Raw genomic sequence first — 121896 nt, forward strand, 5'->3', positions numbered from 1 at the left:
TTTCCCTCAGGGGTCTCAGGGGCCGGGAGAGACCCAGGAGTTTCACACTTGGGGAGAGACAGCCGGGATCCTCCGAGAGAGGGGATCAAAGAGCCCGGGTGGCCTAACCCGTTCCTCATTAAGGCCTCTCTTTGCAAATGTCTCTCAGCTCCCAGCTAGTCGGAAATCTCCCCCTATCCCCCCATTCAAATGGACCCACGGAGAGCTCTAAGCGGGTTTCTAGGGAGTCACATCAGAGGACCGAGTCTTGCTTTGCCCCTTTGAAGTTGGTTTTTTTTTTTCCTTGAGGGGAACATTTGGAAAGAACTCCTCTCTCTCAACGCCCTCTCACCTCAGACTCATACTTAACCCCACTCCGGCCCCTCCATCCCACTCCCTACCTCCACCCCGCTTTGGTCTACCCAGTCGATCCAAGTCCTGGGTGCAGACAAGAGCTGGGAGTCAGGAGATCTGGGTTCTAATCCCGGCTCTACTGCTTGCCTGCTGCGCGACCCTGGGTGAGTCGCTTCGCTTCCCTGGTCCTCAGTATCCTCTTCATTAAGATGGGGATGAAATCCCTGTTCTCCCGCCTGCTTAGACTGTGAGTCCCATGTGGGACGGGGACTCTGTCCGTTTTATACCTACTCCTGTGCTTGGTACATACTGAGCACATTATTAGTAGTAGTAGTATTGACCCCTTTACTGGGGCCTGCTGGGGTCCCCCGACCCCCGACACCTCCTGCACACCTCTCCCGTTCTAGATGCGAAACTCACTGTGGGCAGGGAATGTCTCTGTTATACTGTTGTATTGTCCCCTCCCAAGCGTTCAGTACAGTGCTCTGCACATGGTAAGAGCTCAACAGATACGACTGACGGACTGAATCTGGTGCGCTGTCCTTTCCTTAGCGTGCAGTACAGTGCTCCCACCCCGTACGCGCTCAACAAATACGATCGACTGATTCTGGTGCGCTGCAATAATGATAACGATGATGGTATCTGTTAATAATAATAATGGTGGTATTTGTTAAGCGCTCACTATTTACCTGGCACTGTTCTAAGCGCTGGGGGGATACGAGCTGATGGGGTTGTCCCGCGTAGGGCTCGCAGTTTTAATCCCCATCTTACAGATGAGGGAACCGAGGCACAGAGAGGTTCAGTGACTTGCCCAAAGTCACACAGCTGACAAGTGGCAGAGGCGGGATTCGAACCCATGACCGCCGACTCCCAAGCCCGGGGTCTTTCCACTAAGCCACGTTGTTAAGCGCGCGCTCTGTGCCAAGAACCTAAGCGTCTAGACTGCGAGCCTGTTGTTGGGTCGGGATGGCCTCTATCTGTTGCCCAACTGTACCTTCCAAGCGCTTAGTCCAGTGCTCTGCCCGCAGTAAGCGCTCAATAGATACGACTGAATCGAATAAATACGATTAGATGAAGAAGCGCTGGGGTAGATACGAGGTCATGAGGTTGTCCCACGAGGGGCTCACGGTCTTAATCCCCATTTTCCAGATGAGGTCACTGAGGCCCAGAGAAGTGAAGTGACTGGCCCCCGGTCACACAGCAGGCAAGTGGCGGAGTCGGGATGAGAACCCACATCCTCTGACTCCGGAGCCCGGGCTCTTTCCGCTTAACCAGGCTGCTTCTCTGCACTGTAGTTTCCCAAGCGCTTAGTCCAGTGCTCCGCACATGATCAGCGTGGCTCAGTGGAAAGACCCCGGGCTTTGGAGTCAGAGGTCATGGGTTCGAATCCCGCCTCTGCCACCTGTCCGCTGGGTGACCGTGGGCGAGTCGCTTCACTTCTCTGTGCCTCAGTTACCTCATCTGTCAAATGGGGATGAAGACTGGGAGCCCCACGTGGGACAACCTGTTTCCCCCGTGTCTACCCCAGCGCTTAGAACAGTGCTCTGCACATAGTAAGCGCTTAACAAATACCAACATCATCATCATTATTATTAAGTCACTTCACTTCTCTGGGCCTCGGTTCCCTCATCTGTAAAATGGGGGTGAAGACTGGGAGCCCCACGTGGGACGACCTGATTCCCCCGTGTCTACCCCAGCGCTTAGAACAGGGCTCCGCCCATAGTGAGCGCTTAACAGATACCAACATCATCATTACGAGAAGCGCTCAACGGGTACGCTTGACGACGGAGAGGCTTGAGGGTCTGGTGGGAAAGATGTCTGGGTGTCCACCCCACCCCACCCAGGTAATCAGCTTCGCTTTCCCCCAGGGTGGTCTCTCCCCTATTCGGCTCCAGGTTTATTAGCAAGGCCCAGAGGCTACTTAGCGCCCCGGGACGCCAAGTCCAGGCCGCCCTCCTCAAAGCGATTAGGAAGGTGGATGAGGATGGGATGAAACGTTAGATGGGTCTTCACTGATGGGCAGCTCCTCCTTCCAACCCCACCCCTTGCTGAGATGCCAGGGGGAAAAGGGGCAATTCAATCCCACTAATGGATGCCCTTCTCCTGGGGGGTCAGGGACAGTGCGCTCCCCTGGGATTCTCCTATCCTTCCAGGGAGTAAAACCCCCTCACCAGGGTGAGGAGAATTTGTTTTTCCAATCCATCAATCAGTGGTATTTCCTGGGCGCTCAAAAAAAAAAAAGGGATGGCACTTGTTAAGCCCTTACTTGGTGCCAAGCACGGTTCTAAGCGCCGGGAAAGATACAAGGTGACCAGGTTGGCGCACGTGGGGCTCCCCAGTCTTCATCCCCATTTTACAGATGAGGTCCCTGAGGCCCAGAGAATAATAATAGCGTTGGTATTTGTTAAGCGCTTACTTTGTGCAGAGCACTGTTCTAAGCGCTGGGGGAGATACAGGGTCATCAAGTTGTTCCACGCGAGGCTCACAGTCTTCACCCCCCCCCCCGCCATTTTACAGATGAGGTCACTGGGGCACAGAGAAGTGAAGTGACCCACCCAGAGTCACACAGCTGACGAGTGGCAGAGCCGGGATTCGAACCCGTGGCCTCTGACTCCCAAACCCGGGCTCTTTCCATTGAGCCACGCTGCTTCTCTAAGCAGCCACGCTCACTGGACCGTGTACAGTATAACAGAGTTGGTAGACACGTTCCCTGCCCACAACAAGCTTACAGTCTAGAGGGAGTTTCCAGTCTAGTTTGGGGCCACGGGCAGTGGTCTGTGTGTCCGTCATGGGGCCCACGCTCTTTGGAGAGAGGACAGGCATTTAGCCCCCATTTTACAGATGAGGAAACCGAGGCCCAGAAAAGTACTTGCTCGAAGTCACCCAGCCGGCGAGCAATGGAGTTGGGAGATGAGCAGCAGCACCGCGCAGGGGATAGAGCTCGGGCCGGGGAGTCAGAGGGCCGTGGGTCGCAATCCCGGCTCCGCCGCCTGTCCGCTGCGTGACCTCGGGCAAGTCGCTTCTCTTCTCTGTGCCTCGGTTCCCTCATCTGTAAAATGGGGATTGAGACTGAGAGCCCCAAGTGAGACTGGGACTGGGTCCAACCCGTTTGCTTGTATCTACCCCGGCGCTTACTACGGTGCCTGCCACATAGAGCTTAAGAAATGCCAAGGCTCTCCCAAGTGCTTAGTATTCAAAGTCGCACATTTATTGAGCGCTTACTATGTGCAGTGTACAATTCGGCCACAGATAGCGACAGTCCCCGCCCAACGACGGGCTCACGGTCTAAACGACTTAGTACAAGGGCTCTGCAAAAATAAGCACTCAGTAAATACTATCCGTTAATTGATGCTCGTGTCCAGAGACCCTCTAGACCTGGTTTCCCAGGACTGTCAGTCAGTCGTATTTATCGAGGGCTTATTTGTACTCTCCCGAGAAGCAGCGTGGCTCAGTGGAAAGAGCCCGGGCTGGGGAGTCAGAGGTCATGGGTTCGAATGCCGGCTCTGCCACCTGTCAGCTGTGTGACCGTGGGCAAGTCACTTCACTTCCTCTGCGCCTCAGTTACCTCATCTGTAAAATGGGGATTAAGACTGTGAGCCTCACGTGGGCACCCTGATTACCCTATATCTACCCCGGCGTTTAGAACGGTGCTCTGCCCATAGTAAGCGCTTAACAAATACCAACATTATTATTATCAGTACTTAGAAAAGCAGCATGGCCTAGTGAAAAAGGCACAGGCCTGGGAGTTGGAAGACCTGGATTCTAATCCTAGCTCCTCTCCGTCCCTGCTGTGTGACCTTAGACAAGTCTCCTCGCTTCTCTGTGCCTCGGTTCCCTCACCTGCAAAATGGGGATTCAATCCCTGTTCTCCCTCCGACTTAAGACTGTGAGCTCCCATATGGGATCTGATTGTCCGGCGCTTAGAACGGTGCTTAGCACATAATAAGCGCTTAACAGATGCCATGATTACTATTGTCATTATCTCATACCTAACCCCGGCCTTTAGAACAGTCAGAAGGACGTGGGTTCTAATCCCAGCTCTGCCACTTGTCCGCCGTGTGACCTTGGGGAAGTCACTTAACTTCTGAGTACCTCAGTTTCCTCATCTGTAAAATGGTGCTTAAGCCCGTGAGGCTCACGTGGGACAGGGACTCTGTCCAACCTGATTAGCTTGTACCTACTAGAGTTCCTGGCACCTAGAAAGCGCTTAACGGATACCATTAAAAAAAAGAAAATAATAGTGCTTGGTACCTAGAAAGCGCTTAACAGATACCATTAAAAAAAAAGAAAATAATAGTGCTTGGTACCTAGAAAGCGCTTAACAAATACCATTAAAAGAAAGAAAATAATCGTGCTTGGTACATAGAAAGCACTTGACAAATACCACAATTTTCATTATTACTGCTGTGGTCTGCACACAGTAAGTGCTCAAAGGAGTCATTCATTCAGTTGTATTTATTGAACAACTTAATGTGTGCGAAACACTGTACCGAGCGCTCGGGAGAGTACAGTGTAACAATAAACAGAGGCGTTCCCTGCCCACATGCGACTGATCGATTGACCGGAGCAGGGAGTCGCTGGAGGAGGATATCTTTGGGCTCATCACATGGTCCCTCTGGGATGGGGGGGGACGGGACAATTTCCCAGAGGCCAGTCGGCCTGAGGAGAGAGGATCTGGGGAGACTTCCAGGGTGGGGCTCAGACCCCCACAGGGGGAAAGGCTGGAGAAAGTCCAGGTTTGATCGGGGGGGGGGGGGAGATAGAACCGACCACTTGGCCTCACCAAAGGACAAGCTGGGATGCAGGGGGGCCGAATCCCAGGCTTCACACCTCTCTGCCAGCCAGATAAGGCCCCCGGGGTTTCTGGGCACATTCCACGGGGTCCCGGGCCCCCTCACAGACACTGGCCTGGACCGCCCTCCCTCCTCATATCCGACACACGATCACTCTCTCCTCCTTCAAAGCCTTACTGAGGGTCCATCTCCTCCAAGAGGCCTTCCCCGACTAAGCCCTCTTTTCCCCTTCTCCCTCTCCCTTCTGCGTCGCCCCGTCTTGCTCCCTTCATTCATCCCCCCGCCCCCCCAGACTCACAGCATTGGTGTCCATCTCTGTTATTTATTTATATGAATGTCTCTCTCCCCTTCTAGACTGTCAGCTCACCGTGGGCAGGGGATGCGTCTGTTTATTGTTGTATTGTCCTCTCCGAAGGGCTTAGTACAGTGCCCCGCACACAGGATGAGCTCAATAAATGCGACTACATCAATTATTGAGTTAATGGATGAGTGAATGATCTGAGCGGATCTGAGGAGGTGGGGTGTGTCTGCAGGTCTCTGTGACCGCCCCCCTTCAAAACCCCTTCGGTTGCCAGACTTTCAAACCATTTGCCTACTCTCATTCATTCATTTATTCGTATTTAGTGAGCTCTCACTGTGTGGAAAGCACTGTACGAAGCACTTGGGAGAGTACAACAGAACAATAATCAGGATTTACAGGCAACACTCTCTGGGGCTTCTGTCTTTCCCCAAGGGCCTAATCTTTAATGGTCTTGGGCGGTTCCGTTTTAGCTACCCTGTTCTCATAGATGCATCTAATATAGCAGTAGAAATTGGGAAGGAGTGTGGCCTAGTGGGTAGAGCACGGGCCCGGGAGTCAGAAAGACCTGGGTTCTCATCCCAGCGCTGCCACTCCGTCTGCTGTGCGACCCTGGGCAAGTCGCTTCACTTCTATGTGTCCAACCCGATTTGCTTGTGTTCACCCCAGGGCCAAGTACAGTGCCTGGCACATAGTAAGCGCTGAACAAATACCGCTAAAAAAAAAAAAAAGGAAGTGGAGGGGCGGGGGGACCGGTGGCGGGGAGAAGCCGGGGAGGCGTCTTTGGGATTTGGCCACGCATCACTATTTTTTTTATGGCATTTGTTAAGCGCTTACTATGTGCCAGCCACTCTACTGATAATGTTGGTATTTGTTAAGCGCTTACTATGTGCAGAGCACTGTTCTAAGCACTGGGGTAGACACAGGGGAAACAGGTTGTCCCACGTGGGGCTCACAGCCTTCATCCCCATTTTACAGATGAGGGAACTGAGGCACCGAGAAGCGAAGTGACTCGCCCACGGTCACCCAGCCGACGAGTGGCAGAGCTGGGATTCGAACTCACGATCTCTGACTCCAAAGCCCGGGCTCTTTCCACTGAGCCACTCTGCTTCTCTACTAAGCGCTGGGGTAGTCGCAAGCTTATCGGTTGGACACAGTCCATGTCCCCAAATGGGCTCCCCACTTTACAGATGAGGGAACTGAGGCCCAGAGGAGTGAAGTGACTCGCCCACGGTCGGGCAGAAGACAAGTGACAGGGCCGGGAGTAGAACCCAGGTCCTTCTGACTCCCAGGCCCGGGCTCTACCCACTAGGCCACACTATTTCTCTTAAACCCCTTGATACCCCCCCTAGTTCCACAGCCCTTCTGTACCTATCCTCATAGGCTACTATTTCCTTTACCTCTAATTTATTTTAACATCTGTCTTCCCCTGTACGTTGCAATCTTCCTGTGGGCTTGGGGTTTGCGTCTCCCAACTGCGTTGTATCGCGCTCTCCCAAGCGCTTAGTGCAGTGCTCTGCAAGGAGTAAGAGCTTAATACTTAGAAGCAGCGTGGCTCAGTGGAAACTGGGCTTGGGAGTCAGAGGTCATGGGTTCGAATCCCGGATCTGCCACTCGTCAGCTTGTGGGACTGTGGGCACGTCACTTCACTTCTCTGTACCTCAGTTCCCTCATCTGTAAAATGGAGATGAAGACTGTGAGCCTCACGTGGGACAAGCTGATGACCCTGTATCTCCCCCAGCACTTAGAACAGTGCTCTGCACATAGTAAACGCTTAAGAAATACCGACATTATTATTATTATTATAAATGCTATGGATTGACTGATTGATGGAACTTGGACAGAGGTGGTCAAAGCTTCTCTTTTTCCAGCTGCATCCTTGGACTCATCCAAGCTCCTCTGGCACCTCCTTCTGGTCGCCGAGGTCGCCCCTTTCCTGCTTGGCGGGATTTCCTTTTGGGAAGACCACGTCCAAGGAAAATCCAGCCCATTCAGTGGTATTTACCGAGCGCCTAGAGTTTGCAGGATGCCGGACTGAGTACTTGGGGTTTTTTTAAAAATGGTATTTGCTAAGCGCTTACTACGTACCAGTCACTGTACTAAGTGCTGGGGTAGATACAAGTTAATCAGGTTGGACACAGTCCACGTCCCACATGGGGATCACCGCTTAATCTCCGTTTTACAGATAGAGCAACTGAGGCACAGGGAAGTTAAGGGACTGGCCCAAGGTCCCGTAGCAGACGAGTAGTGGAGCGGGGATTAGAAGGGAGGTCCTTCTGACCCCCACGTCCATTTCTCTTCTCCGCGCGAGCGGGGCTCGGGGCTGAGAAAGTCAACAGGTGTGTGGTCGAACGCACAAGCCGACGTTTCCCAGCTCCCCCCTCCCACCCGTCCCACGCCCCTTGACAGGTAGGAGAGTGAGCCACTGTTCAATTCAGCCTCGGCCTCCTTCCCGTTGAGTGACCTTGGGCGAGCAGCGGGGCCTAGTGGGAAGAACCCTGCCCTGGGAGTCAGAGGGCCTGGGTTCCAATCCTGGCTCCGCCGCCTGTCTGTTGGGTGACCCTAGCCAAGTCGCTCTGTGCCTCAGTTCCCTCATCTGCCAAATCAAGTTCAATACTTGTCTCCCTCCTATGTAAACTGTGAGCCCCATTGGGTCCTGATTATCTTGAATCTACCCCAGCACTTAGTACAGTGCTTGGCACGTAGCAAGCGCTTAACAAATACCGTTATTATTATTATTATTAAATCACTTAACCTCTCGGTGCCTCATTTTCTCCCTCTGTAAAAATCAGGAGGAGATCTTTTCTCCCTCTCCCCTAAACTGTGAGCCCCATTTGGGACAAGGACTGCATCTAATCCGTTTATTTTGTTTCCAGTGCTTAGCATGTAATAAGCGCTTATGAAATACCACAGTTATCATTTTGTTACCATTAGGCACGATTTCCTAAATTCAGAGCCAATCTTCAACAGAAACTTGGGAAGCTTGATCGTAGCGTACTCAGTTGTGAGCTTCCTGAGGGACAGGGACTGTGTCTAATTCCCCCTGTAGATTCTCTTCGATCAATCCAACAGGGATATTTATTGAGCGCTGACGATGTGCAGAGCACCGTACTAAGCGCTTGGGAGAGTCCAGAACGACAGAATTAGCAGACACGTCCCCTGCCCATCATGAGCTTAGGGTCTAGAGGTGCTGTTGTGTTTAGTACAGTGTTCTGCACACAGTAAACGTTGGATAAATAGTATTATTATCTGTTGGAAGTCTGATTAAACCCAGAGGAAATTCCCTACTCATATTAGCTCAGTGTCAGTTACTAATCATGGCCTTGGGTGTTTTCTCCAGCCTTGCCTTTATCAGGATCTCGGGCCTGGTTCCTAATGTTTGCTTTTCTCCTCCTTCCCCTTTCCCTGGAAAATGGACTTTCTTTCTCAATTCAAGGAAAGAGGAAGGAGGGCTGAACAGCTTCTCTTGATTGATTCAGAAGGAAAAAGGTCCGATCGAAGCACCTGAGACTCAGACGTCATTTAGTGGGTGGCGCCCCGGAGGTCCCTCCCTATATATGGGCGCGGAGGGCTGATGGTTAAAGCGATAAAATTAGTAAATTTCTAGTGTGGAGGACTCTCGCGACTAAGAAGATCGCAGTCATGAGGATCACAGGAGTCTTCCTGTTGCTCTTAGCGACTTTTCTCTGCTTCTCCGGTGAGTTCTCTAACTCCCTCTCTTATTTTTTAAGGGTGTTTGTATGGGCACTGTGCTATTGTGGGCAGGGTAGTGACTCTATTATATTGTCTCTCCCAAGTGCTCCATACAGCTCACAGAAAATGCTCAGTAAGAGAAGCAGTGTGGCCTAATGGATAAAGCCTGGGCCTGGGAGTCGGAAGGAGCTGGTTTCTAATCTCAGTTCCACCGCTTATCTGCCGTGTGACCTTGGACAAGTCACTTGACTGCTTCATTCATTCATTCAGTTGTATTTATTGAGCGCTTACCTGTGTGCGGAGCACTGTACTAAGCACTTGGAAAGTACGGTTCGGCAACAGATAGAGGCAGTCCCTATCCAACAACGGGCCCATCTGTAAAATGGGGTTAAGAATGTGAGTCCCGTGTGGGGTAGGGACTGCGTCCAACCCGATTACTCTGTACCTCTCCCAGTGCTTAGTACAGTGCCTGGCACATACAAAGTGCTTAACAAGCACCCTAAAAAGACCTGAAGCATCAGGGTAGATCCAAGCTAATCAGGTTGGACACCATCTTTATCCCTATTTTACAGATGAGGGAACTGAGGCCCAGTGAAGTGATTTACCCAAGGTCATGCAGCAGATGGGTGGTGGAGCTGGGATTAGATAAAATCTGTTCCATGTCCAACCCCATTTGCCTGTATCCACTCCAGCACTTAGTGACTGGCACATAATAAGTGCTTAACAAATACCATCATCATCATAAGTGCTGTGTAGGTTTGAGGTTGGGGGGACCCTGTGGGAAGAGAACAAACTTGGGGTGGAGGGAAGCTATCGGCCCAGGCGATGCCAGATTCCCATGGGGTTCCTGGGATTTTAGCTCCTCCGGTCAGGCCCGACGGGGATGTTTCTTTCTATTTTTCCACCTCTCTTTCAGACCTTGCCGGAGCCCTGGGAGAGGGGAGAGAGGTAAGCGGCATGGGGGGAGGGGTGATGACAGGTCCTGGGGGCGTCTCCCCATCTTCCGACCCTCCGCTCTTTGCTTCCGGGCCTGCCGAATTCCAGGAAAGCAGGCAGGGATACCCCGAGGTAGTCCCGGAACAACCTGTGGAGGCGGGAGAAATTAATGTCGACGATGCGTGGGGGGAAGGGGGGATCGTTTTCCAGAAGAACGTGACGTCCGACTCTTCTCATATGGGTCTCTCCCAAGCGCTTAATACAGTATTCTACACACAGTAAATGTTCAAATACCACTGAGAAAGCTGGGGGCAATTGAACGGGCAAGTGCTTGAGTAAGATCTCTAGATTATAAACTTGCTCTGGGCGGGGAACGTGACTGCTGATTCTAGTGTACTCTCCCCAGGGCTTAGTACGGTATTCTGTACATAGTAAGTGCCCAGTAAATACCAGTGATGTTCCCACTCAGGTGAGCCTGATTCCCTGTACCCCCAGACCCAGGACGGAGAACTAAAACACTTCCAGGAGCGCAGCAAGCTGCAACTCTCACCAACAGTGCTCTGAACACAGAAAGCACTTAATAAATACTCCCGCTCCTACTATGCTGAGAAGCAGTGTGGCCTAGTGGAAAGAACCCGGACCTGGGTTCTCGTGCCGGCTCTGCCAGTTGCCTGCCGGGAGGCCTTAGGCCTCAGTTCCTTCACCTGCAAAATGGGTGTTCGATACCTGTTCTCCCTCCTAGACCGTGAGCTCCATGTGGGGCCTGATTATATTGTGTCTATCCCAGTGCTTAGTACTGTGCTTGGCATTTAACAAATACCGCGTCGCTATGGTTATTATCGCCCTCTATACAGTGACATCCCTGAGTGAGCTAGAGGGATTAAGCGCTTACTATGTACCCAGCACTGTAGTGGGTGCCAGGGGAGATGCAGGATAATCAGGTCAGACACAATCCCTGTCTCTCACAGTCTAACAGGGAGGGAAAATTGCTCTCGACTCCCCATCTTACAAATGAGGAGACTAAGGCCCAGAGAAGCAAAATGACTGGCCCAAGGTCACGCAGCAGGCAGAGCCAGGATTAGAACCCAGGTGTTTTGACTCCTAGGCCTATGCTCTTTCCAGTAGGCTTCACTGCTTCTCTGGGTGGTTGCTCCTGCCGGAGCTAAAGTGTTGGCTGGAACTGGACCAGGCTTCCCAGCTGGGGAGGGGCCTTGTTCCCATGGTGGCTGGCCTTGAAGGCTGCCGGGACTTGGCATCCAGGGACCACGAGGACCCCTCTCTCTGCCCCCCTCCACGCCCCTGTCTGGAGGAAATCCAATTTGGGGTGCCCCACCCCACCATCCCAGTGGTTCTCCAGAGTCCTACTGTGGAAGAGACGGCCCAGGAAGAGGGTCGCCACTAGAATCTTCACCCTGGAGGGAGGGAACGTTCCCTGAGCCGTCGTAGGCCGGAAAGAGCTAGGGATTCTGAGAGGAAACTCAAGGTGAACTGATACGTGTCTTCTCCCAAACCCTTCTGTGCTGTTATCTTGCAGCCTGACTGTAAAACTCCACTGGCAAAGTGCACCAAGATCTATGAGCCCGTGTGCGGGTCGGATGGAGAGACTTATGCCAACGAATGCCTGCTCTGTGAGGCCAACAAGTGAGTATTCATTCATTCAATCGCATTTGAGTGCTTACTGTTTGCAAAGCGCTTGGGGGAGTACAATATAACAGTAGACAGGCTCATTTCCCGGCCACAGTGATCTTACAATCTACCAGGGTAGGACCTCCTCACTGCCCCCAGCCACTTCCAAACGGATCTCTGAAAAGCCATTCCTTTGGGGTGTTTTTTTTTTCAAATGGTATTTAAGCGCTTATTATGTGTCAGGCACTTTTACTAAGCTCTGGGGAAGATATAAGTTAGCCAGGTTGGTCGTAGTCCGCATCCCACATGGGACTCGGTCTTCATCCCCGTTTTACAGATAAGGGCACAGACGTGAAGTGACTTGCTCAAGGTCACACAGCAGACAAGGGGCGGAGCTGGGATTAGAACCCGGGTCCTTCTGACTACCAGGTCCGTGCTCTGTCCACTCTGCCGCATGCCAATCGATCATTCAGTCCGTACATCAACGGCCACCTAGCCTCTCCACTGTAGCCTTACACTTGGGGTCCCCTGGGAGTGTGGATGGTACTGGGCGGCACCAGTAAGTGCAGGCCGAGGGAAAGCCCGGGTTGAAGCGGGCTTCAGCACTGTGTCGAGCCTGGGATGATCAGATCGAACCCAATCCCTGTCCCCCACGAAGCTCACAATCCGCGATAGGGAGAACAGGTCTCTTGTCCCCACTTCACAGATGAGGAAAAGGAAGTCCAGAGCGGGGATTAAAGCCCAGGTCTCCTAACTCCCGACACTGAAAGTGGAGGGCGACTCACACATCTCAGAACCACTGTTTTCCCCTGCTCCTCTGTCACCTTGGGCAAGTCGCTTTAGTTTCCCTGGGCCCCCATATCCTCCTCCTGTAAAATGGGGATTCAATAACTCTTAGTTACACTGAGCCCCACCCAGGGCGGGGACTCTGACGTGAATATCTCGTGCCTATCCCGGCTCTTAGTACAGTGCAGGGTACAAAGCAAGCGCCTTATTTCCTTCCCAATTCCCTGCCCAGCCTGGATCACCACCATGAGTAGCAGCCTCCCTTGTCCAGTTTGAGTGGAGAGGCAGGTCACGGGAGCTAAGGAGAATGGGCCAGTTCTGGACTTGCCGTTGACACCCACCCCTGTGGTCCGGGGGGAGGAGGGACGCTGACCTCACTGTGTGCTCTCCGTGTAGTAAGCGCTCAGTAAATACCATTGATTGATTCCAAACCGGACGGCCCACCTGGCGACCGTCTCACGACCTTGGCTCCCAAAATGTCCGCTTATTGACGGCTCAAGGGAGAGAGACCAACTGTTCCTGAGCCTTGGGACCCAGCTGGCGGGGTGATGGGGGGGTGAGGGTAGGGCAGCACGAGGCCGGAGCTGGGGGCCCGGGAGGATGGGCAGCGTGCGAGTCTGGCGTTGAGGGGTTGGGTGGCTCTGGCAGCCCGGGTGCCCAGGCTGAGGGTCGGCTGGTGGGGACGGGGGTCGTGGCTGGGGAGGGCTTCCTGGAGGAGGAGGCTGGGGGGATTTCCGGTGGGCCTCCTGGAAGAGGAGGCGAGACTACCAGAGGGCTTCGAAGAGGAGAGAGCGGAGGTCTGACCGATTTGAGGCAGGGTTCCCGGCAGGGGTGACAGGCAACGTGAGTCAGGCGCTGAAGGTCAGACAGAGCCCAGCAATCAAATTCGTTTAATAATTGCGGTCTGTGTCAAGTTTGTTTTTTTTTTTTTTATGGTATTTGTTAAGCACGTCCTATCGGCCGGGCACCGGGTAGATATGAACTAATCAGATTGGACGCGATCCTTGTCTCACCTGAGGCTCGCAGTCTTAATCCCCGCTTTCCGGATGAGATAACGTAAACCCAGAGAAATGAAATGACTCACCCAAGGTCACACAGCAAACAAGTGGCAGAGCTGGGACTAGAACTCAGGTCCTTCTGACTCTCGGGCCCGTGCTCTAACCCCTGGGCCACACTGCATACTACGTGCCAAGCATTGCGCTAAGCAATGGGGTAGCTACAGTAAAATCAGCTCAGACACAGTCCCCTACGAGATTCTCGATCTATCGTAGAGGGGTAATTAACCCCGATTTTACAGATGAAGAAACCGAGGCAAACTTAAGTGACTTGCCTTAAGGTCAGGTGGTAGGGCTGGGACTCGCACCCAGGTCCTCCGGCTCCCAGGCCTGCCCTTTATCCACTAAGGCTAGGTGAGGGAGGGGGTCATTTCAGGGGCAAAACGAGGGAGGTGGGACCGTCCTTTATTCATTCAATCGTATTTATTGCACCATTACCGAGTGCAGGGCACTGTACTAAGCATTTGGGAGCGTTCATTAAACAGTAGGCACGTTCTCTGCCCACGATGAGCTTGGCCCAAAGCGAGCACTTAACAAATTCCACCAAACCCTGATGGAATAAGAGCCTGAGAGACTGTAGCCGACCAGCGACGGCGTCCCGAGGGAGACGGACAGATAGCTTATGTCCAGACTCCGGCATCAGCGTGGATAATTCCGTCAGCGGATGTCAGGAAGCATCGGCTCCGCGGCCTCAGGGATGAACGCAGCCTCATCCCCGTATCCCCACGGCTGTTTTCCGGGGACTCAGAGTTTCGGAACGTCTCTTCCAGGCCTAGGAAGGAGCACGTCCTCGTTCGGAAATCCGGGAAGTGCTGAAGACCCAGATGGAGGATCGGGGATGGCGGAGAGAAGCCCGGCGCCTTCTGAGTCGTAACTCAACCCGCCTGGTGGTTTAATAAAGGCAGGGATGCGGCCCAGGCTTGTGTGGGTGTTTCGTGGATCGTGGGGGCCGGGGAGAGGGGCTTCGCCAAGGTAGGCCGCGGTGGATGCCCCCACACCCTCACCCGCCCAGCCCGGCCGAGGAAACTGCACGGGGAAGAGCCAGGAGAGGCGGAAGGTGCAGTCTGGCCTTATGGATAGAAAAATTCATTCATTCAATAGTATTTATTGAGCGCTTACTCTGTGCAGAGCACTGTACTAACCGCTTGGAATGGACAAATCGGCAACAGATAGAGACGGTCCCTGCCCTTCGACGGGCTTACGGTCTAACCGGGGGAGACGGACAGACAAGAACAATAGCAATAAATAGATAAATAAATAATATTTAAATAAAAATCACCCTCAGCACCTCTCCCTGGCACCTGGCTCTGTCGGTCAGTAATAATAATAATAATGTTGGTATTTGTTAAGCGCTTACTATGTGCCGAGCACCGTTCTAAGCGCTGGGGTAGACATAGGGGAATCAGGTCGTCCCACGTGGGGCTCACAGTCTTAATCCCCATTTTACAGATGAGGGAACTGAGGCACAGAGAAGTTAAGTGACTTGCCCACAGTCACACAGCCGACAAGTGGCAGAGCTGGGATTCGAACTATGAGCGGTAAGTGGTGGTAGGCAGTCAATCGGTCGTTGGGATTTACCTCATCCGTAAAATAGGAATTCCATTTATTCATTCAATCGTATTTATTGAACGCTTACTGTGTGCAGAGCACCGTACTAGGCAGAGTGGCTCAGTGGAAAGAGCCCGGGCTGGGGAGTCGGAGGCCGTGGATTCAAATCCCCGCTCCGCCGCTTGTCAGCCATGCCACTCTGGGCAAGTCACTTCACTTCTCTGGGCCTCGGTTCCCTCATCTGTCGAATGGGGATGAAGACTGTGAGCCCCACGTGGGACAACCTGATCCCCTCGTATCCTCCCCAGCGCTTAGAACACTGCTTTGCACATAGTAATCGCTTAACAAATGCCATTATTATTATTCATTCATTCATTCAATAGTATTTATTGAGCGCTTACTCTGCGCAGAGCACTGTACTAAGCGCTTGGAATGGACAAATGGGCAACAGATAGAGACAGTCCCTGCCTATTGACGGGCTTACAGTCTAATGAGGGGAGACAGACAAAAACAATAGCGATACATAGAATCCAGGGGATGATTATTAGCGATTAAACCTATGTGGGAGGGAGACTGCCCAATCCGATTAGCTTCTACCTTCCCCAGCGCTTAGGACAGTGTCTGGCACATAGTCAACGCTTAACAAAAACCACAATTATTATTATTATTATTTGAAAAGGCGCTTTTCCATATGCCCGCCCACCCTGGCATCCTCCTGTCTGGCCACGAGGTGACGCTGTGGGTCCGTCACCATTGGTTAAGGGCCTTGGAAAACTGATGTTTGCTCATTCGCATGTACTGGACTCTCCCCAGCGCTTAGTACAGTGCTCTGCACACAGTAAGCTCTCAGTAAATACTACCAATTGATTCTTTTTTAAATTTTGGAAGCCTCGCCCTGTCAATATGGGGAAGCAGCGTGGCTCAGTGGAAAGATAATAATAATAATAATGATGGTACTTGTTAAGCGCTTACTATGTGCAGAGCACTGTTCTAAGCGCTGGGGTGGATACAGGGGAATCGGGTTGTCCCACGTGGGGCTCACAGACTTCATCCCCATTTTACAGATGAGGTAACTGAGGCACAGAGAAGTGAAGCGACTTGCCCACAGTCACGCAGCTGGCAAGTGGCAGAGCCGGCATTTGAACTCATGACCTCTGACTCCAAAGCCCGGGCTCTTTCCACTGAGCCACGCTGCTTCTCTAAAGAGAAGCATGGGCTTTGGAGTCAGGGCTCATGAGTTCAAATCCCAGCTCTGCCACTTGTCGGCTGTGTGACTGTGGGCAAGTCGCTTAACTTCTCCGTGCCTCAGTTCCCTCATCTGTAAAATGGGGATTAAGACTGTGAGCCCCACGTGGGACAACCTGATTCCCCTATGTCTACCCCAGCGCTTAGAACAGTGCTTGGCACATAGTAAGCGCTTAACAAATACCAACATCATCATCAATACCCACACAACCCTTCTGGACCGGGAGCCCCCTTCCAGACCGGGAGCCCGTTGGCGGGCGGGGATGGTCCCTGTCCGTTACCGAATTGTACTTTCCAAGCGCTTAGTACAGTGCTGTGCACAGCGCTCCATAAATACGATGGAATGAATGAACCCTGGCGATGAGTGCCAGAAGGAGGGAGCCTCCAGGGGTGCCCAGGAATGATAACAATAGTGGTATTTGTTCAAATGTTGACTACGTGCCAGGAATTGTGCTAAGCGCTAGGGCGGATACAAGGTAATCGGGTTGGACACAGTCCCTGTCCCACATAAAGCTCACAATCTTCATCCCCGTTTTACAAATGAGGTAAGTGAAGCGCAGAGAAGTGAAGTGCCTTGCCACAGAGCAGACGAGCGGCAGAGCCAGGATTAGAACCCGGCTCCTTCTGACGCCCAAGTCCGTGCTGGGCCATGCAGTTTGTCTTAATACAGCTTCTGGCAGCCTGATGATAATGATCGACTGGGTGGAAGACAAAGTCGATGACATTGTGGTTGGCAAAGGTCGGTTTCTGAGAAGTGCATGGTCTGGTGGAAAGAGCTGAGGCCTGGGAGTCTGAGGACCTGGGTTCTAATCCACTCTGCCGCTGTACAACCTTGGGTAAATGTATAGAAGCAGTGTGGGCTAGTGGATAGAGCGTGGGTCTGAGAGTCAGGAGGATCTGGGTTCTAAACCCACTCTGCCACTTGCCAGCTGTGTGACTTTGGGCAAGTCACTTCACTTCTCTGTGCCTAAGTTCCCTCATCTGTAAAATGGGGATTAAGACGGTCAGCCTCATGTGGGACATGGACCTGTGTCCAACCTGATTAGTTTGTATCTGCCCCAGCACTTAATAGAGTGCCTGGCACATAGTAAGCGCTTAATAAATATACCCGTTTACAGATGGGGAGAGGCACAGAGAAGTTGAGGGACTTGCCCAAGGTCCCAAAGCAGGCAAGCGTTTCAAAGCCAACAAACTGAACCCTCGTCGGCCCTTGGAGACAGGATTTTCTTAGTGGTCACAGCTTAATCTTCCCCTGAAGTAACACGAGCTTCCGAGCCGATGCGTGCCCTGCGATCCGCATTTTAAGGACAAAGCTGTGATCGGGTGAACTGGCATCTGCAAACTGACATAACGATTTTATTGTTCCCCCATTGCTTTTGCGTGGATGATCTCACTGTAGGGGTAGGGAGAGGCAGGGATTATTTCCTCCGTTTCTCGGAGGAGGAAGAGGAAGCCGGGTGAGGTTGAATGACTCACCCAAGGTCACAGAGCAAGCAGGTGTGAGTGTCATTTACCAAGTCTGCTCTCTCCTGAGAGAGGTGCCAACTTTTCATTTTAAGAGGGGGTGGGGGAGGGAGGTTCCGTGTGTGTGTGTGTGTGTGTGTGTGTGTAAGTGTAAAGGGCTATAAATGCTGGGAGACACCTGGGGGGAAGCCCTGAAGGGAGAACTTTGGTAGAACCTCTAGAGGTAGAACCCCTGGGGGAAGAGTCCTAGATGTAAACTCACCTAGAGGTTCATTCTACTGCCCGGATCCTTCTTCTATAAAATCGCTCGGACCATGTTTCCCCCCTCCTCAAGAACCTCCAGGGGTTGCCCATCCACCTCCTCATCCATCAAAAACTCCTCACCACTGGCTTTCAAGCAGTCCATCGGCTTTCCCCTTCCTACCTCACATTGCTTCTCTTTTACCACAACCAAGCCTGCAAAATTCGCTCCTCTAATGCCAACCTACTCACTGTGCCTTCGTCTCGTCCTTCTCGCCGCCGACCCCTCGCCCACGTCCCGCCTCTGGCCTGGAACACCCTCCCTCCTCAAATCCGACAGACGACGATTCTCCCCCACTTCAAAGCCTTATGGAAGGCCCACCTTCCTACCGAGCGGCCTTCCCCGACTAAGCCCCCCCTTTCCTCTTCTCCCACTCCCTTCTGGGTCACCCTGACTTGCTTCCTTTATTCATCCCCCCGTCCCCTCCAGCCCCACAGAGCTTACGTCCATATCTGTCATTTCTTTATATTAAAGTCAGTCTCCCCCCCCCCCCCAGACTGTAAGCTCGTTGTGACTGGGAATGTGTCTGTTTATTGTTATATTTGCTCTCCCGAGCACTTACTACAGTGTTCTGCAGACAATAAGCGTGCAGTAAATATGATTGAAAGAATGAACACCTGGAGGGAGAGCCCTGGGAGAGAATTCTGGAGGAAAATCCTCCGATGAAGAACCTAGAAATAGAACCCTAGAGGAATAGCCGGCAGCGGTTCCTAAAATCCACTGTCCCCGTCGAGAGGGCAATACGCCTTAATTTGGGTATTTATTAAGCGCTTACTATGTGCCAGGCACTATTCTAATCGCTGGAGTGGATACAAGCAAATCGGTCGGACACAGTCCTTATCCCACACGGGGCTCACACTCTTAATCCCCATTTCGCAGATGAGGCAACTGAGGCACAGGGTACATATCTGTCATTTGTTTGTATCAGTGTCTGTCTCCCCTCTAGGTTGTAATCTCGTTGAGGGCTGAGAATGTGTCTATTTATTGTTAAAATGTACCCTCCTAAGTGCTTAATTCAGTACTCTGCACACAGTAAGTAGGAAGCAGCGTGGCGTAGTGGATAGAACGTGGGCCCGGGAATCAGAAGGTCGTGGGTTCTAATGCTGGCTCTGCCACTTGTCTGCTGTGTGGCCTTGGGCAAATCACTTCACTTCTCTGTGCCTCAGTTACCTCATCTGCAAAATGGGGATGGAGACCGGGAGCCCTAATTGGGACAGGAACTGTGTCCAACCCGATTCGCTTGTATCCACCCCGGCCCGGCACATGGTAAGCGTTAAGAAATACCACAGTTATTAATAGCGAGCACTCAATAAATAAGACCGACCGAACGAATGAATAGAAGTAATTTGCCCACGATCACACAGCAGACAAGTAGCGGAGCCGGGATTAGAACCCAGATCCTTCTGACTCCCGGGCCCGGGCTCTAACCATTAGACGATGGCGCTTCTCTCTGCAGACGGCTAAGGCCGCGGAGGCAGCCTCGTCAAACTCCGGGAGGTTGACAAGTCCCTCATCTCGGGTTCAGCCTGCTCTCCTTCTCTCCACCCCTGGGAACCTTAGCTCGTTTGTCTAAAGGCACAAATAGAAGGGGAGAAATTTGCATGACAAGGGAGCTGATTGAATTGCAAGTTCTGGAGTCTTTTCAGCGGCTTGCTTTCCCTCCCGCCTGGCTCAGGCAGTTCCAAGCAAGGCTCTCTGCAGTCTCCAAACCCCAAAGACATCATTTGGAATAATGACCGTTTTGCCATCGCCAAAGAGGTCTGCGCAGATCGGAGTTGCAGAATGCCTTTTCCCCAGGACGGGCTAGAAATCCTTTCCGCCGTCAGCAACGTTTTGGGACTTCCTTGAGAGGGGCCCCTTTTCCATTTCAGAGTTTCCCGAAGACTGATCACCGACGGATCTTTGAGAAGCTCCAGTTCCTCGAACCGTTTCGAGGATTTGTTTAGCAGAGAGGGGCTTTCTTTCTTTTGACGGAGCTCATCAATCGGTCAAGCAATCAGTGGTATTTATTGAGGGCCTAGTGCAGAGCACCGTACGACAGAAATAGCAGACACGTTCCCGGACCATAAGGAGCATAAAGTCTAGAGACCTTAAGCGAGTCACTGCTCCACTCATTCATTCATTCATTAAATCGTATTTATCGAGCGCTTACTGTGTGCAGAGGAAAGTACCATTCGGCCACAGATAGAGACCATCCCTACCCAACAACGGGCTCACGGTCTAGAAGGGGGGAGACAGACAACAAAACAAAAGGAGTAGACAGGCATCAATAGCGTCGAAATAAATAAATAGAATTATGGATAGATACACACCATTAATACAATAAATAAATACATTTAGACAAAATAACTATGGCACGGAGAGGGGGGTAGAGAAGAGGGAAGGAGTTGGGGCGATGGGGAGGGGAGGAAGAGCAGAGGAAAAAGGGGGGCTCGGTCTGGGAAGGCCTCCTGGAGGAGGTGAGCTGTCGGTAGGGCTTTGAAGGGGGGAAGAGAGTTAGTTTGGCGGATGTGAGGAGGGAGGACGTTCCGGGCCAGGGGCAGGACGTGGGCCGGGGGTCGACGGCGGGACGGGCGAGAAGGAGGCCCGGTGAGGAGGCGAGCGGCGACAGAGGAGCGGAATGTGTGGGTTGGGATGGAGAAGGAGAGAGGGAGGTGAGGTAGGACGGGGCAAGGGGATGGAGAACTTGGAAGCCAATTGTGAGGAGTTTTTGTGTGATACGGAAGTTGATAGGCAACCACTGGGGATTTTTGAGGAGGAACATGCCCAGAGCATTTCTGAAGAAAGAGAATCCAGGCAGCAAAGTATAGACTGAAGCGGGGAGAGACAGGAGGTTGGGAGGTCAGAAAGGCGAAAGGAACTTCCCAGTTCCCTCATCTCTAAAATGGGGATTAAGACTGTGAGCCCCATGTAGGGACGGGGACTGCGTCCAACCCAGTTGGCTTGTATCCACCCCAGCGCTTAGTACAGTGCCTGGCACACAGTTAAATGCCATAATGATAATGACGATTTCAGCCTTGACCTTACCCCTCTTAGGTCAAGCACCTTTTCAGTTTCGGAGTTTCCCAAGGATTAATTACAGATGGGTCTTCGAGAAGCTCCAGTTCTTTGAACCATTTCAAGGATTTATTTCGCAGAGAGGGACTTTGTTTGTTTTGACTTAGCAGATGGCGGAGTCTCGCCCCGGATAAATCCGTGGAACTATTTCTTTCCTTCTTGAAATCTGTTTACATTGAGCGTCATCACTCCCCTTTTGGGAAGCTTAGGGTCTGGCTAGAATAATGATCTGGACCGTAGAATCTCACCGGTAGCCAACCAGTCGTTCCTGGGGGTTGGGGGAGGTTAAGGGTCGGTGCTTACTACGACACTCTGCAATCGATCGATTAACCTATCAACTGTAATTTTATTGTTGCAATGTTAGCTATTAAATACTACCTGTCAAGCACTGTTCTAAGGGCTGGGGTAGAAACAAGTTAATCAGGTCAGACACAATCAGTCAATCAGTGGTATTTATTGAGCGCTGACGGTGTGCAGAACACTGGATTTAGCCCTTGGGAAAGGACAGTTGAACAGAATTAGTAGACACAGTCCCTGCCCATTATGAGCTTACGGTCTAAAGGGGAAGAAAAGACATTAAATAAAATAAATAAATAAATTATAACTGGGAAGCAGCAGGCCTATTGGAAAGAGCACAGGCCTGGAAGTCAGAGGATCTGGATTCTAATCCTGGATCAGCCATCCATCCGCCGTATGATCTTGGGCAAGTCACTTCACCACTCTGTGCCTCAGTTCCCTCATCTGTAAAATGGGGATAAAGACCGTGAGCCCCGTGTGGGGCACGGACTGCATCCAACCTGTCTAGCTTGTACCTACCCCAACGCTTAGTATAGTGAGTGCCTAACGAGTCCCGTAAAAGGGGACAAGGACACAAAGGAAATAGGAATGACAAATTTTCAGTGACAATGTCAGGAAGTGAGAGTCGTGCTGGGAAATGGGAGTGTTGTTCTTCCCGGAACAGATTTTTACTCTTGCTGACCACTGCTCCCTTAATTCACCTCCCCACACCGCCCCCCTCCACCCAGCCCCATAGCACTTCTTTCCCTCTCGACTCTGTAGTATTCTACTCTCCCAAGTGCTCAGTACAATGCTCTGCACATAGCAAGCGCTCAATAAATACATAGCAAGCGCTCAATAAACACCACCGATTCATGGATTGATTGCCACTGAGGACTTCATCCACAGAACCTTTTTTTGGGGTATTTGTTTAGCGCTTATTAAGTGCCAGGCATACTAAGCGCTGCCTGTGATGTTCACTTAGCAACTTCTCGGGGTGAGGTCCCTCTCAGGCAGTGGGGAAAACTGATGGGTTATTACCGCTTCTGCTTCTTTTCCTTAGTGGAGTGCTCTGAACGCAATAAAAACTCAGTCATTCATTCAATAGTATTTATTGAGCGCTTACTACGTGCAGAGCACGATACTAAGCGCTTGGAATGTACAATTCAATACAGTGGATACCATTGATCAATTACTACTGTATTACGTCTGCTGCTGTTCTCAATCAATCACTCGTCTTTATTGAGTGCTTACCATGTTCAGAGCACTGTACTAAGCGCTTGGGAGAGTACAATATCTCAGAGTTGGTAGACAGGCTCCCTGCCCTCAGCGAGCTTACGGTCTAGAGGGGGAGGCAGGGATTAATATGAATAAATAAATGTTGGAAATGGACAGAAGTGCTGCGGGGCTGAGGGGGGGGGGGCGAATAAAGGGTGGAAATCCAAAAGCGAGGGTGACGCCGAAGGGAGTGGGAGAGAAGGAAATGAGGGTTTTAGTCTGGGAAGGCTCCTTGGAGGAGACGGGCCTTCAGTAAGGCCTTGAAAGTGGGGTCAGTCATTGTCGGAGACGAGGAGGGAGGGCGTTCCAGGCCAGAGGCAGGATGTGGACGAGAGGTCGGCGGCGAGATAGACGAGATCGAGGTAGAGCGAGTAAATTGGTGTTAGAGGAGCGAAGCGTGGGGCCTCGGTTGGAGTAGGAGAGCAGCGACACAAGGTAGGTAGGAGGGCGACTGCTATTATCACTCCCACTACTTGTTACTATTTCACTCTCTCAAACGCTTAGAACAGTGCCAGAACTCAATAGCTGTTCGATCAATACCACTGATCGATTGAATCGAAACATATCGGGGACTTAATGGCGTCCCGACGGCCTCTGGCTTGAAGCCACATTCCCACAGCTACTCCCGGAATTTCTTCCCGCGTCCCAGCCTCGGAGGAGCACTGGATTCTTCATGAGCATCGCCGGGGTGGAGGCTAGTAGGGGGAGACCGCCGATGATATTTTTAAGCCTTTGTTTATTTTTCTCCTTTCGCTCGTTTTTAGGATGTGGGCCAGTAGGCTGTGGGGGCTGGGAGAAACAGGCGAGGTCGAAAAACATTGGCCCTCGCCCAGCGTTGGTTCTCAACGAATCCCCAGGGTCGGGTGAAACCAGCCTGAACTTTGAGGATCTGGACAGATCTGGAATCGGAAAGATTTTGGGGGAGGGAGGGCGGGAGTCGAGCTGGGCTGGGATATTCAAAAGGCAGCAGAAACTCCGGGTTGTGTTTTTCTTTTAAGGTATTTGTTAAGCGCTTCCTTCGTGGCAGGCACTGTCCTAAGCGCCCACGTCCTGCTTCTGGCCCGGCACGCCCTCCCTCCTCATATCTGGCAGGCAGTCACTCTCCCCACCTTGAAAGCCTTATCGAAGGCAAATCTCCAAGCTTTCCCTCACTAAGCCTTCCTTTCCTCTTCTCCCACTCCCTTCTGCGTCTTCTTGACCTGCTCCCTTTACTCGTCCCTCCCTCAGCCCCACCGCACTTTCTTCCATACCTACAATTTATTTATTTTTATTAATCTCCCCCTCTCGACTGTAAGCCCCTTATGGGAAGGGAATGTGCCCGTTTATTGTTCTACGGTCCTTCTCCCAGGCACTTTAGCGCAGTGCTCTGCAAACAGTCAGTGCTCCAAAAAATACAACTGAATGAAGATATAAGGTAATCAGGTTGGACGCGGTCCGTGTCCCACATGGGGCTTACGGTCCCAACCCCCATTTTGCAGATGTGGGAACTGAGGCTCAGAGAAGCGAAACGACTTGTCCGACGTCACGCGGCAGACAGGTGGCAGAGTGGATAGTAGGATCCGGGTCCTTCTGACCCCCCAGCCCGTGCTCTACCCACTAGGCCACGCCGCTTCTCTGCTGGTTGTGGTCTCACCGCTTCCAGGCTGCCGAACTCGCTGCTGCACATTTTGTCTTCCTGAAACATCGCTTGGCACGCATTTCTCCTCCCCTCCCCCAGATTCCTTTGGCTTCTGTTTCCCCTCCTCCCCAGGGGCTTCAAAGGCTGCCCCTCTCACAGATCAGCTCTCGTCTCAGCAACATTTCCCCGGCCAACACTCTTCGTTCTTTTTTCTTTAATATTTGTTTCATGGTATTCGTTAAATGCTTACCGCGTGCCGGGCACTAGGCAAAGCCTGGGGTAAATTTAGGATAATCTGGTAGGAAACAGTCCCTGTCCCCATTTTACTGATGAGGTAACTGAGGCTCAGAGAAGTGAAGAGAGTTGCCCAGGGTTACACAGCAGACGCGTGGCGGAGACGGGATTAGGACCCTGGCCCGGGCTCTTTCCGCTAGGCGATGCTGCCGCTTCCCAAACCTATTCGGCGTGGCCTACGGAAAGAGCCCGGGCCTGGGAGTCGGAGGACCTGCGTTCTAATCCCGGTTCCTCCGATTGTCTACTGGGAGACCCTGGGTGAGTCACTTCCCTTCTCTGGGCTTCGTTTTCCCCATCTGTATGATGGAGATTCCAAACCCGTTCTCCCACCCCTTTAGAGACGTGAGCCCCAGGTGGGAGAGGGACGGTACCTGACCTGATGATCTTGGATCTACCCCAGCACAAGGTAGAGTGTTCGGCACACAGTACGCACTTAGCAGATACCATAATTATTATTCCCTGGCTCTCCTACCTCCATCCCCTCATTCACGATATCCCAACACGCCCAAAATAAAATGAGATAAAATGAGATGCGAAATTGCTTCAGTGAGATAGAAGCACTCTTCCGTGTCAGGAATTCTAATTACTAAGGGCCCGGGAGACTGCAAGAGAGGGGGAAAAAGGTAGTCTCTTCTCTTAAGGAGCTTTTGTCCAATAATTACTTCAGCGCTTTTCCATGTTTTCGCAGGTATCTCTGTTCGGGGCAGCAGCAAACTGATTTACATATCATTTATATTCCATTTACATTTTATTCCCAAATGCCTCCCCCGATTAAGCCCTCTTTTCCCTGGCTCCCTCTCCCTTCTGTGTCATCTCTGCACTTGGATCTCTGACCTTCCGGCATTTGATATTCACCCCACCCTCAGCCCCAAAGGACTTACCTTTAAATTATAAATTTTTAATTATTTATGTATATGAACTTCTGTCTCCCACTCTGGACGGTAAGCTCACTGTGGGCAGGGAACAAATCTCCCAGCTTTGTCGTATTATACTCTCCCAAATGCTTGGTACAATGTTCTGCACACAGTAAGCGCTCAATCGTTACCACCGACTGATTACCTAGGGCAGACATACAGGTTTTTGGCGGGGCAGTTTGAGAGTCAGAATGTAATTGTCACTACTCTGAAGGTGATCGAGTTTATGATTATTAATATTCTGATAACTGTTAATATTAAAAGGAAGAGCGGCATTGGTAAAACAATCATAATAATAGTGATAATATAGGAATAAATGGGATCATTTCTCTTTTAAACGGTATCTGTTTAAAGATTTACTATACGCCAGGCACTGTACTAAGCACTGGGGGAGATGCAACTTAATCAGATTGGACACGGTCCTCGTCCCACACAGGGTTCACTGTCTTAATCCCCATTTTCCAGATGAGGTAAAGGAGGCCCGGAGAAGTTAAGTGACTTGCCCAAGGTCACCCAGCAGACAAGTGGCGGAGAACCCCTGCCCTCCAGGCCCGCGCTCTAATCACTATGCCATGCTGCGTCCCACAAGGGCCTGGGTTCGAATTCCCCCTCCGCCACTTATCTGCTGGGTGACCTTAGGCAAGTCCCTTCTCTTCTCCGGGCCCTCATCTGTAAAATGGGGATGGGCCCCAGGTGGGACAGGGACAAGGTCCAACCCGATTAGCTTGTAACTACCCCAGCGCTTAGTACGGTGCCTGTCACATAGTAAGGGTTTAACAAATACCATTTAAAAAGAATAAAAAAGTATTCCTTGGACAAGAATTCCTAGGACCGCATTCCCGGGATCGTCAAGAGGAGCCCATGGGAAAAACTCGGATTTTCTGGCAGTGTGGACACAGCGGTGCACACTGGAGGGGTGGGAGAGCTGGATTCGAATGCCACCGCTGGCCTGCAGCGTGACCTTGGACGGGTCCCTTAACCTCTCCGTAAAACAGGAAGGATAAGGCCTGACCCTCTGGACCTCACAGGGAAGCCGTGAGGATAAGCAACATTAATGGGGGGGAATGAAATATTAGGTCTCATCAGTATCTGTAAACTCATTATGAGCAAGGAATGTGACAATTTACTGTTCTATTGTACCCTCCCAAGCGCTCAGTAGGGTGCTCTGCACGCAGTAGTTGCTCAATAGATATGATTGACAGACAGTGTCTCCGGAGGCCCTATCCAGGACCAACCAGGCTGCCCTGCAGGGATAAATCTCAGGCACGAGACCTGCCCCTACAGCGGAGATTGATTTCCCCAACCGGGCTGAGAGCCGATCTCGTCCAGTGGCGAAAGGTCATAAATTCTCCTTTCCCCACATCTCTCGCCTCACCCAGGCCGGGCTGGGAAGGGGAGGACCGTGGAAGGATCTATTCTCTGCCGCAGTCCTCCTCTTCCCCCCGCCAGCCCCGATGCGAGAGAGGTTTAAAATAGAAAATGGGCTTTCATTTTCACGTGGGAAAAACCGACCAGGAGGGAGGACTGCTGGGAGCAGGAGCTGAGCCTTGACATGACCCCTGACCCCTAGTTGGTACCTCCGCTGGGGGAGGATGGCCAACATCCGGCCCAAAGCGCTGGGAGAGCCAACGGAGTCCGAGGTAACGACAGATCCATCGTAGTCGCCATCGCTGATGGTATTTATTGAGTACCTACTGGGTGCAGAGCACCGTACTAAGAGCTGGGGAAATAGGGCAGAACTGGCAGATCGCCCTGCTCGCATCGAGCTTACCGTCTAGATTCCCGTGGAAACCCTTTTTCTATTTTTTTAATGGTATTTAAGCACTTACTATGGGCTGGGTGCTAAGCGCTGGGGTAGAGCCAGGCTAATCAGATCGGACAAGGCCCCTGTCCCACGTGGAGCTCACAGTCTTAACCTCCTTTTTCCAGATGAGGGAACTGAGACCCAGAGGAGTGAAGTGACTTGCCCAAGGTCACACGGCAGACGAGTGGCAGAGCCGGGATTAGAGTGCATCATGGACTCACAGAATTGTGGGGTACCCCTTCGCTGATGCCTCTGCTCCCCCGGGGTGAGTCGGGTGGTCTGGGGTACAAACCTCACATCCGAGCGCTGAAGAAACAGGTCGGGGGTCTGGGCAAGGTTTCTGACGAGCGCGGTTACCGCGGCTGGGTCAGGAGCAGAGCCCCTGCGTGCTAGGAGAGCCCAAGGTGGGTAAGAGAACGGTGCAGTGAGACCTGACCCGAAGGGTACGGGCCTGGGAGTCCCAGGATCTGGGTTCTAATCTTGGCTCCGCCACTTTTTTTAATGGTATTTGGTAAACACTTACCATATGCCAGGCACTGTACTAAGCAGTGGGGTAGATACAAACTGATGGGGTTGGATAAAGTGCACGTCCCACGTGGGGCTCACGGTCTTCATCTCCGTTTAACAGATGAGGCAACTGAGGCACGGAGAAGTGACCGCCCCAAGGTCTTAAGGTCACAGGGCAGAAGAGGAGCCAGCATTAATAATGATAATAATGTTGGTATTTGTTAAGCGCCTACTATGTGCAGAGCACTCTGCTGAGTGCTGGGGGAGATACGGGGTCATCGGGTTGTCCCACGTGAGGCTCACGGTCTTCATCCCCGTTTTACAGATGAGGTCACTGAGGCACAGAGAAGTCAAGCGACGTGCCCACGGTCACACAGCTGACAAGTGGCAGAGCCGGGATTCGGACCCATGACCTCTGACTCCCAAGCCCGGGCTCTTTCCACTGAGCCACGCTGCTTCTCGTTAGAATCCAAGTCTTTCCGTCTCCCAGTCCCTTGCTATATCCACTGGGTCGGGCCGCTTCCCTCACTCGCCTGCTGCGTGACCTTGGACAAGCCACTTCACTTTACACTGTCCTCATCTGTAAAATGGGCAGACCGCGGGACTGTGTCCAATCAATCCACCGGTGTTCTTTACTGAGCACTCGCTATGCGCAGAGCACTGGACTGAGCGCTTGGGGAGAGGAATTAGCAGACACATTCCCGGCCCATAACAAGAGACGAGTTTACAGTCTAGAGACGAGCTTTCAATCTAGGGAGGCGCTTTCAGTCTAAAGGGGAGTTTTCAGTTTAGAGAGGAGCTTAAATGTTTGCTTTCAGACTCTGGATGACTTTTCCGGGTGGTTGGAAGCCTGCTGGGTGCTTAATGAGCAGGCCAGTTATCCCCTGCTAGGTCCTACCTTGACCCAAACCTGTCAGTGGCCGGGTTTTCTTAGAGAGCAGCCCCCCTCATCCCCTCCAGAAAGGCCACATTTCAATATGAAAAGCCTGTGGCTTCATCTTCAAGAGTGGCTTTGGTGGCCAGGACCGGTTTGGTTTCCGTTTGCCGTCCTGTCCCTCCGCCCCCCACGCTTTGACCGAAGGACCCTTGATCTTAAAGAGATCGAAAACCTAATTGCAAAGACCCGTCGAAAAGCTGTCAGGTCCTGTTGCCCAAAGCACCTTAAAACAGCAGCGAGACGCCTGGGGATTTTTAATTTTGTTTCATTTTTAACGGCAAGAAGTCAAAGGCTAAGCAGTTGCAGCAGTTCCTCCCTGTTCTTTCGGTACTTGTTGAGCACTTACTTTGTGCCAGGCACTGATCTTAGCACTGGGGTAGATACAAATCGATCAGGTCGGGCACAGTCCTTGTCAGACGCGGCGCTCACAACTCATTATCACTTTAAAACGGTGCTCGACATGGTAAGTGCCTAACGTATGCCATAATCATTATCTTCAGTAAAGCAGGAGTTTGGTTACTTGTGTGACCCAGGGACAGAAGTGTCTCGCTGAGAGGAGGAGGGGGGGGGGGGTATTGGGAAACAGCGTGGAAAGAGCAGGGGTCTGGGAGAGGGGGGACCTGGGTTCTAATCCCCGCACCACCACTTGTCCGCTGGGTGACTTTGGGCAAGTCACTTCTCGGAGTCTCCGTTTCCTCGTGTGTAAAATGGGGATTAAATCCTACACTCTCCCAATCAGACCGAGCCCCGTGTGGGACGGAGATTGTGTCCAACCTGATCAGTGCCTAGAATAGCGCTTGGCATAAAGTAAGCGCTTAACGAATACCATCATCATCATCATTCTCTTGTACACCCCTGACCCCGGACCTGGGGATTTCAGCCCCGACCCCTGACCTGTGGCTCCCACCCCTGACCTCTGACCCATGGATTCCAGCCCTGATCTCTGACTTTGGCCTACCAGATGGCAACTCTGACCTCTAACCCTTAACCCTTGAGTTGCAACCTGGCTTCTAACCTCCAGTTTTCACCCCCAAACCCCCAACTTCCTGTCCTGACACCAAACTCCCTGGGTTCTAACGCTGACCTTTAAGACCCGGGCTCCGACCCTGCCCCCCCCGACCTCTGGATTCCCCTCCCGCCCCTGAGTTCCGGGACAACCCCGAGCACGGCTCTCCGTCCGTAGGCCCTCGGCAGAGGAGAGGACAGCCGGTTACAGAATCGGGATTCCGCGCGAGGCGTTGGAGGCCAGAGGCCGCTCTCCCAGGCTCCTGCCGGTCGCAGGACCCACCTCTGGCCACGGCAGATAACATCCGGCTGGAAAGATAAGCTAAAGGTCTGTTTTTCACCAGGCCGAGACACTCGCCAAGAAAATCGGATAACCATCCGGAGATTAGTTCCTCCTGTCGCCCGCTGCCGGGCCCTTCAGCTCAGTGACCGAGGCTCTTCACCGACTGGCCCACTGGGGAGGGTGGTTTTGTTTTTTTCCCCCTCTTCCTCCTCCTCATGTCCTTCTTCTCCCCTGCACATTGTAAGCATTCACACAGTGCTCTCTTCGCCACAGAAGCTCAGTACAGTGCTCTTTACGCAGTAGGTTCTCCGCACAGGGCTTGGCTTACAGTTGGTTTTTTTAATCGGTATTTATATTTTACTTCGTATTTGGACCAGGCACTGGACTAAACGCTGGGGTAGATACGTGCTAATGGGGTCGGACCTAGTCCAGGTTCCTCGTGGGGGTCACGGTCTTAATCCCCATTTTACGGGTGACTGACAGAACGGTGCTCTGCATGGAATACGTAGAGCGCAGTGCTCTGCACACCAAAGACTCTCAGCACATCGCTCTGCACGTAGTTGATTCACATCCAGTGCCCTGCGCAGAATAGGGGTAGTCAAGTGCCCTGAACACAGAAGACTCTCAGCACAGTGCTCTATAACAACTGGCTCACAGTCCAGTGCTCTGCACAGTAAAGGTGCGGTACGGTGCTCTCGCCACAGCAGGCTCTCAGCACAGTGTTCTGCACCCAGTTGCCTCACAGTACAGCCCTCCGCAAAGAATGCCGTCGGGAAGCGGCGTGGCCCAGTGGATAGAGCCCGGGCCTGGGAGTCAGAAGGACCTAAGTTCTAATCCCCGCTCCGTCACTCGTCTGCTGTGTGACCTCGGGCAAGTCACTTCGCTTTTCTGTGCCTCAGTTACCTCATCTGTAAAATGGGGATGAAGACCGTGAGTCCTACGTGGGACGGGGACCGTGTCCAACCCGATCAGCCCAGCGTTTAGAACAGAGCCTGGCGCATAATAAGGGCTTAACAAATGCCATAAAAATAAATAAAAAGGAATAGAGCCACCGGGGCGGGGTGGGTTCTCTACCTCAATTTTCCCGCTTCTGGGGCCCGGGGTTTTGCTCATCCATCGCCCAGGTGGGAGAGCTATCCAGGGGATCGAAGACGTCGCTCGAGTGGGTGCGTGTGTCTCACCGGACATCAGTGGCAGGGGTGATAGGAGACCGCCAAGAAGCCCCCCCAAGAACCCCTGTGCTTCCCGCTAATAATCTCCAACCAGCTCCCCCTTCCCCTACCCCCACCCTCAGAAGCTCAGCTGCTCCTCGTCAACTGGCCTTGCCCCGGATTTCTGCTTCACGCTCATTTACTTGAAGGGTCGGCCAATCGGGAAAATTAATTTGGGAAAATTTCATGTGAGATGGCATAGGTAATGAGGATGTTGCCATGGAGATGGGAGTCCCGCGTAGCGGGGCCGGATCGGAAGGCAGCCGGGCCCCACGGGGACTTCTCCGGCTCATCCCCCGGGAATCTCACTCGGGATGCTCCGAGGGAGCGCAGGGGCCGCCCGCCGTCTCGATTCGGGGCCCCGAGAAAGGGCCCTGTTCTCTCCCCGTGATGCTTCCCTCGGCTCTGGACCCCTAAGTACGCTTCGGGTATCCGGCCCTCGGAAGAAAAGCCCACGGTGGAAATCCAAAATGTGGCAGGACTTCGTGATTCCCAACGAAATCCTTCAATGGCCATGAGCGAGGCCCTCCCTGGATCAGCCCCACGGCCCACCGGACCCAGGGCTCCGTCTCCAAGAGGGGCATCGGGACGCTTGAAGAAACCGTGTGCTCGTTGCCCTCCTGGGCACCCTCCCTCGGGGTTAGAGATGGACCGGCCAACACCCCTGACTCTCCCTCAGTGACCCAGAACAGACCATCCAACCCCCCCGACTCTCCCCTCTCCATCCCTGACTCTCCCCAGACGACCCAATAAAGACCACCCGACACCCCTCTTACGACTGACCGATGGGACACGTAACCTCGGCTTTGCCCGATATTCCGATAATGCACTGCCCCGGGAGGGCCTCTGCGACAGTGAGGGCAGATTTTTGGCCGTAGTCTCTGGAGAGGAGGAGGAAGAAGAGAGATTAAGATGAGCCATAGTCTCTGGAGAGGAGGATTGAATGAAGAGGAAGAAGAGAAGTTAATGTCTTCACCTTTGCTGCTGTGTCACTGCCATCTCTGCTGGAGCTGAGAAGTCCACTCCAGCCCGTGGAAACCCCTCTCCTCTTCAGGCTTTTTTGGGGGGAGGGGGGTGGGGGCAGGGGGCGGCTCGGGACTCCAAATGTTTACTGATTTATGGTATTTGTTAAGCGCTCACTCATGACCATCCTGGGTTTTTTGGAATGTCCGACTCGGTGGCCTTCTGCACCTCCAGTGTCATTTGCAAGCCAGAAAGGGCAACTTTCTCCTTACGTCGGCTTCTTACTTTCGTCACAGCTGAATCCTGTTCAGCTGACAAGATTGCAGACAAGATAAGATGACTGGTGGGACTTTTTTCTGCTTCCTTCCTGATTTCAGTGAGCCTGGCTGAGCGAAAGAGCGCAGGACTCTAAGAGAGAGAACTTGGGCCCGAGAGTCAGAAGGACCTGGGTTCTAATCACAGATCTGCCGCTCTTCTACTGGGTGACCTGGAGCAAGTCACGTCACTTCTCTCTGCCTCAGTTACCTCATCTGTGAAATGGGGATTAAGACCGTGAGCCCCACGTGGGACGGGCACTGTGTTTGACCCCGTTTGCTTGTATCCACTCCGGTGCCTGGCATGTAGCAAGTACTTAATGAACATTATTAGTATATGATTATATTATTTTTATCAGCCCGGCTCCACCACCTGCCTAGTGGGTGATCTCGGGCTCTTCATTAACCTGTCTGCTCTCAGTTTCCTCACCTGTGAAATGGACAGAAGATAGATGGCGAGACCCCATGGACCGTGCCCGTTCTGATATCCTTGGGTCTGGAGCTTAGCACTTAATCGAGATTATTACTCTTACATTCGTTATTCCAGCTGCTTTCGCTCTGGAGGAGGCCGGTGCTCATGAACAGCGCTCAGCACATAGTAAGTGCTTAACAAATACCGTGATTATTATTATGAAGGGGCAGGGAGATTGGAGAAAAATGAATCTTCCTGGACTCGTTTTCCTCAGCCTCCCGTTGCTCGTCAAAGTTGGATCATCGAGAAGCATTAGAAGTATTTTTTGAGGAAGAGGAGGAGACGTGAGCGTAGTATTGGTATTTAATGAGACATATTAGTAGAATTTTTTGAGGAAGGAGACTAATTATAGTAGTACCGATTTACTGAGAAGAAATGGTATTTATCGAGGACGAGAAGTAGCCATTATAGTAATACTGATTCATTGTGAAAAAATAAGTAGTATTTAGAGAAGCAGCGTAGCTCACTGGAAAGAGCCCGGGCTTGGGAGTCAGAGGTCATGAGTTCTAATCCCGCTCCGCCACTCGTCAGCTGTGTGACTTTGGGCCAGTCGCTTCACTTCCCTGTCCCTCACTTCCCTCATCTGTAAAATGGGCATTAAGACTGTGAGCCCCACGTGGGAACTAGCTGATCACCTTGTGACGCCCCCAACCCGGCGCTCAGAACGGTGCTTTGCACATAGTCAGCACTTGACAGATGCCATCCTTATTATCAAGGAAGAGTAGTTATTAGAGTAGCGATGCTATTTAGTATTCATTGAGGAAGAGTAGTGGGAAGGAAAGCTCAGTGTGGGCAGGGAAGGTGTCTGTTTATTGTTATCTCGTACTCCCCCAAACACTCAGTACAGTGCTCTGCACACAGGATGCCCTCCGTAGATATGATCGAATGGATGATAATATTAATGGTATTTATTGAGGAGGAAGAGTAGCATTTATTGAATATTAGTTGCGGCGATTTTTCTTGGGTTCTCGGTGTTCTCCTCATCCCTACGGCATTTATGTCCATATCCATAATTAATGTATTGATATGATTGCCCGCCTCCCTCTCAAGACCGTAAACTCGCTGTGGGCGGGCAACACGTCTACCGACTCTGTTGCACTGTGCTCTCCCACACGGTACAGTGCTCTGCCCAACGAAGCGCTCAATAAGTACTACCGATCTACTGGCGATGGGATTTATTGAAGAGTAGAAATAGTAAAGCAGGGATGGTGTGTACTGAGTGGCCGGTGAAGGCAAGGGACAGCGCTGCTATTAATTACAATAATAACAATTGTGTTAAGCACTTAACTATGTGCCAGGCACCGTCCTAAGCACTGGGGTGGATACAAGCAAATCGGGTTGGAAACAGTCTCTGTCCCAAGTGGGACCCGTAGTCTCAATCCCCATTTTGCAGACGAAATAACCGAGACGCAGAGGATTCATTCAGTCGTATTTATTGAGCGCCTGCTCTGTGCAGAGCACTGTAGAAGTCAAGTGACTCGTCCAAGGTCTCGCAGCAGAAAAGGGACTGTGTGGACGGTCAGCTCGTGGGGGGGGGGGTAAGGATCGTCGCTCTCTAGGGCTGCGTTGTACTTTCCCAAGCGCTCAATACAGTGCTCTGCACCGAGGAAGCGCTTAATAAATACGCCTGACAATGAATGAGATGCAATAGAAACCCAAGTCACTTTCTCTGACCCCTTTCTTCGTCACCGCAGTTACCGCCCAGTACACAAAGAGCAGATAGCAGCTCCTTGGGCCAATCGCTTGATGCCGATTGCTCACGGATGAGCTCGTTAGCCTTCCAGATAGCATGCTTAATGAGATGCTATCTATTAAACGCTTTCTATGGCCCAAGAGGAGGCCCAGCTTCAAAACAATCAGAGCGGATGTCGGGCCTGTCTCTCTCGGGACTCTCAATCTGAGGGAGAGGCAGGTATATCGTTCATTCAATCGTATTTATTGAGCCCTAACTGTGCGCAGACCACCGTACTAAGCGCTTGGCAGGTACGATTCGGCAACGGAGACAGTCCCTCCCCAACAACGGGCTCGTATCATCCCCCTTTTACGGTGGAGGAAACTGAGGCCCAGAGAGGCGAAGCCGCTTACCCAAGGTCACCCACCGGGGCAAATCCCCACCTTCAAGGAGTTTACTAATCTACTGCGTGCGGAGCACTGTACTAAACACTCGGGAGAGTCCAATAGAGTAGAAGCAATCCCTGTCCTCAAGGAGCCTGCATTCTACTTTGTGCGGAGACCGTGCTAAGCGCTCGGGAGAGGACACATTAACTAATATGAATGATAATTGTGGTGTTTGTTAAGCGCATAGTATGTGCCAGACACTGTACTAAGCGCCGGGGTGGATACAAAGGCTTGGAAGAGGACAGTAGAGCTGGTGGACGTGATCCCCTTGGAGAGGCAGCGTGGCTCGGTGGAGAGAGGCCGGGCTTGGGAGTCAGAGGTCATGGGTTCAAATCCCGGCTCCGCCGCTTGTCAGTTGTGTGACTTTGGGCAAGTCGCTTCACTTCTCTGGGCCTCAGTGACCTCATCTGGAAAATGGGGATGAAGACTGGGAGCCCCCCGTGGGACCACCTGATCACCTTGTATCCTCCCCGGCGCTTAGAACAGTGCTTGGCACAGAGTAGGCGCTTAACAAGTGCCATCATTACGTAGTATTTATCCCCGCACTCAAGGAGTGTGTGTGTTGTGAAGAGAACCATAAAGGAAAAGGCAGTTGCGAATTGTGACCTTAGAGGAGGTCGCCGCTGCCGGAGAGATTGTACTTCCTCTGTGGGTTGTGGCTGTAAACTTTGCTTCTTCCTTCCCGTACCCCCGGAAGGATAGGGGTGTCTTTCCAAACTCCTTCCCCGAAGGGGTGACGGTGATGATGATGGTCTTCGTTAAGCGCTTACTACGTTCCAGGCACTGCACTAAACGCCGGGGTGGAGAGACGCACATGGGGTCGGACCCAGTCCCCGTCCCACGTGGGGCTTGACGGTCTCCACCCCCCTTTTACAGATGAGGGGACTGAGGCCCAGAGAAGCGAAGTGACTTGCCCCAGGTCCCACGGCGGACAGGAGGCGGAGCTCGGGATTAGAACCCATGACCCAAGCGAGTCCACTATGACAGAGTGGGGAGACGCGTTTAGGACGCGAGTGGCTACGGTCTCTTGGGAGGGTCCCGGGCCTGGGAGTCAGAAGGACCTGGGTTCTAATCCCGCTCCTCCACTTATCTGCTGTGCAACCTTGTCCCTCCTCCGGGCCTCAGTTCCCTCATTTATAAAAGGGAGTTTAAACCCCACTCGGGCCAGGGACTGTGTCCAACCTGACCAGCTGGTACCCACCCCGGCATTTATTAATAATAATAATAATAATTGTATTTGTTAAGCGCTTACTAGGTGCCCAGCAGTGTTTTAGGCGCTGGGGTAGCTACAACAGTAATACTAATGACGGTATTTGTTAAGCTCTTGCTATGTGCCCAGCACTGTTCTAAGCGCTGGGGGGAGATACGATAAGAAGAAGAACGATGGTATTTGTGAAGCGCTTACTCTGTGCCAAGCACTGTTGTAAGCGCCGGGGGAGGGGGGATACGAGGTGATGATCAGGTTGTCCCCCGTGGGGGGCTCAAGGTCTTCATCCCCATTTGGCAGATGAAGGAAGCCAGAGGCCCAGAGAAGAGGAGTGACTTGCCCAGGGTGACAAGGGACGGATGAGACCCCACGACCCCGGCGCCTGCCGCGTAGTAGGCGCTTCACGACCTCCGCAAGTTGTTGTTCTTGGGAAAGGGGGAGGCGGGATAATAATAACGTGGTTATTTGTTAAGCGCTTACTCTGTGCAGAGCACTGTTCTAAGCGCCGGAGGAGATACGGGGTCATGAGGTCGTCCCCCGTGAGGCTCCCAGTCTTCATCCCCATTTTCCAGATGAGGTCGCTGAGGCCCCGAGAAGGGAAGCGACTGGCCCCCAGCGGGGATTCGAACCCACGACCTCTGACTCCCGAGGCGCGCGGCGGGGTCCCAAGTGGAGGGGGAGGACCGGGGCCGGGCCCCTCCCCCTTCGGCTACCCTGACTCACATGGGATGTCACGGGCAGGTCCTGCCCTGTGTGAGTGTGTGTGTGTGTGTGTGTGTGACGGAGAGAGGAGTGTGAGTGTGAGTGTGTGAGCGGCAGCACTGAGAGGAAAGGAAGCCGGGGGTGGGAGAAGGGAGGGGAGGGCAGGGGAGGGGTCTCTCTCTCTCTCTCTCTCTTTTTATTTCCTTTCTCTCTTTACTCACCAGCACAACGAGCATCTCTCGGCCTGCGCGGAAGGCAGGGCCAGTCCGGCCGTCACACCAGCCCCCGCCCCCCGCCCCAGGTAAAAGCCCCCCCGCAGGCCGGACCCCCCGCCCGAGGTCGGCTGCAGGACCCTCGGACGGACCCCCTCCCCCCCAGCTAGGTCACCTCCCCCCGGGGAGCCCTCCCCCAGGGAGGGAGGGGCGGTTTGGGGGCAGGGGGCGTCCTTCGGTGGGGAAACAAGGGGGACCAACCCGGTGTCTGGAGGGATCGAAGGGGTTTGGTCTGGGGGTGGGGGGGACACGATCGATCGATCGATCATCGATCGATTGTATTTGTCAAGCGCTTACGATGTGCCAGACACTGTTCTGAGCGCCGGGATCAATCACTGACCGTTATGGTATTTGTCAGGCGCTTACGATGTGCCAGACACTGTTCTGAGCGCCGGGATCAATTAGTAACCATCACGGTATTTGTCAAGCGCTTACGATGTGCCAGACACTGTTCTGAGCGCCGGGATCAGTTTAGTAACGATTACGGTATTTGTCAAGCGCTTACGATGTGCTAAACACTATTCTGAGCGCCGGGAATCAATCACTAACCATTACGGTATTTGTCAAGCGCTTACGATGTGCCAGACACTGTTCTGAGCGCCGGGATCAGTTCAGTAACGATTACGGTATTTGTCAAGCGCTTACGATGTGCTAAACACTGTTCTGAGCGCCGGGAATCAATCACTAACCATTACGGTATTTGTCAAGCGCTTACGATGTGCCAGACACTGTTCTGAGCGCCGGGATCAGTTCAGTAACGATTACGGTATTTGTCAAGCGCTTACAATGTGCTAAACACTGTTCTGAGCGCCGGGAATCAATCACTAACCATTACGGTATTTGTCAAGCGCTTACAATGTGCCAAACACTGTTCTGAGCGCCGGGATCAGTTCAGTAACGATTACGGTATTTGTCAAGCGCTTACAGTGTGCTAAACACTGTTCTGAGCGCCGGGAATCAATCACTAACCATTACGGTATTTGTCAAGCGCTTACAATGTGCCAAACGCTGTTCTGAGCGCTGGGCGTGATCCGAGGTGATCGGGTCGTCCCACGTGGGGCTCACAGTCTTCATCCTCCTTTGACGGTGAGGCCCAGAGAAGAGAAGTGGCTTGCCCAAGGTCACAGACAAGTGGCGGGGGCGGGATTAGAACCCACGTCCTCTGACTCCCAAGGCCGGGCTCTGACCACTGAACCAGGCGGCTCCTCCCGGGAGCGTTCTGATAGTAACAGTGATGGGTAAGCGCTTAGTAGGTGCCGGGGAGTGTACTAAGCGCTGGGGTGGATACAAAAAAGAGGCGCCGGAGACGCTCTCCAGCGGTCCAACCCGGCCCGGGACCCTCGGTGGGAGCGGGGACCCATTCATGCCAACCGTATTGGTCGAGCACCTACTATTTGCAGAGCACTGTACTAAACGCCCGCCGGGGTAGCTCCCCCAACACACAACAATAATAATCATGGTGGGATTCGTTAAACTCTATTATTGTCATCATCTTCATTGTCGTTATTGTTTATTATTGCTATTATTTATGGCACTGAGCACTTATTATTGTGGTATTTGTTAAGCGCTTACTATGTGTCAGACACCGTACTAAGCGCTGGCTTAGACGGGGCACAGTCCCTGCCCCACAAGGGGCTCCCGGTCTAATGAGGAGGGAGAGCGGTATCTTCCAACTCTTTTATATTGCACTGTCCCGTGCACCCAGTAAGTGCTCAATAAAGAAAACTGACTGATTAGGTGCTTACTACGTGCCAAGCGTTGTACAGAGAGCTGGGGTAGATTCAAGACAATCGGGTCCTACATGGGACTCACAGTCTAAGTAAGAGGGAGAACAGGTTTTGAATCCCCTTTTTTTTAATGGTATTTGTCCAGTAATAATAATGTTGGTATTTGTTAAGCGCTTACTATGTGCAGAGCACTGTTCTAAGCGCTGGGGGAGAGACAGCGTGATCGGGTTGTCCCACGTGAGGCTCACAGTTTACATCCCCATTTTACAGATGAGGGAACTGAGGCCCAGAGGAGTGAAGTGACTCGCCCACCGTCACCCAGCTGACAGGTGGCAGAGCCGGGATTCGGACCCACGAACTCTGACTCCCAAGCCCAGACTCTTTCCACTGAGTCACGCTGCAGTACTTACTATGTGCCAGGCACTGTACTGAGCGCTGGGGTAGATACAAAGTAATTGGGTTGGACGCAGACCCTCTCCCAAATAATAATATTAATAATGTTGGTATTTGTTAAGCGCTTACTATGTGCAGAGCACTGTTCTGAGCGCTGGGGGAGATACAGGGTAAACAGGTTGGCCCACTCGAGGCTCACAGTTAATCCCCATTTTCTGGATGAGGAAACTGAGGCACAGAGGGCTCGCAGTCTTAATCCCCATTTTACAGATGAGGTAACTGAGGTCCACAGAAGTGAAGTGTATTTATTTGAATCCTTTCGATGCCTGTTTCCTTGTTTCGTTTTGCTCTCTGTCTCCATGTTTTAGACTGTGAGCCCGTTGTTGGGCAGGGATGGTCTCTATCTGTGGCCGAATTGTACATTCCAAGCGCTTAGTACAGTGCTCTGCACACAGTAAGCGCTCAATAAATACGATTGAATGAATGAATGAACTTGCCCAAAGTCACACAGCAGACAGACGCCAGAGCCGGGATTAGAACCCAGGTCCTTCTGACTCCCAGGTCCGGGCTCTAACCCACTAGGCCACGCTGCTTCTCGTATTTTTTTAAAAAAACCAAAACGCACTCACTGACGGTGAAATTTACCTGTGAGCATGTGTGGAGTTGGAAAAACCCAGCGGTTTGGGTTTCTGTTGGATTTTTTTGATACCAGGTATGATAAGAACAGCTTTAGCTTGCAGCGGGACAGAGTGTGGGTGGATTTAAGCATTTCCCAGATAAGCTCACTGTGATCCGGGAATGTGTCTGCTAATTCTGTGGTAGCCTACTCTCCCAAGCGCTTAGTACAGAGCTCCGCACATAAGAAGAGCTCGATAGACAGCGTGGCTCAGTGGAAAGAGCCCGGGCTTGGGAGCCAGAGGTCGTGGGTTCGAATCCCGGCTCTGCCACCTGTCAGCTGGGTGACGGTGGGCGAGTCACTTTACTCCTCTGGGCCTCAGTTCCCTCATCTGTAAAATGGGGATGTAAACTGTGAGCCTCACGTGGGACAACCCGATCACGCTGTCTCTCCCCCAGCGCTTAGAACAGTGCTCTGCACATAGTAAGCGCTTAACAAATATCAACATTATTAACATTATGAAACACCATGGATTGATTGATTGATTCTGGTCAGTGACGCCTAGTTGAAAGAGCATGAGCCGGGGAGCCAGGAGGCCTGGATTCTAAGTCTTTGTTCTGCCTCCAGCCTCGCTTAACTTCTCTGGGTCTCAGTTTCCCCCTCTGCATAATGGGGCTAAGACGCACGCTCTCCCTCCCTCCTGAACTGTGACCCCCGTGAAGCTCCTTGTGGGCAGGGAATGTGTCTTTTTATTGTTATATTGTACTTTCCCAAGCACTTAGTACAGTGTCTGGCCCATAGTGAGCGCTTTACAAATGCCACTATTATCATTACAGGGCTCTGCACGCCGTAAGCGCTCAGTACATACGACGGACCGAATGAACGTGTGGGACGGAGACCGTGTCCGATCGGTTTATCTTGTATCGGCCTCGGCTCTTAGCACGACGCGTGACCTGTTGTCGGCCCGGAATAAGGGCCAAAGACCATTATTATTCAGAAAGTCTTTGGACTCGAAGCCAAGGGAAGTTCCATCAATCAATTGTATTTATTGAGCGCCCACTGTGTGCAGAGCACTGTACTGAGCACTTGAAAGAGTACAACAGAACAACAGACACATTCTCTGTCCACAACGAGTTTACAATCTAGAGGGGGACGTGGTAGAGAGTCTGGCCCTAGAAATGTGCAGAAATAAAGCCGGGCACGTCTTCGAGCTGGGTTAGTCGTTTATCTGCTTGGAGGTAGGGAGCTGGACCAGGTGACCTCTAAAATTTACAAGCTAAACCGTATTGGATGATCCAGCCCTGCCCCTGCTTGGATAATGGGAAGCGGTGTGGCCTAGCGGAAAGAGCCCGGGCCTGGGAGTCGGAGGACCTGGGTTCTCATCCCGGCTCTGCCACTCATCTGCTGTGTGACCTTGGGCAAATCACGTCACTTCTCTGTGCCTCGCTTCTCCTGTTCTCTCTCTTACTTAGACGGGGACTGCGTTCGATCCGATTCGCTTGTATCTGCCCCATTTGGCAAAACAGAAAGGCTTTGGGGCTAGAATGCCGTCCGTCGCTCCCAGCAGAGGGGAGAGGCCCAGAGAGATCCGGAGAGAGCCAGGGAGAGGAAAAGAGAGATGACGGAAGGAGAGAGAGGGAAAGAGAGAAACAGACTGGGGGAGGGAGAGAGAGACGATGAAAGAGAGATAGAGAAACACAGAGAGAGGGAGAGATGACGGGAGAGAGAAACGGGGAGGGGGATAGAGAGAGACAGACAGACAGAAGGTGAGAGAGAAGGGGAAAGAAAGAGAAATTTGGAGAGGGAAAGAGAGAGACAGAAGGTGAAAGACAGAGACACGCAGAGAGACGGAAAGAGAGATGACTACTTGTTTTGTTTTGTTCTGTTTTGTTCTGCCGTCTGTCTCCCCCATTTAGACTGCGAGCCCGTTCTTGGGCAGGGATTGTCTCTATCTGTTGCCAAATTGTACATTCCAAGCGCTTAGGACAGTGTTCTGCACGTAGTAAGTGCTCAATATATACGATTGAATGGATGAATGAATGACAGAAGGAGAGAGAGAGAAAAATGCGGGGGGCGGGGGGGAGAGAGAAACGAGGTGAGAGGGAAGGGGAGAGAGTGAGATTTAGAGAAGGAAAGAGAGAGATAGAAGGTGAGAGACACAAAGAGAGGGAAAGGGAGATGACAGGAGAGGGAAAGAGAAATAGGGAGGGGGAGAGAGACAGAAGATGAGAGAGAAGGGGAGAGAAAGAGAGATAGAGAGAAGGAAAGAGAGACAGAAGGTGAAAGAGAGACAGAGACGGAGAGAGGGAAGGAGAAACAGAGAGGGGGAGAGAGACACAGATGATGAGAGAAAGATATAAAGAAGGAAAGAGAGATACAGAAGGTGAAAGAAAAAGGGAGATAAAGAGAGGGAAAGAGAAAGGGAGAGACAGAGAATTAACATCTCTCTCAGCGTTGACCTCTTGCTCACCTCCTCCCCCTTCCTTGGACCTCTCTCCTTCATCACTTAGAGCTGGCCACCTTTGTTCAAAGCGCTTCCAAAATCACATCTCCTCCAGGAAGCCTCCCTTATCTGCAGTTTATTTTAGCGCCTGTCTGCCTCACTAGCCTGTAAGCTCTTTGAGGCCGGGCACCATGCCTAATAACTCTATTACCTTCTCCCGAGTGCTTAGTGAGGTGTTCTGTACTCCCTGGTCTTTAAGCTTCTTGAGGGCAGGGACCGTGTTCGTTAACTCTATTGCATTTTCCCAAGAGTTTAGTACAGTGCTCAGCAACGCAGTAGGTGATCAATAAATGCCGATGATGAGAGGGGTAGAATCAGAGTGTGTGGGAGAGACAGAGAGAGACGAGAGAGAGAGATAGCGAGGGTGAAGTCTAGACTACGTGGGAGGGGGAGAAGATTGGCGGAGCTTAAAATAATAACAAATTTTTTTTATTTTTATGATTAAGTGCCGTCGAGTCATTTCCGATTCCTATCCTTGGATAGACTTTCTCCAGAACGTCCTGTCCTCTGCCATCATCCGCAACCTTTCTAAAGGTTCTTCCGTTATCGTCATTCCGGTCTCTGTCCATCTAGCTGCCGGTCTGCCTCTTCCACGTTTTCCCTGGACTTTTCCTAGCATTAGCGTCTTCTCCAGAGAATTAGTCCTCCCGATTGTGTGTCCAAAATACGCTCATCTAAGTCGAGTCATTTGGCCTTCCAAAGACCACTTTGGTGTAATCTGCTCCAAAATCCATCTGGTTTTTTTTGCACGGTATTTGCAAACACCTTGTCCAACACCACATTTCAAAAGAATCGATGTTCTTTCTATCCTGAGCAACAACAATAATAATAATAACTGTAGTATTTATTAAGGGCTTACTGTGTGCTGGGCCCTGTACTAAGTGTTAGGGTGGATACAAATGAATCAAGTTGGTCACAGTCCCCGTCCCACAGGGGGCTCCCCATTTTCCAGATGAGGTAACTGAGGCCCAGGGGAAGTGAAGTGACTCGCCCGAGGTCACACAGCGGACAGGTGGCGGAGCCGGGATTAGAACCCAGGTCCTCCTGACTCCCCGGCCCGTGTTCTAGGCACTAGGCCTCTCTGCTTCCCTCGTTTAAGGGTGCTAGTGGATTTTCTCCATCCGCTCATCTTAGCTGTGTTCCAGCAGCCTTAAAGTTGTAGTCTTCCCCGGGGGGCTTCTGCTCTTTTGAGTCTTAGCCCATTTCCGCTGGGGTGGTCTTAGCCAGCCCCCGCCTCAGCCCCGGCCCCCGCTGTGGTCACCACCGGCACCATCTAGAACGGAAGTGGTCTCTCCTTCCGTTCAGGGGGCTGCACGGAGAGGAGCGGGGACCTCAAGAATCAAAATTTTTATTTCCCTCTTCCTGTTGCGTCAAACCTTTTCTACCCGGGCCTTCTGAGAGGGGGCCTGAACGGTTCCTGGGTAATGCAGTGATTATTATTATTAGTACTAGTAATAATCACGATGAAGCGCTTACTATGTGTCCGGCACCGCACTAAGTGCTGGGGAAGACGCAAGCAAAGCAGATTGGACACAGATCCTGTCCTGTGTGGGGCTCAGCGTCTCAATCTCCACTTTACAGGTAACAGAGAAGTAAAGTGACTTGCCCGAGGTCACACAGCAGACAAGTGGCCGAGCCGGGATTAGAATCCATGACCTTCTGACTCCCAGGCCTGTGCTCTATCCACTACGCCATAAACATTCATCCATGCGATCGTATTTACTGAGCGCTAGAGCGCTTAGTAATAATAGCAGTATTAATAATGATAATAATGACAGCCGAAGTATTTGTTAAACGCTTACTATGTGCCAAGCCCTGGGGTGGGCAGAAGATAAGCAGGATGGATACAGCCCCTTCCTTGCCTCGGGAAGCAGCTTGGTCCAGTGGAAAGAGCCTGGGCCCGGGAATTCTATTCCCGGCTCCGCCGCTTGTCTGCTGAGTGACCTTGGGCCAGTCACTTCACTTCTCTGGGCCTCATTTCCCTCATCTGTTAAATGGGGATGAAGACTGTGAGTCCCATGTGGGACACGGACTGCGTCCAACCCGAAGATCCTGTACCTGTCCCAGTTCTTAGTACAGCACCCGGCCTATAAAACGGTAGTATCTGTTAAGCGCTTACTCTGTGCAAAGCACTGTTCTAAGCGCTGGGGGATACAAGGTGATCAGGTTGTCCCACGTGGGGCTCACAGTCTTAATCCCCATTTTACGCATGAGGGAACCGAGGCACAGAGAAGTGAAGCGCTTTGCCCAAAGTCACACAGCTGGCAAGCGGCGGAGCCGGGATTAGAACCCAAGACCTCGGACTCCCAAGCCCGGGCTCTTTCCACTGAGCCACGCCGAGTACGCTTTTAATGAATAGCATTATAAAAAAACCCGAGAGAATCAATCAGTGGAATTTACTGAGCGTTCACTGAATGCGGATGGGAGGGGAACAGGTACGGAATCCCCGTCTGACAGATGAGGAAACTGAAGTACCGAGAAATGACTCGCCCAAGCTCACGCAGCAGGCAAGAGGCAGAGTCAGGATTAAAAGCCACATCCTCTGAATCCCAAGCCCGATCGCCTTCCACAAGACCAAGCTGTTTCTGAGAGCCATTTCCGCTCTTATCACATCCAACCATCTTCGGGAGTAAAGCCAAAGTTACAGAGAAGCTGTGGCTGTTACAGAGAAACTGGAGGAAACCGTGTTATTGCTGCTGCAAGAATCGTGTCTAATAATAACTGTGCTATTGAGTAAGTGCTTACTATGTGGCGGGCTCTTGGGGAAATACTAGATGATCAGCCCGGAACCCATCCTTACTCAATAGGGGTAAGCAGCGTGGCTCAGCGGAAAGAGCACGGGCTCTAGGAGTCAGAGGGCCTGGGTTCTAATCCCGGCTCTGCCGCTTGTCAGCTGGGTGACTTTGGGCAAGTCACTTAGCTTCTCTGTGCCTCATCTGGAAAATGGGGATTAAGACTGTGAGCCCCGCGTGGGACAACCCGATGACCCTGTATCCACCCCAGCGCTTAGGACAGTGCTCGGCACATAGGAAGCGCTTAGACGAATGCCAACGTTCTTATTATTAATATGGGGGCTCACACTCTAAGGGGGAAGGAGAACAGCCATTTAAGCTCCATTTTACAGATGGGGAAACTGAGGCCCAGAGAAGTGACTTGTCCAAGACCGCCCAACAGGCAAGCGGCAGAGCAGGGATTAGAATCCGGGTCTCCCGACTCCCAGGCCCGGGCTCTTTCCACACAAGGTCTTTGCAGTCTCGGGCGTTAAAAGGTAGGAGAAGCAGGCAGAGGAGAAAGGTGAGCAGAGAAAGACCACCGCTAAGAGAATGGTCTACTTGAACATCCAGATAAGGAGAGGGGAGACCAAGTCCACGGGGCAACCTTGGGCTCGTCACTTCCCCGGGCCTCAGTTTCCCCATCTGTAAAAATGGGGGTTCCATACCCGATCTTCCTCCTGCTTGGACTCAGCCCCATGTGGGACAGGGGCTGCGTCCTGCCTGAGTAAGCTGAAGCAGCGTGATTTAGCGGATGGAGCACCAGCTCGGGAGTGGGAAGGTCACGGGTTCTAATCCCACCTCGGCCACTTGTCTACTGGGTGACCTCGGCCAGGTCACTTCACTTCTCTGGGCCTCGGTTACCTCATCCGTAAAATGGGGATCGAGACTGCGAGCCCCATGTGGGGCAGGGACTGTGGCCGACCCGATTGGCCTGTTTCCACCCCAGTGCTCAGCACAGTGCCTGGCACATAGTAAGCACTTAACAAATCCCGCGATTATTATTCTTATTAACTCGTATCTCTCCCAGTGCTCAGAACGGTGCTTGGCGCCTAGCGAGCCCTTAACAAATATAATAATGACGATGATGATGGTGATGATGAGAAGCAGCGTGGCTCAGTGGAAAGAGCCCGGGCTTGGGAGTCAGAGGTCATGGGTTCGAACTCCGACTCTGCCACTTGTCAGCTGCGTGACTGTGGGCCAGTCACTTCACTTCTCTGTGCCTCAGTGACCTCATCTGTAAAACGGGGATTAAGACTGTGAGCCTCACGCGGGACTAGCCGATCACCCTGTATTATCCCAGCGCTTAGAACAGTGCTCTGCACGTAGTAAACGCTTAACAGATACCAACATTATGAATAATAGAAGGGAAAGCGAGGGCGAGACAGCGGAGGCTTCATGAGGAGGTGGGGGTTTTGATGGAAAGAAAGGATGCGTTTTGTCAAAGCGAAGGAGGAGGAGGGAGGGCATTCCAAGACTGGGGAATTGGAATGTCGGAAAGATAACTCAGAGGCAGGAATGAGGAGGACTGGGGAATGGAAATGGGAAGGGAGAGAGTGAGGAAGGGAGAGCGAGTGGGAGGGAGAGGGAAATTAAAAATATTTACAAGGGGGTGAGCTTTGAGGGGGCAGGAAAGAAGCTCGGTTCAGTTCCTAGACTGTAAGCTCTTTAAGGGCGGGGATCATGTCTGCTAACTTCTGCACTCCCCCAAGTGCTTAGTACAGTGCTCAGCACTGTAGTCCGTCAGCTTCTCGAGGGCAAGGATGGCATCTACCAACTCTTGAACTGTACTCTCCCAAATGGCTAGCACAGTGCTCTGCCCACGGTAAATGCTCAACAGCAGCGAGGCTTAGTGGAAAGAGCCCGGGCCTGGGAGTCAGAGATCGTGGGTTCTAATCCTGACTCCGCCACTTGTCTGCTGTGTGGCCTTGGGCAAGTCAGGTAACTTCTCTGTGTTTCAGGTACCTCATCTGTAAAATGGGGATGGAGACTGTGAGCCCCACGTGGGGCAACATAAAAAAAATAAATTGTGGTATTTGTTAAGCGCTTACTATGTGCGAAGCACTGTTCTAAGCGCTGGGGGATACAAAGTGATCAGGTTGTCCCACGTGGGGCTCAGAGATTTAATCCCCATTTGACAGATGAGGTCACTGAGGCAGAGAGAAGTTAAGTGACTCGCCACGTGATTATCTTGTATTTACCCCAGCGCTTAGCACAGTGCTTGGCACACGGCAGGCCCTTAACAAATACCATCATTATTATTATTATTATTTAAAAACATTGGGAAGCAGTGCGGTTTAATGGATAGATCCTGGGCCTGGGAGTCAGAAGGATCTGGGTTCTAATTCCGACTGCCGCCCCATGTCTACTGTGGCCTTGGGCAAATCACTTCACTTCTCTGTGCCTCAGTTACGGCATCTATAAAATCTGAGGGTGAGTCAGTCCCATGTGGGACAGGGACTGTGTTCAACCTGATTAACTTGAATCTATACCAGCGCTTAGGCTAATGCTTGGCACATAGTAAATGCCTAACAAATACCATCGTCATCATCATCATCATTCCCGATCCTGGGAATACCACCCCTAAGGGGCACAGTTTAGTGGACTCGTCTGCTGCGTGACCTTGGGCAAGTCACTTCACATCTCCGAGCCTCAGTTACCTCATCTGTAAAATGGGGTTCCAGAATGTGATCCCCACGTGGCACAGGGACCGTGCCCAGCCCGATTTGCTTATACAGTGGGCACATAGTAAGCGCTTAACAAATACCATTATTATTATTAATGGTTCTGGGTCATGCTGGGAGTTCTCGGGAAAGACACTCGGATAAACATCATGGTTCACATAAATAATTCACGCATCCCCTGGGCCTGGTAGCATTTAGGAGAAAAAAGCCACTCAGAAATGACCTCCCTCCTTCGGGTCACAGTGACCGAGGTCTGCGGAAAGGGGCCTCTCGAGGGGAGGGCTAAGGGGGTAACAGTGCCAGAAGCCCCGCACTAAGGTAGCCCCTAACACGCCCACTGAACGGGACTCCGGAGAAGGGGGGTGATCAGCCGGGGAACGTGAAGTCTCAGACGTGTGATGCCCCGAGCCCCCCCACGTCCTCCAGCCCCGCCGACGGACACCCAGTCGGCAGCTTCCGCCACTTGTCTATTATGTGACCTCGGGCCAGTCACTTCACTTCTCTGGGCCTCGGTTACCTCATCTGGAAAAGGGGGATTGAGGCGGAGAGCCCCGCGTGGGACAGGGACCGCGTCTCGCCGGATTTGCTCGTATCCACCCTAGCGCTGGGTCCAGTGCTCGGCACATAGTGAACGCTTAAACAGGTACCACAATTATTTCAGTGTCTCAGAATTAGCGGACAAGGTCCCTGCCCATAAGGGGGATTACAGTCTGGGGGGGGGGGGTAGAAAAGCTTGGTCTTCTCTTTCAAGATGCCCCCTGACACCTAGATCGGCCACCTCCACCCCAAACCCAGCCCAGAAAACCAATGGACTGATTCCAACCACGTCCCCCTCCCCCACCTCCCCCCAGCTCCAGATAACCCCATTCTGGTTATCGTTATTTGGTCACCCTGGCTTGGACAAGAGAGAAAGGGACATCCTTTCTCTGTCCAACCCCATAACGACACAGACCCCATTCATTCGATTCATTCAGTCGTATTTGTTGAGCGCTTACACTAAGCGCTTAGCACCCCAAAGGGCGGGAGTTCTGCAGTCGTAGGATTCTGCGCTCTCCTACAGCGGGTGCCCTTCTTGGGTTTTCAGTCTCTGCGTCTTTTCTGAGCCCGAGAGGCTAAGCGGTGTGGCCTAGTGGAAAGAGCCCGGGCCTGGAAGTCTGAGGACCTGGCTTCTCGCCCCAGCTCCGCCACTTGCCTGCTACGTGACCTTGGGCTAGTCACTCGTCTTCTCGGTATCCTCATCGGCAAAATAGGTATTCAAAGCCTGTCTTCCCTCCCTCTTCTATCACAAGCTCCATGGTAGGACGGGGCTGTGTCCGACCCGATTATCTTGTGTCTGCTCCAGCGTTTAGCACAGTACTCGGCGTGTAGTAAGCGCTTAACAAATCCCTTAGGGATTATCAATTCTGCAGGCTAGGTTTTCCTAGCCCAATCATTCCTCCTGCCTCCGTCCCCTCAGCTGGCCCGGATTCGCCCTTCCTTATATCTTCTCTCCAGCTTAAATAATAATAACGGCAACTGTTAAACGCTTACTAGGTTTTCAGTACTGTTCTAAACTCTGGGGTGGATACAAGCTAATCAGGTTGGACAGAGCCCCTATCTCCCATAATAATAATAATGATGGTATTTGTTAAGCGCTTACTATGTGCCAAGCACGGTTGCACGGGGCTCAGTCTTAAACCCCATTTTACAGATGAGGTAACTGAGGAACGGAGAAGTGAAGTGACTTGTCCCAGGTCACCCTGCAGACAGTTTCCTGCAGCTTCTCTCTTTCCGGGGGTGGGAGGGGGTGTCCCTTTCTCTCTCGTCCACCCCAGGGTGACCAAACCATTCCACCAGCTCCAAGCGTTGCCTTTTCTTGGGGATCCCCTCAGAGGAGCCGGAGTAATCCCATGGGCCCTGATCCGTTTACCCAAGAGCCCTCGTGACTCGGTGCACTTATGCAAAGAAGGGGCTTTCTGGAGGAGTCTGTTAACTATTCTCTTTGGCCACCAGCCAACCTCCTGCTAACTCGTTTCTTCTAGCCTTCTCTCCCCGCCTCGGCCCTCAACGCCCACGCCAACCCGGGTCTCAGATGTTTACTCCCCTATGACACTTGCTTTGCCACCCAAGCGGTAAATCAGCGTTATGTGTTCATTCAATTTCTCGCCCCTCTGTGGCCGGGGATTTCAGGCGGATTACGTCGCTCGCTGCTGCTGTTCCTTGACCTTTTCAAGAGCGGAGTCCCTTCTCCTTCCCCGGATGCCATCCCTCCGTCCAGCCAGACACAAGGGTCTTCAGTGGTACTTTGGCGGCGTTCAGAGCACGGTACTAAACGCTTGGGAGAGTTCAATGGAGGAAGCAGACACAATCCCTGCCCTCAAGGAGCTTCCAGTCTATCAGTCAGTGAATCAGCCGGTCGTATTCGTCTGTACTAAGGGCTTGGGAAAGCCCAGTACTAGAGAGTTGGAAAACGCGATCCCTGCCCACAGAGAGTCTACAGAGAGAGACAGATATTGAAATAAAGCAGGGGTAGGAGAAACACTAGAGCATAAAAATTTTGGCATAAGCACTGTGGAACTGGGTGAGCATCAACGTGGTGAAGGGATACATAGCCAAGTTTATAATCAAGGGGAGGGCGGACAGGAGAAATCAAGAGCTCGGTCAGGGAAGGCTTCTTGGAGGAGATGGGCTTTTAGGAAAGTTTTGAAGCTGGAGAGAACGGTGGACTGTCAGATATGAAGGGAGAGAGGATCCAGGAAGAATGTCAACAAGGAGGTGGTGTCAGTTTGGCTCAGATCAAGGTCCAGAGAGTAGGTTGGTGTTAGAGCGGTGGAGTGTCTGCGTTGGGTTGAGGTAGAAGATCGGTGGAGTTAGTTGGAGGAAGTGAGCCGAATGAGTGCTTTTTTAATGGCATCTGTTCTGTGCTTACTATGTGCCAAGCGCCCTGCTAAGCAGTGGGGTTGATACGTGCTAATCAGGTTGGACACAGTCCCTGAGCTCACAGTCTTAATCCCCCTTTTACAGATGAGGGAACTGAGGCCCAGAGAAGTGAAGCGACTTGCCCAAGGTCACACGGCAGATAAGTGGCAGAGCCCAGATTAGAACCCGGGTCTTTCTGATCCCCAGGACCGGACTCTATCCCCCGGGCCACGCTGCTTCTCATGTGGCATCACCTGCCTGACACATCACGTTTGTCTCTAACTTGTGGGTGGTCAAAAAGGGGTCTGGTGTGTTCAGATGATGTCACTGGTCCCTGTAGGCCACGCCCCAAGGGCGGTTGGGGCTTTTAGTTCCAATCTTCAGCACAGAGACTTGCACATCCTCAGTCGGTCCCCTTAACCCCCTAAAAGCTCCAAACGATGTGGTCATGACCCCTCCTCGCCCCCTCTAATTTCCCTACGGAGCCTGTACGGGACTCCAGGAGGACAATTAAGAGCAAGATTATTTACATAAGTAGCCCCCAATTATTACCCATTACCCTTTTTTTCTTCCGAAAGAGATGCAGTAACAGCACAGATTTCCCCAGAGAAGAGCACTCTCTTCACTTTGGGGGCATTAAGAGGAATCAGCTGTCTTGGCCGTGGTTACTGAGTACGTTTAAAATGCTCCGAGTTTTTTAGAAGACCTGGGTTCTGATCCCAGCCCCGCCTCGGGTCTGCTGGGTGACTTTGGGGAAGACATTCAATCTCGAAGGGGCAGCGTGGCCTAGTGGAAAGAGTCCGGGCCTGGGAATCAGGGGAGCTGGGTTCTATTCCCAGCTCCGCCGCTTGTCTGCTGTGTGATTTTGGGCAAGTCACTTCACTTCTCTGGACCTCAGTTATCTCATCTATAATGGCGATCAAGGCTATAAAGCCCACTGGGAGACATGGACCGTGTCCAATCTGATTAGCTGGTATCTACCTACTGCAGCGCTTAGTACAGTTCTGGCCCAGTGAAAGCATTTAACAAATACCATTAAAAAAGAAAAAAAAAAACACTCTTCGGACTTCAGTTTTCCCGTCTGTAAAATGGGCCCAAGATCCCTACTCTTCTCACTTCTTAGGCTCGGGCAGGGCACAATCTGATTATATCTACTCCATCCTTCGGAAGAAAGCTTTGGCATATAGGAAACTCTGGACAACATAAAAAAAGGCAATATCATTATGAAGTCTCAGTTTAAGAAGAAGACAGTTCAACAGTGAATACCAAATTATTCATTAGGAGTGGAAATCTAGTCGGTTTTGATTATTAGCTTCACCCTCTAAACTATAAACTCCTTATGGACAGGGAGCTTGTCTACCTACTCTGTCGTCTTGGAGTCTCCCAAGCGCTTAGTTTAGTGCTCTGCACATAGTAAGCATTCAGTAAATACCACTGATTGATAGACTGATGTTTTAAGTGCTTACTGTGTATCAGACACTGTACTAAGCACTGGGGTTGATGCAAGATAGTCACGTTGGACACAGTCCTTGTCCCACATGAGGCTCACAGTCTTAATCCCCATTTTACAAGTGAGGCGACTAAGGCACAGAGAAGTTAAGTGACTTGCCTGCGGTCCCACAGCAGACAAATGGCGGAGCCGGGATTAGAACCCGGGTTTTGTTTTTTATTTTTTAATGGTATTTTTTAAGCACTTACTATGTGTCAGGCACCGTACTAAGTTGATAGAAGGTAATCAGGTTGGACGCAGTCAGTCTCCCACATGGAACTCACAGTCTTAATGCCCTTTTTGCAGCTAAAGTAACTGAGGCACAGAGAAGTAAAGTGATTTACCCAAGGTCACACAGCAGACAAGGGCCAGAGCTGGGATTAGGCCCCAGATCTTCTGACTTCCAGGACTTTGCTCTACCCATTAGGCCATGCTGCTTCTTGTTAAGAGACTGGGGGAAATAAAGCCTGTGGTTTGCAGTGAAACCATCAGATAAAGTTCTCTGGAGCTCCATCGGCGGTCTCGAGAAATCAGGGTGGATCTCCTAGATTTGAAATGCAGAGCCTGCCAGATTGAAGGGGGTGTGAGTGTTGAAAAGGGAAATCTCCTCTCCACACTGTCAGAACTCTAACAGTCCAGCCAGCACTGCCTGGCCCTGGCCAGTTCCATCGGGTTTTCTCCCATTGCCAGTGGACGCTGAACCAGGAAACTCACTTGAAATCGGAAAACGGCTCACTTGACCCCCCAGATGAGAAGGGCCTGGGTTCAGTCAATCTCATTCAGATGGCTGAAGGGAACCGGGGGACTGTCCAAGCCCACTCAAACCCAACTGAATATGAACTTGATGCTGGGCTGATCCAGACCCCAAAACCTGTAGAGCTGCTTTTAAGGGTGCTGGGTTTGAGACGCTGTGAAGCCAAAACACTCTTGAAAAATGCACACATGACCCCCCATTAAACTCTGGGTGACTGAATACTGGTGTGTTCCTGTTTGACCCCTCTCACTTTGCCCCCAGAATACACCACTCCCACAACCACAGTTCTTCAAGCAGTTGTATTTTTTTTTTAAATTTCTTGATTTTTACCCCTCAGCCATTCCTGTGAGAATCTTCTCTGGAATTTGTGAATTTGGGGTGTTGAAACGTTAATCATTCAGGTGTGAAACAGGCAATAAAGAGGTTGGGGTGGGGTTTTTTTGGTATTGCTGTGCTCTCGTGGGTGCTTAGTAGCTCCCTGATACCTGGCCTGGGGGAGGAGGGAGGACCCCCATTATTTTCAGGACCCCCAACCCTCACCAAGCAGTGGCATCAGCACTAGACCAGAATGGGAGTGAGATAGCCCTGATCTGAAACCACCTGTGGGCCTGAGATCGTCAGGTTTTAATAGGTGTGAAAACTTCCTTCTTCACAATAGGCCCGGAGTCCCTGAGACATGAGACCCCAAGTGCCAGAAAACTTGATAACACTCGGGAACAAAACTGAAAACTGAAGTAGCGTACCCAGTGACTAGAGCTCAGAGCTGGGAGTCAGGAGGCCTGGCTTCTAATCCTGACTCCGCCACTTGCCCTGGGTAAGTCACAACCTCTCTGGACCTCAGTTTCCCCAACAGTAAAATGGGGATCCAACACCTGCTCCCTCTTAGACTGTCCCATGAGGGACAGGGATTGTACTCTGTCCACTGCAGTGCTTGACACTTTTTTTTATGGTATAGGTAAAGGTCTTACTATAAGCCAGGCACTGTACTAAGCGCTGGGGAAGATTGGACACAGTCCCTGTCTCACATAGTATTCACAGTCCTCATCACCGTTGGACAGATGAGGCCCAGAGAAGTGAAGTGACTTGCCCAAGGTCAGCCGGCAGACAAGTGGTGGAGCTGGAATTAGAGCCCACATCCTTCTGACTCCCAGCCCCATGCTCTACCCACTAGACCACGCTGCTTCTCGGTAATAGGTGCTTAGCAAATACTATTATTATTTTTAGTCTTATTAACTTTACCAAGGGTCAGGTAGTCGGAGCTAAAAACCAGCGTGTAACTACACAAACCAACTCTGAGCCAGGAACTCTCCAAATCAGCCTCTGCTTGACTAAACGCTCATCCCCAAGAAAGTGTATGGAGGTTACAAGGCTCTGGGGACTTGAGATATTTCGAAGGGAAGATGTGTCTAAAGAACATAAGGACAGATCAAACGCCATGTGCATATTAAAGTTGGACTGGGTTTGAGCAGTGGCCATGATGGAATAGGTTTTGGAAGCTCGTCCCCCAAAAGCATTGGGTAACCCTTGATGAAAGGGAGCTGGTGGCGTTTGGGTTGTGGAATGGTTTGTGGTGAGGGCTGGGGAGAATTTGTCTGCTGTTTGGAAAGTGAAATGGAAACTCAGTTTCTCAACGTGAGGAGGAAATGCTTCGTTAGTGAATCTCGGGACACCGACTGCTCAACTCTCTGAAGAAGGTTTTGTTTTGAAAAACGTACCCAGTGGGGGCAAGCATCCAAAAACATTTCTTGTGGGCGAGACTTCGGCGGCGAGATAGACGAGTCGAGTTTCAGAGAGCGGGTTGACAATAGAGGAGTGAAGTTTGCATCTATCCCTAGCGCTTAGTACAGTGATTGGCAGATAGTAAGCACTGACAAACACCACAGTTGTTCCCATGAGAAAGGCTCCCTTGTTCAAAAGGGTCCTTACTGTCTTATCTCTGCCACGCCAGTGCGCTAATAAATCAATCTTTGATTTCCAGTTCCAGGTGCAGTTCGTCCTGCGACGGTGTAGATATATTCCCCCCATTCCCCGTCACGCCCCCCCATGCTGTGATCTTCCAAGCTTTCCAAGTTTCCTCCTCTGGGGCCTCCTTCCCCGGTTTTCTATCGGGGCGCGACTCGGCCGAAGAAAGAGGCGACTCCCTCCCCTACTCTGCGGGGACCCTGAAGCCGGCTCTGCCTTCCATTTCCAAGACGGAATCGAGGATGGGGTTAGGCCAATGCTCAGATGTTTAGTCCGGTGTTTCTCACGCAGGAAGCGCTCGATGAATCCCACTGATTGATTGACAAGAGAGGACCTGGCTCAGTTGCATGGCAGGGTCTCCAGGGGCCCGCCCGAGGCCTGAACGCCAACCGAGGGGATTGATTGAGTACCGGTGCCTGGAGGAGGGTCCCGAGACCCCCGCCCTCAACCGGCAGCTCCTTTATTTATTTTTAAGCGCTTACTATGTGCCAGGCACCGTTCTAAGTGCTGGGGTAGATCCAAGCTAATTAGGTTGGGCCCATTCCCTGTCCCATATTGGATTCACAATCTTAATTCCCATTTTGCAAATGAGGCCCAGAGAAGTGAAATGACTTGCCCAAAGTCACGTAGCAGACAAGTGACAGAGGCGGGAAGCCACGCAGTTCCCTGCCAACGGGAGAGAGAAGCCCGGTGTTCCCGGGGTCGGACGTCTGAATGGACCAAAGGTCTGGATGGACGTTGAGCTCCTTCCCTCGTTGGCGTTGGACAGCCCACCTCCCTGTCCGAAGCCCGGCGCTTGCCCCGGGGTCGGGGGGTGGGCCCCTCCGGCCCCTCGGCCAGGGTCGGGGCGGCCCGGCATGACGAACCTCCCCGGCGCCAACCCCTGGAACTCGACCGTGAGCCAGGTGGTGGGGGGGATCACCCTCGGGACCCTCATCCTGGTGGTCATCGGGGGCAACGTGGTGGTCTGCTTGGCCGTGGGCCTTGACCGGAGGCTCCGCAGCCCGACCAACTGCTTCACCGTGTCCCTGGCGGTGACGGACCTGCTGCTGGGCATCCTGGTGCTGCCCTTGTCGGCCATCTTGGAGCTGAGCCAGACCTGGGTCTTCAGCCAGACCCTCTGCAAAATCCACGCCAGCCTGGACGTCATGCTCTGCACGGCCTCCATCCTCAACCTCTTCATGATCAGCCTGGACCGTTACTACGCCATCACCGCCCCCCTCCGCTATCCCGCAGTGGTCACGCCTGCCCGGGTGGGCACGGCCCTGGCGGGGATCTGGACCGTGTCCCTCCTGTTCTCTTTCCTGCCCATCCACATGGGCTGGAACGCCCAGAACGCTCAGATGCCCCCTCACCCCAACCAGTGCAAGGTAGAGGTCAACAAGGCCTACGGGCTGGTGGACGCCCTGGTCACCTTCTACTTTCCCCTGTTGGTCATGAGCGCCACCTATTACCGCATCTTCAAGATCGCCCGGGAGCAAGCCAAGAGGATCAACCAGGCCGGGAGCAGGGGTCAGGGCCTCGGGCCTTGCTCGCCTGCCGTCAAGGAGCACAAAGCCACGGTCACCCTGGCGGCCGTGATGGGGGTCTTCATCATCTGCTGGTTCCCTTACTTCACCGTGTTCGTCTACCGGGGAGTGAGGGGGGACGAGGCCATCAACAAGACCCTCGAGGCCGTGGTCCTGTGGCTCGGCTATGCCAACTCAGCCCTCAACCCCCTCCTCTACGCCGCCCTGAACAGAGACTTCCGCGCAGCCTACCGCCGCCTCTTCTCCTGCCGCGGGACCCGATCCTCCGCCCACCTCGAGTCCACTAGCTGGAGGGAGAAGAGGTCACTCGGACCGCTGGTGAGGAATGAGACGGAGACCTCACTCGATCCGGAACCCCCGGACAGGTAATGTCCCCTCGGGCCCCGGTTCGGGAGGAGGAGGAGGAGGGACATGGCGGAAGCCGAGGGTGGTGGCCAGTCAGCGAGTCGGTCGATCGTATTTATCCAGCACTTACCGGGTGCGGAGCACCGTACTAAGCACTTGGGAGGGGACGATGCAACCATACAACAGAGACATTCCCGTCCCACAAGGAGCTTGGGGTCAAGAAGGGGAGACAGACATTATTAGAAAGAAATTACAGATGTGGACATAAGTGCGGTGGAGCTGGGAAGGGGGATGAATAAAGGCAGCGAGTCGGGGTGACACAAGGGAGTGGGAGAAGAGGAAAAGAGGGCCTCTATCGGGCACCCGCGCTGCCCTCTGACCTCACGTCCAGGCTATGCCCGAGGAGGAACAGCGGGAGCGTCCAGTCTGGAAGGATCTCCCCTCCCCGCCCGCCTCCGGCCTGGAACACCCTTCCTCTTCATATCCGATAAACCATCACTCTCCCCCCGCTTCAAAGCCTTACTGAAGGCCCATCTCCTCCAAGAGGCCTTCCCTGACTAAGCCCTCCTCTCCTCTTTTCCCACTCCCTTCTGCATCACCCTGAATTGCTCCCTATACTTATCCCCTCTCCCAGCTCCAGAGCACTTCGGTCCATAGCCATAATGCATTTACGTCTATTAGTGTCCGTCTCCTCCTCTAGACTGTAAGCTCGTTGTGGGCAGGAAATGTGTTCTACCGGCTCTGTTATTTTGTACCCTCCCAAGTGCTTCCTACAGTGCTCAATAAATGAGATCGAGTCAGGGGACGGTGAGAGAGTGGGTTGGTTTGGGCGGAATAAAGGAAGTGAGCTGGGATGCGGTACAGTGCTTTGCACATAGTAAGTGCTTAATAAATATGATTGAATAGGAATAGGATGCAGTGGGAGAAGGGCAGGTCTAGGTAAGAGAGAGAGAGAGAGCTGTTAGGAGTTTACTTTGAAGACAATAATGACATCACCCCTCAGCCTTCTCTTCAAGGGGCTCCCACCCCGATTCCTTTCCCCTATTTCCTTCTCTCCTCTCTGGACTCTTTCTGGGGTCTCCACTTCCTTTTTTTAACAGTATTTGTTAAGCGCTTACTATGTGCCAGGCATTGTTCTAAGCACTGGGGTAGATACTAGCTATAATCAGGTTGAACACAGTCCATGTCCCACGTGAGTCATAATCCCCATTTTACAGGTGAGGGAACTGAGCGCCAGAGATGTGAAGGGATTTGCCCAGGATCTCACAGCAGACAAATGGCAGAGCCGGGTCTAGATCTCAGGTCCTTTTGACTCCCAGACTTCCCCTTTGAAACCTTGCTGAACCAAGTTTACTCAGCACTCCAACCGGAAACTGACTAATTTGGAAAAAAGGGTTTCCCCCGGTCTCTCGCCATTTTCCAGGAAACACAGCGGGTTTCGGAAAAGACTCAGGAAAAGGACACGGCCAAGTGGAAGGAGCACGGGGTTGGGAGTCAGGAGCCCTGGGCTCGAATCCGGGCTCTGCCACGTGTCTGCTGAGTGACCTTGGGCAGGTCACTTCTCTGGGCCTCCGTTACCTCATCTGTCAAGTGGGGATTGAGACAGCAAGCTCCACATGGGACAGGGACTGTGTCCAACCCGATTTGTTCGTATCCACCCCACTACAGCGGCTGGCACGCAGTAAGCCCTTGACAAACATCCTAATTATTATTATTATTGTTACTTGCCTGGGTGACACTGGGAAAGTCCCTTAACTTCTCAGGGCCTCGATTTTTCCCATCTGTAAAATGGGGATGAAATTCCCATTCTCCCTCCTCCTTAGACTGAGTCCCGGGTGAGGCAGGAAATGTGTTCCATCTGATTATATTGCATCGGCTCCAGGGCTGGGCACCGAAGCGCCAAACAAATATCACAGAAATTATGAAACAGGTGGAGGCGGCCGTGGCGATCCGGCCAAGTTGGGAAAGCATCTAAAAATCATAACAGTTGCTCACATATTTATTAAGTGCGGTCTGTATACCAAAGCGCTGGGGGAGATACAGTATGGTCAGATCAGACTCTGTCCCTTTCCCACCCGGGGTTCAGTGTGGCCTAGTAGATAGAGCCCAGTCCTGGGAGTCAAAAGGACCCGGGTTTAATCCCAGCTCTGCCGCTTATCTGCTGTGTGATCTCGAGCAAGTCACTTCACTTCTCTGGGCCTCAGTTCCCTCATCTGTAAAATGGGGATTAAGACTGTGAGTCCCACGTGGGACAGGGATTGTGTCCAACTTGATTAGCTTGTATCTACACCGGCGCTTAGTACGGCGCCTGGCACAGAGTAAGCGCTTAACAAATGCCACAGTTATTATTATTATTCACAGTCGAAGGGGGGAAGGAGCACAGCACACACGCTATTTCCCCTCAGCCTGGGGGCAGGGGAGGGGGTAAACCGCCTTATTTGTTGTGGGGAGGAATGAGGGGGTACTGACTCAACAGGACGATCCCCAGCTCGGGCATAGCCTGGGCACCCCTGGCATCTGGCTTCCCCATTTCAAATATAAATACAAAATCCATCCCCGCACGTCTGTCGATAACCTTGACGCTGGGGAAGGGCTACAGGGCCGTTCATAAAGAAAACGATTCTTCACCAAGCCTGACGCCCCCGCCTCCTCCAACCTGATTAATCATTCAATCGATCGTATTTATTGAGTGCTTACGGCGTGCCGAGCAATAGTAACGATTGTGATATTTGTTAAGCACTTACCATGTGCCAATCATATTCTAAGCACTGGGGTTGATACAGACTAATCAGGTTGGACACAGTCCCCGTCCCACATGGGGCTCACCGTCTCGATCCCCATTTTACAGATGAGGTAAACAAGGCACGGAGAAGTTAAGCGACTGACCCAGTTAGAACCCACTTCCTCTGACTCACAGGCCCTTGCTCTTTCCACTAGGCTTCTAGAACACTGTATTAAGCGCTTGGGAGAGTCCAATAGAGCAGAGTTCTCCTTCCCCCTTAGACTGTAAGAGACAGAGTCTGATCCGATTGTACTGAATCTACCCCAGAGCTTGGCTTTGCTGTGCTGTTGTTATGTATCTGTTAAGCGCTTACTATGTGCCAGACACCGTACTAAGCACTGGGAAAGATACAAGATAATCAGGTTGGACACAGTCCCCGCCCAACATGGGGCTCACAGTCTCAAACCCCATTTGACAGACGAAGGAACTGAGGCCCAGAGAAACGAATAATAATAATTCTGATATTTGTTAAGTGCTTGTGTATTAGGCACTGCGCTAAGCGCTATGGTGGATACAATCCCTGCTCCATATGGGTCTCACAGTTTTGATCCCCATTTTACAGATGAGGTAACTGAGCCCAGAGAAGCGAAGTGTCTTGCCCATGGTCACACAGCAGACAAAGGGTGGAACGGGGATTGGAACCCAGGTCCTTCTGACTCTCAGGCCCGGGTTCTATCCAATAGCGTGCTGAGCTGTGCTTTGCTGGGAAGCTGGCCTGGAGGGAGGGCTTGGGGAAGACTTTGCAGAAGAAGGAGTCACTGTTTTGAAATTCTTCTAAGAAGGACAGGGAAATCCCAGTTCAGGCGGGGCTGGGAAGGGCGAGGAGAAGGGAAGGGGCGGGGGAGAAGAGAGAGGTGGAGAGGGGGAGGGAAGGGGGATGGAGAGACGGTCAGGGGTGAGGGGAGAGGAGGAAGGGGCTGGGGCAAGTAGGAGGTTCGGATTGGGGGGCAGGGGCTGGACACTGGTGAGGATGGGTGACTGGGGAGGAGGAGAGAGGCTGGGGAAAGAAGGGAATAGTAATAATAATGATGGTATTTGTTAAGCGCTTACTATGTGCCAAGCACTGTTCTAAGAGCTGGGGTAGCTACAAGCTAGGCGGGGGAAGGGGACCTGGAGGAGGAGGAGACCTAGGAGGAAGGGTCTTACCTGCCCATTTTCTCCCTGCTGGCCCAAAGGGGAACCAGGGGAACCAAACAGGCAGAAAGCCGCTAGCCACAACACGCTTAAAGGGATGGAAGGATTCAGTCCGAGGCCTTGTGTACCTCCTCATCAGGTCCCCGGGTTCTCTGAGGCACATCCTCGCTCACACAGCTCCATCTCTCCCATACGCGCTCCCTCCCTCCACCCCGCTGCGCACAGTGAAAAATGGGGACCTTGTCCCTCTCTGTCGTGCCCCCCCCCCCCCCGCCCGAGTTAGCTGGTCAGTGTGCTGAGGCTCGGAGAAGGCCAGGCGCTGAGTTCGGGTCCTGCCTTTTCTGTGAATTGTCTGGCCTCGAGCAAGCTTCTGCGTGCATCCGCGTCCTTGCTCGAGAAAGGAGAAGGACACCCTGACCCACTTCCCAGGGTGTAAGCGTGAGGAGGAACAGAGAAAATGGGTTCCCCAGCTATCAGACCCCCGCCGAACCAACCCATCCTGACCGCAGAGGGAAATGAACTTCATTGCGGGGTTTCAATTCCCCACCTATAGGAGGGACGCGTTCTTTTTTTTACGGTATTTGTTAAGCGCTCGGTACGTGTCAGACATTGTACTGTGCGCTGGGGTAGATACAAGCTAAACAGGTTTGGACACAGTCCCTGTCCCACATGGGGCTCACAGTCTTCATCTCCCTTTTACAGATGAGGGAACTGAGGCACAGAGAAGCGAAGCCACTTGCCCAAGGTCACACAGCAGACAAGTGTGTTATTCATATATTTATTTATTTATTTATACTGATGTCTGTCTTCCCCTCTAGACCGTAAGCTCACTGCGGGGAGAGAATGTGTTTGTTTATTGCTATATTGTACTCTCCCAAGCGCTTAATAGGGTGCTCTGCTCCCAGTAAGCTCTCAATAAATATGATTGAACGAATGAATGGAGAACCCGGGATTAGAACCCAGATCCTCGACTCCCAGGCCTGTGCATTTTCCACTAGCCCACACTGCCTCACTACTTACTGCTTCTTGGACCCTTCTTGAGCAAGGGTCGGGGGGGCAAAGGAGAGTGGAACCGTAACGCTGTAGTAGCAGACGGAGTGGTGGTTGCGACGGTGACACTGACGACGGCGACGGTGGCCATGGCGACGGTGACCGTGACGACGGTGGCGACGGTGACCCCGATGACGACGGTGACCCTGACGGCAGCGACGGCCTCCGTGTCTGTCCTCGCGCAGGAAGGCTGTCCGGCCCTGGGCCCCGGCTCCCGACAACATCCTCTCCTGCTGCAAGGGCTGGTGGAGATCCGACCTGCTTCCGCGGGGGACGGCGAAGGTCCCGGGGGCGGCCGCGGCGATGCCAACCACAGCGACGACGGTGACGATAGCGACGGCGACCGGGGAGGAGGGTCCGCTGCGGCCTTCGGAGTCCCAGGGAACGTGGGCCTTGGGACCCCCGACCTCAGGAACCCCCTGGAACTCCCCAGGAATCCCGTGTCCACTCCCCAGGTACCCCAGACGTTGTGACTCTGAGCCCCCCCGCGTGCCCTGAGGGACCAGGGCCCTCCAGGCGGTGTGCAGAGGTGAGGGAGATACCGGCGTGGGGCCTGGGTTCCAGGCCGCGGGCACCGCTCTGAGCAGGACAGTCGAGGGCTCAGCAAGGGCCTACCAGAAGAGGTCACGGGGGCAGAGGTGGGGATCTGACCGAGGGTGGGCCCCCATCAAACAGCCCTCTACACACACACACACTCCCTCCTCCTCCTCCTTCCCCCCCCCCCAGCCCCCCACCAAAGACATCCAGGCTCTCTCGAAGCCCCCCCGTCCCCCGCCCACCGGGCAGAAGACCCCATCGTCCCCAGGCCCTGGATGGGGGTGACCGTGGCAGAGATCTGTTCCCGCAGAGACTCCGAGCCGGAACGTGGCAGCAACCGGTGCTGGATCGGAACCGAAACGGGAATAAAGTTTTTGTTCCTTTGATGGGAACTCTTCCTTCTTGACCACACTGGGGATGGGGGTGAGGCGTGGGGATGGCAGGCTGTGGCGGAAGCCTGGGTTCCCAGAGGCCGGGACCGGAGTCAGCTCAGCACGGAACCGGAATCAGCACAGACCAGGACAAGAATCAGCTCAGGCCGGGATAAGAATCAGCTCATCCCAGGGCCAGAATCTTCCCGCTTACTCACGCTGAGCATAGCCCATCCTCAGAGAAAGCCTCTGGTGATGAGGCTTTAAGGCTGAACAGCTCAGGCAGGGGCTGTCTGTCCCCTCTCCATCCCTGACTGTCCCCCAGTGACCCACCACTGGACCATCCGACACCCCGACTCTCCCCTCTCCATCCCTGACTTCCCCCCCACCCAATGACCCAGCAGGGATGTATCAATGTATCATATTTATAAGATGCTTTCTCCCTCTGTCCTTAAAGACCTCTTACTGTCCCCTCTTATTTTCCTCACATCTCTGGGACAGAGAGGGTTTACCACGATCTCACCGAAAAGCCGCGCGGCCTAGTAGGAAGAACCTGGGCCGGGGGAGTCAGAGGACGTGGGTTCTAATCCCGGCTCATCCACCTGCCTGCTGTGTGATCTTGGGCAAGACGCTTCCCTCCTCTGTGCCTCAGTTTCCTCATCTGTAAAAGGGGGATTAAATCCTACTCCCTTCTACTTAGACTGTGAGCCCCCTGTGGGACGGGTTCTGTGTCCAACCTGATTGACTTGTATCCACCTCAGTGCTTCGAACAGTGCTTGACAATTAATCAATCGATCCATCGATCGTATTTATTGAGCACTTACTGGATCCAGAGCACTCTTGGGAGAGTACAATATTACCGAGTCGGTAGACATGTTCCCTGCAATTAATAAAACTGTGATAATAAGGAGAAAACTGAGGCTCGGAGGGGTCGAGCAACTTGCCCCTGGGTTCTAATCCCAGCTCCACCACTTGTCTGCTGTGTGGCCTCGGGCAAGTCACTTCACTTCTCTGTACTTCAGTTATTTCATCTGTTAATGAGGATTAAGACTGTGAGCCCCATGTGGGACATGGACCGTGTCCAATAGATAAGGCTGCATCTATCCCAGTGTTTAGTAAAGTGTTGGGCACATAGTAAACGCTTAATAATTACCATTTTAAAAAAAACACCCAATGGGGGCAGTGGGACTGAACTCCATGGCTCCCGGAGCCCAGATCATGCTCTTTCCATTAGGCCACACTGTCTCTGAGATGGGGACAGGCTAGGCCCTGTAGGACTAGTAGATGTCACCTGGCCCGTGATGAGGACTCCCCCATCGACAGAGCCCTAGGGAGTTATCAATCAACCAATTAATCGTTGATTAATCAATATTTACTGTGTTCAGAGCACTGTACTAAGCGCTTGGGAGAGCTAGGAGTGGATACAACTACAACAGAGTGGGTAGGTGGTCTCCCTGCTCGTGAGGAGCTTACGATGGATCGATGGTATTTATTGAGCGTTGGACTAAGCGTTTGGAAGAGTCCAATAGAGAAGCAGCAGTGGTGCCGTAGTGTAATAATAATGTTGGTATTTGTTAAGTGCTTACTATGTGCAGAGCACTGTTCTAAGCGCTGGGGTAGACACAGGGGAATCAGGTTGTCCCACGTGGGGCTCACAGTCTTCATCCCCATTTTACAGATGAGGTAACCGAGGCACAGAGAAGTTAAGTGACTTGCCCACAGTCACATAGCTGACAGGTGGCAGAGCTGGGATTCGAACTCATGACCTCTGACTCCAAAGCCCGTGCTTTTTCCACCGAGCCACGCTCCTTCTCTACAGTGGCTAGAGCTCGGGCCTGGCAGTTGGAAGGTCAAGGGTTCTAATCCCAGCTCCGCCATTCGTCTGCTGTGTGACCTGGGGAAAGTCACTTAGCTTCTCTGTGCCTCAGTTACCACGTGAGTAGAAGGGGGATTGAGACTGTGAACCCCACGTGGGACAACCCGATTACCTTGTATCCATCCCAGTGCTTAGTACAGTGCCTGGTACATAGTAAGCGCTTAACACATACCATAGTAATAATAATAATAATTATTAATAATAGAACAGAAATGTTCCCTGCCCACAGCGAGGGTACAATCCAGAGGGGGATAGAAACCAGAATAACCCCTCCCCTGCCTCCTTCAAACTATGATTAGCTCAGTACAGCGTGGCCTAGCGGAAAGGGCTCGTGCCTGGGATCCCGAGGACCTGGGTTCCAATCCCAGCTCCTCCACTTGCCACCTGTGTGACCTTGGCCGGGTCACGTCACGTCTCCGTGGCTCAGTTTCCTCAACTGTAGAATGGGAATCCGATTCCTCTTCTTCCTCCTACTTGGACAGGGAGCCCCACGTGGGACAGGGACGGAGCCTGGCCAGGTTAACTTGTATCTCTCCCAGCGCTTAGAAGAGTGCTTGATACATAGTCAGCGCTTAATAATTACCATTTTTAAAAGCGTTAAATAAATCTTACTGAGCAGTTGATGATTCTGTCTCCCCCCAGAGGGCCTGAGAGGAGCGCACATTGATCACTAGGGGGCGGTACAACCCCACCGATGAGACCCCCCCCTTTTCTGGACCCCCCCCCCAGAGAGAAGGGGGGCTGAGCTCCCCATTCCAGCCCCTCCCCCCATCCTGCCACGACCCCCGACCCCCCGACTGGCCACTTCCCAAGGCTGTACCTGGAGCTCCACTCCTTCCTTGTCAGCTGTGTGACTGTGGGCAAGTCAGTTCACTTCTCTGTGCCTCAGTTACCCCATCTGTAAAATGGGGGTGAAGACTGGGAGCCTCACCTCACCACCCTGTATCTCCCCCAGCGCTTAGAACAGTGCTCTGCACGTAGTAAGCGCTTGACAAATACAACATTATTATTATCTGCTAACTCACAATCAAGCAACCGATCGACCGGTTTGAGTTTTTAACCTCCTGCACGGATGTGTGCGCTTATGTGCAGATAATAATAATTGTGGTATATATTAAGCGCTTACTGCGTTCCAGGAGCTGGACTGAGCGCTGAGGTGGATAGAAGCAAATGGGGTTGGACACAGTCCCTGTCCCACGTGGGGCTCACAGTCTCAATCCCCTTTTTACAGATGAGGTCACATGTATATCCGGAATTTCAGCACTTATGTCCCTATCTGTAATTTATCTTAATGTCTGTCTCTTCCTCTGTGTCTGTTTATTGTTTATTGTTATCCCAAGCGCTCAGTACAGTACGGTAAGTGCTTAATAAATACAACCGAATGTATGAATGAATGAAGGCAGACCACTGTATTAAGCGCCTGGGGAGTTGGTAGACGCGATTCCTGACCATAAGGGATCTGTAGGCTACAGGAGGAGACAGACTGTGATAGAACGTGTCTGCTAATTCTGCTATGTTGTACTCTCCCAAGCCCTTAGTACAGTTTTGGACTAAGGAATGGGGGGAATCCAATAGAGTTAGTAGACAAGATCCTGCCCCTTAAGGAGTTCACAGGCTACTGTGTGCACAGCCCTGCACACAGCACTGTGTCTGCTTATTATTATTTTGTACTCTCCCAATAATAATAATTACGGTACTTGTCAAGCGCTTACTATATGCCAAGCACTGTTCTAAGCGCCGGGATACAAGTTCATCTAGGTGGACACGGTCCCTGTCCCACATAGGGGTCACAGTCTTAATCCCCAGTTTACAAATGAGGTAACTGAGGCCCAGAGAGGTGAAGTGACTTGCCCAAAGTCACACAGCAGACAAGTAATAGAGCCGGAATTAGAACCCATGACCTTCTGACGCCTAAGCCCGTGCTCTAACCGCTAAAGGCACGCTGCTTCTCGCAGCATTTAGTACAGTGCTTTGCATGTAGCAAGCGCTCAATAAATACGATTGAATGAATAAAAGACTTGGGGAGTTAGGCCTTAGGAAAGGACAGTACGATGGATTTAATAGATACAACCCTGCTCTCAAGGATCTAAGACACATTAAAACTGTACAGAACACTGTACTAAGGGTTTGAGAGAGTATAACACAGCAGTAAAGGTAGCAGATAAGTCTATTTCCAAAATGGAAATCCAAGTCCCGCAGCAAACCAAAACGTCCCTCCGCTCCCCGATGCTTGAAATCTTCCATCTGCAGGCCCGGCAAACCAGAGAGGCGTCCCCGAATTTCCTCGGCTGTGATAGACAAGGAAAATTTGTCTGGAGATGGGATGAAGCTTTGTGAGCACTGTCTCTCTTCCCCCACTGATGATTAGAGACATCGCAATTTCCAAGTATTTCCAGGCCCGCTCCCCTCTCTCCCCTCTTTCGGAAGAACCTAAGAAAATGCTGCTGACAGGCTTTCTCGGGAAGGCTTTGTGTGGAGACTGTTGGCATAGAGGTATTTGCAAATCTGAAGAGAAAGCGTGATTCGCATGAAAGTCAATCATTTCCTTCCTGTCCGCACGGCATGAGTAAGTACTCTCCGAGACACTGATTCTTCCCACTAGTCCTTCTCCTTTTTGACCCTGTCCTCCCCCCATCACCCCACCACCTCCTCCTCCACGCCTCCACATCCCAGGTCCGCTTGATTTGCCTCATAAAAATCACCCCAGTCTCTAAAGGATTCGCATTTTCCATAACAGAATTTCCAGTGCCGCCCTGTTTGCATTCCTCCCGATTTTTTGTAAAGGCCTTTGTTAATAATAATAGTGGTGGTATTTGTTAAGTGCTTACTATGTGCCAAACACTGTTCTAAGCGCTGGGGAAGACACAAGGTTATCAGGGTGCCCCACCTGAGGCACAGAGAAGTTAAGTGACTTGCCCAAAGTCACATAGCTGATAAGTGGTGGAGCCGGGATTAGAACTCACGACCTCTGACTCCCAAGCCGCGGCTCTTTCCACTAAGTCACGCTGCTTCTCATAATGTTCCAGGCACTGTACTAAGCGCTGGGGTAGATACAAGCTAGTCAAGGATGGACACGGTGCATGTCCCACATGGGGGGGGGGGTCACATTCTTAAACCCCAATTTACAGATGAGATAACTGAGGCATAGAGAAGTGAAGTTACTTGCCTGAGATCAAACAGCAGACAAGGAGTGGAGTCCGAATTAGAACCCGGGTCCTTCTGACTCCAAGGCCTGGGACTTTCTGCTAGGCCATGCCTATCCCCTGCTCCCCAGAGATCTGCTCTCTCTCCCTCTCCTTTTTTTAATGGCTTTTAAGTGCTTACTATGCGCCAGGCCCAGTACTAAGTGCCGAGGTAGAGACCAGCTAATCAGGTTGGATGCAGTCCCTGTCCCACATGAGGCTCACATTCTCACTCCCCATTTTGCAGATGAGGTAACAGAGGCCCAGAGGAGCGAAATGACTTGCCCAAGGTCACGCAGCAGACTCCCAGCCCCGTGCTCTTTCCATTCCGCCATGCTGCTTCTCAATCTCTCTGCCCAGAAGGGTGTCTGTTGTTGGTGAAATTATATTCGCATTTCCCATTCAGCTCGATTAAACACACCAGGTTGCCCCAAGATGATTAAATTACAGTAATATAAAGTCGAAGGGACGGGTCCCACCTTGCAGAATCCAGCGGTTAGAACAGCGCTTGGCACATAGTAAGCGCTTAACAAATACCATAACCATTAAACTGAGGCCCCTAGGGGATGGAGGGGCTAGTCCTAAATCCCACGGGACCCCCAAAGGGAAGAGGGAGGGAGAATCCCAAATTCAGAGGCAGGACCGGGGCCTGCCCAAGCTCTCGGGGAACCAAAAGCTCGCTTTCCCCGACTTCAACACGCCCGTCAGATCCAGCTGGCATCAGAACCGACTCCCACTCACACACCGCACACACACGCACACACAAAACACACTCAAACACACACACAAATACCCTGAGCGGCCGCCGTGACTGAAGACTTTGACAGGCCTGCGGAGCGAGGGCTTGAAGAGAGAACACCGTTAGGCGGTGAGAACGTTTAGTTACTAACGAGGCAACGATTTAGATCGGGCCGCAATTAATATGCAATCTGAAGTGACTAATTAAGCATTTATTTGGGGGCCTGGATTCAATGACGGTTCTTCTATTTTTTTATTTATTTTTATTTTCCCACGTCTTTTTTCGCCGAAAATGAGACCTCACCGCCTCCACCAGGATGGGATAGATGAGAGTTGGACTCCCTCAAGCTGAGCCCCCATTTTCTTTACTCTGACACACTTCCCCACCAGCTTCTAGGGGGACCCCCCCCCATCACCTAAAGTACTACGACCACCCCCATCCCTATCACCCCTCTGCCACCTTCACCTCACCACCGTAGGATGTCCCCCCGCCACCTCAAGCTTAACACGGTCAAAACAAAGCTCCTTATCTTCCCACCCAAACCCTGTCCTCTCCCTGACTTTTCCATCCCTGTAGACGACACCACCATCCTTCTTGTCTCACAAGCCCGTGACCGTGGCCTTGACCCCTCTCTCATAATAATAATGGTATTTGTTAAGCGCTTACTAGGTGTCAAGCACTGTTCTGAGCGCTGGGGTAGATACAAGGTCCTCAGGTTGTCCCGCGTGGGGATCACGGTCTTAATCCCCATTCTACAGATGAGGTAACTGAGGCCCAGAGAAGTTAAGTGACACTCATTCAACCCGGATATTCAATCCATCGCCAAATCCTATCGACATGGCTAAAATTCGCCCTTTCCTCTCCATCCAAACTGCTTCCGCGTTAATACAATAATGTATTAATAATAACGTATCCTATTCCACCTCGATTACTTTATCGGCCTCCTCTCTGACCTCCCGGCCTCCTGTCCCTCCCCACTCCATTCCATACTTTACCCCGCCGCCCGGGTCGTTTTTCTACATAAACGTTCAGGCCATGTTTCCCCCCCCTCCTCAAGAAACTCCAGGGGTGGCCCATCCACCTCTGCATCAAACAAAAACTCCTCACCATTGGCGTTAAAGCAGATCACCACGTTGCCCCCTCCTAAATCACCCCGCTACTCTTCTACTCCAAACCGGCCCACACACTTCACTCCTCTAATGCCAATCTTCTCACTCTGCCTCGGTCTTGTCTATCTCACCGCCCGACCACTCGCCCACGTCCTGCCGCTGGCCGTATGTCCATATGTGTAATTCATTAATTTTTTTATATTAATGTCTGTCTCCCCCTCTAGACCGCAAGCTCGTTGTGGGCAGGGAATGTGTCTATTTACTGTTGTAATGCACTCACCCAAGCCCTTAGTCAAGTGTCCCGCACACAGTAAGCGCTCAATAAATATGACTGAACGACTACGACTGACTGACTGAATGACCCAGGACCACCACCCTAAGGCGTCGAGGGCGTCCAGGTGATAATCGGGACCCAATTTCCCTTCTTCCCTGCAGTCAGGTAATCGTGGAGGTACATGGAGCTGCCCCAACCCTCGGGATGTCTTGTACTGGATTCTCCCAAGCGCTTAGCACACTGCTCTGCCCACAGTAAGCACTCAAAAAATACCATGGATTGACAGATTGATCACCAAAGTCTCTCGGGAAGCTCTTCACAGACTTGGGGTCCGAGCCCCATCCTCTATGGGCAGGAAAGTTATCGGCTAATTCTGTTGGACTGGACTCTCCCACGCGCTTAGTACCGTGTAGTAAACGCTCAATAAATACCTCCGATTGACTGATCTAGGTCCCTGCTTCCCATTCCCTGTCTTTTCCTGGCAGGCTGGAAGCTACTCTCCGGACCATCAGTTATCCAATTTGGAGTTCCCAATCGGCTGCTAATGTGCATTTCCAGCAGTTGATTTTGTTTTCAGGTGTGTAATTAATTTTTAATGTGATTACTCTCTGAGCAGTTACCACAAACCCTTCGTAGGGGGTAGGAGGAATTTCTGAGGGAGTGGAGGGGGGCTCAGCTGAGGGCTGGAGTAAGTCCAGGGGCCAGACATTGGGAACTTCTAGACCGTAAGCTCACCGTGGGCAGGGAATGTGCCTTTTTATTGCTGTATCGTCCTCTCTCGAGAGCTTAATACAGTGCTCTGCACACAGTAAACGCTCAATAGATATGCTTGAATGAATGATCCCTGATGATAATGCAGAGATGATCGCAATTTTTTTAGGAGGGGGTGGGGGAGGTGGTTCTGGAGAGGAGGTGGGAGTGCTTTAAGTTAGGTTGGGTAACCTGAGAGGACTTTATGGAGAAGATTTGTGCTCTGTAGAGTTTTTAGAAGTGGGAAGTGATTTGGCAGAGAGGAGGGCAAAGGAAGGCATGCCAAGTTGGGGGAACGGTGCGAATGCCACCAACTGTGAACCACCCCAGCACCAAGTCCGCTCTTCTCACATGTGTGGGAGCCCCCAGTCGGGCTACAGAGTCGAGGCTTTGGGGGAGGGTGGGTGGGGAGGAGGTTAAGCGCGGCCTCTGTAATCATCTTTTCTTTCTTCCGTGTTCCTTTCTCCCAGGGAGAAACCAGAAGATTGAATGCCTTGGGAACCACTGACGAAAAAACTCGGAGAGCCCCAGACGGTGTATAAATCAAGGGGCCGACTGCAGCTGGTCCGCATTGCACTGCTCTGAGGCGTTCAGTTATGGATGTGTCTGCCCCGAAGCCCTCCTCATCTCCCTCCCTTCCCCTCACCTCCAGGGAGAGGGAGCTTGGAGAACCTCCCTCTGACTTCCCCGGTTCTGCTTAACAATCAATCGACCAATCAATATATATATTTTGAGTGCTTACTGTGTGTGGAGAAGTGTAATAATAATAATGTTGGTATTTGTTAAGCGCTTACTATGTGCCGAGCACTGTTCTAAGCGCTGGGGTAGACACAGGGGAATCTGGTTGTCCCACGTGGGGCTCACAGTCTTAACCCCCATTTTACAGATGAGGGAACTGAGGCACAGAGAAGTTAAGCGACTTGCTCAAAGTCACACAGCTGACGAGTGGTAGAGTGGGATTGGAACCCATGACCTCTGACTCTCAAGCCCGTGCTCTTTCCACTGAGCCACGCTGCTTCTCTGTACTAAGAGCTTGGGAGGATATAATGCATCAGAGTTGGCAGACACAATTCCGGCCCACTGAGGAACTTACGGTGCACAGGAATAATGATAAAAATCAGGAAAAAAACCCACTGTGGTATTGATGAAGTGCTTACTGGGTGCCAAGCACTGTGCTAAGCTCTGGGAAAGATACAAGACAATCAGATCGGACACGGTCCCTGTCCCACACGGAGCTCACCGTCTAAGGGAGAGGGAGAACAGATTACAGGTGACAAAACTGAGGCCCCGAGAAGGGAAGTATTGTACTCTCCCAAGCGTCTGGTACGGTGCTCTGCCCAATCCCTGTCCCATCTGGGGCTCGCAGTTTTAATCCCCATATTACAGATGAAGTAACTGAGGCATAGAGAAGTGAAGTGACTCACCCAAGGTCGCACAGCAGACAAGTGGCAGAGCCAGGATTAGAACCCAGCTCCTTCTCACTCCCAGGCACATGCTCTAGCCACTAGGCCCCGCTGCCTTTACAGGTGACGGGAAAGTGGGTTTGTGGGATAAACTTAGCAGCCAAGATCCGAGATTCATTAGCATGGCGAACCCCCTCAAGGAGCTCAGATCTAACACACTCAGCTTCCCACAATCCCGCAATACTATTGCTGTTTAATAGAGCTGTCAGCACTAAAATCTATGAGCCAAAACGTGGCTGGGCTTAATAATATCAAGGAAAATCCTGGCTCCGCCGAGCAGAAGCGAAGCGGGTGCCAAAATTCTATTTTAATGGTGGAGAAAAGTTGGTGTCCCTAGTCAAAAACTCTTTCCAGAAATTCACTTCCAGCTTCCGTGATTTCCAAAAGTTCTCCCGAGGAGCCAGGAGTCCCTGAGATTTTCAGAGGGATGTTGCCCCAAGTTAAGGCTAAAGAGAGTTGTTATTCATACAGTGGTTCTTCATTACTCTCCTGTGTTTATTGTTCTATTCCACTCTCCCAAACGCTTAGTACAGTGCTCTGTACACAGTAAGCGCTCAATAAATACAACTGAATGAACTACCCTTCTGAAATCTCACCTTTCCTTTTTAAATGGTGGTGTTATATGCTTACTATGTACCACACAGTACCAAGCGCCGGGGTAGGTAGATGTTGCCGAATTGTACATTCCGAGCGCTTAGTGCAGTGCTCTGCACCTAGTAAGGGCTCAATAAATACTACTGAATGAATGAATACAAGGTGAGAGAGTATTGTACTTTCATAGTCTTAATTCCCATGAAGTAGCTGAAGCTCAGAGAAGTGAAGTGACTTGTCAAGGTCATAGAATTGAGAAGTGGCAAAGTCGGAATAAGAACCCAGGTCCTCCGGCTCCCAGACCTGGGCTCTTTCCACTAAACCACGCTGCTTCTCACCTCCGCTTACAAGCCCATCCTGGTTAAATTATTAGCTTCCTGAATCCAGGTCACTTCATTTCTCTGCGCCTCAATTACCTCGTCTGTAAAATGGGGATTGAGACCGTGAACCCCGTCTGGCACAGGAACTGTGCCCAACCCCATTTGCTTCTAACCACCCCAGCCCTTAGTACAGTGCCTGGCACGTGGTAAACGCTTAATAAATACCACAATTATTATCATTACTACGAGAAGCAGCGTGGCTTAGAGGAAAGAGTCCGGGCTTGGGAGTCAGAGGTCGTGGGTTCTCTTCCAGATCCGGACTCTGCCACTTGTCAGCTGTGCGACTGTCGGCAAGTCACTTCACTTCTCTGCGCCCTCAATTACCTCATCCGTAAAATGGGGATGAAGCCCGTGAGCCCCACCTGGGACAACCTGGAAACCTTGTATCTGCCCCCAGCACTGAGAACAGTGCTTGGCACATAGTAAGCGCTTAACAAATACCATTTAGTCCTACTGCTATTACTATCATTATCACCTCTCTATTACTACTGAAGAGTTTCTCACCCCAGTCCCCTTAAGCACAGCACGGTAGATGAATCAACAGGTGTGAGCAACATTGTCCATTTTTATTAAACTTCTGCCTTGCCCACAGCTTGGTTTCTTCCCAGCCTGGCCTGATTTCACCTAAGGCCCTCTGGCCCACGGGGCTCTGCTTATTTGGCCTCTTATCATCAGCAGCAGCAGCAGCTATGGTATTTATTGAGCCCTTACTAGGTGCAGAGCACTGTACTAAGCACTTAGGAGAGTACAGAACAATAGAGCTGTCAGAAACGTAGCCGGCCCACAGTGAGATTACAGCCTAGCATCTCCCGGGAGGCCTTCCTAGATCAAACCCTCTTTTCCACGGCTCCGTCTTGTCTTCCGATTCGTCTGTGCACTTGGATCTCTGACCTCTGGGTATTTGATATTCGTTCCACACTCAACCCCGCAGGACTTAGGGACATATCTATAGATTGTATATCATAAATTACTTATTAAATTAATGTCCGTCTCCCCCTCCAGACTTTGACCTCACTGTGGGGAGGGGACGTGTCTTCTCTGTGGTATTATATGTTCCCAAGAGCTTAGTCCAGTGCTCTGCACAGTGCAATTGCTTAATGATGATCAAAAGCTTCCTTTAGCTTTCCGATTCGGAGAGTTGATCCCATCTTCCAGAAGCTCGTCTCCTTCCACGTGGCTCAGGTCCCAGAGAGAGCAGATGGCCAGAGAGTTGTGTTTATACCCTAGCCCTCGCCTGGACGGACTTTGCAACTGGTGAGTAAGAGAGGGCTCCAAGCCACAAATTTAGGTGTCGGCTCATATTTCACAGTTTGACCAGTTCCACCGGGATCGACCCAAATCTCCTGCCTGTCTAGTTTCTTTATCTGTGCCCCACCTTCCCCCGCAGTGAATTCAATTCCCTTTAGTCCCGCTTCAGGAGGGCCTGAAGTGGTTGAGGGGAAGGGGGAGAGAAAGCTGGGAAGAAAGGGAAGGGGGAGTGGGAAGGAAGAAGGGAAAAGAGGAAGGAAGGTGGGGGAGGAGGGGTGAAGAAGAACAAGGGGAGGAAGGGAAGGGGAAGAGGGGCGAAGGGGTGGGGAATAATAATAATGATAATTATGGAAGGAGAACGAAGTACCTCGTTTCCGAAGTGGGCAGGGAATGTGTCTACCAACTCTGTTCTATTGTTATCTCCCAAGCGTTCAGTACAGTGCTGTGCACACAGTAAGCGCTGATTAAATACCATGGATTGACTGATTGATGCAGAGGCTTCCTTCCCCGGCCCCAGGACCCCTTCAGATTGCGAATTTTCCTCGTCCAGTGGGGTGGTGTGGGCCACCCCGGGAAAGGCAAGAAGTGGGGAGGGAAGTGAGAAGGCAGAGAGGAGGATTGAGGTGAGGGGGGCCATCATTGGCGGGAGGGGGGAGGCAACAGGGGGCGGGGTCTGCTGTACAAACAGGAAAGGGACATCACAGGAGTCCTCTCTGACCTCTCTCCCCCGGCCCCATCCCTCCCGGACCGGCGTGGGGCTCCCGGAGGGAAACTGAGTCCTGGGAGTTGGGGAGGGGGTGGGGGGGGGGGGGCTCACGGTTGGTACCTCGAGGGTCAACGACTCCGGGCTTGTTCTGAAGACACAACTACCTGTTCCTGAGCTCTATCCCTTCTCCCCCCTCCCTTCTCCCTCCCCTTTCTTTCTCCCTCTTTCTCTCTCTTCCTTCCTTCTCCCCTCTCCCCTCCTCTTTCCCTCGGCCCCTCCTTCTCCTCCCTTCATCTCTTCTCTCTCCTTTCTCCCTCTTACCTCTTCCTTTCCACTCTTCCTTTTCCTCTCCTCCCTCCCCTCCTCCTTCCCTCTCTCTCCTCCCTCTCCTCTCTTCCTTCTCCTCTTCTTTCCCTGTCCCCTCCCCTCCTCTTTCCTTCTCCCCCCCTTTCCCCTCCTCCTTCCTTCTTCCCCTCCCTCTCCTGCCTCCCCTCCCTCCTCTTTCCTTCTCCCCCTCCTTCCTCTCCTCCTTCCCTCTTTCCCCTCCCTCTCCTCTCTTCCTTCCCCTCTTCTTTGCCTCTCCTCCCTCCCCTCCTCTTTCCCCGTCCCCCTCTTTCCCCTCCTCCTTCTCTCTTCCCCCTCCCTCTCCCTTCTCCCTCTCCTCCTTCTCCCACCTCCAGCTTACCTTCTCCCTCCCTCTCCTCCCCGTCCTGCTCCTCCTGCTCCTCCTGCTCCTGGTCTCCCCACCCCCTGGCAGGGCGGGCAGGGTCCGTAGGCAGAGGGTCCGGCTGCCCTGGGGCTCCATGTGTCCCCCCGGCCGGTCCTAGCCGGTCCTAGGCGGGCCCGGGGCCTCGCCGAAGCTGGAGCCACCACCGGGCCGCCACCGCAGGGCCACCACCGCGGGGCCACCACCGGGCCACCCCACCGGGCCACCGGCGGGCCCGGGGCCGGCAGAGCGTCCCTGGAGAGGGCCATCTCCCGGGCGGCACCGCCCCTCGCCCCTCGCCCCCCGCCGGAGCCTCCATCAGGTCAGCACAGACCCCTCTCCTTCTCCTTGGTGGGCGGGAAGCCCACCCCGGACCCTCCCTGGACCCCCCCCCCCCCGGACCCCCGGACCTTCTCTGCACCCCCTCTGGAACCCCCGGACCCTCCTTGGACCCCCACCCCGGACCCCAGATCCCTCTCTGGACCCCCTGACCCTCCCTGGACCCCCACCCTGGACCCCCTCTGGACCCCTGGACCCTTTCTGGCCCCCCCCGGGCCCCCAGACCCATCCTGGACCCCCCAGGACTCCCTGGACCCTCCCTGGACCCCCTCAGGACCCCTCCCCCGAACCCCCTGGACCCTCGGGCCCCTCCGGGCCCCCCCTTTCCCACGTCCCGGCCGAGAGGCGGGTGGGGAGGGGGCTCGGGGAAGCTGCTCACGGGCGGCGGCCGCCTCAGTCGCAACGGCTGCAACGGCTGCAACGGCTGCAACGGCTGCAGAAATTGCACGGCTTCGGGCTCGGCGCCGCTCCGTCCAGCACCGCGGACAGAGCGGGGGGAGAGGGGGGACCCCCGGGCGAGGGGAAGAGGGGAACCCCCAGGGTAAAGACGTTGGGGGAGAAATAATAGCAACAACGACAACGACGATACTAATAATGGTATTCGTTTAGCGCTTACTAGGTGCCCAGCACTGTTCTAAGCGCCGGGGGAGATACAGGGTAATGATAAGAATGATGATGGCATTTGTTAAGCGCTTACTATAATAATAATAATAATTACGGTATCTGTTAAGGGCTTACTAGGTGCCAAGCACTGATCTAAGCGCTGGGGTAGACACAGGGTAATAAGAATGATGATGGTATTTGTTAAGCGCTTACTATAATAATAATAATAATAATGGTATCTGTTGAGGGCTTACTAGGTGCCAAGCACTGGTCTAAGCGCTGGGGTAGATACAAGGTAATACTGATGATGGGTATCTGGTAAGGGCTTACTAGGTGCCAAGTATTGGTCTAAGGGCTGAGGTAGATACAGGGTAATAATAAGAATGATGATGGTATTTGTTAAGCGCTTACTATAATAATAATAATAGTAATGGTATCTGTTAAGGGCTTACTAGGTGCCAAGCACTGGTCTAAGCGCTGAGGTAGATACAGGATAATAATAAGAACGATGATGGTATTTGTTAACCGCTTACTATAATAATAATAATAATAATTACGGTATTTGTTAAGCGCTTACTATGTGCCAAGCACTGTTCTAAGCGCTGGGGGAGATACGGGGTGATACTAATGATGGGTACCTGTTAAGGGCTTACTAGGTGCCAAGCACTGTTCTAAGCGCTGAGGTAGATTCAGGATAATACTAATGATGGTATCTGTTAAGCGCTTACTATGTGCCAAGCACTGGTCTAAGCGCTGGGGGAGATACAGGATAATAATAAGAATGATGATGGTATTTGTTAAGCGCTTACTATAATAATAATGTGGTATTTGTTAAGCCCTTACTACCTGCCAAGTAATGTTCTAAGCTCTGGGGTGGACACGGTGTAATCAAATTGTCCCACGTGGGGCTCCCAGTCTTCACCCCCATTTTCCAGATGAGGTCACTGAGGCACAGAGGAGTGAAGCGGTTTGCCCAAGGTCACCCAGCAGACAAGTGGCGGAGCCGGGATTGGAACCCACGTCCTCTGACTCCCAAACCGGGGCTCTTGCCGCTGAGCCACGCGGGGGGGGGGCGGGGAGGTGACCCCCAGGGGAGGGGGCGAGGGCCCCCCCCTGCAGCCTCCCCAAGGCCCGTGGGTGGACTTGGTTACTTTTTTCCTTGCAGAGCAAACCCGGGCCTTCCTCTTTCTCCTCCTCCTCCTCCTCCTCCTCCTCCGGCCCGACCACCGCCCCCCACCCGGCAGGGCCAAGGGTCACCGGGTCAGACCCCCTCCTCCCCTGAAACCCCCTCCCCACCCCCCGTCCCGGGGTCCCGAGCGACACCCTCCCCTCGCTATTAATAGCCCCGTTCCTACGTAACCTTTTGTTTTGATGTTCATCAATTGCTTATTTATTTTATTTTTTTGGGCCGTGACTCCCCCAAGAGGCTTCTCCAGAGTCGAGGGCCGTGGGAGAGTGGGGAGGGACGGATCTGAGCACGAGGCCCGGGCTAATAATAATAATAATTAACAATCACGGGAGTCTTTAAGAGCTTCCTATGTGCCAGGCACTGTTCTAAGCGCTGGGATAGATACAACTTGGGTTGGACACAGTCCCTGTCCTACGTGGAGCTCACAGTCTTAATCCCCACTGTACAGATGAGGGAACTGAGGATGGGAGAAGTGAAGTGACTTGCCCAAGGTCACACAGCAGACAGGTGGCAGAGGCCGGATTAGAGCCCAGGGCCTTCTGACTCCCAGGCCCGGGCTCTAGCCACTAGGCCACAGGGCTGCTCTGGGGGCTCTCGACGGGTGCAGGTGCACCCACCTTTTTGGGGGTGTCCAGGAGGAGCCCCAAGATCGGGAACATCCCTAGAAGGAGAGTCTTCCCCCCTCAAACCCCTCTCCCTCCTCTCCTGCACCTCCCCTTCCCCTCATCCCTGGAGAAATCCTCCTATCGAGGGAGGAACAGGAGAAAGGATCTTTCTTGAGGACGTGTAATCTCTCCATTCATTCATTCAATCGTATTTATTGAGCGCTTACTATGCGCAGAGCACTGTACTAAGCGCTTGGAAAGTACAATTCAGCAATAAGAGAGACAGTCCCTACCCACATCAAATCTGTAAAATGGGGATTAAGACTGGGAGCCCCACGTGGGACAACCTGATAACCTTGCATCTAGCCCAGCGCTTAGGACAGTGCTTGGCACAGAGTAAAAGCTCAACAGATACCATCGTTATTATTAAAGCAAGTAAGCAGGCATCGGTAGCATCAATAGAAATAAATAGAAGCTCGTTGTGGGCCGGGAGCGGGTCTGCTAATTCTGCTGTGTTGTACTCTCCCTAGCTACCAATCCATCAGCGAATAGTATTAATTGAGCACCTATTTGGGCAGTCAGTCAATCGTACCGACTGAGCACTTACTGTGTGCAGAGCACTGGACTGAGCGGTTGGAAGAGTACAGCGTAACAATAAACAGACACATTCCCTGCCCACAACGAGTTTACAGCCTAGAAGGGGGAGAGAGAAATTATAAATAAATAAATACGGATATGATGATATCTTGGTAGATATTATTGGTAGACGCGATCCCCACCCTCAAGCAATTTACCGTCTACTACGTGCAATCGATGCTATTTATTGAGCGCTTTCTGCATGCAGAGCACTGTACTAAGCGCTTGGGAGAGTACAATACAACGGAGTATTGTACTCTATTAATACAGTAATTTAGAGACTGTAAACAGAGTGCCGAGCACTCTGCTGAGCACTTGTGGAGAAGACAATATTATTGGTAGAGACATTCCCTGCCTTCATAGAGCTTACAGTTTATTATGCGCGATCAATCAATGCTATTTATTGAGCGTTTGCTACATGCAGAGCACTGTACTAAGCGCTTGGAAGAGTATAATATAATCGAGTTGGTAGATGCGCTCCCTGCCCATAACAAGGCTTACAATCTAGAGACTGTAAACAGCTCTGAACTGAGCATTTGACGATATTATTAGTGGTAGACACAGTTCTAGACTGTGAGCCCGTTGTGGGCAGGGATTGTCTCTATATATTGCTGAATTGTACTTCCCAAGCGCTTAGCACAGTGCTCTGCACACAGTAAGCGCCCAGTAAATACGATTGAATTAATTCCTGCCCTCGAGGAATTTACAGCCTACTGGGTATAGCCCCCTGGACTAAAAGCTTGGGAGAGTCTAATAGAGTTAGTAGACATGATAAGAATAATAATGATGGTGTTTGTTAAGTGTTCCAAGCACCGTTCTAAGCGCTGGGGTAGGCTGGCCCACATGGGGCTCACAGTCTTAATCACCATTTTATAGATGAGGTAACTGAGGCCCTGAGAAGTGAAGTGACTCTCTCAAGGTCACCCAGCAGACAAGCGGCGGATCCGGGATTAGAACCCAGGTCCTCGAACTCCCCAGGCCGTGCTCTTCCTCTGGATCTCAGTTTCTTTATCAGTATAAAGGGGATCAAATGCCTATTCTCCCTCTCGCTTAAACTGTGAGCCCCGTGAGGGTTAGGGGTAGTGTCTGCTCGTGGCCTAGTAGAAAGAGCACGGGGCTGGGAGTCCGAGGAGCTGGGTTCTAATCCCGACTCAGCCAGCAAGTCACTTCACTTCTCTGTGCCTCAGTTCCCTCATCTGTCAAATGGGGATGAAGACGCTGAGCCCCCTGGGGGACACGGACTTTGTCCAACCCGATTTGCTTGTATCTACCCAAATGCTTAGAACAGTGTCTGGTACCTATTAAGCCCTTAACAGATACCATTATGATTATTATTATTTTGTATCTGCCCCAGCACTTGGCTTACTCCACAAATTATAATTATTATATAATTAGAATCCATCCACTGCGTTCTCGAACACTCCCACCTTTTCACTGGAGTTGACTTCAAAGGAGGTTTCTGTGTAATAATAGTAACAGTAGTGTTTATTAAGCGCTTTTCATTCGTTCAATCGTATTTATTGAGCGCTTACTGTGTGCGGAGCACTGTACTAAACGCTTGGAAAGTACAATTCGGCAACAGACAGAGACCATCCCTACCCAACAACGGGCTCACAATCTAGAGGGCCAAGGATTATGTTAAGCGCTGGAAGAGAGAAAGAAAAATCAGATAATCTCAGAAACTTTCCTCCTCTGTCCCCTATCAGGTGCATTCATTCATTCATTCCATCGTATTTACTGGGCGCTTACTATGTGCAGAGCACTGTACTAAGCGCTTGAGGGTCACAAAAATTCATGTGGAGTCTTGCCTCTGGCCTTGGAGAGAGAATCGCAGTCACTTCATCAGTGCCTGAAGGACTGGTTTAGTCAGAGAAAGGGGAGTGAGACGGCACCGGTGTAAATAGGGGACGGTGAGGTGGCCTAGTAAAGAGGCGTGAATGTGTGTAAATAAGTAGAAATAGGGGAAGCACGTGGCCTAGTAAACAGCTGTAAATATATATGTAAATGCGTGTAAATGGGTGAGCCACGTGGCCTAGTAAATAGGAGTGAATAGGTGTAAGCAGGGGAAGCCCCGAGGCCTCTTAAATAGGTGTAAATATATATGTAAATTGGAGTTAATAGGGGAAACTGCGTGGCCTAGCAGATAGGTGTGATAAGTGTCATACCTGTAAGTATTCATTCATTCAATCTATCGTATTTATTGAGCGCTTACTGTGTGCAGAGCACTGTACTGAGCGCTTGGAAAGTACAATTCGGCAACAGATAGAGACAATCCCTGCCCAACCTCGGGCTCACAGTCTAGAAGCGGGGAGAAAGACAACGAAACAAGTAGGCAGGCATCAATAGTGTCACTATAAATAGAATTATAGATATATACACACCATCAAGTGACCAAGTGGATAGAGCGCGAGTTTGGGAGTCGGGAAGACCTGGGTTCTAATTCCGGTCCCGCCACTTCTCTGCTGTGTGACCTAGGACAACTCACTTAACTTCTCTGGCTTCAGTTGTCTCATCTGTAAAAATGGGGATTAAGAGTGTGCGCCCAAGGGGGACAGGGACTGTGTCCAGCTTGATGCCCCAGCGCTTAGAAGAGTGCTTGCCACATAGCGCGTAAATGATAATAATAAGTAAAAGAGTAAGTAGACACGTTCCCTGCCCACAAAGAGCCACCCGTTTTAGTTGGATTGATGGACTGAGGGATTCCGATCCGTAGCTGGGTCTGCCCTAGCGAAGCCGGAAGCGGGGTGGACCAGGTTGGGGAGTGATGTCATGGAGCGTTGCCAAGGTGAGGGCTGGGATGTTGCTAGGAAACGATTTGGGAGCAATCAGGATGCACAGGGGTGAGGGCCCGCCTTGCCTCCATGTTTGTTTTTTTTTTCTAAATGGCATTTGTTAAGCGTTTACTACGTGCCACGGACTGTACTAAGCACTGAGCTTAGTACTAGGCAAGCTAATCAGGTCGGATACAGTTCCGTTGTGGGCAGGGAATGTGTCTGTTTTATCGTTCTATTGTCTTCTGCCAAGCGCTTAGTACGGTGCTCTGCACACAGTGAACGCTCAATAAATACGATCGACTGCCTACCAACTCTGCTGGATTGTACTTTACCAAGCGTTTAGTACAGTGCTCTGCACACAGTAAGCCCTCAATAAATTGCACTGAACTAGGTCCAATCTGATTAACATATTTTCCCCAACGCTTGAAACAGTGCTTGACATAGAGTAAACGCCTTTCATTCATTCAATAGTATTTATTGAGCGCTTACTATGTGCAGAGCACTGTACTAAGCGCTTGGGATGAACAAGTCGGCAACAGATAGAGACGGTCCCTGCCGTTTGACGGGCTTACGGTCTGATCGGGGGAGACGGACAGACGAGAACGATGGCAATAAACAGAGTCGAGGGGAAGAACATCTCGTAAAAACAATGGCAACTAAATAGAATCAAGGCGATGTACAATTCATTAAGCGATGTACAATTCATTAACAAAATAAATAGGGTAACGAAAATATATACAGTTGAGCGGACGAGTACGAGCCTTGCAAATACAATTTAAAAAGTAGGAGCTCAATAAATGTCACGAGGACGATGCCATAATCATAAAAATAGTATTTGTTAAGCACTTTTTTCATGGTATTTGTTAGGCGTTTACTATGTGTCAGGTGCTGTACAGATACAAGCTAATCAGGTTGGATACAGTCCGCGTCCCACGTGGGGCTCACAGACTTAATCCCCCTTTTCCAGATGAGGTAACTGAGGCACGGAGAAGTGCAGTGACTTGCCCAAGATCACAGAGCAGACACTGACCACTACTCTCTCTCTCTCTCTCTCTCCCTCCCACCAGGGGTCCGAGAGTTGGGACATGTTCCGGCTGAGCCCGGGCCGGTTGTGTTAGGGAGAGAAAAAGTCAGTTACTGAGATCCACCTAGAGCAGAGTGTCAAGGTAAGGGTGTGTGTCTGTGTTTGGGGGGTGGGAGGGTCCCTCCAGGCCCCATGAGGGGTCACCAGGGCCACTGCTCTCCTATTCCAACCCAGCCCGCACACTTTGCCCTTCTAATGCCTCCTCCAAGAGGCCTGCCCAGACTGAGCTTCCCCTTTTTCCTCTGCTCCCTCTCCTCCCTCCCCCCTTCACCTCCCCTCAGCTAAGCCCCCTTTCCCTCTGCTCGTCCCCCTCTCCCTTAGCACTGTGCTCATTTGTATATATTTTTATTACCCCTATTTATTTTGTTAATGAGGTATCCATCCCCTTGATTCTATTTATCGTGATTAAGTTGTCTTGTTTTTGTCCTTCTCTCTCCCCCGATTAGACTGTGAGCCCGTCGTTGGGCAGAGATTCTCTCTATCTGTTGCCGAATTGCCCATTCCAAGCGCTTAATACAGTGCTCTGCACATAGTAAGCGCTCATTGAATACTATTGAATGAATAATGCCAACCTTTTCGCTGTCCCTCCATCTCATCTATCTGACCTCTGACCTCTCGCCCGCATCCTGCCTCGGGCCTAGAATGTCCTCCCTCCTCAAATCCCACAGACAACCCCCTCCCCCAAAAAAAGCCGAATTGAAGGCCCATCTCCTCCAAGAAGCCCTCCCTGACCGAGCCCCCCTTTCTTCTTCTCCCACTCCCTTCTGCATCACCCTGATTTACTCCCTTTATTCACCCTCCCCCCAGCCTCACTGCACTTATGTCCACCTCTGTCATTTTATTTATTTCTATTAACTTCTGCCTCCTCCTCTAGACTGTAGCTCTTTGTGGGCAGGGGATGCGCCTTCCAGCTCTTCTGTAGTGTTGCGCTGTCCTCTCCCGAGCGCTTAGGACAGTGCTCTGCGGATAGTAAGCGCTCAATAAATGCGATGGATCGGTGGAATGATGGAGGCCCGTGGTGGGGGCACGGTTGTATTCCGGCCCCATCATCTCGCACCCACCAAAACGCTTGGTATTTAGTAAGCGCCTCACCCACGCCACGATTAGGATAAGACCCCGGCGTCCCTCTCCCCCAGCTCGTCGCCTTAAGTGAACCACCTCCTACCCACACGACGTGGGTGGCCGTTTTAGCCCCACTCCGTTCTCCGTTGGGTAATCGTTGGAAATGTGTTTCTTTAAATAAAGAGACTCGAGTTTCCTACCAAATCCCCTCCGGAGAAACGAACCTCCGCCAACCTCCCGTCCTCCCCGCCGAACTGAGCCCGCACTGGGCCTCGTATCTGCTCGGGGAGGACGAGCACGTGCGGGGGGAGAGTCGTAGACGCAATCTTTCGTCCAGATGGGAGACTGTTTGGTGCTGATGATTCACCCGCAGGAAAACCCTCCGTGGAATTCCATTTGGTGCTCACAGAGCCAAAACTAAACTCCCGACAGTCGGTCAGCAATAGTCCTTTCTTCTCCACCCGGAAAGGGGGTCTCTCCTTTGCCCCCCACCCCTCCGGCCGAGTTTGAACTCCCCCTGAGTCGGAGTTCTGGGAACTTCAAAAATACTAACTGTGATACTTGTTAAGCCCTTTCTGTGGGCCAGGCACTGGGGTGGTTACCAGACGATGGGGTTGGACACACTCCCCGCCCCACGAAAGGCTCACAGTCTTAATCCCCGTTTTAATTATAATAATGTTGGTATTTGTTAAGCGCTTACTATGTGCACCCCGTTTTCATAAAAATAACGTTAGCATTTGTTAAGCGCTTACTAGGTGCAGAGCACTGTTCTAAGCGCCCGGGTAGATACAGGGTCATCAGGTTGTCCCACGTGAGGCTCACTGTCTTCATCCCCATTTTACAGATGAGGGAACTGAGGCACAGAGAAGTTAAGTGACTTGCCCCCAGTCACACAGCTGACAAGTTAGCAGAGTCGGGATTCGAACCCTTGACCTCTGACTCCCAAGCCCGTGTCCTCTCTACGGAGCCACGCTGCTTCTCACAGAGGAGGGAACCGAGGCCCACAAGGGAAGTGACTAGGCCGTACTGCTTCAAAACTCTCTTCACCCAGATTCTGATTTGGGGGACACCCTCTTCCACTCCTCTCCCACTTTTAGCATCACACGAGGAGCTTGCTGGGTGACCTAGGCAAGCCGCTGAACCTCTCTGGGCCTCGGTTTTCTCCTTCTGTAAAACTGCTCTGTGATCTTGGGCAAGTCACATGACTTCTCTGTGCCTTAGCTTCCTCATCTGTAAAATGGGGATTAAACGCCTCTCCCTTAGATCGTGAGCTCCAGTTGGGATGGGGACTGTATCCGATTTGGTTATCTTTTATCTCCCCCACTGCTTTAGCACCGGTGTTTCGCCTAGAGAAAGCGTTTAACAAATATCCCCCTCCCAAAGGAGTTATAGGTGGATGAGAGGGGATGTTTTTCTCTTATATTGTACTCTCTCCCAAGAGTTTAGTATAGCGCTCTGCACTCAGAGAACGCTCAATAAATACCACAGATCGACTGATTGATCTTGTCCGTACGGGGATAAAGAAGCTAGGGAAGGTCTTCCTCACCACCCCCTTCACCCCGACTCTCCCCACCCCGCTTCTGGAAGAGAGCAGTCATCATAGTAGCAATAATAATAATAGTGCTATTTGTTAAGCGCTTACTAGGTGTGCCGGGCTCTGTACTAAGCGCTGGGGTAGATCCAAGCTTATCCTGTTGGACTCGGTCCCTGTCCCACGAGGGGCTCACAGTCTCGACCCCCATTTCACAGACGAGGTCACTGAGGCCCAGAGGAGCCAAGCGACTTGCTCGAAGTCACCCAGCGGACGGGTGGCGGAGGCGGGATTAGAACCCGGGTCCTTCCGAGGCCCAGGCCCGGGCTGTAGCCACGCTCGGGTAACCAAGGGGCTAAAACTCCTCCGCCGTTGTCCATTTGGCAAGAGGGGAAGATTATGTAAACAAGAGGCAGGCAGAGATGAAAGTTAGTGATTGCCACCCACTTGGCGAGGCGAGGGAAAAGGTATTGAAATGAGTTTTCAATAATGCATGTCTGCCCACGCAGTGCATCGTGTACTGGGAAAGGGAGAGGAGGGAAAGCGAGGAACAGGGGAGCGGGAGGGGGGGAGGAGGAGGCTCTTAAAGCACCCTCACCTAGGTTTTTTCAGAAGGTTGAGCCCCTTTTCCCAAAGGCCCTCCAACTCCGAGCCCTTTCCTTCTCTCCTACCTCTTCTCCCACCCCCCAGCCCCCCAAATTCCAGCTCCTGTTTTCTCCTGAGCTCTCCGGAAACCATCATAGCGGTTCAACCCTTCCTAGGGGCCAAGCACTGTGCTTGGTAGTTGAACAAGAATAATAGTAATACCTCTCCAGCGTTTAGTATAGTGCTCTGCACACAGTAAGCGTTTAATAGGTACGACTGAATGAATGCCTGGCACATGAGTGCTTTACAAAAGTGTGTCCAATTCGCTTTGCGTGTGTCCACCCCAGAGCTTAGTATAGTACCTGGCGCCTAGTGAGCGCTTCGCAAATACCATAATCATTATTATTAACTATCACAATTATTATTATTATTACGATACCGTCGGCTCGGACACAGTTCCTGACCCACGTGGGACTCAGAGTCCGAGGGGGAGGGAGGACAGGTATTGAATTCTCCATTTTCACAGATGAGGCAGTTAAAGCACAGGGAAGTCAAGTGACCTGCCCAAGATCACACAGCAGGCAAGGAGCGGAGCGGGGATTAGAACCCAGGCCTCCTGACTCGCCGTCCTGTGCTCTTTCCACTTGGGCACAACTGCATCAAGGGCGGGGATGCCAGAATGGTAGACTACTTGGGAGTCAGAGGTCACGGGTTCGAATCCCGGCTCTGCCACTTGACAGCTGTGTGACTGTGGGCAAGTCACTTCACTTCTCTGGGCCTCAGTTACCTCATCTGTAAAATGGGGATTAACTGCGAGCCTCACGTGGGACAACCTGATTACCCTGTATCTACCCCAGCGCTTAGAACAGTGTTCTGCACATAGTAAGTGCTTAACAAATACCAACAGTATTATTATTATTATTACCCATACCCTGGCCCATACTGTATTGGCCGAGTACTTGAGAAGCAGCGTGGCCTAGTGGATAGAGCCCGGACTGGGAGTCAGAAGGACCATTCGTTCCTTCATTCAATCGAATTTATTAAGCGCTTACTGTGTGCAGAGCACCGTACTAAGCGCTTGGGAAAGTACTATTTATGCCTGTCTACTATGCTATTGATGCCTGTCTACTTGTTTTGTGTTGTTGTCTGTCTCCCCCCTTCTAGACTGTGAGCCCGTTGTTGGGTAGGGATTGTTTCTATCTATGGCCGAATTGTACTTTCCAGGCGCTTAGTCCAGTGCGCTGCACAGAGTAAGCGCTCAATAAATACGGTTGAAAGAAGGAATACAGTACAACACCAAAGAGTGACAATCCCTGCCCACAGCGAGCTCACAGTCTAGAGGAGGAAGAGACAGACTTCAGTACAAATAAACAGACATTAATACAAATAAATAATATATATTTATTTATATAGAGAGATATATACATATGTGCTGTGGGCCAGGGAGAGGGGGGAAGAGCAAAGGGACCAAGCCAGGGCAACACAGAAGGCAGTGGGAGGTGAGGAAAAGCGGGGCTTGGCCTGGGTTCTAATCCCACCTCCGCCACTTGTCTGCTGGGTGACCTCGGGCGAGTCACCTCACTTCTCTCTGCCTCAGTTCCCTCCTTGGTAAAATGGGGGTAAGGACTATGAACCCCATGAGGGATAAGGACTGAATCCAACCTGATTACCTTGTATCTCTCCCGCGCTTAGAACAGTGCTTGCCACATAGTAGGCGCCTAACAGATACCATCATCAGTAGTAATAATAGCACAGTGCTCTGCACACAGTAAACGCTCAATAAATACCCCTGATGGTACGTGGGACATCCTGATCACCCTGTGCTTAGTACAGTGTTTGGCATTCATTCATTCAATCGTATTTATTGAGCACTTAGTGTGTGCAGAGCACAGTACTAAGGGCTTGGATAGTATTTATTGAGCGCTTATTTGGAAAGTACAATTCAGCAATGAAGAGGGGCAATCCCTGCCTACGCCGGGCCTACAGTCTAGGCACTTAGGCACGTAGGAAACGCTTAACAAATATCATTATTATTATTATTCCTGCTCTCCAGGGTAGGAGCCCCTCGGGCTTCGACTCTGGGGGGAATCAAAATGAGGAGGGGGGTGGCAGGGGGGAAGGAGGGAGGGTCAACTGCCCCATTCCCAGTGGTTGAGGTAATAGCTCGGTTTTCTGCAGCTTTTGTGTTGCTGGCTCGCACATTTTGCACAGGGGCCTGCAAAACCCAGCCCCTCGCCTGAAGCCGGAAGTGGGGGGGAGGTCCGAGGACCCCCCCTTTTTTGCAGGGGCGAGGGTCTTTTGTGGATTCCATCCTTGGGACCCACTGATTTAGGAATCCATCCGGGAGATTGCATTAAACACGAGGCGCATTCAATCTGTGGAATCCATTGAGGGTTTACCGGGCGGGGGTGTGGAGCACTGTACTAAACGCTCGGGGGAATGCAATAGAGCAGGTAGATACCATCCCGGCCCTCGAGGAACTTACACTGTACCGTGTGAGGAAGCGTGTACTGAGCGCTGGAGAAGGTAGAGTTAGTACACTAGACTCTACTCTAAACCCTCCAGACTGTAAGCTTATTGTGGGCAGGGAATGTGTCTGTTTGATGCTGTATTGTCCTCTCCCAAGCGCTCAATACAGTGCTTTGCATACAGTAAGCGCTCAATAAATACGACTGAATGAATGACTTTAGTAGACACGATCCATCCATTGATATCGTACCAAGTTCAGTGCTTGGCACGTAGTAAGCGCTGAACATTTCCCTCTATGATTATTCTAAAATAATAATTCATTCGATCGTATTTATTGAACTCTTACTGTGTGCAGAGTAATAATTAATAATAAGGATCAACAAGCGAGATGTTGGGAGTCAGAGGGTCAGTCGTTCTAATCCCCGGCTCCGCTATGTGTCTGCTGGGTGACCTTGGGCAAGTCACTTCACTCCTCGGGGCCTCTGTTACCTCATCTGTAAAATGGGGATTGGGACTGGGAGCCCCATGTGGGATAGGGACTGAGTCCGATCCGATTTGCTTGGATCTACCCCAGCGCTTAATACTGTGCCTGGCACACAGTAAGCACTTAACAAATGCCATTATTATTATTATTACTATTATTAGTTTGAAGCTAGAGGACCTTGGTTCTAATCCAGGTTCTGCCACTTGTCCCCCAGGCTCGAGTGGAGGGAGTTCCTCTAGAATGTAAGCTCACTTTGGGCAGGGAATGTGTCTGTTATTGTTATATTGTCCTCTCCCAAGCGGTCAGTACAGTGCTCTGCACACAGTAAGCGCTCAATTAATACGATTGGATGAATCTCTCCGTGAGATCGGTGGCCTCGGGTGCAGCCGGGGCGCTCAGGACTGAGGGTCCCAAGCTCAGGCACGGGCTACAACAGCTAAGCGGGAGTCGGGAGCTTTGGAAATCACAAATTCCACAAGCTGTGGGATACCCTCCTCGCCCCCCACCTGGATTCAGGCACCATCTGGCTCCTGCAGCCTTTTTTGTGTGTGTGTATTTGTTAAGCACTTACTATGTGCCAGGCACATAGGAGCGGGGTCTTTTTTTTTAATGGTACTTGTTAAAGCTTACTATGTTCCTGGCACTGTACTAAGCGCTGGGGTAGATACAAGATCATCAGGTCGGACACAGTCCCACCCAGGGCTCAAAGTCTAAGGAGGAGGGAGAGAAGACATTGAATCCCCATTTTCCAGATGTGGCCCAGAAGTCAGGAAGTCAGACGATTGTAGTTATTGAGCACTTACTGTGTTCTTGACTATGAGCCCGTTGTTGGGTAGGGATTGTCTCTATTTGTTGCTGAATTGAACTTCCCAAGCGCTTAGTACAGTGCTCTGCACCCAGGAAGCGTTCCATAAATACGACTGAACGAATGACTGATTAGAACCCAGGTCCTCTGACTCCCAGACCCGGACTCTGTCCCCTAGGCCACGCTGGATCCCCGGAGCCTCTGCCCTCTTTGTTCAGAATTTCCGATAGTCCCGAGATGGAGCATCTCTGCTCAGTTTGGCTCTTCCATTTCTGGACCGGCTCAATGTCCACTTGCCACCAGAATGACGAGAGTGGCCCTGAAGCCTGCTAAACCCTTTATTACGATGTCAGACCAATTATTAATAGCCATCCCTTGAACCAGCAGTGTTCCAACATGATTTCTCCTCAGTTATCTCATTTTATCCTCGCAATTGTGGTGAGACCCGAGAGTCATAAGACAGAAATCCAGTTACCAAACCCTCAAACTGCCCGCTGTAGGCTTGTGTAGAGTTGAAGACGGCCATGGGATTGATCAGTCGATCGTATTTATCGACCATCTACTGAGGGCAGGGCCCTGTACGCAGCTCCTGGGAGAGGACAACAGAAAAAAGAAGCAGCACGGCCTAGGGAGAAGCAAGATGCCTGGCTGAAAAGAGCATGGGGCTGGGAGTCAGAAGACCTGGATCTGAATCCCGGCTCTGTCAATTGCTTGCTTTGTGATCTGAGGCAAGTCACTTGACTTATCTGTGCCTCGGTTTCCTCAACTGGAAAATGCGGATTCAATCCCTGCTCTCCCTTCTACTTAAACTGCAAGCCCCAACTGGGACATGGACTGTGTCTGAGCTGATTATCTTGTATCTACCCCAGCGCATAGTACAGTGCCTGGCACATAGGAAGAGCTTAACAAATAGTACCCAAAAAAGGAGCAGGAGCTAATTAATCAATCATTTATTATTTATATATTTATTAAGTGCTTACTGTATGCAGAACATGGTACTAAGCTCTTTTTAAAATGTGCTCCACCACTTCTCTACTGTGGCGATTCTGGGCAGTCACTTAACTTCTCTGTGCATCAGTGACCTCATCTGTAGAATGGGCATTAATAATAATAATGTTGGTATTTGTTAAGCGCTTACTATGTGCAGAGCACTGTTCTAAGCGCTGGGGTAGATACAGCGTAATCAGGTTGTCCCACATGAGGCTCACAGTCTTAATCCCCATTTTACAGATGAGATAACTGAGGCACAGAGAAGTGAAGTGACTTGCCCACAGTCACACAGCTGATGAGTGGCAGAGTCATGATTCGAACCTGTGACCTCTGACTCCCAAGCCCGGGCTCTTTCCAGTGAGCCACGACTATGGGCTCCACGTGGGACAACCTGATCACCTTGTATTCCCCCCCCAGCGCTTAGAACAATGCTTTGCACATATTAAGCGCTTAACAAATGCCATCATTATTATTATTACTACAGAGTAAGTGCTTGGCAACGAGCACAATTATTACGATTGGATGAATGAATGAAGGGCTACCGTTTAAAATATGATTGTTATTTATTATTAGGGTGTGGTGGAGGGATGAGGGGGGTTGAGGAGAGATTTGGGGGGCTTTGGGCCTTCCATTTGACCAATAAGGCGGTTGGCCAGGCCGCGGGCACCGGCAACTTCCGCTCTGACTCCAGAGGGCCACTCTAGCCGCCCCGACCCGAAGTCTCTATGCTCCTCCCTCCCGGCCCCGCCGCAGCCCCGCCCCCTCCCCGGAATTCTGATCCTCCATTGGTCGGAGGCGTCGTGACGTCACCGCCGAGCCCTTTTTTTCCTTTTGATTGGCAGAGCGTCTGCCTCCCCCCAGGTCATCCCCCTGCGCCTTCCACGTGACCAGCTCCTGGTTGCCCTAGCAACGGTTTGGTTCTGGGCCTGGGCCTTTGGTCGAGACCCCCCAAGGCCCCCAGCCTTAGTTGCTCCATCACAAGGAACCGGGAAATAATAATAATAATGATGATATTTGTTAAGCGCCTACTATGTGCCAAGCACTGCTCTAAGCGCTGATCCTTCCTGGGCCTCAGTTTCCTCTGTAAAATGGACATAACCTTCCTGTTCTCCCTCCCCCTTTCTAATAATAATAATAATAACGATGGTATTTATTAAGCATCTACTATGTGCCAAGCACTGTTCTAAGCACTAATCCTTCCTCGCTCAGTTTCCTCTGTAAAATGGACATAACCTTCCTGTTCTCCCTCCCCCTTTCTAATAATAATAATAATGGTATTTGTTAAGTGCCAACTATATGCTAAGCGCTGATCCTTCCTGGGCCTCAGTTTCCTCTGTAAAATGGACATAACCTTCCTGTTCTCCCTCCCCCTTTCTAATAATAATAATGATGGTATTTGTTAAGCGCTTACTATGTGCCAAACACCATTCTACTGCAAAAGGAAGTGGAACTTCCTTGCTCACACTGAACAATCATTCAATTTGTTACTGTATTGAACTCTCCGAAGGGCTTAGTACAGCGCTTTGCACACAGTAAGCACTCAATAAATTCATTCCTTCATTCCTTCAGTTGTATTTATTGAGCATTTACTGTGTGCACAGCACTCTGCTGAGCGCTTGGAAAGTACAATTCGGCAACAGATAGAGACAATGCCGACCCAAAACCAGGCTCACAGTCTAGAAGGGGAGAGACAGATAACAAAACAAAACAAGTAGACAGGCATCGATGGAATCAAATTAGATAAAGAGAATTTGAGATATGTGCACAATCATTTACGATGGCATGAATGAATTGTCTTTCCTGAGCACTTATTGTGTGCAGAGCACTGTACTAAGCACTTGGGAGAGTACAATACTGACCTTAGTACCCTATTATTGTTGTTGTTATTATTATGACCCAACATTAAAAAGTGGTTATCCATTACAGAATTTTAAAGAAGCCATTTGTTCTCCCAAAGACCTTATGACTACTCTAATTTTACCCCTTTTCTCCTCTTCACTCCCTATTGAACTTGGAGCTGTGATCTGTGGACATTTGATAGTCTCCACCACCTCCTGCCCCCACAGCACTTACGTACCCATCTTTAAATTATACTTTATAAATTATTTATTCGTATTAATGTCTGTCCCTCCAGGCTGTAAGCTCTTTATGGGAAGGGAATGTGCTCATTCTGTCGTACTCTCCCAAGCGCTTAGCACAGTGCTCTGCACATAGGGGCTCAATAAATTGTGGCTTAGTGGAAAGAGCACGGGCTTGGGAGGCAGGGGACGTGGGTTCTAATCCCTGCGCCGCCCTTTGTCTGCTGTGTGACCTCGGGCAAGCCACTTCACTTCTCTGTGCCTCCGTTCCCTCATCTGTAAAATGGGGATGAAGACTGTGAGCCCCACGTGGGACAACCTGATTACCTCCTATGGAGCCCAGCACTCAGAACAGTGCTTGGCACATAGTAAGCGCTTAACAAATACCATCATCACTATTATTAATAAATACTACTGATTGATTGTCTCTGTTCCTCCCTTCCCCACACCCTCAGTGGAAGTTTAATTTGTTTTGGCGGCTCCCAAGCGTTGAGTACAGTGCCCTGGACACGGTCAGGCCTCAGTGAATCTGATTGACCGGTTGACATGGAGCAAGAGAAGCCCACCTCCTGCTACTCTGCCTGAGTGTTCCCCTACTTTCAGTCCCCCCCCCCGCAGAATCTTTTAGGGAGCCTCACCTCACCCCCTTTGGTGTCGATCTAGTTAACAGTTCAAGCATCGTTAAAGAAAAATCCACTAACGTTGTGGAGAGTGAAGCCGCCCTCTTCTGGTCTGCCATCCACATTACCCGCTCTTTATGAATCCAGCTCCATAAGGATAACAATATTTTTATAATTATCATCATCATCATCTTTCTGATGACATTTCTTCAGCGCTTACCATGTGTCAAGCACCACTCTAGGCGCTGGGGCGGAGACAGTCAGTTGGAATCGGTCCCTGTCCCCCACTGGGCTCTCAATCTAATTTATCATTTATTTGCATCATTTATTCATGTATAGGAATGTCGCTTAGTACAGTGCTCCGCCCACAGTAAGCGCCCAATAAATACTATTGAATGAATATATAGTAAGGACTTTAAAAAATGCGTGTTAACGCTTACCGTGTGCAGGACACTGTTCTCAGCTCTGGAGTAGATAGAAGCTAATCAGGGTGGATGCAGTCCACGTCCCACATGGGGCTCACGGTCTCAATCCCCATTTTACAGATGAGGTAACTGAGGCCCAGAGAAGTTTAGTGATTCTGTAATAATAACTCATAATTATGGCATTTATGAAGCGCTTACTATGTGCAAGGCACTGTTCTAAGGGCTGGAGAGGATACAAGGCGATCAGGTTGTCCCACGTGGGGCTCACAGTCTTAATCTCCGTTTTACAGATGAGGTGACTTGAGGCCCAGAGAAGTTAAGTGACTAAGAGCAGGGGCCCGGGGAGTAAGAAGGACCTGGGTTCTAATTCTGGCTGCACCACTTGTCCGCTGAGTGACCTTGAGCAAGTCACTTAACTTCTCTGTGCCTCACTTGCCTCAACTGTAAAACAGGGATTCAATCCCAGTTCTCCCTCCTACTTGGGCTCTGAGACCCATGTGGAAAATAATAATAATGATAATTATGCTACTTGTCAATCACTTACTGTGTACTAAGCACTGTTCTAGGTTCTGGGGTAGATAATCAGGTTGAACACGTCCCTGTCCCACCTGGGGCCCACATTCTTCATCCCCATTTTACAGAGGAGGTAACAGAGGCTCGGAGAACCTTCATTCATTCATTTAATTGTATTTATTGAGCGCTTACTGTGCACTGTACCGAGCGCTTGGGTCAGTACAATACAAAAATAAACAGTCCCATTTCCTGCCCACATTTGAAGTGACCTAATAATAATAATATTATTATTATGGTATTTGTGAAGCCCTTACTATGTGCCGGACACTGTTCTAAGCACTGGGATAGATACAAGCAAATCGGGTTGGACACAGTCCCTGCCCCACGTGGGGCTCACAGTCTCCATCCCCATTTAACAGATGAGGGAATCGAGGCACAGAGAATAATAATCATAATGACAGAAATGTTATTTGGTAAGCGCTTACTATGTGCCAAGCACTGTTCTAAGCGCTGGGGTAGTCATCAGGTTGAATGAAGTGACTTGCCCAAAGAAGTAGCGGAGCCAGGAGTAGAAACCAGCTCCTTCTAACTCCCGGGGCCGTGGTGCATCCACTAAGCCACGCTGCTTAGTACGGTGCCTGGCCCACTGTAAGGGTTTAATAAAAACCACTATTATTATTTTATTATTATTAGAACTGTTGGGATCCCAACGTGCAGTTTATGAGTGTCGGCCCGGGTCGGACACCCAGGTTCCTGAGTTTAATCCGAAGTCAGCAGGGCAGACAAGGATTCCAGAATGTCCTTTCTGCACCTTAACGGACCAGGGTCCGGGGGAAAGGCGGCCAAGATGTGGAAGGCCGCTCACCGGGAACCAAGGTTCCTCCTCCCACGCAGCCCCTGAGCGAAGCTGGGCCCCAAGCCAGGGCTTCCTCTGCCATCGGGCACCTTAATGGGCAAACTGGCAAGCGAGTGGAAAGGAGCCCGGGCCTGGGAGGCAGGGGTCCTGGGTTCTCATCCTGGCTCCGCCACTTGGCCCCTCTAGACTGTGAGCTCGATAATAATAATAATAATAGTGTTGGTATTTGTTAAGCGCTTACTGTGTGCAGAGCACTGTTCTAAGCGCTGGGGGAGTTACAGGGTAATCAGGTTGTCCCACGTGAGGCTCACAGTCTTAATCCCCATTTTAAAGATGAGGGAACTGAGGCACAGAGAAGTTAAGTGACTTGCCCGCAGTCAGCTGACAAGAGGCAGATCTAGGATTGGAACCCATGACGTCTGACTCCCAAGCCGGGCTCTTTCCATTGAGCCACGCTGCTTGTCTATGTGAGAAGGGAGTGGGACTACCAGCTCTGCTATATCAGACTCTCTCAAGTGCTTAGTACAGTGCTCTGCAGCTAGCAAGCACTCAATCAACAATAATAATGATATTAATTAAGCGCTTACTATGTCCCAGGCACTTGTACTAAGCGCTGGGGTGGACACAAGCAAATCGGGCTGGACCCAGATCCTGCCCCACCTGGGGCTCATGGTCTCAATCCCCATTTTACAGATGAGGGAATCGAGGCACAGAGAATAAGAATAATAATAATAATAATAGAGAAGTGAAGTGACTCACCCAAGGTCACGCAGCGGGCAAGTGGCAGAGCAGACAACATGCAACAGACAGCAAGAAGATAACAAGAGCTCGTTATGGGCAGGGAACGTGTCTGCTAATTCTGCTGTATTGTCCTCTCCCAAGCACTCAGTACAGTGTTCTGCACATAGTAAGCGGTCAATAAATGCTATTGATTAAAGGCCCCGAATCCCCGGGGATGCGATCATCATTATAGTTATGGTATATGGTATGGTATAAGAGAAGCAGCGTGGCTCAGTGGAAAGAGCACGGGCTTGGGAGTCAGAGATCGTGGGTTAGAATCCCGGCTCCGCCACTTCTCAGATGTGTGACTTTCGGCAAGTCACTTAACCTCTCTGGGCCTCAGTTCCCTCATCTGTAAAATGGGGATTAAGACTATGAGCCCCATGTGGGACAACCTGATCACCTTGTAGCCCCCCAGCGCTTAGAACAGTGCTTTGCACATAGTAAGTGCAAAGCATCATTATTATTATTCTTTGTTAAGCGCTTACTATGTGCCAGGCACTGGGGCAGATATAAGATAATCGGGTTGGACCCAGCCCCTGCCTCACACGGGGCTCCCGGACTTGAACTCCACATTCCAGGCGGGGTAACCGAGGCCCAGAGAAGTGAAGCGACTCGGCCGAGGTCACACAGCAGGCCAGGGGCAGAGCTGGGATTAGAACCCAGGTCCTCTAACTCCTCGGCTCATGCCCTTGCCACGCTGCTATTTCCCAGAACCAGCTGATTGGCAGCGACGGGCTTTGCCTGGCTTTCTTCCTCCTACTTGCAGATGGCTCCTGGGGGGGGTGGCAGGGAGGTGTGATGGAGCGGGAGATGCCAGGATCTTTTCCTCCGCAGCAGGACCGTGCCGGAGCCTCCCGCCTCCTCCTCCTCCTGCCTCCCACGCCCGCCTGCTGCCCACTGAACCTAGAGCCCAGAGAGGGTGAAGGATTCACCCGAGGTCACACAGCCAGGTGAGGGGCAGAATTCAGGGTCTGACTCCTAGTGTCCAGTGTTCAGGACCGGGGGTGTCTACAGGGTGTCCCTGTCCATCTCCCCTCTCCCCCAGCCCCCAGATAGGAGCTGAGCGGAGCCCCTCGCTCCAGCCCTGCTGGGTGACCTTTGAACAGTCGCTCTGCCTCTCTGGGCCCCAGCGTGAGGAGGGGAGAGCGTTACCCGGGTGACGAGGAAAGGGATGGACCCGGCAGCCGAGGGGAGCAGGAAGGGGCGGAGAAGCAGGCCGTAATCATAACGATGGTATCCGTTAAGCGCCTGCTGCGTGCCAGGCACTGTACTAAGCGCCGGGGGGAACCCAAGCAAATCGGTTTGGACGCAGTCCCTTGTCCCTTATGGGGCTCGCAGTCTCGATCCCCATTTTACAGATGAGGGAACCGAGGCACGGAGAAGTGAAGTGACTTGGCCAAGGTGACAAGTGGCAGGGCCGGAATTAGAACCCGCGGCCTACTGAGTCCCAGGCCCGTGCTCTAACCACTACGCCATGCTGCTTCTAGTGGGCAGCTGCTTCTGATCGGAAGTTAGGAGGGCACCGTCTCGATGACGACCCAGCCCTGCCCAGGGCTCAGCGGACACGGCCCCAGTCCTGAGTGGGGGGTGGGAGGGTCACTTGCCTCTTTCTCGGGGTACTAGGCCTGTAAGCTCACTACGGGAGGGGAACGCGTCTGCTCGTTCTGCTGTATTTTACTTGCCCAAGCGTTTAGTCCAGTGTTCTACACAGAGCAAGCACTCAGTAAACATCACCGACTGATTACGACGAGCTTACGGTCTAGAGGGGGAGACAGGCATTCATCTGAAGAAATAAGTCATTTATGATTTAGAGTTTAAAGATACAGACATAAGTGCTGGGGGGTTGGGGCGAATATCAAATATCAAAAGGCAGCAGCTCTTGGTTCCAGCCCCCCTCCCCCCAAAAAGAGCCCAACGCCTTATAGTTCTTGTTTTTCCCATCCCCATCCACCCACTTAGGAACCACCTAGTCCGGACCTGAGTTCTAATCCCCCCTCCACCGCTTCTTTGCTTGGTGACCTTGGCCAAGTGGTGTCACTTCTCTGGGCCTGTTTCCTCATCTGTGAAATGGGGATTCCAGGCCCGTTCTCCCTCCCCTTAGACTGGGAGCCTCACGTGAGACAGGGACTGTGTTCGACCGGTGTATTTTGTATCTACCCTCACGCTTGAAGGAGGATAATATAACAATAACTATAACAAGGACACTTACCCTGCTACCTCTTTCCCCATCTTTCTGCCGTCACCCCCGGCACTAGGGTAGGTACAGGTTAATCGGGTTGGCCCCGTCCCACATGGGGCTCACACTTTTAAATCCCCATTTTTCCAGTTGAGGTCACTGAGGCCCAGAGAAGCGAATAGACTCAGCCAAGGTCACACAGCAGACATGTGGCGGAGCCGGGATTCGAACCCGGGTCCTTCTGGGGTCAGGGGTCACTGTCACGGCCTGCAAGGGGGCCCGGGTCCCCGCCCCCGCGCAGTATTTCAAGGGACCGGCCCGGATCCGGACCGAGGACTGAAATACTGCGAGTTTGGGAACGGTGCTCTGGAAAGAAATGCACCTAGAGTCATTAACGCTGCCTTTGGAGCCTCATAATTTTTGGGAATGAATCATCATTTACATAAATTACCATCTGCTCCCCTTCCTTGGAAGACGATACGGATTTTTGGTGCTTTTTTTTTTCTTTCTCTGACAAGCTGGTTTGGGGAAAACCCTCGGTCAGCGAAGGTTACAGGATCCAGGGGGCGGAGGAATAGCAGAGTGGGGCGGGGCGTTCCAGGGAGGTGGTAATCTGCTATTTATAATAATAATCCCTCCAGCAGTTGTATTTAATAGTAATAATAATAATTATGGTATTTGTTAAGCACTAACCGTGTGCCAAGCATTGTTCTAAGCGCTGGGGTAGATACAAGGTAAGCAGATTGACCCACGTGAGGCTCGCAGTCTTAATCCCCATTTTACAGATGAGGTAACTGAGGCCCACAGAAGTGAAGTGACTTGCCCAAGGTCACACAGCAGACATGTGGCGGAGCTGGGATTAAAACCCAGGTCCTTCTGACACCCAGGCCCAAACTCCATCCACTAAGCCACGCTGCTTCCACTGAGCACTACCGGTCATTCATTCATTATTCAATTGTGCTTATTGAGCGCTTACTGTGTGCAAAGCACTGTACTAAGCGCTTGAGAGAGTCCGGTATAACAACAACGAGACACATTCCTGCCCACAATGAGCTCTCAGTCTAGAGGGGAAGACAGATGTTAATACAAATGAATACATAGATAAATAAATGAATTAAATGTTTGCAGAGCACCTCGTTAGACCCGGAACCCCGTGTCGACAGGGACTGTGTCTGCCCTGATGATCTTGTATCTACCCCAGCGCTTAGTACAGTGCTTGGCACACGGCAAGCGCTTAACAGATACCCTAAACTATTACTACGTCATTCCCGTTCTTGAGTACCCCAGGCTCTCACCGCCACCTCTTCGGTCATCCTGGGGGACGGTCCGGAGAGTGGGATGGGAGAGCAGTAAGCTGAGGTGGATGAAGAGGGAGATTTCATTCATTCGTTCATTCATTGAGTCGTATTTATTGAGCGTTTACGGTGTGCAGAGCACTGTACTAAGCGCTTGGGAGAGTACAGGAGAACAATAAACACTGCCCACAATGAGCTGACAGTCTAAAGGGCGAGACAGACATGAATAGAAATGAATAAATGCAGAAATGGACATAAGTGCTGTGGGGCTGGGAGGGGGGAGTTGAAGAAAGGGAGCAAGTCAGTGGACGCAGAAGAGAGTGAGAGAAGAGGAAAGGGGGCTTTAGTCAGGGAAGGCCTCTTGGAGGAGATGGGCCTTCAGTAAGGCTTCCAGGGGCTGGGAGGGGGGAATGAAGAAAGGGAGCAAGTCAGGGGATTTAGAAGGGAATGGGAGAAGAGGAAAGGGGGGCTTAGTCAGGGAAGGCCTCTTGGAGGAGGTGGGCCCTCAGTAAGGCTTTGACAGGCCGCGCTGAGGACGAGATGAACTGACTCGGCCACAGCCGGAGGCAGAGGTTCAGGATGGACGGCTGCAGGTCGGGTCCCGGAGAGACATCGGGCAACGCTGGAGGCCCTGCTTCTCCTCCCAGATACACAGGCCCCCTCCCCCCATCACACACACATAGCCGTCCGAGACCCAGGTGGTCTGCAAACAGCTGCTGAACACCAATTAACGGGTTCCGTGCCTCCCCCAGCCTCATTTCTCCCGCCGATGGGAATTAAAACCGGGAACAAAACATTCAGAGCAGCGGGGAATACCCATCAAAGTAGTTTGGTGCCATTTTATCCCTGGGAGATAAAAATCCTCTCCCCGATGCTCCTGTGAAGGAGGAGGAGGGAGAGAGATTTAAAGAGAAGCAGCGTGGTTTAGCAGAAAGAGCAAGGGGATGAGAGTCAGAAGGACCTGGGTTCTAATCCAGGCTCTGCCACGGGTCTGTTGGGTGGCCTTGGGCGAGGTCAATTCACTTCTCTGGGCCTCACTTTCCTCATCTGTAAAATGGGGATTAAAAGTGTGAGCCCCAGGTGGGACAGGGACTCGCCGGTTTGGGGGAGCCTTCTTGGACAGGACCATTTCCCCTTCGGGTCGTCCAGCGATCGTGCACTGGGGGTGACCCTGAAGCCTCTCTGGGTCGCGGTGGGACCCAGATGGGAGCTGGAAAAGACTGGAATTCAGCCTGTCCAACAGGCGGATATTCATTCAATTCAATTCAGTTCAATTCAATTCAATCGTATTTATTGAGCCATGATGCATCTCACCCTTTCTACCTAACCTCGCTGCTCTAGCCTGTCAGTTCCCTGAGAGCTGGGAAAGTGTCTGTTTAGTATTATATTGTTCTCTCCCAAGCATTTATGATAATAATAATGTTGGTATTTGTTAAGCGCTTACTATGTGCAGAGCACTGTTCTAAGCGCTGGGGTAGACACAGGGGAATCAGGTTGTCCCACGTGGGGCTCCCAGTCTTAATCCCCATTTTACAGATGAGGTAACTGAGGCACAGAGAAGTGAAGTGACTTAATAATAATAATAATGTTGGTATTTGTTAAGCGCTTACTATGTGCCGAGCACTGTTCTAAGCGCTGGGGTAGACATAGGGGAATCAGGTTGTCCCACGTGGGGCTCACAGTCTTAATCCCCATTTTACAGATGAGGGAACTGAGGCACAGAGAAGTTAAGTGACTTGCCCACAGTCACACAGCCGACAAGTGGCAGAGCTGGGATTCGAACTCATGAGCCCTGACTCCAAAGCCCGTGCTCTTTCCATTGAGCCACGACTTGCCCACAGTCACACAGCTGACGAGTGGCCGAGCCGGGATTCGAACCCCTGACCTCTGACTCCAAAGCCCGTGCTCTTTCCGCTGAGCCACACAGTGCTCTTCACACAGTAAGAGCTCAGTAAATACCATTGGCTTACTGACCGAGTGACCGACCAGGACAGGGTCCAACCTGCTTAACTTGTATCTATCCCAGCCCTTAGAACAGTTCTTGGCACAAAGCAAGCACTTAACAAGTGCCCTAATTATTATTCTTATGACCCTAAACTCATCCTCCAATGCTCTTCCCAGGAGGGTGGAGCTGAAATTTGAAAAGAAAAAAAAAAAAAAAGAGAAGGATAAAATCTGGTGGCCAAATTTAAACTCCTGTTTTTGGATACAGGACCTGCTCAAAAACAATGCGATCTGCTCTTTCACCCCTTAATCATAAAACTTTCTTTTTCCGTAGCCCTTCCCAACCACATCAGACCTAAGGTCTCTCCCATCATGTCCCCTCCCAACAGCGGGAGAGGCAGGTATTCATAGTCCCATGTTGCAGAGGAGGATACTGAGGCCCGGAGAGGTTAAGTGACCTGCCTGAGATCACACAGCAGGCCCCGTGGCAGAGCCAGGATTAGAACCCAGGTCTCCTGACTCTACAGCTCCGGGTTCTTTGCTCTGGTCACCCCAGCCCACATTGTCTGGAAGCTTCTTGTGGGAAGGAGTGTGAGAGAGAAGCTCACATATTTCCACCGACTCCTCCTCTACCTCCTCACCACATCCTTCCCCACATCCCTCCCACTCAGGACTCTCTCACCACCAGCCCCAGACTGATCTCCTCACCTGGGATTTCTGACTCCACCATCACCCCTTCTTCTCCAACTTATTATCATTATTACTATAATAAAGGTAATAATAACTGTTTACTGCGTTAACAATAGGAATAATAATCCACATGGCCTAGTGGATAGATCACGGGAAGCAGCGTGGCTCAGTGGAAAGAGCCTGGGCTTCGGAGTCAGAGGTCATGAGTTCGACTCCCGGCTCTGCCACTTGTCAGCTGTGTGACTGTGGGCGAGTCACTTGACTTCTCTGTGCCTCAGTTACCTCATCTGTAAAATGGGGATTAACTGCGAGCCTCACGTGGGACAACCTGATTACCCTGTGTCTCCCCCAGCGCTTAGAACAGCGCTCTGCACATAGTAAGCGCTTAACAAATACCAACATTATTATCAGGGGCCTGGGAGTCAGAAGGACATAGGTTCTACTCCCAGCTCTGCCACCTGTCTGCTGTGTGACCTTGGGCAAGTCGCTTCACTTCTCTGTGCCTCAGTTTCCTCATCTGGAAAATGTGAGCCCCATATGGGACAGGCACTGTGTCCAACCTGATTAGCTTATATCTACCCCAACCGTTAGTAAGTGCTTAACAAACATCACAGTTGTTATTATTATTATTATGTATTTGGGAGAGGCCATTATCATAGGCTGACAGTCTACTATGTGCCAAACTGGGCTGAGTGCTCCGGAGAGTATGATAGAGTTACTAGTTACAATCCAGCCTTCGAGGACCTCACAGTCTACCTTGTGTAAAGCACTGTACTAAATGCTTGGGATTTGTAGACACAACCCTGTCCTCAAGGAGCTTACCTGTGCGGACCACCAAACTAAGCGCTCAGGAGAGCTACTGATTATTGATTATTACGCTATTGATGCCTGCCTACTTGTTTGGTTCTGTTGTCTGTCTTCCCCTTCTAGTCTGCGAGCCTGTTGCCGGGTAGGGATTGTCTCTTTCTGTTGCCCAGCTGTACTTTCCAAGCGCTTATCACAGTGCTCCGCACACAGTAAGTGCTCAATAAATACGACTGAATGAATGAATGAAAGGACAACACACTGCAGTTGGCTTCCACTTCTACCGTTGCCCAGAGGTGGAATCAGTCAATCGTATTTATCGAGCGCTTACTGTGTGCAGAGCACTGTACTGAGCGCTTGGCAGAGGTCGATAGAGCAATAGAACAGACGCATCCCCTGCCCATAACGAGCTTACAGTCTAGAGGCCTTGACTGCTGCAATGACTGCATTTATTACTGCAGCAATTCCTGACAGGCGACTGCAGCTATCAATGCATCAGTGATTTCAGCAATTGCTCTGCATAAAAATAAAAAAATAAAAAAACCCAGGACCAGCTTTGCATTCCGGAGGTCCAAGAGGGGCTCAGATTCCCATTATCAGCCTGGAAGCGGGCTCTCCTCAGACAGGCGAACCACACTGTTCTTCCGGCTATTCATTATTAATGCTGAAGAATTAATATTCTATTTTGGCTCCGTCATGTAGGTTGTTCATTCAGGGTCAGCTAGGGGCCCTATTGTTGTCAGCCAGGGCGTTAATGGAAATTATTATTAGGGTATTTATTCGGCATTAAAGCTGAGTTCCTCGGTCGACGGTCTTCTATGTACCTGGAGGGAGCACTGGGGTAGATACAAGATAGTCACTTCTTTATTATTATTATTGTATTGGTTAAGCGCTTACTAAGTGCCAGGCCCTTTACTAAGCGCTGGATCAGACACAATCCCCCGTCCTCTTGATCCATACTGCTACGACGCTGATGCAAGCACTTCCCCTACCCCTCCTCGACTATTGCATCTTGCTTCCTCGCTGCCAGGCTCCTGCCTCTGCCCATTCCGGCCCTTACTTCACCCCGCTGCCTGGACCGTTTTTCTCAAAAACTACTCAGTCTGCATCCCCCTACCTGTCAAGGACCTCGGGTGGTTGCCCATCCACCTCCACATCAAACAGAAGCTCCTTACCAGGGGTTTTAAGGCATTCAATCAGTTCACCCCCACCTTCCTTAACCTCACTGATTTCCTACCACAGCCCAACCCGACCACTTCGCTCCTCCAGTGCCAACCTACTAACGGGGCCTCCATCTCGCCTACCTTGCAGCTAATCCCTCGCCCACGACCTCCCTCTGTCCTGAACCTCCCTCCCCCTTCATATGTCAGACCATCACTCTCCCCACCCTCAAAACCTTATAAAAATCCCATCTCCTCCAAGAGGCCTTCCCCATCTCAGTCTTCATTTCGCCAGTTCCCTCTCCCTTCTGGGTTGCCTATGTATTTGGATCTGTACTCTTGATTCACCCCACCCTCAGCCCCACAGCACTTACTATGTACGTATCCATAATTTATTTTAAGTGGCTCTGCTGCTTGACTGCTGTGTGACCTTGAACAATTCACTTAACTTCTCTGCCCCTCGGTTACCTCGTCTGTAAAATGGGGATGAAGACTGTGAACCCCATTTTATGGAAGAAGAAACTGAGTTCCAGAGAGGTAAAACAATTTACCCAAGGTCACACAGCAGACCGGGGACAGAGCAGAGAAATCGCCCATCTTTTTATCTCGACTCGGGTCTTTCTGGCACCACTCCAAAATATATTAATAACCATCAGTCATGACAACCTCTTGAGATTGTGCAGTGCTCTTATTTTGCCCAAGATCTTTTACTTCCCTTTTCTTGTTCTGTCGTCATGAAGAAACTGAGGCTCAAGACCTGGGTTTTAATCCTGGCTCTGACACTTACCTGCTGTGTGACCTCCCGCAGGTCACTTAACTCCTCTGCGCCTCAGTTCCCTCATCTGCAAAATGAGAGTTCAATACCTGTTCCCCCTCCTATTTAGACTGTGAGCCTCCCTTGGGACTTGACTATCTTATATCTACCTCAGTGCTCAGTACAGTGCTTGGCACAGAAGGAAGTGCTTAACCAATGCAGTGAGCCCCAAATAAGACACGGACTATGTCCAACCTGATAAGCTTGTATCTACCCAGATGCTTAGTTCAGTGTCTGGCACATTGTAGGCACTTTAAAATACCCTCAAAAATATGATTATTATTATTATGTGACTTGCTCAAAGTCAGAATTTCACATCTCTAAGAGTTAACCTGGTTGCCCTGAGAAGTTGAGAGACTCATCATCAATTTTAAAGGAAAAGAATAGCTCCTCGTGGGCAGAGATGGTATCTGCTGACTCTATTGTAGGAGAGGCAGCGTGGCTCAGTGGAAAGAGCGCGGGCTTGGGAGTCAGAGGTCGTGGGTTCTAATCCCCACTCCTCCACTTGTCAGCTGGGTGACTTGGGGCAAGCCACTTCACTTCTCAGTGCCTCAGTTACCTCATCTGGAAAATGGGCATTAAGACTGTGAGCCCCACGTGGGACAACCTGATCGTCTTGTATCTCCCCAGTGCTTGGAATAGTGCCTGGCGCATAGTAAGAGCTTAACAAATACCACCGTCATGACTATTATTATTCCAGTGCTTAGAACAGCGCTTGGCACATAGTAAGCGCTCAGCAAATGCCATCATTATTCTCCCTAGTGATTAGTCCAGGGCTTTGCACACAGTAGACTGTAAGCCCCTTGGGGGCAGAGATCGTTCCTGCTAACACTATTTTATTGTCCTCTCCCAAGCGCCTAGTGCAGGGCCGTACATCCATTCAATCGAATTTACTGAGCGCTTACTGTGTGCAGAGCACTGTACTAAGCCCTTGGAAAGTACAATTCGGCAACAGAGAAAATCCCTACCCAACACGCATTCAATAATTATCATTGACTGAGTGATTGACGGGGTATTCCAGAATGGTAGGATCCTGTGGTGTTTTCTATGTCATTCGGTGGGGATGGAGTGCTGGAAGAAGCTGGAGAGGTGGGAGAGAATCAGGGGCTTTGGCTGGTCCATATTGGGTCACTTGGGGAGAGTCGGGGATGGAGAGGGGACAGTCAGGTGTGTTGGATGGTCCCTCCTGGGTCACGAGGGGAGAATCGGAGATGGAGAGGGGAGAGTCAGGGGTGTTGGATGACCCTTGCTGGGTCACTGGAGGACAGTCAGGGAGGAAGAGGGGTCAGAAGTACGGGATGACCCGTGTTGGGCCACTGAGAAAGAGGCAGGGTTGGAAAGCGGAGAATCAGAGGTGTGGGTTGGCCCATCCCTAAGGCGTGTCAGGAGAACAAGCGGCACCCAATTTCTTCCAGGGTCCCGGGGTGCCCCTGTCGGAGGCCGAGCCCCGGGGTGGGGCAGAGAGGCCGATGCGGAGCGGCCCTGCTCGTGGAACTGAGGCTCTGAACGTCGGGGCCACCTGCAGAGCGGCTTTCTCTCTCTTTGGCACTCTCCTCTCCCACCCCCACCTCCAGTGTCTGTGCTGCATTCAGCTGCAGCAGAACATGCTAAACAGCTGTGGGAGCCGGCTGGCGGGGATGTATAGGTAGGAACGAAAAAAGGCACCTTTCCATTCCCCTTATTTCCAAACATCCCTGGTGGCCCGTGGACCCCTCTTCTTCATGGCCCTTCGGTCCGTTTTTCTAGCTCTCCCTTGATTGATATCTGTACATCCTTCAAACTCTTTCTTTCTCTGTCTGTCTCCCTATCCATCCATCCATCTATCCACCTCTCTCCCCTCTCCACCTCCTCTCCGAACCAAATTAAAGGTGATCCCCCCACCACCACCACCACAAGCTCCAAGAATAGCAGTGAGTGGGTGACCTAAGGCACTTGGAGGAGAGAGAATTTCCCCCACCCCCCAACTTCTCTTTTTCCATAGTCCTCTCTGGGTGTGGATGGAGCTAGCTGAAAAGAAGCTAGGTCCCCCAACACACACACTCACACAGACACACAAACAGACACACCTGCCCAGTTACTTTCCGGTCGGAGCCAATCTCCAGACCCACCCTTCCAACTGACCGTATCATGGCTGTGATTAGTATTATTATTTGCAGTAATAATGCTAACAACAATACTAATGGTATTCAGGGGCTTACCCTGTGCCAAGGCCTGTGCTAAGCTCCGGGGTTGATACGATGTCATCGGATCAGTCACGGCCCCTGACCTACATGAGGCTCACAGCCTAAGGGGGAGGGAGAATGGATAGTTAACCTCCGGACTGAGGCCCAGAGACGTCAAGTGACTTGTCCAAGGTCACTCAGCAGGAGAGGGGCAGGGCCGAGATTTGAACCCAGGTCTCCTGAGTTCCGGCCCCGCGGGCTTTCCACCACGCCCAGCCACTTCTCGGAGGCTGTGTCTGCTGTGGTCTGGAGTTTCTTGGGTCTCAGTTTCCCATCTGAACTAGGAGAGAAAAGCCTCTAAGATATCTGGAAGAGAGAGACCCACATTCCCAACCCAAATCTCCACAAACCCCAGCCCAATCTGGACGGTGGGCAAGCTGAAATTTTCCAGTGTCTCCCCAATCCCTCATCTTTCCCCATCCCTCCCACCCCCAACCCGAGCTTCAGGGGTTAGACGTGTATTTCCACAGGAGGAAAATCCGCGTGTGTCTGGAGCAGGGAGCCCAGCAAAAGCCCAAGATATCAACATATTTGGTGTGTTTGACATTTTAATTCTTTCCACATTGTTCCTAGGTCTCCTCACACGAAGTACTATCATTAGCTTTAGTGATTAGTCCTGAGACTGCCGTCAAAGCATGTATCATTAAAATCTGTTAAAATATGGGCTTCCCAGATTGCTGTTGGTTCTGCTAGTAAATAAAAATTAAAGCTAGGAAATGGCCTTTACAAAGGGTGTCAAGGATAGAAATACCCGTAGTTCGGTCACCAGAGGGTGGCTCTTAGGCGGCTCGCTTCGTTGTCTCTTTCTGGACCGGTAGGTGAAGAAAAATCAGCCTATTTGCCCTCGCCGTTGGCTGGGGTCTAACATTTGGAAGCTACAGAAAAATTCCAAGCAGCCAATATGGCACAAGGATGTTGGCCTGGGTGTGAATTCAAGTTTCTCTAGTGAGACATCGGGGAATGGGAAAGAACAGAAATGTCAGGGTAAAAATATCCATCTTGAAAAGCCATGTGGAAAAGTAGATTTTCATAAAAGTGTAAAGTAATTCTTTTTGGGGGGGGGGGCGGGGAAGGGGGCACCCGGTGTCAGCGACTCCAAACCCTGATAAATCATCTTCTGTTCTTAGAGCGGGGTGCAGATGGGAGAATAAAAGAGACTCTACCCATTTTCCAGGTGGAGAAATGGAGGTTCGGGTGGGGACGGACTTGGCCAGGACCATCAGGGTGGTTTAGTGGACCGAGAACAAAGCTCAAGAATCCCAACGTTTAGCTCAACTCCTCACCCCCATGAAGGGAGAGAGCGGGGTGCAGGAGGACACCCCTGGGTCTGGAAACTGGGGAGGGGAGGGAATCCAGGTTGTAGCCCCAGCTCGGCCGGCGGTCCGATGCGTGGCGTTGGGCAAATCACTCAACCCCTCTTGGTTTCGGTTTTCTCATCTGTAAAATGGGTGTTAATAAGCCTGACTGTCCCTCCCTTCTAGGGAGGTGAATGGGGACAAAATGAAATCCGCTAGGTGAGAGGCCCCCGCTGGAAAAGTAAAAAAGCTCTCCAGATTCAAGGGGTGATTATACAGTCTCACCAAGGGGGTGGGAGAGGGAATAAATACAGGAACAATCCAAACGGCTATGTGCAAATGAGGAACGTGGCAGTTTCTTGGAGAAGATTAGAGAGGGAGGGCGGGGTGGGGGGCGGTGGGCAAGCGTTTATAGGAGTTTTCAAAGACAGGGAGGGATCCATTTGAGCAGATTTGACGTGGGAGGGAAAATCCAGGAAGGGGGAAGGGCGTGAACAGGGGGTCGGACAACGGAGAGACCACAGCGAACGCACTGAGTAGGTGAACTCGGAAGGGTAAGAGCTGGGGTGAGGTGAGAGGACAGAGAGGAACCGAAGAAGGAGAGATCTGCTGCAGAGTCTTGAACGGGCAGGTCAGGCGTTTCTGGATTTCTTTATTTTATTTTTTGCTTCTGATGTGGATCGACAGTTCTGCCAGATATCCCAAGAGGCAAGAATCTGGACCCTGTGGTGAAGGTCCATCCATCAGTCAATCAAGGTATTTACTGAGGGCTTATTGTGTGCAGAGCACTGTACTAAGCGCTTGGGGGTGTACAGTATAACAGAGCTGGTAGACACGTTTCCTGCCCACAGCGAGAGGGGAGCAGCAAGGTGTCGTGGAAAAAGCATGGGCCTGGGAGTCAGAGGACCTGGGTTCTAATCCCGGCTCCGCCATTTGTCTGCTGTGTGATCTCGGGCAAGTCACTTAACCTCTCTGTGCCCCAGTTACTTCGTCTGTAAAATGGGGATTAAGAATGTGAACCCCATGTGGGACATGGACTCTGTCTAACCTGATTCACTCGTATCTCCGCCAGCACTTAGTATAGTGTCCTCCACTCAGTAAGCGCTTAACAAATGCCATTATTACTGAATGATAGTAATGGTAATAACAAATGCAAGAAAAAAGCGAGTTTACTGGGGAGGCAGCCTGGAGCTGTTAACCTCATTGCTGCCTCTGTCCTGGAACGCCCTCCCTCTTCTTCTCCGACCATGACTCTCCCCTTCTTCAAAGTCTTATTGAAGGCCCATCTCCTCCAAGAGGCCTTCCCTGACTAAGCCCTCCTTTCCTCTTCTCCCACTCCCTTCTGCCTCTTCCGCCTTGCTCCCTTTCTTCATCCCCCCCCACCCCCAGCCCCGCACCACTTATGCCCAATCATCTGCCATTTATTTATTTCTACTAATGTCCGCCTCCCCCCTCTAGACCGTCAACTCGTTGTGGGCAGGGAATGTGTCTGCTTATTGTTGTGTGGTGCTCTCCGGTGCTCTACACACAGGGAAGGGCTCAATAAATTCGACTGACTGATTGACCGACAGGCATCATGATAATGATGGCATTTGTTAAGCGCATACTATGTGCCAAGCACTGTTCTAAGCGCTGGGGGAGTTACCAGGTAATCAGGTTGTCCCACGTGGGGCTCACAGTCTTCACCCCCATTTTAGAGAGGAGGGAACTGAGGCACAGAGAAGTGAAGTGACTGGCCCAAAGTCACACAGCTGACAAGTGACGGAGTCGGGATTAGAACCCACGACTCCCAAGCCCGGGCTCTCGCCACTGAGGCACTCTTCGGACAGTGAGGCGGGGAGCTCTAAGCTGGTTGTGGACAGGGACTGTGTCCGTTTATTGTTATTTGGTATTCTCCCCAGCGCTTCGTACATTGCTCTGCACACTTGTATGCACTCAATAAATAAGACTGAAAATGAATGAAAGGGACCCAACGGGAAGAAAGGGGAAAAGGGGAGGGAAAGAAAGAGGCATTCTCTTCAAAAAGGGAAGCTCTGGACCTCACAGGAAGGACCCCCCACATGAAGACCATCCTCTCTCCGCCTCCCTGACCCCAGGGACAGAAGGGAATTAGACCCTGGACTCAGTTTCCCCCCCCCAAGACTCCCCGTCTTTACCTCTCCCTATCCCACTGAGATAATGTGGAGGAAGAAGGAGGGAGATAAGATAGAGAGGGGGAGAAGGGAAGAGGAGAAGAAGGGGGAGAAGAATGAGGTGGGAAGAGGAGGGGGGAAAGGGAGAGAGACGGAGAAAAAGAGAGATTGGCAGGTAGCGATGTAGCCTGACAGAGAGGGAGAGAAAGAAAAAGCGACAAGGATTGTCCCAGGCGCTTAGTGCAGTATTCTGCGCACAATAAGCGCTCAATAAATATGATTTACTGATTAGAAGAAAGAGAGAAAGACGGAAAAAAAGGTCAGGGACGGACATGGGGAGAAAAAGGAATAAAAAGGAGTGAGGGGGAGAGGGAAAGGGACAGCTATGAGGAGGGAGAGAAAAAAGAAAGGAGGGAGAAGGGGGAGGGAGATGGAGGGAGGAAGGGAGAGGGAGGAGGAGGAGGAGGGAAAGGGGAGAGGGAAGGGAGGGAGCTGGTTTGAATTTCCCATCCGAGAGGGGAGAAGCAGCGCGTCGCGGGCGGAGCAGAGCGTTTGGAGGAGGGTGGAGCGGAGGCGGCGGGAGCTCCGGGCTCGCTCAGCCAGCGGAGTAGTTGCACCTGGAAGGCGGTGGCAGCGGGTCGAACGACGGCGGCGGTGGGTCGAAAGGCGGCCGGGAGCCGAGTGGGAATCCGGCCGGGCCCGGGCGGCGCAAGGGCCAGCTCCCCGCTCAAGGGGTTGGGGGGGTCGGGGGTCTCCGGGGTCCCCTGGCCGGCTCTGGGAGGGGGCTGGGGGGAAGAGAAGCCTGAAAGGGGGAAGAGGAAAGGTTTCCCCTCTTCTGGTTGGGGGGTCTGGGGTCGGGGGCCGGGGGGCACGTGGGCCCGGGGGTCGTCGTTAGGAACTTCTTGGATGCCCAGAAGGGGCACCCCTCCCCGGTGCTTCGCACATAGTAAGCGCTTAACAAATGCCATCATTATTATATTTAGGGGTGGGGGGCTTTGGGAGGGACACACGACCTCTCCTCCAGCCTGGAGGTGCAAGGATGCCCGGAGAAGACTAGGACTGGGTGGGATTTGGGGGGGGAATTTTTTTTCGGGGGGGGGAGGGAGGTGTCTGTTAAGTCCAACACTGTTCTAAACGCTGGGGTAGGTGCGAATTAATTAGGAGGGGCCCGGGGGGGGTGTGAGGAAGACGGGGGGTCCCGCGGGGTGGAAGTTCCCTCTGATTTGGGGTGGGGGGCTGCGGGGTGGGGGTAGAGGGGGCTGGGGGTCCCGCCTCGGTGCTGGGGTCCCAACGGGGCTGCCTGAGGGCCAGTCCTCGACGGCAGAGAGACAGAGACCCCACCCCAAGTCTCCCCCCGGAGACTGGAGACCCCCCACCCAATCTCCCCCCCCCCCCCCAGGCCCCGGGGGGCGGGGACAGATCAGCCTCCCAGACATCAAAGGAGAGGCCTCTTCCGACAGCTGCAACCGGGCTGGGTGTGTATGGGTGTGTGTGTAGGGGGTGCGTGTGTTTGTGGGGGAGTGTGGACGTGTGTTTGTGTTTCTGTGCGTGCTGGCGCGCGCGTTTGTGTGTGTGTGCGAGTGTGTGCATGCTGGCGCGCCTTTGTGTGTCTGTGCCTCTGTCAGTGTGCATGCGAGGGCGTGTGGACGTGTGTTTGTGTTTGTGTGCATGCCGGCGAGCGCGCTTTTTTTGTGGGTCTGTGAGTGTCTGTGGGCATGCGTGGGCCCGTGGACCTGTGTTTGTGTTTGTGTGCATGCTGGAGCGCCCGTTTGTGTATGAGCGTGTGTGTGCGCGTGTGCCCCTCCAGCTGTGTGTGTGTGTGTGTGCTTGTCCAGGGGTGGGTGTCTGTGTCTGCCCTTAGGAGGGCGAGGGGCTCCTAGGTCAGTCGACGGTACTTACTGAGCGCCTACTGGGTGCGGAGCGCTGTACTGGGCGCCAGGCGCTGTACTGATCTGAGAGAGGGGCTGAGCCAGGGGAGGCCTGGGGATGGAAGGGCGAGGGTCCAATTCGACCCAGGGCCGGAGTGGGGCGGGGGGTGGGAGAAAGCAGATGGGGGAGGGGGGAGATGGAGGCTGGAAGGTGGAAAGCTAGAGGTGGGGCGTCGGCGACGGAATTATAACAGTCGTGTTATTCGTTAAACGCTTTCTGTGTGCCAGGCACTGTATTAAACGCTGGGGTGGATACAAGCAAACGGGATGGGGCACAGTCCCTGTCCCACGTGGGACTTCTAGTCTCAATCCCCATTTTACAGATGAGGGAACTGAGGTCCAGAGAAGTGAAGTGATTTGCCCAAGGCCCCGCAGCAGACGAGTGGCGGAGCCGGGATTAGAACCCACGACCTTCCGTCTCCCAGGCCACTAGGCTATGCTGCTTCCCCCGCCCCCCACCCCTTCTCAGATCTCCATGCCCTGTGCACGGGAGAGAAGCAGCTTGGCTTAGTCCTCCTAACTCTCTGAGGGCTGAAGACTGTAGAAAAATCAAGGCCCAGAGAAGGTCTGGATTTTCCTAAAGTCACACAGCACAGGGGGTAGAAATGGAAAAGGAAGCCATCCTGCCCCTGCTCCTTTCTTCCCGGCAAGTAGAGGCCCAGCACTTCCCCCACTCCCCAACTCACTTTCCCAGCCTCAAGCCCCTAGTCTAATGGAAAGAGCTCGGGGCTGGGGAGTCAGAAGGACCTGGGTTCTAATCCCCGCTCCTCCACTTGCCTGCTGCGTGGCCTTAGGTAAATTACTTCACTTCTCTGGGCCTCAGTTTCCTCATCTGCAAAGTAGGGATCCCCTGTGCTCTGCACACCGTAAGTGCTCCATAAAAACGAATGAATGAATGAGTGGGACGGTGAGCAGCCTGGCGTAGTGGATCGAGCACAGGCCTGGAAGTCAAGAAGTCATGGGTTCTAATCCCAACTCCGCCACTGGTCTGCGGTGTGACCTTGGGCAAGTCACTTCACTTCTCTGGGCCTCAGTTCCCTCATCTGCCAAATGGGGATTGAGATTGTGAGCCCCACCTGGGACAGGGACTGTGTCCAACCCGATTTGCTTGAATCCACCCCAGCGCCTAGTACAGTGTCTGGTCCACGGGAAGCGCTTAACAAATACCACAATTATCCAGCGCTTAGAACAGCGCTTGTACAGAGTCAGAGCTTAACAAATACCATTCTAATTATTACTATGCGGGACAGGGACTGTGCACGACCCGATTACTCTGAATCTACCCCAGTGCTTGGCACATATTAAGCGCTTAACGAATCCCACAACCAGGATTATCATCATCATTATTATTATTATTATTAGGCAGCGGGACCCGGGTAGCCATAGTTCTGTCGCCATAACGCCTGGGGCGAGCGTCGACAGGCCGCTTTAATTGCCTCGTTAGCCTCCCCGGGAAGTCACGAAGAGAAGAGGGGGAAGGAGAGGAGGGGAAGAAGAGGCCGCCGGTGGAAAAAGCCCCGGTGGGGGGGGGGTTAATTTTGCGGATGCGGGGGGCAGATCCGCAGCCCGTGACCCATTTTGGTTCCGACTTGGTTGGCTCCGTGTGCGAGTCTGTACACAGGGCCGCGTGGACCCGCGCTCTCATAATAATAACGTTGGTATTTGTTAAGCGCTTACTAGGTGCCAAGCACTGTTCTCAGCGCTGGAGCAGACACAAGGTGATCGGGTTGTCCCACGTGGGGCTCACAGTCTTCACCCCCATTTTACAGAGGAGGGAACTGAGGCACAGAGAAGTGAAGTGACCTGCCCGAGGTCACACAGCAGACAAGTGGAGGAGCTGGGATTAGGACCCACCTTCTCCGACTCCCAAACCCGGGCTCTTTCCACTAAGCCCCGTTGATGATGCTGATGAATGGTATTTAAGCGCCTACTAGGTGCCCAGCACTGTTCTAAGCGCTGGTAATAATAATTATGGTATTTGTTAAGCGCTTATTAGGTGCCCGACATTGTTCTAAGCCCTGGGGTCGAAACGAGGTATAATCAGGTTGTCCCGTGGGGCTCACACTCTTCATCCCCATTTTATAGACGTGGCAACTGAGGCCCGGAGAATAATAATAATGGTATTTGTTAACCGCTTACTATGTGCCAAGCACTGTTCTAAGCGCTGGGGTCGCTGCCCCACCCCAACGGATCCCATATGCCGGGGCCTGGATCCAGTAAATCTCCAGGGTGTAGACACCAGCCCCCTACTCCTTGAGCCCCAGCAACCTCCCTCTCCCCTCAACCTCCTCCCCTTCCCTTCCCCCTCCTCCACTTTCCACAATCCCAAACGCAGCCCAGGTGGGGAGATCAGATGGAATAGGGTTAATTAAGATAATGGGGAGAGGCGGCAGGTTGTGCGTCTGTGTGTGTCGGTGAGTGTTTTGTGTGTGTGAGGAAGGCCTGCATCTCCTAGCCCGGAACGAGGAGGAAGAAGAGGCATTGCAGAGGGAGGCAGGAAATGATCTCCACGGCTCCTTATTTAAACAGCTGCTCCAAAGCCAGCTGGCCCAGGGCTCCAGTGGAGAGGCCCAGCACAAAAGGCTCAGCCCTCTCCTCTCTCTCCCGCCAGAGTCTGGGACCCGGGGAGGGGCAGGGGGATACTGCCAGGGAAACGACCCCAAAGCCCTCCCAGGGGGTGCAGAGCGAGGCAGGATGTTCCCTACCCACCTCCAGTTCTGCCCCACCCACATGCCCTGCTGGACGGATTCTCCCGGAGACTTCTAAAATTAAAAGTCCAGAAACCCGCTCGCCCTCCCCTTTTCTCCTTCCCGTTAATAATCTGGTGAATGCCTACGCTGTGCTAGGCGCTGGGGTCAAGACACAAGCAGCAGGTCGACCCCCGGTCCCTGTCCCACCCGGGGGTCCCTGATTTCTTGGCGGGCTCACGCTGGAATTTCGTCCCGAGCTTTTCGGCTGACCCCGGGTGTTAAAGAGTCGGGAGATCCGGGTTCTAATCCTCGGCTGCTCCCCATGCTTGCCATGTGACCTTGGGTAAGTCACTTAACCTCTCTGGACCTCAGTTATCTTTTCTGTAAAATGGGGGTGAAATTCCTGCTCTCTTTCCTTCCCTTATACTGTGAGCCCTGTGTGGGACAGGGACTGATTATTTTTTATCTATCACAATGCTAGGCACATAATATGTGCTTAGCAAGTACCTTATTATTAGATTATAATAATAGATAAATAATTATATTAATAATAATTAACAGGCCAGTGACAGAGCTGGCACAAGAACCCAGCCCCCGGACCCTGCAGGCCTTTGACACTCTTTCTCTCCTTCTTGACCAGGTGGAATTTTCCCCAGGACGTCCAGCAGAAAAGCCCTGGATGACCATTTGCCCGCTGGCTAAACCTCGCTAACTGCACCAGGCAACATGGATTTTGTAATGAAGCAAGCCCTTGGGGGTAAGTTTTCATTCACTGCCAGGACCCTTAGCCATTAGCTCCTTTTTTTCCCTTTCAATGGCATTTGTTAAGATGCCAGGCACTGTTCTAAGCGCTGGAGAAGATACAAAGTAATCAGGTGGGACACAGTCCATGTATCACATGGGGTTCACAGACTTCGTCCCCATTTTACAGGTGAGGTAACTGAGGCACCGAGAAGTGAAGTGACTTACACAGGTGACGAATGGTGGAGCCGGAATCAGAACCCCGGTCCTTCTGATTCCCAGGCCCGGGTTCTATCCACTAGGCCACGCTGCTTCTCAAAGTGTTTACGATAGCATTTAACAAATACCATAATTATTATTATTAATATTAAGCGCTGGGGTAGATGCAAGCTAATCAGGTGGGACACAGCCCCTGTCCCTGTCCTTTCAATGGCTAGGTCAGACCACCTCCCCTAAAGTAGGGCAGGGTCTTCTAAACCACCTCCAGCCCCCCACCTCCATTCTATCCTTGAGGGAAAAATCCCAGATGTGATCCCGAATCCACGGCCAGGGTCTTCTTACGGCCCTGATTTGCCACAGACCAAATGATCAATCAGTCCTGTTTATTGAGCACTTACTGTGTGCAGAGCACTGAACTAAGATCTTGGGAGAGTACAGTAGAACAGAGTTGGTAGACCCGGTCCCTGCCCATCTTACAGTCTAGAGGGGTAGACAGACATCGATCTAAATCAATAAATGAGGGATAGGGACAGAACTGCGGTGGGACTGAGAAGTGAATAAGGGGTGCAAATCCAAGGAGACCCAGAATCCCTGCAAGGGCGACGCAGAAGGGAGCGGGAGAAGAGGAAATGAGGGCTTAGTCGGGGAAGGCCTCTTGGAGGAGACGGAGGGTGGTGCTGCTTAGGTCGGAGGAGGGAAGGAGGGCCGGAGAGGAGGTAGATGGGAGCCCTGGGTAATACCAACCCCCAAGAACTGACATCCCCCTCCTCTGGGAGGGTCTCGGGGCTGGAGGTGAGGTGGGGAGAGAGACCCTCCAACCCCGGGGAACGGAGGGGAACGGAGGGTGTTGTTAAAAGGAACCTGCGTATTGAAATACATCAACTATTTTTGGGCTGGAGACTGGCTGGGATTCAGCTGTTGCCTCACCTTAATAATAATAGTATAATAACTATGGCATTTGTTATGCGCTTACTATGTCCCATAGTAACATATGGGATAGATACGAAGTCATCAGTTTGTTCCACGTGGGGCTCACGGTTTTAATCCCCATTTTACAGATGAGGTAACCGAGACACAGAGAAGTTAAGCGGCTGGCCCAAAGTCACCCAGCAGACAAGTGGCAGGGCCGGGATTAGAACCCACGATCTCTGACTCCCAAGCCCGGGCTCTTTCCTCTGGACTGTGAGCCCGTCGTTGGGAAGGGATTGTCTCCATCTGTTACCGAATTGTCCATTCCAAGCGTTTAGTACAGCGCTCTGCACACAGTAAGCGCTCAATAAATATGATTGAATGACTACTAAGCGGCTGGGAGAGTACCATACACCAGAATTAGTAGACACCATCCCTGGGCTGAAGGAGCACTAGGCCAGGGCGGGGGCTGGAGTTCAGGCCGGTGCGTGCTGAGCGCCCCGGGGCCTGTCGTGTGTCCGCCCGGCCCAGGGGCCACCAAGGACATGGGGAAGATGCTGGGGGGCGAGGAGGAGAAGGACCCCGACGCCCAGAAGAAGGAGGAGGAGAGGCAGGAGGCTCTGCGCCAGCAGGAGGAGGAGAGGAAGGCCAAGCACGCCCGCATGGAGGCCGAGAGGGAGAAGGTGCGGCAGCAAATCCGAGACAAGGTCAGTGTTCCCCTCCACGCACACCCCTACACAACCCCCCACACCCCTACACCCCCCAAATCCTCCCCCCAACACGTTCACACCACTGGGACTATTTCTGATCTGTCTGCATTGCATATAGCACGCATAGACCTATAGCGTATTGCAAATGACCAGATAATAATAATAATGAACATCATAAATAATGACAGTATTTGTTAAGGGCGTACTATGTGTCAAGCACTGTTCTAAGCGCTGGGGGAGATATAATAATAATGATGGTATTTGTCAAGCACTTACTGTATGCCCAAGCACTGTTCTAGGCGCTGGGGGAGATATAATAATAGTAATAGTAATAATGGTATTTGTCAAGCCCTTACTCTGTGCCAAGCACTGTTCTAAGCGCTGGGGGAGATAGAACAATAATAGTAATGATGGTATCAGTCAAGCGCTTACTATGTGCCAAGCACTGTTCTAAGCACTGGGGGAGATAGAGCAGTGCTTGGCACATAGTAAGCGCTTGACTGATACCATCATTATTATTATTGTTCTATCTCCCCCAGTGCTTAGAGCAGTGCTTGGCACATAGTAAGCGCTTGACTGATACCATCATTATTATTATTGTTCTAAGCGCTGGGGGAGATACAACAATAATAATAATAATGATTATGGTTTCTGTCAAGCGCTTACTATGTGCCAAGCACTGTTCTAAGCGCTGGGGGAGATTCAATAATAGTGATGGTTTTTGTCAAGCGCTTACTATATACCGAGCACTGTTCTAAGCGCTGGAGTAGATATAATAATCATAACGATGATGGTATTTGTCAAAGGCTTACTGAGTTAGGGAAGCTCACAGCCTGGAGTACCAAACGCTTAGCACAGTGCTCTGCACACGGTAAGCGCTCCAAAAAATACGATTCGAGCAGGAAACCTGGGGGACAGGAGGGGAGCAGATAAGTCTGGCCTCATTCATTCATCCAATCGTACTTACTGAGCGCTGACCAGCCCTGTACTAAGCGCTTGGAAAATACAACTCAACAACAGATAGAGACAATCCCTGCCCAACAACGGGCTCCCAGTGGAGAAGGGGCCCCGGCCCCGCATCCCCTCCCTACTCCATCTCCGCAGAAGCGTGTGTAGCCAAGGCCTCTCCGGAATAAACAAAAAGCGAAATTATCTCTCATCTGTTGGCCAGCGTTAGAACGGCGCTTTCAAAAGCCTCCAAGCCTTTGATCTCCGGCAGTCTCTTATCTCGGGCCTTAGATCCCTGCTGCCCGGGTCTGTCTCTGACCCGGAGAGATCTGCCCCCTTCCCTCTCCCTCCCCCCACCTCCCTGTCACGAGGGGAGAGAGGGGGAGGCAGGTCCAGGGCCTGGGCAGGTGAATAATAATAATAATAATTACCATCATCATCATAATGATGGTACTTGTTAAGCGCTTAATACGTGCCAAGCACTGTCCTTAGCGCAGGGGGAGAGGCAAGGTGATCAGGTTGTCCCAGGTGGGGCTCCCAGTCTTCATCCCCATTTTCCAGATGAGGTCACTGAAGCCCAGAGAATAATAATGTTGGTATTTGTTAAGCGCCTACTATGTGCAGAGCACTGTTCTAAGCGCTGGGGGAGATACAGGGTCATCAGGTTGTCCCACGTGGGGCTCCCAGTCTTCATCCCCATTTTCCAGATGAGGTCACTGAAGCCCAGAGAAGTGAAGTGACTTGCCCAAAGCCACTCAGCTGACAAGGGGCGGAGCCGGGATTAGAACCCACGACCTCCGACGCCCAAGCCCGGGCTCTTTCGGCTAAGCCACGCTGTTCCTCTCGCTGGGAAGCCAGGGGCGTCAGTCAGTCGAATATTTATTGAGTGTTTTAACTGGGTGCGGAGCACTGTACTAAGCGCTTGGGAGAGGAGGATGTAGCAGTGGTGATAGACGGTGGTTTACCGTCCAGAGGGGGAGATTCTCCGCTCCTCCCCCACCTTCAAAGCCTTCCCGCAACGACGCCTCCCCCAGGGGGTCTTCCCAGATTGAGTCTTCAAGGCTTCAATCTGCTTTCTGTGAGCCCCACGTGGGACAACCTGATTCCCTTCTATCTACCCAGCGCTCAGACCAGTGCTTGGCACACAGTAAGCGCTTAACAAATACCAAAATTATTATTATTTCCGGTTTGGGCAAAGCCCCTCGACATCTCTGAGCCTCAGTGACCTCATCTGTAAAATGGGGATTCGATCCCTGTTCATTCAGTAGTATTTATTGAATTGCTTACTATGTGCAGAGCACTGTACTAAGCGCTGGCCTCCCTCCTACTTAGCCTGTGAGCCCCATAGGGGCCAGGGACTGTGCCCGACCTCCTTAGCTTGTTTCTACCCCAGCGCTTAGGACGCTGATTGGCACAGAGTAGGCGCTTAACAAGTACCACAATCATTACTGTTATCCACACAGTAGGCACTCAGCACTCATCACAACGCTCCACACAAAGTCAGTACTCGATTCCTCGCTCTGCACGCCGTCAGTGCTCGATGCAGCTCTCCGCGCACATTAGGCGCTCAGCACAGTGCTCCTCATAGTGTTGTAAGTGCTCTATGCGCCCCATAGGACTTACGTCCGTATCTGTAATTTTATTTCTTTATACTAATGTCCATCTCCCCCTCTAGATTGTAAGGTCCTTGTGGGCAGGGAATGTGTCTGTTTATTGTTTTATTGCACGCTCCCAAGCGCTTAGTACAGGGCTCTGCACACAGTAAGCATGGTGTGGTGGATAGAGCACACGGGCCTGGGAGTCAGAAGGTCATGGGTTCTAATCTCGGCTCCGCCACTCATCTCCTGTGTGGGCAAGTCCCTTCACTTCTCTGAGCCTCAGTTGCCTCATCTGTAAAATGGGGATTGAGACTGTGAGCCCCACGTAGGACCAACCCGATTTGCTTGGATCCATCCCAGCGCTTAGTACGGTGCCTGGCACATAGTAAGCGCTTGACAACGACCTCGATTATTTATAAATACGAATGAATGCTCCACAGACAGCAGTCATTGCAGGGCTCCTTACACAGTGCTTAGCGCAGCCCCCCATAGTGTTCAGCTCAACGCTCTAACACCGGGCTCAGAGCAGTCTCCACACACAGTGCTCAGCGCAGTTCTCCGCACACAGTGCTCAGGACAACGCTCAGCCCGTCCTGCTGATGGTCGCAGGGCGGTCCACGATTCCATCTTTCTGTCTCTCTCTCTCTCTGGGTCTCTGTCTCTGGGTCTCTCTCTCCAGTACGGCCTGAAGAAGAAAGAGGAGAAGGAGGCGGAGGAGAAGGCGGCCCTGGAGCAGCCATGCGAGGGTAGCCTGACCCGCCCCAAGAAAGCCATCCCGGCGGGCTGCGGGGGCGAGGAGGAGGAAGAGGAGGAGGAGAGCATCCTGGACACAGTGCTCAAGTACCTCCCCGGCCCGCTCCAGGACATGTTCAAAAAGTAATCCGGGCCTTCGGGCCTCCTCCCCGACCCCCTGACCCCTCTTCCCCTCGCCTCCCTCCCCCCTTTTATTTTCATCCCTTTGATATTTTCCCCGTCTTTTCAATTCAAACGAAATCTCTAAGGGGAAACATCTGGATGGGTCTTCCCCTCCTCCTGCCTGCCCACCCCGTCCCCTGCCAAGCGCCGGTGAGGGCCGGGGAACTGCCAGGACGCCGGGGTCCTCCCCCCCCCCCCAAAAAAACCCCGAGGGCTGGGGCGGATGGGAGAACTGCCAGGACTGCAGGGTCCCCTGAGCCCCCCGCAACCCAGAGGCTGGGGCGGACAGGGGAACTGCCAGGATGCCTGGGTCCCCTGAGCCCCCCTCCCCAACCCAAGGGCTGCAGTGGAGGAGGGAACTGCCAGGATGCCAGGGTCCCCTGAACCCCCCCTCCC

General features: G+C 51.9%; 3 protein-coding genes and 1 long non-coding RNA gene across 11 annotated transcripts; all 4 read left to right on the forward strand.

Annotated features, from left to right (window-relative positions):
• Nucleotides 1-8842: 8842 nt before the first annotated feature.
• LOC100086891 (serine protease inhibitor Kazal-type 1) lies at nt 8843-14439 on the forward strand. Its single transcript, XM_007657056.3, has 4 exons — nt 8843-9121; nt 10034-10065; nt 11588-11694; nt 14291-14439. The coding sequence occupies exons 1-4, from the start codon at nt 9067-9069 to the stop codon at nt 14334-14336; spliced, it is 240 nt and encodes a 79-aa protein (XP_007655246.2). The 5' UTR covers nt 8843-9066; the 3' UTR covers nt 14337-14439.
• Nucleotides 14440-37223: 22784 nt separating this feature from the next.
• LOC120638109 lies at nt 37224-55639 on the forward strand. The gene is made up of 3 exons (XR_005659594.1): nt 37224-37339; nt 50174-50308; nt 55124-55639. It is a non-coding gene; the product is annotated as an uncharacterized LOC120638109 (long non-coding RNA).
• A 43-nt stretch (nt 55640-55682) lies between these two features.
• HRH2 (histamine receptor H2) lies at nt 55683-71554 on the forward strand. 5 transcript variants are annotated; one of them, XM_029053535.1, is made up of 3 exons: nt 55683-57001; nt 70521-70612; nt 71256-71294. In XM_029053535.1, exons 1-3 carry the CDS (start codon nt 55839-55841, stop codon nt 71291-71293), a joined length of 1293 nt encoding a protein of 430 aa, XP_028909368.1. In that variant the 5' UTR covers nt 55683-55838; the 3' UTR covers nt 71294. The 5 variants fall into 5 exon arrangements, with proteins under 5 accessions (XP_028909368.1, XP_028909371.1, XP_028909369.1 ...); XM_029053538.1 differs by lacking the exon at nt 70521-70612 and having other exon boundaries at nt 71256-71554; XM_029053536.1 differs by lacking the exons at nt 70521-70612; nt 71256-71294 and adding an exon at nt 66982-67584.
• A 4299-nt stretch (nt 71555-75853) lies between these two features.
• On the forward strand, nt 75854-121592 carry CPLX2 (complexin 2). 4 transcript variants are annotated; one of them, XM_029053126.2, is made up of 6 exons: nt 75854-76201; nt 83093-83191; nt 97145-97260; nt 116101-116217; nt 117861-118036; nt 121265-121592. In XM_029053126.2, the coding sequence occupies exons 4-6, from the start codon at nt 116187-116189 to the stop codon at nt 121463-121465; spliced, it is 408 nt and encodes a 135-aa protein (XP_028908959.1). In that variant the 5' UTR covers nt 75854-76201; nt 83093-83191; nt 97145-97260; nt 116101-116186; the 3' UTR covers nt 121466-121592. The 4 variants fall into 4 exon arrangements, with proteins under 4 accessions (XP_028908959.1, XP_028908958.1, XP_028908961.1 ...); XM_029053125.2 differs by lacking the exon at nt 97145-97260; XM_029053128.2 differs by lacking the exons at nt 75854-76201; nt 83093-83191; nt 97145-97260 and adding an exon at nt 109220-109341.
• The last annotated feature ends 304 nt before the right edge of the window (nt 121593-121896 follow it).

Source organism: Ornithorhynchus anatinus, chromosome X2 (assembly GCF_004115215.2).
Source record: "Ornithorhynchus anatinus isolate Pmale09 chromosome X2, mOrnAna1.pri.v4, whole genome shotgun sequence".
Classification (NCBI taxonomy): domain Eukaryota; kingdom Metazoa; phylum Chordata; class Mammalia; order Monotremata; family Ornithorhynchidae; genus Ornithorhynchus; species Ornithorhynchus anatinus.

What these genes read in the sequence shown, in the direction of transcription:
- LOC100086891 (XM_007657056.3), top strand. Translation starts at nt 9,067, where the DNA reads ATGAGGATCACAGGAGTCTTCCTGTTGCTCTTAGCGACTTTTCTCTGC. An exon ending in GACTTTTCTCTGCTTCTCCG is followed by an intron (nt 9,122 to 10,033) that starts GTGAGTTCTCTA and finishes CCTCTCTTTCAG; the next exon opens with ACCTTGCCGGAGCCCTGGGA. An exon ending in CTGCTCTGTGAGGCCAACAA is followed by an intron (nt 11,695 to 14,290) that starts GTGAGTATTCAT and finishes CGTCTCTTCCAG; the next exon opens with GCCTAGGAAGGAGCACGTCC.
- HRH2 (XM_039910544.1), top strand. Translation starts at nt 55,839, where the DNA reads ATGGACGTTGAGCTCCTTCCCTCGTTGGCGTTGGACAGCCCACCTCCC. An exon ending in GATCCGGAACCCCCGGACAG is followed by an intron (nt 57,002 to 62,132) that starts GTAATGTCCCCT and finishes GTCCTCGCGCAG; the next exon opens with GAAGGCTGTCCGGCCCTGGG.
- CPLX2 (XM_029053126.2), top strand. Translation starts at nt 116,187, where the DNA reads ATGGATTTTGTAATGAAGCAAGCCCTTGGGG. An exon ending in AATGAAGCAAGCCCTTGGGG is followed by an intron (nt 116,218 to 117,860) that starts GTAAGTTTTCAT and finishes CGCCCGGCCCAG; the next exon opens with GGGCCACCAAGGACATGGGG. An exon ending in GGCAGCAAATCCGAGACAAG is followed by an intron (nt 118,037 to 121,264) that starts GTCAGTGTTCCC and finishes CTCTCTCTCCAG; the next exon opens with TACGGCCTGAAGAAGAAAGA.